The sequence below is a fragment of the Gopherus evgoodei genome, chromosome 1 (assembly GCF_007399415.2).
Source record: "Gopherus evgoodei ecotype Sinaloan lineage chromosome 1, rGopEvg1_v1.p, whole genome shotgun sequence".
NCBI lineage: Eukaryota > Metazoa > Chordata > Testudines > Testudinidae > Gopherus > Gopherus evgoodei.
In genome coordinates this window covers 259833929-259941246 of record NC_044322.1, presented here as the reverse complement: position 1 = coordinate 259941246, position 107318 = coordinate 259833929, and the positions used below count along the sequence as shown (strand labels likewise).

Sequence of the window (107318 nt, the reverse complement as noted above, 5' to 3'; positions counted from 1 at the left end):
TAGACTTGCTGGGGCTTGGGGCTGAAGCCTGAACCCCACTGCTTGAGGCTGAAGCCAAAGCCTGAGGTATTCAGCCCTGGGCGGCTGGGCTCTTACAGGTCCCCTGGCTGGGGCTGAACCCCTTGGGCTTCAGCTTTGACCCTTTCCCAACCCAGGGAAGTGGGGCTCGGGCTTTGACTGACTCCAGCTCCCCCACCCAGGGCAGTGAGAATCAGGCAGACTCAGGCTTCGGTCCCCCATCCTGGGGTTATGTCGTAATTTTTGTTGTCAGAAGGGGGTTGCGGTGTAATGAAGTTTGAGAAACCCTGATCTGAGCCACCCAAGCTCCTCCTAACACCACTTCTTAAAACATTCAGTTTAAGCAGTGAAAATGTTCTTCTGATTGCTTCCCACTCTGAGGATTCACAACCTTCTAATGCAGAAGCACTTTCTCCACATAGAAAAGGCACTATATTCTCATAAATAAAATAACTGTCACATGATGGAACTGAAGCATGTCATTCCCCATAGAATTAATTGCAAAACAGGAATTGCTATACTGGATCAGTCCCATGGGCCATCCAGTCCAGTATCCTGACAGTGCCCAACACCAGATGTTTCAGAAGGTGGAAGAAACTTCTCAACACCTACTAATTACAGATTGGCTTAAGAGTGAAGCAGGAAGATTAATCTCTCCTCCAAAGTGTATATTAGCATTAACTAATTAGAAGTTTGTTCACACTCCTCCTCTCCCCATCACAGGAGACTGTATTAGCAGGTCTCTGTTTTGCTGACTTCTTCATAAAAATGTGACTTGCAATTTCACAAGTTACCACCAGGGTATACACTTGGATCACAAATAGTTACCTTGTATGTTCAGATGGTTATTTTCCAAAACCACACACATACAGCAGGAGCACTGAGTAGTACAGATAATTAGAGCTATTAATCCAAATGCAATTCTTTACAAGTTTGCTGCACTTGTTCTAAAGTCTCGGTATAAGATGGCTTCAGGAAGTAAAGACAATGCACAATGGCTCGTGAGCCTGCCTTCAGATTGAACACAGACATGTGGGTGAGCTTACAGAGAGCTCTTCTGCAAGTAAGAAAGCTGGTCTCTCTTGCCAACAGAAATAAGTCTAATAAATATGACCCCACCCGGCTTGTCTCCCTAATAACCTGTGACTGACATGGCTACACACCGAATGCTTCAGATGGAACAGTAAGAATTCTGACTTTTGAGACTTCGGTCCTTAATCTTCTTAAGTAACTACCAGTAGAGGAGAATAAATTATCAGAGATTTCTCCCACATATAAACCATGTATCTGTTTATATTTTAATTTCTAATTAGTTTGGTGTGTTAAATGCATTAATTTCCACAGCAATCTTAAAAGGAATAAAAATGGTATACTAGCATTTCCATTCCAGTCCTAATTAACTTTTGTTCTGGGAATGTTCATGCATTATTTACCAGTGTAAAAGCCTAAATTCCTAGGTCTCCCAGAGGGAAGAGTATTTCTACAGGAATGAATATTCAGCATAGCATAATCCAACATACCCATCCTTGTGCTTTTGTTTCCAGTAGCACCGACAAACACTAGCAAAAAAGATGTGTTTAACATCCTATTAACTAACATGTTCAATTCCCAGGGTAGACAAGCAATTGTAACTTTAAAATGCTACCAGAACAAGGTAAACCCTATGGAGGAGCTTAGGTTTACCTCCAGTAGTGAAGACAAGGCCAGTGTGCTAAGTGAAGTACAACGGATGGCTCAAGGCTTCAAATGCAGTACGGTATTAACCATGAGAACTACCCTAACCTCTCTTAACAGAAGAGGTTATCTTGTGAGTTTTTAAACTGGGAAAACTCAGATGTTTGCCTCACTTGGTACAATCTGAGAACCTACCTAGTAAAATTTCACCTGTCTAGTAAAAAGAGCATTTTCCCCACAAAACCCTTCAGTATTAAAGGGAACAAGGAAATGCTGTAGTAAAGGTGCAAAAGTCCATCCAGTGATGTTTCCATTCAGTTATTTATTAAATATGTAAGTGTGGATATTTTATTGTAATCTCTCTGCTTAGGGCACTTTTACATGCAGTTCTTGTTCACTCTGCAATGGAGTGAGACTGGTAAAAGGCAAAAAATGAATTATGGTAAAAGGCACAAGGGGGGAAGAAAGCATATGATCTCTCCTTAACAGCCCCCGCCACCTCTGAAAGCAATAGATTAGTACTCCAAGCAAGCTTCTATATGGCTACACAGTTTCCTACTTATAACCCGGTGAGAATGCCGCTACCATTGCCCACATCTCAGAACATCAGTATTAAAAGCCATTTGGTGCATGAGAATGCAACCAGCCTGTTTGGTGGGAACAGAGTCTTGCTACAGCACTCTTGGACAGCGTAAGTGCTCTTAACACCTTTTAAAATGTGTGCTTACTTGATAGAGTAACATCTTGAGATTTCGTGTAATTATGTGGCTGAATAATTTTAGAAGAGTTTTACTAGGTGAAGTTAAAAAAACCTATGAAAGGCACATGAAGCACACACTTGGCAAAGTTAATTATTGACATTTTTAGTATTTGAGGACTCTGCCCCATTTACTTAAATTAAGACCTCTCTCATCTCAGAGCCTTCCCTTACTTCAAATATGAAGGTTTTCTTAAGTGCAGAAGAAATTTCTGCTCAGTAAAAGTGATGATGGCTGCATGTTTTAAACATGTGGACCAAAGGGCCTGATAATTTACCTCTGGACCATTTCTTTCTTATACTGAAGCTCCTTGGGGGTAGAGACTGTCTTCTTTGTTTTTGCGCACTATCTAGTACATTGGGGTCTAGGTCCATGACTAGGGCTCCTAGGTGCTACAGTAATATAAACACTAAATAAATAATGTTCTCCCAGTAAGCTGAGAGCCAGCCTGAGGAGTAAGTGACTTGGTGAGGTACATAGGATACAAAAAAAAACAAAAACCAATTTTTGCCATCCTTTTCCCATGAACCCACTGACACACCATCAAAGATTTTTATACTGTGGCGTAGCCATCACTGTGATATTGGAGCACACCACTTGTTCCCCCATGCAAGTCTTTGCAGCAGTTCAGCAGCACACAGCACTATCTCTGTAGAGAAAGAGAAAGCATTACACTAATTCTAAATGCAGTGTGGCAGTGCTTCTTCCTCCCAGTGGTGTGGCAACACATGAATACAAACTGGGGACCAATGATGATTATGAAAGGAAACGTGATGCAGTTGCAGGTGGAATGGACAGAAAAGCAGGCAAGGATAAAAGGAAATGAGACAATGTTGGTAAAGAAAAAAATAAAAAGAGGGTGTGTGTGAGTGAGAGAAACCCATTCTACCAGAAACAGTACCTCGTCAGTCACAGATGGGAAGAGCTGCTCCCAGAAAAGCTAGAGGCATCACGAGCATAAGACAAACTTGATCAAAAAGAAAGAATATGAAAAAAAGAGGCAAGAAGAAAAGGAAAAAAATTTTCAGCATTAAAATATTTCCAAATTGGATCAATTTCTAACGTTTACTAAGTGATGGACCGCTGGAAGTCTCAACCATTTCTTTTTACATTTAGGTGTCAAAAAAGACTGTATACGTCTTCACAAAATGCATTCAGCTCCCGGAGAATGTTTTGATAGAAAGCAAACTTACACTTTAAATAGTCAGAAAATGTACTGCACTCCCCACATCTCTCAAGTACATCTTCATTAAAATCAAGAGTCAAATAATGGGCACAAAAATCAGACCAAGAAACAGAATTAAGCATTTTTTCCTCATAAGACATTTTTTACAACTTTCTGTATTTACACTTTAAAGCAAGTGAACAAAAACCTGTAGAAATTAAACACTATAGATTGTTAAAATCAAAACATAAGTAATACAACTTTTTAATTTCAATATTTTGAAGTACAGAAACTGGAAACTATGAATATCAAATACAAATTGAAACAAGCCACTTGTCCTCCCCTAGAATAACCAATGTGAGCTACTTATAGAAACTTACAAATTTAAAGTAAAATTGAAACAAAAATAAATACTGTACATACATTTTCCCTGCCTGCAGGCAAAAGAGGATGGGAAATACTGTTATGAATTGAAAAAATGCTCTTAAAGCTGCAGCATTCCCTTTCCCAGCCAAATACTCGACACTGTAGTGCGTTTCTGTAAAAAGACACACCCACACACACCCAAACACATGCACACGGAGACCCCTATTCAGGCAGACAAGCCAGTATTTTCCACAGATGTTCAAAAAAGGATAGAAATTAGACAGAGTAGAAAAGGGACAGGGAAAGACAAATGGGCCAGCAAAACACTACTACAAAACTAGTAAATATAGCCAAGAACTATCCCCTTTTTCAAATTTCATGGATTTTAAAAAAAGAAATAAACTGCCAAAGCACTGACAAAATTAGACATATCCCAGCAGAAGTGATAATTCATATTAATATAATCTCTTAAAGTGATCCCTTTCACTCCCGTCCCACAGCATGAAACTGTTATGGCTTAATTTTTATTAAAAGTAGAAAAAAGTCCTTTTCCAAAAGGAAATGCAGCTTATGAATGTCCTAATCAGTGCTATTCATATTTCTCACCCCCTGCTTTTTTGAAAAATGGATGTCGCAGCTTTTTAATGCAGTTTAACCACAAACAGTAAGGCCTTGGTTTCATTTATATTTCTTCTGCAAAATAAAGCAGCTCTAGGTTTTCTTAGTCCCAGGGCCATGGACAGCCTTTAATGGTCTGGAAGTACTATATAAAAGAGCTTTAAAAAGACATTAAGATTTTGGGTGGCATGGATGCTGGGGGGGGCCACTAAGTATGGTTTGGTTCTAGCCTCAGCCCTGCACAGTCCCCACAATTACCAACCAAGAGACAGCCAGATAATGACTCAGCCCTGGGTTAAACTCCTGCAAAGGTTTCAAAATGTAGGACTTCATGCCCTGGTGAAAGAAAGCAGCCTATGCCATATAACAAGGCTTGGGAAAGCTGAAGCTTTTAAAGGATGGCCATGACCCCATGCTCTCTTCTCTCTATTCAAATTAATACATGTATTTCAGCTTAAAAACGTGGTCAGAAAGTAACAATTGTTCATTTTTAACATAAAACCCTTTTGAAATGATTTCTTCAAGAATTATTTCACGTAGAATATTATAGGTTGCATAGGTAATCTACCTCGGAGGTCATTAAGGGCTACCTTGTAGCCAGGCTTTATTAGCAAGTGTAGTACAGGAAGAAAGGGGAAAGTTGCTGGAAGAGTCCTTGATATAATTTCTAGGTGGTCTTTCCATTTTCACATTTTTCTTTTTAAAAATTGTAAGAACTTGAGTACTTGGAGAAGAGCAAACCCAAGTGTTTCATTTCATAGCATTTTTCCTTCTAGAACAGAAAGTTTAAAAAATAAGTACAGTAATTTTATCTTAAAGTCCAAATTCCTCATGTCTTTTTTTCTTTAAATATCCTCCTTGAAAATAAGTTTCCATAGAGGACTCAGTCCCCCGGCAGCCCCATATCAGTGCTCCTATCCATCTACCCCCACCCCCATAGTGAAATGTGAGAAAAGACAGGTTATTTTCTCTCCACCTCTATAGCACCAGGTTCAGTCCACCTACAAAAAGCTTGGTGCAACAGTGTTTTTTTCCCAAGAATATAATAAAAACATCTTAACATACAAATACATGAATAAGTGAGGTCAACACATCCTCTTCATCAAGCTACCAAAAGGAGACTCATTTGTTATCAATTATCAAGACAATTTCTTTTAAACTGATTGACTGAGGTTCCCTCTCACCCCAAATAAAGTTTTAGTCTCTTAAAGACTTCTGCTGGAAGCATGGAAATCGGGAGAAAATGGAAATGAACCTCTGCCTGTTGACAGCCTATGAACAGACATTAGTACACTCACTACAATGGAGAGCCACCTTGAAAAAGTGGGAGAGAAGGGAAAAAAAGAAAGAAAACTAGAAATAACCATTAAACATATATGGGTCCAGCCAAGTACTTTTTCTAATAGTAAGATGATAGCTATATACTTTGCTAATGAAGAGGCTTAGAGGAGAGACCTGCTGCGGACAAGTCACAGGGAAAGCAGTATTGTGTGTGTTCCATATTCCAAACCTCCTTATTCCAGATTCCATTATGGCATAGTTCTGTTTCAGTAAGTAGTGTTCTCAGAATCTACATTAAAAAAAAATCAGTCTTTACTCCTCTCCAATTCTGCTTAATGTCCCTTGCAAAATACTTCGGTTGTCTTAATTAATAAATAATAAATAATAATAATAATAATAAAAAGATAGCCAGTAAGAGAAAAGCAGTTTGGTTTGGTTTGCCAGAACTGAACTAGTTACTCAAAGCCTGGCAGGTCTGACCTGGTTTTCCTTGAGCTGACACAAACAGATCAGAGGTAAGCTTTTTTTTCTTATCATTTAAACCAGTACTGATAACATGATACACATTTATCAAATATTTCCATGAGAATACATCAAAAGATAGAATTAAAATTTCATACTGAACGTTGAAACTATTTTTTCCTCTCATCATTACTGACAGGAAAATTTCTTGCCTGAGAACATTATTATTTCTGGTCACTTTTAAAACCTGTGGAGTAACTGCTCCCCATCTTTTGTTAGTTGGTAATTTGTGACTATCACTTTTATTGTCTCCTTTCCCCAGCACCCGAAACAAGGCTGACAGCATGCATTAAATAAAAATGGTCTGCCAACAGAGCTTGAACTCATCCACCGTGTTTTTGGCTATGGGTTAGTAAAATCCATTAACTTTGATGTCTACGCTACTTTCAAATCAAAAGATGGGCTGGGATGAAGAGAAACAAGCAATAATTTGCAAGTTCTGGAAAAAGAAAAATCATGAATGCTATTTGCACTATGCATACCCATGTTATATTTTGATATTTTCTCATCCAGAAATGGGCTGGCCCTCACCTAGCTAGTTCTGATCTAATCTAACTGTATACGTGGATATAGCTACGTGTAAATCAGGAAGGTAAAAGTGAATTTGTTTTTAAGCACAGCAGGAAGCAGCTATCCAGGACAGAATATGGAGGACAGGCAAACTGAGTAGAGTTAAGACAAATCAATAAATTGGATAGCTAAGCCAAGCCTTTTCACTCTCACTATACAAGAAAAATTCAAGATGGTATTCCTAGCACATCAATGTTTACTTTTGGCTGGACCCTGAAAAATGCCCTTTTTACAGAATCAAGTAAAGTTGTTCCCCTCTCCACCCATCCTGAAAAGTTAAATATTTAATTTTATATTACAGAAAAATACAAATTTAAAATCAACATTATTTACAGGTAATTCAGAATTGGCATTTACTATCAGCTCTATGTAAAGCATGGCACAAATGATCGTTCTGAGATCAGCTAGCTACTAAACTCAACACTTACATATGCACCTGTTAAGACTGAAATTGGCTCTCATGCAGCCTTGCAAGCAGCACATGTTCAACTGCCTCCTTAGTTCCTCGGTAAAATACATTTTTGAAGTATACTAATGATTATCATTGGTTTTAGTGTTCCCTCCACAGGAAGTAATCTGCCAAATCTTAATTCTGCTATTTATAATTTTAAGAATTGTTTCTTCCACCAACACAATTATTCTGAAATATGAAACTTAATCCATCATATTGCACTCTCTCTCATCCCCCAGGAAAAGATAAAAGCTGCTCTCCTCTGTGCTAACAAGTTGTATAAATAAAACTTCTCAAAGCGATTTTATTTGCTCCTTAAGAGAGAAAATCACATGGCCTGGACCGAACACCAGTCATGTCAGGAGGAAGAGCATAAACCCCAATTTGAGGGAGAGGTGTCTAACACATGTTAACTACTGAACTTGAATAATCATACTCTCCTTGTATACAGAAGAGTCTTTGCTTCTCCACTTTGGTGAGTCAGCAATGTGTACAGAATGGGGAGAGGCTAAGGGATACTAAACTGGCAGAGCACATGCACCTTACAGGGCAACAAAAGCCCAACCAATAGCTTAGAAAGAGCAAAAAAAAAATATAAAATATGATTCCATATGACTTAATTTAAAAATAATTAATAATGCATCACATCCCTGTTTAAGACTATAACCTGAATATCAAATTTAGGAGTCCAGACTAATCACCATTAATGTGGCTCTCCACTGCACCAAACATACATTATCAAGAACAATTAAAAACCTTCACATTCTTAAATCTAAATTAATAACCCCCACAAAAAAAATCTTCCAAATAAATAGTTAAAAATGAATTTAAAAGTTGTAAAAATCTGTCAGAAATAAATTATGGATAACCACCTTTATCATCTTCCCCTCATGAATTAGCTCAGACACTACCAGCAACAAAGTGATATTCAAGCCCTGATGAGAGACTGTTTCCCAGTCCATTGTCTCTCTGAAGATATCCCCATTCCCAAATGGTTATTGCTGAGCGGGTGTGGCACAGTGAAAATGCAGCATTGTTTTTTTGTTCATTAGGCAGTGTTCTACATGGTACATGCAAGTCTGCTTCGGGTAGAGGAACAGCAGAAGCTCCAGGCTCTGTTGCCCTCAATACTGGCTGTGAAGGAAAGACAGCAGCAGCAGCAGTAGTAGGAGTAGCAACAGCAGCTACATCAAACAAAGAAGCGTGCATGGCCATTTCGGTTCAGCTTAAGGATCTTCCCAAGGCGCTGTTTGGCAGTTGCCATTCCTTTCTTTGGACGCTTGCCTGGAAAATTGAAACCAGTCTATTTTTAGAATCGATTTTGTAAAACAGATGAACCTAAATGGAAAGCAGATTCTCTCCTGGAGTCTGACTTTTCTACATTGCAGTTCATTTCTGTCCAATTGTTTTGGACCAAAACAGTGGGCATAATGGACATGCGTGAAATTCAGAGCTACTTTTCTGAAGCTACAGTCAGCATTATAATAGAGAATCTGATTATATACTTCCAGATTTTCCTAGTTTAAACAGGAAAACCCACTAATCTCTGCTCCCCGAATTATGCCCTTCCCTCAGATTTGTACTCAACTAAATTACACAGCTAAGGAGATAACTAGTAAGATCATCAAGGTACCTTTAAAGCCTCATACTTTGAGTATCTCATCTCAGAAAAAAGAAAAAAGCCCAGATGCTTAATCTAAACTAGATATCATAACTTCACAGCTGATAAAATTTACAGAAGTAGTCAACACTAACTAGGGAAAGCTCAAATTGGGCATAACCCCATTAAATCCCTCTTTTTCCACTATACAACTACCCCATGCCAAAATTTGACTACAAGGTGAAACTTATGTTGGATTTTTTCTCAAACTCTATGTCTGCATTTTTTGCTAATTCTGTTTCAGACAAGTTTTTCTTAGGCTTCTAGATAATCAAAAATAGGAAACCAGGTGTTTTGGGGGGAAAGAGGACAGAAGAAAATGTTACCTTTTGTGGCCTGGTTGCTGATAGGAGGTGGATTTGATGCTGGCCTTTTGGTTGGGTGAAGGGGTATAGAGAAGGACGTCTCACCATATGGCCTATCAGGGCTGAGGCTGCCATCACTCAACCGACACTCCCCTTGGATCAGGGTCGAGTCCCGCGTGCACTTGCCATGTTGGAAGCTCAAGCCATTGCTGTGTGTAAAATTACTATTCTCCTGAACCTTATGACTAGCTTCTGATGCACCCTCCTTCTTAATATATTTCTGAGCTTTACTTGTATCCTGGAGCAGAAGGAGCGGGGGCAGGGGGAGGAGAAGAGAGGAAATCAATCACACATGAGGACTTATAATTTCTGAATACAAACACCTTTTAATTCTTCTCACTGTACTACTGGACAAATTAAATATTTCTGAATGAAGATACAGTTCTAACAAGAATAAAGCTGGTCTGTTTGAGCATCCTGTTCTTTTCTGAACAGTATATGATCGTTCAAAAACTCAAGTTATAACAACATATTTCTGTGTAACTTTTTTCACATGCAGTTATTAAAGTCACTAAAATAGTGGTAAACTGTTTAACTATTGCTAATACAGATACAGGGAATAAGGAACACACAAAAATATATAACCCATTTTTTCCACTTTCATTATTTTGCGGGAACCAAAGTGTGAACACAACGTCCTTGATTTCAGACAGTTCCTAACTATAATGAACAATATCACAATCAGCGAATATTTAAATTGGGACTTTGTCTTGAATATTCAGTAGTTGAGACACAGCCAGTTCTAGGAAATATAAAACCATAAACCTTACCATGTAATTACATATTCCTGTAGAATACTAAGTTCCCATGCAATTAAAACATAGTTACTAAATAGTATCAGGATCCTGCAACTTGAGGTATTATTAACATTTCTAGCGAACATAAGCCATAGAGGTAAGATGGACAGCATTTAAGGTGCCAGGAAAAACTGGAAGGCTCAGAGAATTGGTAACAGGATTAAGAGTCTTTCATCTTCTGGACTCTGACTTAAATACAGCCCAGATTAAGCACTCAAAGATGACACCAACTACTGATTGTCTGGTGGCCTATGTGAAACGAGTTGAGCTGCTTCAGTCCAGTTTCCAATGGGCAAGTGTCTGCATCCCAAAAACCACCGCACAATTGAAAGCCTTGCATGGCAGTATGACTAGAGGGTGAAGAAAGAGGTGAAGTGTCCAAATAAAGTTTGACTGGGGAATATGGGAAAGAGAGAACTTACTCTGTCTGAAGTAAGACTCCATGTCTGTGGATCATCACTTTGGAACCTTTCATGAACAGTAAATTCACCCTTTTTCTTAAGATACCGAGTGTCTTTATAGCAATTTTATAATATACTTAGATTTCCTAAAACATCCAAAGAGGCAGAACAGCTCAGATAAAACACGATACAGATAGTCACCAATTACCAGCTCCAAAATTATTTAGTTACCAGATGGGCAGTAGGAAGATACCTTCATCAAGTTTGCTGGTTTTGTTGACAGATGCATACTCCTTGTTTTATAACAAGGGTTAAAATGTTGTCTTACCTGAGGGGTAACCCTAGAAGCTCCATTTAGCTGTCTTGCCCATATTGAAGTCCCCACGCCTCTTTCCTCTTCCCTTGTGTGCTTATCTAAAAAGAAATTTAGCAAGTTGAAACTCTGAAATTCTTAATTGTGACTGAAAAACTTGAAACCTAAAATTGAGATGAAATAGAAAGAAAGTATTGTGAAAGAGATTTCTTAGACAAACTATTATCTCAGAATTAAAGGGTCTGTTACCACAGATCTCACATCAGAAACAGATTTCTCACTTCCCCTCCATATCTATTTGGCACATCAGATTGCCCAAATTTCTGCTGACCCTCCATATGGAAGTTTGATAAACACAGCCATGTAGATCTGAAAGTACTGATGTTGAAAACAGCTACCCTCATTGCCATAGTACTGTCTAAGTACCATCAAAATATGCCTGGTGGATGCTTCCTTAATATCGGTTACTTGACTTTTCTGCATCCTTGTAAGATAGTCCACAAAAGGTGCAAGCCTTTTGCAACTCACATTCACCAGTTTGTTTGTTTTTTAATTAAAGTGCTGATATGCTTTGGCTGGATAGTCTCAGCTGGAGTACTGTGCCCAATTCTGAGTGCCACACTTCAGGGAAAATGGAGACGAACTGGAGAGTGAGTCCACAGGAGAGCAACAAAAATGACGAAAAGTTTAGAAAAAAACTTGACCTATGAAGAAACGAATAAAAACGCCCTGTTTTTAACCTTAAGAAAAGATGACTATGGGGGACCTAGTAACCTTCGAACAAGTTAAGGGCTGTTATAAAAGGGATAGTGATGAATTGTTCTTCATGTCCACTAAAGGTAGGATAAGTAGTAATAGGCTTAATCTGCAGCAAGGGAGATTTAGGTTAAAAGTTAGGAAAAACTTTAACTATAAAAGAGCAGTTAAGCTCTGAAATTGGCTACCAAGGGAGGTTGTGGAATCCCCATCACTGGAGGTTTTTAAAAACAGGTTGGACAAACCCCTCTCAGGGATGGCGGCCTACTTTAATTTTCCCTGTCACAGCACAGGGGGCTGGACTTGACTTCTCAAGGTCCCTTCCAGCCCTATATTTCTATGATTCTATGACTATTCAAGACACAATGTTACAATCTAAATGCCCATATGAAGGAAAATGAAAGCTGACAACAATGCTGGTTTGTAAACCTCATGCCCAAGAGCGTCCCAAGACAGCAATTCAGTCAGGTATCAATGGGGGATAGGACTTAGCTGAGAAAAGCAAGATGGGCTGGGAGCAGAATAGAAGAATTTAACCTACATCAGGCTGGAGGATCACAGCCTTCTTGGTCAGTACACTTTTTTTAAGGTAATTGAAGCCTTTTTCACTTAGCTATTGTATGCAACGTTGGTTAAATGGAAAATGGGTAGAAAAGGAGGAGACTGCTGGGTCAATTTCTGAGAGGACTAAAAACCTTAACTTTAATAAAAATAGGCTACCTAAGAAACTAACTAACAAGTAAAGCACTGTTTAAAAGGTCTGGGATTATCTTCTCCAGAGCTGTTCGTCTGTCATCTCTGGAAGGTGGAAGGAGCAGAGGTAATTGGAGTACTATGCCTCCTTTTACAGACACGTTCTAGAATGCTCATGAACAGGTAAGAGCCAAGCAAAGATGGGTGCATGAGAGCTCAAATGAGCAATGCTAGTTACGTTCCACCTTCTGAGCTGCACGTGGCTGCTGTATCCCAAATGTGGGACTATGCAGAGGCCACACAAAGAAGAATCAGTGATTTGACTCTGAATTAGTGAATCATCATGGTAACAAGTCTTTGGCTGAGACTTCATTCCACTTGGTTTAATTTGTGTGTCACAGCCAGGCAGTGCTGATCTCTTTTCCCTTTCACGTGAAGAGTTTTCAAGAACAAATTTCTCTTTTCCCACGACAGATGGTGGACTGCTTTTTAGAAATTCAACTGCCCTTTGTCTTTCTTCCTTGGGAAATGATGCATGTTATTACAGTGGTGGTGTCTGTCATTCCCAGAATATGTTTAAGACATCTCTTCCTAAAACTCTTACAGACCTAGTCAAAATGGCCTGAACGCTAGTCAGTTTTTTGACATCTCTTGAAAGTATAGCCCCTGAACCATTTTATTAAGGTAGGCTCCCAGAATTCTGTCTATGGCAAGTAGTGTTTGGTTCTTCTTGAGTGATAAGCTAGTTCCAAAATACCATCTACTTTTCCCCCCAGACTAGCTGAACTCCAAGGAAGAATGGACAGTGTAAAGGTCTGTAGCAGCTCTATGTTATCTTGTCCAGATAAGAATCAATGCAAGATCCAGGCAGCCCACGGAATCTCACAAGGTGACAATTGTGACTTCTGGTTTCTGCTGAAACAGTCTAAAGATAGCTGTAATCTTTGGTTGCTTCACCTACACAATAAATGATCTCTCTTTGTAACTATCTGGACACCTAAGTGAGTCACGATCTTGCTGGCTGCAGGTGTTTTTTGTGGTTTATCAGGAAATCATACTTGAAAGAATTGAATTGTAGTGTTATTCTATTGTCTGACTTTGTCTTTTAAGCTCTACAACAATTTAAGAAAGAATGGTAAGGATTCTCTTCTCTCAATGAACTGCTATTTGACCACTAAGACATTTGTGAAGATTATGGGACAGGTCAATAATTTTAAGCTTAAGAATTTGTGATGCAAATACAAATTGTTATGAAAAAATGCAGGAATTTCACATGGAGGTTTGGAATAGGCATGTGTTTCTTTTAAGTCTATTGATGTTGAGAGAATTTGATGATACTAGAGACACGACAAAAAGTCTCCCTGTGAAATTTAAATTTTCTTGGTACCTTGGTCCAGTATCGGCACCAATCCCTCCCCACCTACCCATTTGTATTGATGGGTCAGAAAAAGTACTGAGCGACAAAGAGTCCTGTGGCAGCTTATAGACTAACAGATGTATTGGAGCATGAGCTTTCGTGGGTGAATACTCACTTTGTCAGATGCCGTATTGAGAAATCTCCAGTTCCTAGCTCTGCTGAATTGCATGCTTCTATTATTGCTTATATCCTACATTTATTCTTTGGGGTTTTTGTTTTTAAACTTCTGATGCTATTCTGTATCTTTGGGACCTCTTCAATTCTATTATATATCCCTTTCTATATTATGTCTAGGACTAATTTCTCCAGCATAGTTCATTTCTATAGATAAAACTTTTGGTGTCACCCAATGAGTTATACCATTGCAGAGGCCACATTTAGTCACACTGTGCTTGTGTGTAGCGAGATAAGCTTGGATAAAGTATTTTTCTCTGAATATATCTTCTATTCCAACTCTGCAGGACTTTCTCCTTTTCCAAACTATTTTTGTAGGTATCTGAATATTGTGGACTATGAAATGATTTCCCTATTCATGTAATAGACTATGATTTTTCCTTTTTCATTTCACCATAGGAAAAAGTTTCCTTTATCAGTTGTGTCAGCAATAGCATTTTTTAAGGTTTACCAAACTTATCTCCCTATGAGAATGAGGACGCAGCCATTAACTGTCTAGCCTTTACATCTGCATTCCAGGAACAAATCCATATGTGCTTTTTACAGAGACAGTATTAGAAGCCATCAAGTAGACTGAGAATCAAAGGTTTATCTAGTGAGGCACATACCATGAAAGCAACAGCTAAGGAGATCTTATGAACTATTGCTTTCAGCTCTTTCCCCTGGAGGAAATTACAGCTTTCAGTTCGTCCATCCATACCGTTGCAACTCCTGTAAAGCCAAAAGGTGCTGAAGAAACTTTTGGGTTGACAGCTAAGGCCCTCATAAAAAAGTTAGGCTCCTAAATAGATTTGGTCTGGTTTACAGAAGCGTTGAGCACACTTATCTCACTGAGTTCTGGAAAGTATGCCAGACTTATTTAGGAACTTCACTATGGATCTAGGAACCTAATTTTAGGCATTTATTTTTGAAAATCTTAGTCCTAGGGTAACACAGTGCTGCAATGATAGTTAAGTAAGTACCTACCACATTCTGTTTTATGACTCTGGGGTGGCTGCCTGTCCTTATGCTTACTTCTGGAGTAACTTCTGTGTTCCTGATGAGAGGTTCTTTTATCTGTGCAGTCTGTGCTTTGTATATGACCTGGTAAACATGTGGTATAGTGCAATCCTGCCATAGAAAGCATGCCCTGAATAGCTTCTTCTTCTGTACTTGTCGAGGTAGGACATTCCCTAGAAAAACAGATCAGACTGTACATAAGGGAATTTTAATTTCACTGAAGGAATTAATTTGTATATTTATATTAAACAAAGGCTTACAAATATGTTTGTCTGGAAGTTCTTATCAATTTATAAACCAGACCTCCCACATCATTTATCTCACCTTTTACTTGGAGTTTCATTTTTAGATGGCTTCTGGGTAATTTGACAGAGGTCCCTTATCTTAGATTCCTTCTTGAAATTTGATGTTACCTCCTGTTTCTCTTCATCACCTGAGCTTTCCGACTCCTCTGGAGAGGAATTATTTAGCTAGAACAAGAGCAAATGGTACATAAGATGAAGATCATCAATTCTAAAGCTATAATTGCTATTCTAATTGAGACTTAAAGGTTCTCAATCTTCCAGTTAATTCGTTTTTCAGAAATAGCTAATAGTGCAAAGAATGCCATAACACTGAACACCCATACAGGTCTAATATATCCAATTTTAACAAATTTGGTCAAAAAGGTTGCAAGTGTGTGTCACGGAGTGTGGGGAAGTCAGGGCCCTGCACCCCTCTCCCTGAGATTCACCGTGACTCTCAGCCAGACAGTAAAACAGAAGGTTTATTAGATGACAGGAACACAGTCCCAAGCGGAGCATATAGGTACAACCATAACTCATCAATCAAGTCCTTCTGGGGGGTTCAGGGAGCTTAGACCCCAGCTTGGGGTTCCCTGTGTTGCAACACCCAGTCCAAGACTCAAAACAAAAACTCCTCCAGCAGCTCTCTTCCCCCTCCCCCCAGCTCCTCCTCTCCTTTGTTCAGTCTCCCAAGCAGGTGGTGTCACTTCTCCCAACCCCGTTCCTGGCTCAAGTTACAGCTCAGGTAGCTTTCTTCAAGGGAAGTTCCCCATCCCCAATGTAACTCTCCTGCAACATTCTCAGATCAAATCCACTCTGCTTCCTGCTCCATCACAGTGTGTTTCAGAGATTTACAGTTAACACCTCCAAAACCCCAACTTGTCTTACAAAAACTCTACACTTTGACTTCAAAAATTAAAATTTGAAAATAGGCAATTAAAGAATCCATCCAGTTTGCAAGTCAGATGATCCATCATTCACTATTCATCTCAGCTGGTTTACAGTGCCCACCGAATCTTAAATGTGCCCCTTTGTTTGGTTCTGTAATGGAAATATACTCTGGACGTATGCTGTTGAATTTGTATATTGCTTATTAGAGTATAGAACAAAAGATTACTAAAGCAATATAAAGCTCAGATTTCTATATGTTAAGTACCCTAACAAACTGATATGTTGATGAAGTGGAAGAATATCTTTATCAACAGAACAGAAATCAAGGCTGTGAAAAATCTGGGATTGGGTTGTCTTTTTAAAACAAAAACTCAGTGGAGGTTACTGCAGGGAGAGAATTTTTAAATTTTTTTGAAATTCTTAAGTCTTTACCTGAACACTTTTTGGTACTATAAAACTTTAGGCTCTAATTTCAAATCTGTGAAAAGGCAAATGAGATTTTTGATGCCACCATCATTATCAAAACAAACTGGGATAGTAATTTAGATCTCTGTCCCATGCCTTTCAGCAGCCTTTTATTATTATTTAATATATGGATTACTGTAGTGCCTCAGAACCCCAGTCATGGGCTAAGATCCCATTGTTCTAGGCACTGTACAAACAAACAAAGAACAAATATACAGTCCTATCAACATCAGCTTCATTTACAGGAGAAGTTAGTTAATCTTTGCCTCCCCAAAAGTGACAGATCAGTGATTATGCTACAACAACTGAAAGGCCAACAACTAACTTCAACAAGAGGAAGTTACTTGCCTTATGCAGTAACGATGCTTCTTCAAGATGTGTCTCTCTCTGAGTGCTCCACTGTAGGTGTACTTGTGTCCCTGTGCTGCTGATCAGTGAACTTAGATAGAGCATGTGTAGGCTAAATGGACACTGCTGTTGTCTCTTCGTGCCCCGTCGCCCCCACCCGCACGAGTCTAATCAGTGTGTGCTGGCAAACCCCATTCAGTTCCTTGCCTACCGCAGAGTCCTTAACAAAGAACTCCAAAGTAGAGGGGAGGAGGATGGGTTGTGAAACACACAGGGATACAGATCCTGAAGAACTATTGTTACTGCACAAAGCGAGTAACTTCCTCTTCTTCTTCAAATAGTATCCCTGAGGGTGACCCACTGTAAGTGACTTCCGAGCAGTATCCCCAACTGAGGGCTGGGAGTCAAGTCTGTTACAGATGACAATATCGTGAGCTGAAAATGGCGGATGGAAGTACTATGTTATGAACCTGATCGCATTGTTTGATACAGTTTGAGACCCATTTGAAGAGTCTCTGAGCCAATATCGCTGAGCCCTTAGATCTCTCTGCAATAGAAAAAGGAAAAGCTTAGGATAATTCCTAAAAGCCTTCATCCTATCCAGGTAATAGGCCAGGGTACTCCTAACATCTAGTGTATGTAGTATAGACTCCGTTATGCTGAGGTGGAGTACAATGTCAGGAGGTGAATCAATTGGTTTGTGAAAAGAGGAGGTCACCTTGGAGATGAACTTCATGTGTGATTGGAGAGTGACCTTGTTCCGAAATAATATTATATGCAGGGGGGTTGCCATCAATGCTGCTATTTCCCTTATTTTTGCTGAGGTGATCTGCCACCAGGAAGGCGGTCTTCATCAACAGGTATGTGAGTGAAGAAGCAGCCAGGGGTTCAAAGGGAGGTCTAATCAGGCTTTTTAGTACCACATTTAGGTCCCATGTTGGGATGGGATGTCTGGGTTGGGGGACAAGGTTTACCGTACCACTGAGGAATCATTTTGCAGTTGGGTGTGAGAGCACTGACTACCCTTTGTGACAGACCCAGGCCAGAGGGGTACAAGAGTCTGGTAGAGGGCAAATATACTAGTCACTGGCTGAGTAGTTTTCTGTTCCCTGAGTGACTAGAGCAGGGGCTGCACTGGAGTAATCAGGAACCTTCTAGAACCAATTCAGGCAGACAAGCTGATTAGATCACCTGCAGCCAATCAAGGCAGGCTAATCAGGGCACCTGGGTTTAAAAAGGAGCTCACTCCAGTTAGAGAGAGAGAAGCCAGAGAAGAGGAAGTGCGTGTGAGGAGCTGGGAGCAAGAGGCACAAGGAGCTGAGAGCAAGAGGGTGTGCTGCTGGACAACTAAGGAGTACAAGCATTAATCAGACACCAGGAGGAAGGTCCTGTGGTGAGGATAAAGAAGGTGTTTGGAGGAGGCCATAAGGAAGTAGCCCAGGGAGTTAGAGCTGTCATGCAGCTGTTACAAGAGGCACTATAGACAGCTGCAATCCACAGGGCCCTGGGCTGGAGCCCGGAGTAGAGGGTGGGTCTGGGCTCCCCCCAATCCTTCCAACTCCAGATCAGACACAGGAGGAGTTGATCCAGACTATGGGGAAGATCACTGAGGTGAGAAAATCTGCCAATAAGCGCAGGACCCACCAAGGTAGAGAAGGAACTTTGTCACACTCTCTACTTGTCAATGGACGGCTGCTATAGCCAGTACGTGAATTCTGAATGAATTGAGGCATAGCCCTGATTTTTTGAGAGTCAGTATATAGTCTAGACCATTGGGAGAGTAGCAGACGTTGGGGAAATTTGTCTGGACTAAACCTGAAACATGGACCACTTTTGCAGGCAAGTATGACGTGTAGTGGATTTTCTACTGTGTAGTAACACTTCTTGTACCTCCTCAGAACAATATCTTTCTATGCACTGGAACCATGAAGGAACCAACCAAAAGTATCCAAAAGTTGGGATAGAGAGTGCATCCTTCATTCTGTGATAGCAGATATGGTTTGGGGTGGAGAGAGATCGGTGGGCACATCAACACTCGAGAAAGGTAAAAGGTAGCTACTCTGTCTCAGCCAGATGAGAACAGTCAATGTGATGTTTGATCTCTCTCTTTTTATCTTTAATAGGACTTTCAATAGTAGGGGGGACGGGGAAAGGCATAGAGAAGGTCTCTGTCCCTGGAAGAAGAGCATCCCTCCAAAGAGTGTCACCTTATCCCTACCCTGGAGCAGTAGCATGGCCATTTCTTGGTCATGTAAATGGTAAACATGTCTGTGGTTGTTGTCCCCCACCACCTGAATAGGTCATGAAGTACTGCTGGTTTTAATTCCTGTTCGGGGTTACATGGGAACCTGCGACAGACTGGCCACTATCGAGTTTTGTATTCCTGGAATGCAGGCTGCTGAGAAAGTGACATTGTAGGAAATGCACCAGAGTTCTATCAATCACTTCCATAACAAACGGAGGACAATCTGGTGCCTCCCTGTCGATTTATGTACCACATACATGCTATGTTGTTTATTAGGATTCTTGTGTGTATTCCCTTGATTTGTGGAGGAAATGGGCGCAGGCACTGTTGACTACCCTGAGTTCTAGGAGGCAGATGTGAAGACATCTCCTGGATTTTTTCCCCAGTCCAGAGAGTATTTGACCTTGATGGGTAATGACAGAGGTTTGTGTAATCTTTCTCTGTTTGTTCTGTAGACCGAGCTGAACCACATTTGGAGTCACTGCATGTGAAGTCTGGCATGAGATACCACAGATGTACCTGCTGCCATATGCCCCAGAAGCTGGAGGTAGTGTCTAGCTGATATCTGAGGGCTGTTTTATATTGTCCCTATGAGTGTAGTCAAGGTGTGGAACCTGTGCTGAGGCAGGAGCACCTTCACCTGTAATGAGCTGAGGTCAGCCCCTATGAATTCCAGGTGCTCTCCAGGGGCGAAGGTTGACTTTTGGACTTTGATCTGTAGACCCAGTTCCATGAACAAGTCTATTGCCGTTTGGGTAATCTGACAGGCCTCACTGAAGGAGCAGGCTCTGAGGAGACAATCATTTAAGCAGGGGTAGATCATGATCTCCTGGGAGCATAGGAGAGCCACCGCTACAGAAAGTACCTAGGGGAATACTCTCAGAGCCAATGAGAGGCCAAAGGGGAGTATTCTGTATGGGTAATGGTCCTGGTCCAGGGAAAATCTGAGTAACTGTCTGTCGGAAGGTAGGACCAATACGTGGAACTAGCCCATCCTGTAGGTCAAGGGATGAAAACAAATCTCCATATTCTATCTCTGGAACAATTGCTGCTAGTATGACCATCCTGAATTTTTGAGCTGACAAATTTGTTCAGAGCTCTGAAGTCCAGTATGGGTCTCCAACCTCCCTTCTTCTTGGGTATCAGGAAATAATGAGAGCAAAAACCTTTGCCTCACAGATGTTGGGGTACTAGTTCTATGGCTCCTAGGAGGATGAGGAAGATCTATTTCTTGTCGTAATACACTCTCGTGAGAAAAGAGTCCCTGAAGAAGGATGGGGAAAGGTGTTGGCAAGGGGAGGGGTTTGAAATGGATGGAGTACCCATTGTGGATGGATTTTCAGGACCCAAATCCATCCGATATTATACATTCCCAGTTGTTGTGGAAGGAGGCAAGGTAGTAACCAAATGGGGGCAATGGGTTGGTCAGCTGCAGTTGGTGTTGGGGGGCGGGGGAGGAACAATTTGTCGATGCCTCAACCAACATGTCAAAATTGATGTTTTGAGGAAAATGGTTGTGATACAGAAAGCTGCGGGCCTGATGGTTTATGTTCAGAAAACCTGGATTTTTTTTCTCTGAGGCTCATAGAAACAATGGGCTGGATAATGCGAAGTGTGGGATTTATGTTGAGGTTGTGAACTAAAATCTTTCTTTTTTGTCCAGGAGCATAAATCCCTAATAAGCAGAGAGTGGCCCTGGGGCCTTTCAGCGTATGGAGGGAAACATCAGTCTTCTTGAACAGTTTGTGCCTTCGAAGGAAAGGTCTTCTACTCTAGTCTGCACATCCTTAGGGAAGCCAAATAGGTGCAACCACGACGCTAGCCGCATAACCGCTGCAGAGGAGACAGGCCACGCTGCTGTGTTGGCAGCACCAAACACTGACTGGAGCACTGTTTTGGCCACTAGTTGCTACTTATTGACAATGGCCTGGAACTGATCATGGTGTGACTCTGGGAGCTGATCAATGTTTGCTGTTAAAGCTTGATAGTTTGCAATTCTAAACTGCAATGTGGCAGAGAACTAGGCCTTTCCCCCGAAGAGGTCAAGGTGTTTCCAATCTCTATCATAAGAGATGGATCTCACTTTGTTTTGGTGACTCTGGAAGTTTACAGCATCCACACCAATTGAACTCAGGGAGGATGAGAAAAAACAACTCTGTATCCCTAGCCAGGATGTAGTATTTTTTTTTTATTGGCCTATTTACATGACTGATGCCAGGCATTTGCCAAATAGTCTTGGCTGGATCCAGAAGGGCCTTGCTTATTGGGTGGACTATTCTGGAGGAGGAGCAGGAGTGCAAGATATCCAGGAGCTTATGATGGGTATCTTACCTCCTCTAGAGGTATCTGCAGCGTGTCTGCTACCCTTTTAGCCAAATTCTGAAATAGCCTGAAATCATCAGCTAAGGATGGTGGAGGGGCCATCCCTGCCTCATCTAGGGAGGAATAGATGTTGGTCCTCAACATGACCTCCTCCTTGAATCTGCCCTCCAGTTCTTCTATGATCTCCTCTGGATGTTCAGCGGTTCTGAATGTCATGGACGACGGGGAGAGTCTCAAGGGCTCATGGTGAATTACACGCTGGATGCCTGGGAGATGTGAAGTCTATATGCTGCCCATGGATGCTAGTAGGGCCGCTAGGGCAGTGTGATAGTGCCTGGTGGTGTCCATGGCTGGCAGTATCATGGTGGCCAAGGAGCAGGAGGAGGATAATACTGGGGAGCCCCAGGTTGATATCGGGCACCATAAGGAGAGTGTAAGTAATGGTCAGAGACGACCTCCTCCAGCTCAGTATCTGAGTCACCACTAGAGAGCAGAGATATGTGACATGCTGTTGGTGAAGATTCCCATGTCTGGAGAAGACTCTGTATCGGAGCCCCAAGGGAGACTCTGTATCGGAGCTCCCTGATCAAGGGAGACTCTAGTATATCAGATACCATGAGTACTCGAGTGCCAGAATTCTTGTGGTGCTGACCGAACTGGTGCCAATGGCAGTTGTTGATGAGTTAGTCTGGAGAGAATAGGGGATTTTGGCCATGTCGAGTGCTCTGAGGCTGGGTGGCTCACTGTTAATAGTGCCAATAGTGCTGCTGATACTGGCAGCATCTTCTTAGTGGTGGGTAGTCTCTGTCTGTGTCCTTATCTACCGGTACCATTGGCTCAGTGCCTATGCCCATCAGGCATGTAGACACATCAACAGTATCTGTCGCTTCTGACCCTCGTGAGCTATGGGTACTGTGTTTGGACTGTCTTGGTGCCAACGATATTGAGCATAACAGCAATCTTTTTGGCTGGCTCGGGGCTCTCTTTTTAAAAGTCTTACGTGAGGGGTCTGAGGCTGTTTTTTTTGACCCATAGTCCCTAAATATCCAGGGCTACGAGGAAGATTTGTGCCATCTGGGTGACTCCTGGCACGGGTCCAGTGGAGGCTGAAGAGCTGCCTCTATCAGGATAAGTTTGTGTCTCAGCTCTCTGTCCTTCCGAGACCTGGGCTTGACTTGTTGGCAGAGAAAACATACTTCTGAGAAATGTGATCTTCCCTGAAGCAGTGGATACAGTGAGAGTGTTTAGCTGCTAGAAGGATGGCTTCTTTACACAAGAGGCACTTATTGAAGCCAAGTGAGCCGGTCATACCCCACACTGGAGGAAAAAGGGCCCTAGACAAAGGGGAACTAAAAGTATTTTCTTTGATGGCAACTGAAATACTTCACCCTGGATATAGGCCCCTATAAACACAGATTTAAACTAGGGCTGTCAAGCGATTAAAAAAAATTAATCGCAATTAACCACATTTAAACAATAGAATACTATTTATTTAAATATTTTTGGATGTTTTCTAAATTTTCAAATATATTGATTTCTATTACAAACACACAACACGAAGTGTACAGCATTCATTGTATATTTATTTTTTAATACAAGTATTTGCAATATAAATAGTATTTTTCAATTCACCTAATACAAGTACTGTAGTGCAATCTCTTTATCATGAAAGTTGAACTTACAAATGTAGAATTATGTACCAAAAAACTGCATTCAAAAATAAAACAATGTAAAATTTTAGAGCCTGCAAGTCCATTCAGACTTAATTCATGTTCAGCCAATCACTAAGACAAACAAGTTTGTTTACATTTGCAGGAGGAGATAAAGCTGCCCACTTCTTCTTTACAATGTCACCTGAAAGTGAGAACAGGCATTCTCCTGGAACTGATGTAGCCAGCGTTGCAAGATATTTATGTGCCAAATGTGCTAAAGATTCAGATGTCCCTTCATGCTTCAACCACCATTCCAGGGGACATGCATCCATGCTGCTCACGGGTTCTGCTTGATAACAATCCAAAGCAGTGCGGATTGATGCATGTTCATTTTCATTATCTGAGTCAGATGCCACCAGCAGAAGGCTGATTTTCTTTTTTGGTGGTTTGGGTTCTGTTGTTTCTGCATCAGAGTGTTGCTCTTTAAGACTTCTGAAAGCATGCTCTCTCTCAGATTTTGGAAGGCACTTCACATTCTTAAACCTTGGGTCGAGCGTTGCTTTAGAAATCTCACATTGGTACCTTTTGTGTTTGTCAAATCTTCAGTGAAAGTGTTCTTAAAATGAACATGTGTTAGGTCATTATCTGAGACTGCTATAACATGAAATATATGGCAGAATGCAGATAAAACAGAGCAGGGGACATACAATTCTCCCCCAAGGAGTCCAGTCACAAATTTAATTAATGCATTATTTTTTTAAATGAATGTAATCAGCATGGAAGTACATCCTCAGCATGGAAGTACGCCAAAGCATGAAGGAACATATGAATGTTTAGCATATCTGGCAATGCCAGCTACAGAAGTGCCATGCAAATGTCTGTCGGGGTGGCTCTATGTATTTTGCTGCCCCAAGCACAGCAGTCAGGCAGCCTTCAGTTGCACACCTGTGGGAGGTCTGCTGGTGATGCGGATTCGGTGGTATGCCTGCGGGAGGTCCGCCAGTCCCATGTGTTCGGCGTACTCACCAATGAAACCGCGCGACCGGCGGGCCTCCCACAGGCATGCCACCGAAGGCAGCCTGACTGCCGCCCTCATGGCAACCGGCAAGCCACCCCCCCGGCGGCTTGTTGCCCCAGGCACATGCTTGGTGTGCTGGTGTCTGGAGCCGCCCCTGATGTCTGTTGTCACTTTCTCGTGACACCATAAATAAGAAGAGGGCAGCATTATCTCCCGTAAATGTAAACAAATTTGTTTGTCTTAGCGATTGGCTGAACAAGAAGTAGGACTGAGTGGACTGGTAGGCTCTAAAGTTTTATACTGTTTTGTTTTTGAGTGCAGTTATGTAACAAAAAAAAAAGCTACATTTGTAAATTGCACTTTCAAGACAAAGAAATTGCACTACAGTACTTGCATGAAGCAAATTGAAAAATACTATTTCTTATCATTTTTACAGTGCAAATATTTGTAATAAAATTAATATACACTTTTATTTCAATTACCACACATAATACAATATATATGAAAATGAAGAAAAACATCCAAAATATTTAATAAATTTCAATTAGTATTCTATTGTTTAACAGTGCGATTAAAACTGCAATTACTCCTGATTAATTTTTTTTAGTTAATCGTGTGAGTTAACTGCAATTAATCGACAGCTCTAATTTAAACATGCCAAAACACACTATTATATGTTGTAAATGAAGAGAAAAGAAAATACAGGAGTTAAAAGAATCATCAACATCAGTGCAAAAATAATTCAATAATGGCTACATATATCCAAGGGAAAACTGAATTGCTATGTAATGCTACTGATTCTACAGCTCAAAAATATATATATATATTGAGCTGAATTGCTGCAGATGCCATCCATGAACGCAGACAGAAGCATGACAAGAAGGTTTATACCCCCTACTCAGACAATGAAAGTAAGATAAAGATGACAGAACTTCTGAAGGTCATAAGTATTCAGTACACAACTTAACCCTCACTGAAAAACACTCAACAGTCCAAAAGCACATTACTGAAATTCAAAAATTCTTCTGTAATTCTAAATCAGTTTCATGCTTGGCTGACTGCAAAAGGAGGACTGAGGCTGCAGCTTCCCAGTAACTCCTGGCAGAACTTTCACAATGACTGCCTTGCTATATTTGCATCTACCATTTATATATGTTTCAACTTATGCTGAGCACAAGCAAGACTTATTAAAACAGCATGTGTACTACAGAAGAGTCTCTACAGAGGAGCACTATGCTTACAAAAGCAATTGAGGGCGTGAGAGTAGGTATTTTCCCAATCTGTTTTTAAAGAAGTGTATAGTCAAAACTCATATCCCTATTCTTGAGCTTTGGCTTTATCAAAGAAATCAAAGCAGCTAAACTCAAGCCTTTTCTGCAGGTTTAGCTTGTTCTGCACTTCCTTCCTCAGGACTGCTCAGAACATATTCCAGATCCTCCCTACAGTCTCCTCTGTCTCCTTTTTACCAGGATGGGATAACAAGCCACCTGCCCCAAATCACACAACACTTTCCCTGCAAGATCAATATCTGGAATGGGATGTGAATGAGCTCACGGCACTAGAGCTCATGGCATATGCACTTTGGTTTCCCTGTTATCCTACACAAACGCCTTTGTGGTCTAACTCTCAAGATCCTCACTCAAGAAATCGTGACAGTGCCAACGACACTCCAGTATTGAAGTGTGTGAGAGATTTAGGTACATGAGCAAATTTGGGATAGTTTTTAGTTTTAGATATTGGCCCAATTTGCACATGAATGGATTTTTTAAAAACTGTTTTGTATATATACACCCAGAGATTTAAATACATGAATAGAAATAAATAAATACTATTTTGATTTTCATTTGACCAACTCCTGTTTCCTTCTCTAGCATTTACCTGGGTAGTGCAATCAGGCTCAGATTCTTCTGAATCGGAAATATCAGAGTACTCTGAGGATCCATTCCTGAGTTCTGATTTCACACTTTCAAAGAACACTGGAAATAAAGGACAAAATTAGTTCTTAAATCTATCATTTCACATTCGCCTTCAAAAACAATAATCACATGTATTTAGTTTGCAACATCTGGTTTCAAAAGCCCCCACAAATGTCCAAAATACAAACAAACAAAACAAAACAAAACAAAACAAAACAAACCAACCAACCTATAAGATCTTATGTTATGCTATTTAGTGAAGCCACTTTCCTTTTAAGAGAGATCTCTCTCTAGATGCCTTTACCCCAAATTACTGATGTGTAGTCTCAATTTTAACTACATCTTAACAGTTTTTGTCTTGGAATTTCCTTGTTGTTTCTAATTAAAAGTTTCATACACGAAAACTAAACAAGAATCTCAAGGAGACTATTGCCATGTGATTTTTTAGTGATCTGCAAATATGAACACACAGTTTAGGTTAGTCAAGACCAAACAGGATTTCAGTGCTTACCAAGCTAGGTGAATGGGCAACAAATATGGCAAATTAATTTAAATGTTGATAATAGTGAAGTAATGGACGTGGCGTGGGAGGGGACACATACCTTATAAGGTTCTAACTATCAGCTCAGGAAAGGGACCTGGGTATCACTATAGACTGCTCAAAAAATTAAGACTTCTGCTTAATGTGCAACTACCATGAAAAACAGCAAACAAAGTGTTAGGATAAGGAATGTGATGGAGAACAACATGGAAATTATAATACCATTATATAAAATCTATGGTACAGCCTCATCCAGAATACTGAAAATAATACTGGTCAGCCCATTTCTAAAAGGATATTGAAGAATTAAACGTGATTCAGAGAAGGATGGCAAGAACATCTGGGGCATGGAAAAATTCATATGAAGAGACTCAGACTGTTCACCTTAGAAAGGGTATCACAAGGGGCCATGATAAATATACATAAAATAATGAATGGTCTAGAGAAGGTAGATCAGGAGCTTCTGTTCTCCCTGTCTCATAACACGAGAACAAGGGGACATTTGATAAAATTGGCAAATAAAAGGAAATACTTTATCATACAACATGTACTTGGACTATAGAACTCATTGCCACAGGAAACCATTGAGGTCAAGAAGGGATCAGACATTTGGGTAACAAAAATATCCAGAATTATCATAGTTAATGCTAGAACAAATTTTAGAGGGGATATTAAACCTCATGCTTAAGAATTTAAGCCAAACTTTAATTATGAGATCTAACGTGGCGGACATATCCTACATCTGCCTACTTGGGGATCCTTATATCTTCCTTGGAAGCTTTTGGTGCTAGCCACTGTTGGAGACAGGATACTTGACTACATAGATTTCAGGTCTGATCCAGTATGGCAGCTCCTATGAGCAGCCAGAGCACACCAGCCAGTTTTACTGCTACTTTGTTTTGCCAGAGAAGTGCAAAGCAGATTGAAGGTACATTCCAATTTCCTTCTCACTCCTGTCTTTCAAATTCTCCATGCCTGTTGCAACTTTCTATAGTCCCCTGCACACATTGAAAATTACTCCCCTCCCTACCTGTCTTCCACATTCCCGGGCACCAACCTGCCCCAGTTTTCGCCTCCCTGTTGCACCATCTACAACTTTCATGTGCATGCATACCTCCACATATATCCTACTTTACCCTTCCCTCCTGCTCTATCCATTGAGTAAAACTGGTGCAATGGATAGCTTTTGAAAACAAATTGAAGGTTTTTTTTTTACTTTTTATAACTGAAAATTTGTCTATCAGCGGAAACTGGTGCATAAATCTTCTTCAGAGAAACTCAAAGAACTGCCCGCTTTCAAAATTGCCACCATCGCCCCCTGTGAAAATGAAGCCAATCTGCCCCCATGGAAGATGATGGCTCCTTATGGTGTCAAGAGGAAGAAGGGAACATTCTGAGGAATAAGTGAATCGAGTTAGTGGCCAATCCTTCCTAGGGACAAAGTGTGGCCTTAGCCCCATTGAGAACAATGGAAGATGGCACATCTTTTTTGAAGAGGGTAGTTTCTTCATGGAATTCTTTGCATGAGATTATTCTTTAGCTTCTGCATAAAACTTCAGTTATGAAGAATAATGTCAAAAAATTACTATAAGCCTTAAATTCTTCAACTGCAGCCTATGCACAAAATCTCAGTGAGTTTTAACTATAAGGGAAGTTCAAAAAGTCTATAATTCAATTAAGTCTGACACTGGGTGCTAAATTTCTTAAAGGACCCATTTTCAAATTAATTTTTGCTCAAATTATTTACCAGATTTACTTGAAAATTCTCAGAAAATTTATTCTTTACTCAGAATAAGTGCTGTAATTTTAGGAAGGATAACCCTGTATTTTTCCATAAGTAACAAAGAGGTTGAATTCTTGCTTTAAGTGAAAAGCTCAACTCAAATCTTAAATGCTGGAGGCACCAGTTTCTGGTTCATAATTATCTACATACTGTGACAGACCCAGGCCAGTGTGGTACAGGAGTCTGGTAGAGGGCAAATATACTAGTCACTGGGTGAGTAGTTTTCTGTTCCCTGAGTGACTAGAGCAGGGGCTGCACTGGAGTAATCAGGAACCTGCTAGAACCAATTCAGGCAGACAGGCTGATTAGAACACCTGCAGCCAATCAAGGCAGGCTAATCAGGGCACCTGGGTTTAAAAAGGAGCTCACTCCAGACAGGGAGGAAGGAGCTAGAGGAGAGGAAGTGTGAGGAGCTGGGAGCAAGAGGCACAAGGAGCTGAGAATGAGAGGTTGTGCTGCTGGAGTACTACGGAGTACAAGTGTTATTAGACACCAGGAGGAAGGTCCTGTGGTGAGGATAAAGAAGGTGTTTGGAGGAGGCCATGGGGAAGAAGCCCAGGGAGTTGGAGCTGTCATGCAGCTGTTACAAGAGAGGCACTATAGATAGCTGCAATCCACAAGGCCCTGGGCTGGAACCCGGAGTAGAGGGCGGACCCAGGTTCCCCCCTAAACCTCCCAACTCCTGATCATACACAGGAGGAGCTGATCCAGACTGTGGGGAAGATCACTGAGGTGAGCAAATCTGCCAATAAGCGCAGGACCCACCAAGGTAGAGGAGGAACTGTGTCACAATACCTACATATCACACACTTAGCCAAATGTACCTAAAGCAAGAACCATTTGGTGAAAAGCCATATTCCAGTTGGTTGGTACAAAGTTCCACAGACAAGGTTCACAGTACAAGTGGACTTTGTTCTGGTCATAAAAGATGCAGAATTGTTCAGTTTCAGCAAAAACAAGCTTACTGTTTAGTGGTTTCTGGGCATCAGCAGTCCCTTGTCCTTCCAACCCTGAGTTCTGGTCTTCCATCTTAATAGTCTTTGTCTTTTTTGACCTCGTCCTGTCATCCTCATCCTCACTATCTGCCGTGTAAAGACTTCGATCTGTAAATGGTCGTCGCTCATCTCTATCTCACAAGAAATTAAAATATTACAAGCGTTAGTTACTGAATTGTATATTGTTTAGAGTCCTACATAAAATAGTCACATTCTTTGTTATTTGCAATATTCTCTTAGAGGGAAAATTCTCGTTCTCACACTGCCCTTTTCTTCTCCTTTTACCAAACTTTTCCCCACTGCATTCCCTCTGCAGCAAAAGCCATATGGTTCTACTGGTTTACTTCCTTTTTTGTGTATCATAATTGTGTCAGCATGTTTTGGGAAGATTTATTAGTACATTCACGTTCCTCCTGGAACCTGGACGCTGAACATATTAAATTTGACCCTATGGTATTTCTGATGAGAATTTTTTTTGTTTGGAGAGTACTTACTTTACCCTTCTAACAAATCTGTGGATTTAAAAATATTTACAATTTGAAGTTTAATCAAATAACCGAATTTAATACAACATAAATGCACATGCAAGACACCTCCTTTTTCTTTCCCTCCCACCATTCTAGTACCTCTTTGCTTCCCTAGCAGCACAGAAATCACAGAGGTGCTAGTGGACCCTTCTCCATTCTGTTTTCATCATGAAGCCTTACGGTAAGTGTGAGGGAAGGCACAAGCTACCAGAAGTAGAAGGGAAGAACTCTGTCAAAAAATGTGTGCGCCAATCCAAAATGACTGGGAACAAGTGATCCATAAGCAACTTTTCATACCTAATAATTCTTCCATTTGAAAGCAGAAGGCGTAGATCATTGTCCTTTGTTCTCCATTCAGGTACTGTAGAAGATGGCTGAAAAGGCTTGTTAAATCTTCCATTCAGTTTAGAGTTTGCTATGTCCTAAAGAAACAAAAAGCAGGACTGTTTATTATTTCCTCAAATGACAAGAGTTTACACAAATTTCTTTTCTCTGCAATCCACAGCAGCATTTCTCCCCAAGAGATCATAGTGAATATTTCTGATAGCCAGCTTCAGCTTTCCTCTGCTGGCTATCAATGGCTTGGATAGAACAGGTTTGGATATACGCAATACAAAATTGCTGGATTTCATTCCCTCACCTGTGGATTTTTTCTGCTTGTGACCACCCTCCATTGCTATATGCCAACAAACACCCTTCCAGACAAGTATGTTGAAAACTGCTCCCTCCAGAAGTTCTCCTTGTTCTCAAATCATAGGCTAAGCGGGCAACTGGTATGGCAACTACTACCTAACCCACTGTGACAATCAGGTCCAGACACTCCAAGGGGAGGACAAAAAGGTTTAAAACCCAATAAACTAAACAGTTAAACCAAATGATTACATACTATGCTATTTTACTACAAGAGTTTATCAAGTAGGATCTTTTATGAAAGCTTGTAATGCACTGAACTGAATAGTCATTATGAGCTAAGTATACAGGTTATGAAGGTAGGTAGGTAGATAGGTGTGTGAGAGTGTGAGTGTGTGTGAGAGAGAGAAATAGAGAACAAAAAACAAAACAAAACAAACCCCTCAAACTAACTGTGGTGCAATTTCAGCAATATCTCTTATCAGGCAGAGGGGGGCTACCTCCACAAACAGATGCACCTGACTTCAAGTACCTAGCCATCATCCAGTTAAGGAAAAAATAATGAGGAACCATCACAGGAGATGAGAACAGCTTAAAACCAAAAAGAAAACCCCAGTCTTCGGAAACTAAGAAAGAAGAAAATTTTCCACTTTTTGAATAGCAATAGTGACTAAAGGAAAAAATCCTGCAAACTCTTTTAAAATTGAAAAGGTGTGAACTAAAGAGCATCCAGAACTTGGAGGAATGTCTTTTTGTGGGAGACTGTTCATGAACACTGGATCCCTCCTGTAGCTAGGATCTATGCAGGGAAACTTTTAAGACAATCAGTAACTATTATTAGAAAAAAAGATTTTATTGAACATATGAAGCCTGAGCTTGCATCTGTTTATTTTATATCTAACTTGCATATGTTTGCTTTCCTTACTATTTCATCTTTAAATCTGTGTTTTTTCTACTAAATAAACTTTTTGTTTATTTCTACCCCAAGCAGCTCTCTAGTGTGCAAATGGTGTGGTGCATGTATATGCCAAAGTAAGCTAATAACTGGGGGGCTGGCTTCATGCCTTGGGTGTGACACACCAAAAGGGGAATGGTCTCAGTATCTGGTAACTAAGAACTTGGGGAAGATGTATTTGAGGAGACCTAGAATTGGAAGGTTGGTGTCACTCAAAGAGTAACTAGGCTGGTGAGAGCCAGGATGAGACCTTATGCTTGGGGCCATACTGGTGTCAGGGAACTGAACCAGCCCAAAGTTACATAACAGGGAATGACAGAACACTTTACTGGTCTGGGTGGACCCCAAAACATCACACCCACTAGCTAGCCTCTGCCAGTGGAAAAATCCCACAATGCCCAGTAACCTGCCCATAAATTGAACTTTCTTCCTAACTCCAAGAATGGCTTACCCGCTGAAACAGGAGTGTTTACATCCCTTTTAGAAAATACACAATTACATTAGATGAAAAACTATGTCCTCAATATCCATATGAATGGAGAAATATTTTTGAATCCTTCTAGACTCCTTTTCAATTACATCTTGTGGCAATGAGTTTCACAGGTTAAATTCTTTTTCTATATAAAAATTAAATTTAACTTGTTGACTTTCAGTTTAATGGAATGTCTTTTGATCTTGTATTATGAGAAAACAGGAAATAAGAGAACCCAATTCACTTCTCTATGACATTCACTGTTTTGCATACTTCTAACATACTCTCTCAACCTCTCCTGTCTGAACTAATTATTTCTAATATTTTCACTGTTCTAGTGAAATCACTGATTAGTGATCATGGCACTTCCATGCCATAATCGTTTTATCCTCTCAATCTCCTATATCCTTTTTGAGATAGGATGGCCAGATCTCACAATAATTTCGGTGAGAGTTACCTAATTTATACAGTGGTATTATCATACATTTTTTAATCCAATTTCTTATGCTGTTTTTCACATCTTAATATATGGCTTAAACTTTTTTATATATTCTAGGTTTTTGCCTTTTATGTCCATGAAATGTAATACTTGCCTCCTCCCATGGGGACATCTCCAGCCTTTTGAGTACCTCCCTTGTGTGGAGCTCCAGGATATCCAGATTAGAAGGAACTTTGGTAGTATGATCTCGCAGTTTCCTCACTTTTCTTCTGGAATGGTGAGAAGAGGTTGCTTCATGTGAGGATCGTGAAACTGGGCACATACCAAGAATTCCCTGAGTTTTAACTGGTTTGCTGTTCTCCTCCTTTAATTGAAAACAAATATTTCAGAGGGGTCTGTCAGGGACAAGTCCACACATTTAATTAGGGTTTCCCATTCACATAAATGAAAGAAAAATCATAAAAAGAAACAAAAAGTGTAGGTCTTTTGGGGAGGTACTGTGTTTTCTGATGGATCTGTACAGCATCCAGCAGGAGACCCCTCTCCTAATTGGGGCCTTTAGGTGCTACCACAATAATAACCACCACCACACACGATTCTTAGGGCAGTATGTTTGTAACTGTGGCAAAAATTTCAGATACCATGATTTTTCTGCGTGCCTCCAATTTTTCTGTATGTTCATGATCCAACCCAACCATCCCTGCAGCGCTCCCCCTTTAAACAGCATTCCTGTGATTTTATACATCATTTCTTCCTAAATCCGGTGACTTCTACTAAATTTACTTTTCCTGTGATTTTTGATAATAATTGCCACGACAACTCTGCCGCCTTAACCACTGTTTACACTAAGGAAGTACAGGGCATATACCCACTACAGTCAGCAGACCACTACTCTCTTCAGTTTCCAGCACTGCTCTCATCACAGGACTATGCTCATTGCAAAGAGACTAGGAATCCTAATTATTGAAGACCTCTTAGTAGTAAAGTGCACAATATGCCCATTAGAAAGTACAGAGAAGGAAAAATAAAGGAAAAAACAAAAGATGGTGATACACCAGACAAAAAAGAGCAGAAAATGTTCAGAAGAAAAAAAGGACAGACAAAGGGAGAAGGAAGGAGACAAAATATTAAGATCTAAGAAAGGGCTCTCAAAATGTATAACCCTAAAACAGCATAATCTTAAAAAAAACTAAATATTTAAAAACTAGAACTCTTAGAAGTTTTCACTTGCTTTTGAAAAGATTTAAGTTTTCTAATTTTAGAATAAAGATTATGCAATTTAAAAATTGCTATGTTTTTGGTTAATCAGAATTTTCCACATGGCCTTCTACTTTCAAAAATAAATGGCAAGGACAATAAATAAGTGACACTGCAGAAAACAATTATCCTAAAGTTGCAACTACCGTAAAGTTACAAGCTCAAAGTGATCAAGTACCCTTTTTCTAACTAGGACAGCTTTTACAATAATTCAAAGGTAAGAGAAACACAGTAACCTGTGTGCAGTTCAGTAAATGTCTTCTAGTCTTACCTCTACAGAGCGAATCACTTTAGAGAGTTCTTTAATGAGATGCCCAGGCCTAACATTGTCGGGAATTTCAAAGGCATGTTCTGTTACAAGCTGTACGTGAACAGTGGAAAAAGATAAAATAAGTTATACTAAGATAAAAATCAAGTCTATATGGTAGACAACTATAAAGTAGATGAAACTATGAAAAGCCTAGATCCAAAGAAAATCTATTCAAATTAAGCCAGAGCACTTACTAGTAATAGTTAGAGTAGATTGACAGTATGAATGAATATACATGCAGGGGAATCCAGTCAGAACTCTAGAAAGCATCACTGCCTATTTGGTCTCAAGGATATTTAAGGGAGTGCAACATCAACTATCACTCAGCTCTTTCCATTTTCTCAGAATCCTTAGCAAAGAAACTAAAGAAGTGGGGACAGGAAACCATACTGACAATCTATTTAACTGACTACTTCTACTGGAAACAACTTCTCTTTCTCCTTGGAGTATAGTCAGGATGGAACTCTACTTGGGGAGATTACTAATAATAACAATGTTAAAAGCAGGTGAGGTCTGAAGAGAATTCAGTTACATTAAGGTCACAAGACTAATCTCAATCAGGCATCAGATCTAAAAGCCAAATCAAAAGCAATGCTGAGTAAATGCATGAATTGATCTCCAGGCAGCATCCTTGTATATTTCAGTTATGGAGCCTATTTTAAACCTGGTAGAGCATGATCCAAGGTCTTATGGTATTGAAAAGCCTGAAAAGCCATAATAGCGTGTGTTCACTTTAGTCCATTTAGATAATATCTGCACATAGATGAGTTTTACCCATAGATTTATCTTCGGTCAGTGTAAGTGGTCTAAAATGACCTACATGAAGGCTTAGTTCTAGCTAGTTAACTGAGAATTTGCTTTACATCTAAACCAGGGGTTCTCAAACTGGGGGTTGGGACCCCTCAGGGGGTCATGAGGTTATTACATGGGGGTCACAAGCTGTCAGCATCCACCCTAAACCCCCTTTGCCTCCAGCATTTATAATGGTGTTCAATTTTTTTAAAAGTGTTTTTAATTTATAAAGGGGGTTGAACTCAGAGGTTTGCTATGTGAATGGGGTCACTAGAACAAAAGATTGAGAACCACTGATCTAAACTATATAACCTAACTTCTCCAAAGAGCCACATATAGGAAAAAAGCACAAGTATATAGAATGACTGGGATGAAATCAGAGACAACCTTAGTTGAGAACTAGTGCCTTTTTTCCTTATGAAACACACTGTATGGAACAATCAGCCATCAGCCTGTACTGATTTTATATTTCTGGCACCTTTTTGAGAATCTAGTTTTCTTTTGATAGTTGGAAAGAGCAGGCTCTCCTTTAACAGATGATGTAATATATAGCTATAATGTTAAAGCTGTATTCATATAATTATAATTGATTTTATGGAAAATATTAAATTGACAGCTGTGAGGTTACTTATCAATAACTGTTGTTCTTTGAGCAAGCAGTGCACACTGGGGCTACTCACGCCTTCCGTCCCTATCCCCTCAGATGATTCAAAGGAGAAGTGGCCCCAACTGCCCTTCAGTTCCTTCCCTAATTTCACATTTATTTACCTGAGGCCTTGTCTACACTAGAAAGTGTTGCCGGTATAGTTAAATCAGCAAACCCTAGTAGTGGAGACAGTTTATACCAGCAAGAATTCATTTGCTAGTATAGCTTATACCAATTCCCTGAACAAAATAAACTATGCCAGCAAAAGGACTTCTGTGCCAATGTAACTGCATTTACACTAGAGCTTTTGCTGGCATAGCTTTGTCAGGCAAGGGTGTGATTTTTTCCCCACACTCCTAAACAACAAATCTATGTCACCAAAACTTAGGTGCAGAACCAGATCTGAGACTCCAAAGAAAAGGGAAAGACGGGTGGTAAGTATTAATATGCAGCGGCATCATTCAAAAAACAGTTACTGGAAGTAACCTCTTTCTTCGAGTGGCCTCTGCATATTCCCACTTCGAGTTTAGCAAGCAAAACAACCTCCCCTAGAAAAGTGGGCTGAGGCATTCTAGGTAAACAAGGATTGCAAATCTACAAAAAAAAACAAAAACAAAAAAACCAAACAAAAACAAAGCCTGCATCAGCTGTAGACGACAGGTCAAGTGAATATTGAAAATGACCATAATTTCACCCTCTAATCCTTTTCAACATTTCTATGCAGCCACTAAGTGAACTGGTCAGACGCATGAACTCAAGGGCCAGCAATATGCAGATGATACACAGCTCTACTTATCCTTCACTACATATAACCACCTTACCACCATCAAGTTGACCCAGTGCATAGATGAGATGAGCTCACAGATGAAGAGCTGCTGGCTGAAGCTGAACCCGAGCAAGAAATGGACGATGCTGGTGGGCAGATGAAAACAGAGTACATACTCACAGTGAAGTCTCCTTTGACTGAAGGCACACATCCACAATTGGATTACTTTTGGAATCCTTGGAGACACTAGACTCTCACACAGCAGTATTGCGAGTAGCTCTTTTTATCATCTCCAGTTGGCTAGCAGACCCCTTCCCATCCTGGCGGATGAGGACCTGGCCTCAGGTATTCACACCTCTGTCAACTCCCAGATGGAACAAACATACCAATATATCTGATCATGAAGTCTTCAGCACTTCGGAAGCTCCACTTAGTACAGAACGCTGCAGCACATCTTTTTAGCAACACACGCTAAAGCACGTCAAACCTGACCTCTGCTCCCTACACTGACTTCCCATAGAACAGTGAATTGAATTTAAGATCTTGATCGTCATCTTCAAGATACTCCATGGTCTGAGCCCAGGATATCTAAAAGACCACCTAAAGCTCCAATATGAAGACTGAGGCCGACAACTTTGCTCCTCTGATGCAAGAGAACTCTACACAATAAAGGTAAATCTCATCTGTCCAGGAGACAGAACTTTCCCAGCGATCACTCCAAAAAAGCAGAATGAATTCCCCCAGGAACAAAAGACCATCACACATCTTCCCACCTTCCACTCCAAGTGCAAGGCACATTTCTTTGACCTTTCCTTCTCTAACATACATACCAACATGTATATTTTAAAAAACCTTACCAAAACAAGACAGGTCCCTGCATATACTTCTCCCTCTGGAGAGGATCAGAGAACACACAATATGTGACATTGGTCATCTTGATTAATACACTATTGGAACATACTCAGATACAACAGTGATGAGTTCATTAAGAACCTATATGGAATCACCTTTGTCCGGCTTGTCCTCGTCTGTCCCTCCACGAGCACTAGTCGACATCACATCATTCTGTTTCGTTGCGAGCACGTTCTTTTCATTTCTAGCCAAAGACTTTTGTCATGGGATCGGCCCCAGGGCATTTTCGGAATGCCCAACGGTTGCTTGTGGTCTCTGGGGATCCAGTCACTGATGCAGGTTGTTCACCTATTGTCTTGCCCGTGGACTACCTGACCCGCCCATCTCCGCTTTGTATTTATACATTGCCTGCACTATATCAGTCACCTCTGTACACCTTCTGATCGCCTCATTCAATATGTGATCACAGAGCAATATCTTACACATTCACCTTTCCATTGATCTCTGGGTGACAGTGAATTTTTCTTCCTCCGCTTTTGTTGAAACTTGGCCACCCTGCCTGTCTTCTCCTACTGCATTCCCCTTCAAACAAGTTGTTTCTGTTCATGTGCTGACCCAGGTAAATATATTTGTCAACCTCCTCAGTCACTTTCTTGTTTACAGTGATGATTCCTGCTGCACAATGCTCATTTTGCAACCACTTAGTCTTCCATTTGTTCATTTCCAACCCGATATCATGCAAAGTTTTGCAGTTGCTGCAATTTGTTCTCCAGTTCTGCTGTGTCCTTTGTCAATATTACAGTCATCAGCGAAGAGAAGATGCGTTAACTGTTCTCCATCAATTCCAATTCCTTCTTCCCAGTACAATTTCTTGAACAGCAACTCCAGTACTGCTGCAAACAGCTTAGGTGACACTGTGTCATCTTGTCTGACTCGTCTATGTATAATAATAAATAATAATAATAATAATAATAATAATAATAATAATAATAATAATAATTAATAATGCACAGCACATTGAATAATGTTCTCTGTCGAACAATTACAGTTCATTTTTTCCAGCAGGTCAATGTACCTTGGATTGAATCCGATTTTGTTAAGCACATTTTGTACAGCATGAATCTCCACCGTATCAAATGCCTTTTTGTAGCCGACAAATGGAAGACACAATGGTAATTTGTAGTCCTCACATTTTTTGATGAGCTGCCAAACTGAGTGGATGTGATCAATTGTCGAATACCCTGAGAGAAAACCAGCTTGTTCTCTGCTTTCATGCATTTCAAGATTCTTCTTAATCCAATGGAGTATGACAATAGTGAAGACATTATACACTTGTGAGACGAATTTGATTGGACAGTAGTTGCTCAATTCTTCTGGATCGCCTTTCTTCATCAATAGTATTGTTTTTGATTTCTTCCATGCATCTGCAACATGCTTACTATTGATGTAGATGGTGAACCACTGCGTCAACGCTTTGAAGAGAGTATCTTTCCCTGCTTTGAGATATTCCATCCATTCATGGGCTCCTTCCCTCTCCTGATGTTACGAACTGCATATTTGATTTCTTCCCACATAACGTCGCAAATTTCTTCTGTAGCCTGCTGCCTTGACGGTGTATGCTGGACACTGACACATGAGGACTAGAGATCATTGTCAAATTTTGTAAATATTTTGTTCATTTTGCAACTTTCTGATGTCCTTTCACCATTTTCGTTTTTCAGGGCTGCCAAGATAACCTGTTTCAGCATAACATCTTTTTCTACCTTCTTCAGACGCTTATTCTTTTTGGCTGCCTCTCAATTTCTTTCTAAATCCTCTATGTTCTAAATGTGTATGCTCTGGTAGGTCTATATGGAATGGAACAGAGGAATTCCCAATTCCAATTTAAGAAAAAGGGAGTTTGTCAGGAATATAGTGTTGTTTGACCCTGAAGTGACCTCTCTAGCAGAACAGGAGACAATGGATATTCTCCTTGGTAACAAGGAGGTCTAGTCGGGTCATACTCTTTACACAATACATAACGGCAGACTGAGACTTAATGAAGACATTTGTGTTTTTGGTCGATGAGTCTATGGTCTTGATCAAAGGGAGGAATACTTTCATGCTAGACAAATAGCATTCAATTCCAGAACCATAATGTGGAGCTTCCACCTCCACCAGAGTCCATACTCCTTAAAAAGGCTGGATAACAAGGTGAAGGTCCCAAGTCTACCATATGGAAATATTACTGTAAATGGCAAGGGATGTGAGAAAGGAATTCTCTGATAAGAATGTGTTTCTTCACTTTCTGTATCTTCAGTGATCTGAGACATAAGTGACTCAGGAGTAAGCAGTATCAATGAATCGTGGCTCCAGTCTTCTGGAGGCCATATGCGTGGCCTAGGTAAAGGTATCACCCAGTTACACTGGTAAAGAACCTGTCTGTGGACCAAAGTTTGGAGACACACAAATACTCTGACATCTAAGATAGATGAAGTCAGCACAGCAAAGTTCTCTAGTATTTTTTAAAGCACAGTTTTAAAAGGAAGCATCTCATGGACATTTGCAGCTAGCTGGACTGATAAAGAGCTAGAATCTGTCCCATGGAAAAAAGTGATACAATCTAAATGTCACATTATAGGCAGCAATCTTTGTTTGCTGTGGCTGAAGAACATATTATTCACGAACAATTCTGAAGAATTGGTACTATGTATCTAGGGTTCCCAACTGAGATTAAGAAGTTGAATGCCTTCCCATTGGACATTGCTGCTATCTGAGTCCTCAGGTACAGGTAAATTTAAAATAGGAGAAGACTGCTGAAGCATCTGTGCCCAAAGCAGATTATCCTTAGTTTATGCATAGGAGACAGAGTCCAAGGTCTTCCTGGCACCATAACAGAATAGGTTCTAGGACTAAAGCACCAGCTGTGCCAGCACAAGAGAACCTAATCTGATTGGAACACAGACCTCCAGTGCTAAGGCAATGAGATTCCAGGAGTGGCTGCCAAAATTTATTAATTAACTGATTTATTGCTGTTTTCTAGTAGCTCAGGAGATGTCACACCAACGGTGTCAGCATGAAATTCAATCAACTCGATGGGACCTGTGGACCTCAGCCTCAATATTGACAATGCTAGAACCTTGACAATGAATTAGGTTGACCTGGAGACCTTAATGCTGGGCTCATTCAGATAAGACTGGGGAGATGGATGTTGCTTAAGCTGGAAACAAAGCCTCTTAAGGCTAGCGGATGTTCAAAGTCAATGTTGAACTTGATCAAAACCAGACTTAGTCTCAAAAGCCTCCCTTGTTAGAAAGGGAGTGTGAGGCAGCACCCTGGCTCCTGCAGGTCATCCAGATGATACGCAGGCCCGATGGGTTGCATTTCTTCTTTATTCTTCAAACTGAAGAAACCTGTACTGTTAATTTAACAAAGAAGAAAATAGCCCAAAAAAGGCAGAACCAAAAGCACAAAACAGATAAACACATCAATGATACTGCATATGATTCAATCTCACTACACCTTTGGTGGTTAAAAGGGAACTGAAAGGTGGGTATGGCCATTCCCCTTCCCTTTTCTACCCATTGAATCCTCTGTGGGGGGGTGAGGGAATGGAAGGGGAAAATGGCCCCAACTGACATTGCTTGCTAGAAAAATTCCAAAACCATTATATCCCACAAGTGGGAAAACACAGAGGGCACTCAAAAAAAAAACAAACAAAAAAACCCAAACACACTTTCTCTGCAAAATTACAATTCAAACTTCTTCCAGTTTTTAGCTTACTGTGAATGTTCAAAGAAAAGCCTGAGAGGAGATGGATATGCAGTGATTAGTTTCATAGAAGCATGGATGAATGGGCCTGAAGCCAAAGAGGTCCCCTCTTGAACTTTCAGATAAGTCTGTAGATCAGACCAACTACCATAGTGAAGGGAGGGAGGAATGGAGAATAAAGTGTTGAACCCCAAATCTCCCCACAAAAGCAGTACTGTTTTCTGGGGGGGGGGGGGAGTGGGGTGGTTTCAGAATCTCTTTGCTTTATGGTCCTGTGTTTTTCCTTCTCCCTTCACTGCTCTCAATAATTTTGTCTTCAGAGCTCCTTGTTTCAACTAAATTTTCATTCAGAAAAAGGGAGGGAAAACAAGAGCTCATTAATCTTACCTCCCCTACACAGAGTAACTTTGCCAGAGGCAGAGCTAACAAATATAATACTTTTTTTTCCAGAGGGGTTCCCAGTGTACTAATGTATTTAGGGTCTCCCCATATTCATTTATGGATGGTTTAATCTCTTTTAGAGCACCTACAAGGAGCCACTTCTGTAGATAAGCTTTTAAAGGCTATTAGGTCTAAATTACTATGCACCATATGTGCAAAATGTAGAGGCAAACAAAAGCAAACTCTAAATCTGAACACATTTCTGCCAAATCCTGATCATCTCTGCAGTACAGAAGTGATATCAGTGGACACACAAAGTATATTTTGCCAACACGCAATAATTTCACATGGGGAAACTTCATGTGATTGCCATCTAACTCTTTTATCATACACTGGAAAGAGAAAGCAGGATTAAATGCAATCCCAAGAGTTAAATATAGTAACTGGTCTATAATAACTGATGGTTTTATATTGTATGACACTATCTCAGACAGCTTTCCCCCAAACCATCCATCCGTAACTTCTAGCACGTTTTCCAATACTTACAAATGGAGGAAAGATCTACAAAATGGCAACACACTCTAAAAGGACTCAGACTTTCGTGTAATTTTAAAATTAGAAACAAACAACAAATGAACAAATCCACTTGCACTTACTTCTTTTTTCATCCATAACTTTAAAGCACTAAGTAAAGCCTTCACTCCTTTGACTAAGAAGTTCTGGGGCTGGAAACCATCTTCCCTCAGTTCTAAAAAGGACCAAAATTTCAGTTTATAAGCATATTGCAATGTAAAACCACAAATCAGATACATACCTCTCAACCTTTAATAAACCTGCCAATATATTACACTACCAACAAAACATGCGACAAACTGAACTGTAGTACTCTATATGTTTATGTACATCAAACCATAAGAAATAATGTTTTCAAGTACAAAATCTGTTTTCAACTATGGCTTCTTACTGCGTGAAACAATTACATGAGTTTTGCAATGTGTTACAGGTTACTTAGGGCCAGAAGGAGCAGCATTAGAGAAAACATCCTTAATGACAATTTATGCTGAAACAATCTTTAGTTTCTAGTTCAACACCACACAGGTGTTCCACATTTTTGCCATTTGGGATCACAAGAAGAGTGGTGTGGATGAACAGTCTCAGTACAAAATGCCTCAATTAAATGCCTCAATTAAATTCATGCAGCTCCTCCTCACCCATATAAAATTCATGCAATTCAAGCCAGCTGCCTTATGCCACCCCGGATCTCTGCCATAATCCCAATCAATGCCACACACATGCATACACACAATATTAATGCGGTCTCCCCTGCAGTGAGTGGCCACCCTCTTCTTCCCTTAAGGATGGTGGCTGCTGCTGCTGCTGAGTTGCAAAGACTCCCAAAGGCTGCTACAGCTCCTGGGGGCTGCCGCTCAACCTTTCCTTTCACTCTCTTCCCTGTAGCAGAACTGCCTACAATGAAAGGAGAGCTGGCCAGACTCAGCAGGTTCTATTCCTCCTGCACCTGCCCCCTTACAAAAAGAGTGGGTGAGGAGGGAGGTGGCTGCTGGGTCAAATACCTTCATGGGGAAGAAAAGAGCAGATTTGGCCTAGAGCTGCTGTGCTTTTCCTGCTCCCTCCTCATATGAGTAAGGTTTGGGCCCAGTCATTGGCTTTTTCCTCTTCCCTATCTGAAAACTCCTTTCAGCTTCAAGGCATCTCTGTTTCTTCTTTGCCAGGATGCTCTCTGCTCTACGAAGTTTGGAAGTGTGGAGGAAAAGAGCAGGGGGCCCCAAAAGGTGCAGCAGAAGCATCTCCACCCGCCAGCTATCCCCTGTGAAGGGAACCTGCCATAATCAGCTGCAGTGCAAATGTATTGCATGATTGTGGCACTCTGTACCTCAATGCAGCACCCTGAAACCCCCATATTCACCACTATCATATAATTATGTTTCGTACAAAGTATGCCGTGTGAGATATCATTTTAAAAGTCTTGATCTGTTGAACATTAATATCTGTTGGACTGTATGTGCTATCATTGTATATGAAGTTTTGCTATGTGTATGTTACTGAGATATGTTGTGAGGTTGGGAACACCCACAACCAACCTTTCAGGTGCAACAATGGAGTAGCCTGACATGCTGATGGCTCATTAAAGAAAATCCACTGTCCCAGGAACTGTATACAATGGAGATTTCTCAGAGAGAGAGCATGTAGACAATGGAGAATGTTTAACCAATGGGAGAGAACCCCTACCTCATGAGGACAGATCTTTCCAGCAAACTGGAAGAAATTATAAAGAGGGGAAGTCATATCATGACTTGGCTTCACTGCCCCCACAACTCAACACCTGGAAACATGCTTGGAGGACAAAGCCTTTGAACAGGTGAGGGGGTTCCAGGCTGGAGGAGAATTCCAAGCCTGCGTATTGAAGATCTGTGACCTGTTTGTACTATCTATCAGGGCGAGACACTGCTTGATTCAAGTCCTGTCTAGTTTATAGTACTTGGACTGCAAATTTATTTTATTTCTTAGGTAACCAACTCTGATCTCTGCGCTTACTATGTATAATCTATCTTTCTGTAGTTAATAAATGTGTTTTATATTTTACCTAAATCAGTGTGTTTTGGTTGGGAAATCTCAGCTTACATTACCAAGACTGGTGCATGTCCTGTCCACATTGAGGGAGGTGCAGACTGGGTAATGCATTTACACTGGTCAGGTTTCTGACCAGGGCAAGACAGTACAGTTTGGGGGTGCAAGGCTGGGGAGACTTGGCTGGAGCCTCTCTATTGTTGGTTCATGAGTGGCTGGGAGAAGCATTCATGTAACTCTGTTGGGTGTGTCCCTGCCTGTGGATGTCTGTGTAAGTGCAGTACCTGCCAGAGGTTTGTAGCTTGTCAACAGCATCACAGTGTGAGAGGGATACCCCAGGTTGGTGGGACAGAGGGCTCAGCGGTCCCACAGTTCAGGTTGCACCCCGGGAACCCCGTCACAATGATACAGTACAGTTGAGAGCTCTGTTTAGGAGAGCAATCAATGATTTTAAAGTTCTGATTGTGAAACAGATCAGTTTAATGCATGCTACAACACTCATAGTACCACAAAAGTACCTCCGTCCAGCAAGTTGTACAAATTAGTTTAGCACTGAAACTTGGCATGAAAGGTTTCTGTTCAGATACTGTTCTCGTTTTTCTAAAAAGTACATTTTTATTGTCATAACAATGACAGAATGAGCTTTATACATGAAGAAGTCTTAAAAATTCAGATCCATAAATGGGAAAAAGATCAAAAAGAACCTCATACCAAATGGCACACTGTCCACGCATAAAAGAAATTATTGGGATGAGAAGATTACTCACCCTATGCAGTAACTGAGGTTCTTCAAAATGCATCCCCCTAGGTGTCCCTCCAATGTAGGAGTAGGTGTGGCAGCTAGGGTGATCAGACAGCAAATGTGGAAAATCGGGACGGGGTGGGGGGTAATAGGAGCCTATATAAGAAAAAGACCCAAAAACCAGGACTGTCCCTATAAAATTGGGACATCTGGTCACCCTAGTGGCAGCGCCCCCTGCACCTAGGACAGGAGATCAGCAGCAGTGCCCAGACTGCACATGCGCACCTCCCTCTTCTTGTGCTCTGAGCAGGATGTATATATAACACTGAGATCCAACTGCCCTCCAGATCCTTCTCTGCCGCAGAGCTTATGCGTTGACTCTGAAGAAGAGGGGAGGAGAGTGGGTAATGGAGCACCAATAGGGCCACACATCTCAAAGGACTTCAGTTACTGCACAGAGTGAGTAACCTTTTCTTCTTCAAGTGATGTCCCTATGGATGCTCCACTGTAGGTGCCTAAGAAGCAGTGCCCCTAATTGGAAGGCAGAGGCTTTGAAGCAGCATTTACTGCAGATGTTAGGACAGTATATCCTAGGAAAGTGTCTGCTGTGGTGTCATGAGTAAAGGCGTAGTGATGGGTAAAAGTGTCTGTGGATGCCCACATAGCCACTTTGCAAATGTCGGCAATATGAACATTACTGAGAAAGGTAACAGAGGTGGAAAGTGAGCCGGTGGAATGTGCTCTAATTGCAGCAGGAGGTTGTTGATTGTGCAGTTGGTAGGACAGATGTATACACTGCAAGGTCCACTTGGAAAGATATTGTTAAGAGATGGCTGTGTCCTTGGATCTTTCGGTCCATGAAAGGAATAAACGTGGTGATTTTCAGAAAGGTTTCATCTTGTCCAGGCAGAAAGCTAAATGGCATAGAAGGCACAGAGTAGTGGTGCATCCCATGTGATGAGGAATGCATCTCCTAGAGATGCACGTCCCAGTCCCGCTCTCGAGCGGAATTGAGGACACTGGGCAATCTGTGGTGTGTCAAAGATCTATGGTGGGGAATCCCCAGCAGTTGAAAATAAGCTGAAAGATTCATGTATCCAGTTCCCACTCTTGGTCATGAGAGAATCTCATGCGCCATGAGTCCACAGTGGTGACAGTGCTGGCAACGGTAGCAGAAGCTGGAAGCTCCGGGCCCTTTAAATTGCTGCCGGAGCCCCATGGTAGTGGTACCGGCAGCTGGGAGTTGAGAGGCTCTGGCAGCAATTTAAAGGGACAGGGACTCCAGCTGCTGCCAGGAGCTCCGAGCTCTTTTAAATTGCCAGGCCCCAGGGAAGCTGCCTCTTTCAGCCCCCCTCATCAGCGGCCCTGCTAGCATGGTTGGCTGTATACTGGCTCTTACCAATATGCCATACTGGACCAGCTTACTTTCACCTCTGGCTCTAGCAAGCTGATGTGTAGAGTGGATTCAATTAAGGACCATCTGTCCTGTGCTGTATGATTGTGAAGGTATGCTCTCCAACTGATTAGAGATGCATCGGTTGTTAGCATCATGGTCAGCACTGGTTGGAGGAAAGGAACTCTGACACAGATGTTCCTGGGATGTGTCCACTGGAGTAGAGAGTCCTTGACGCTCACCAGCATGGATAGAAGTTTGTGGAGGCTGTGTCTGTGAGGGACATATACTATACGGAGCCATGCCTGAAGACATTGCATACATAACCATGCATGCTTTACCACAAAAGTGGCTGCTGCCATGTAACCAAGTAGTTAGAGACACGTCCTAGTGAAGATCTAGGGGCAGGCTCATACTTTGGATACAAGATCCACTGTAGTCAAGAATCTGTGAGTTAGAAGGAAGGCTCTGGCTTCTATGGCATATAATTGTGTGCCAATGAACTTCAGATGTTGGACCAGCATTAATGTAGACTTCTCTAGGTTCACACAGAGGCCTAGATTCATAAAAAGGTCCATTGTCACCCAGATGGTGCAAAAAGCCTGTTGCGGATGGGGCCTTGAGAAGACAGTCATCTAAGTAGGATGACGCCTTATCTCCTTAGGTAGGCAGCAACTACTGCAAGAACTCTGGTGACTACACAAAGGGCCATCAACAGTCCAAAAGATATTACCTTGTACTGATGGGGGGGGCGGTCATGGTGAATCAGAGAAACTGTCTGGAGGCAAAATGTACTGTGATATGGAAAAATAAGTAAGTCTTGGAGGTCAAGGGCAGAGAACTAGTCCTCATGTTCCAGTGCCGGGATAACGGTGGAGGGGGGTAACCATCTTGAAGCGCTGCAGTTTGACAAACTTGTTTAGGTTTCAAAGATCCAGGATCCACCAGATTTCTTCTGGACCAGGTAATAATGGGAGCAGAAACCCTGTCCCCCTGTTGGAAAGAGACCAGCTCTTGGATCCCAGTTGCAGAAGATGATTTATTTCTTCTCATAGAAGGGGTCCGTAAAAGGGGTCCCTGAAGAGAGATGGGGAAGGAGGGTGGCAGGGCGGGATAGATAGGAAAGGGATGAGTATCCTTCCCCGACAATCTCTAGAACTCACTTGTCTGAGGTGATTAGGCTCTATGATGGAAAGAGTAGAGCTAAGCATTCGCCAAACTAATGGGATGTTGAAGATGGTTGGTATGACTGGCACAGGGGGAGGCTTCTTGGGGGCCTCAACCACATCTTCAAATTTGTTGCTTGGCTGGAGGTTTGTATGAGGTAGCCCCTTCAGGAGTGGCTTGTGTGCATTTGGTAGGGGGCTTTTGTTGTTGACGCTGAGTGTCATACTTCTGCAGGGGAGTGTACTGCAGTGGTTGGGATTGCAGGGGAAGATGATACTTTCCCTGACATCTCTTCAATGCAAGCGTGTAAACGTTAAGAGAGCAGAGAGTAGCTAGGGAGTCTTTAAGGAAGTGTAGGGAGTAATCCATACGCGCCGCAAATAATTTGGGGCCCTCAAAGGGAAAGTCTTCTACTGTGGTTTGTACCTCCTTAGGAAAGCCTGAGAGGTATAGCCATGATGCCTGCCTCAGGACTACACCGGTTGCAATGGAGCAGGTGGTGGTATCCACAGAGTCTGAAGAAGCTTTAGGGCTATATGGGCCAGGAGGTGTCCCTCAGATATAAGTGCCTGGCATTGTTCTTTCCTGGTTTCAGGCAGGTCTTGGCAGAGTTCCTCTATCTTGGAGTAGCTGAGGTAGTTGTACTTGGCCATAAGAGCTTCATAATTCAATATATGAAATTGGAGCATGGCAGATGAATAAGCCTTGCGTCCGAATATATCTAATCACTTCGGGTCTCTGTCCTGATGGATCGATCAAGGGTGACATTGCTGTCTTTTTTCTTACACCACATTAACTACTAGGGAATTAGGAGTGGGATGTGATAAATGAAATTCCATCTCTTTTGTGGGAACATAATATTTTTTGTCTGCCATCTGTAGTTCAGAAGGATGGACACTAGAGTCTGCTAGAGCACTTTCAAGAGTGTGTCTCTGATAGATAGGGCAATTTTTGCAGCAGATGATACGTGCAGGATATTGAGTAGTGTGGTTTATGTTGCTGATCTTTCACTTCTTCCAAAGGAATCTAGAGGGAGACTGCAACGCTGCGAAATAATTCTTGAAAGTGCCTGAAGTCATCAGCAACAGAAGAAGATGGGGACATGACAGCTTCATCAGGGGAAGAAGAGAAATGTTGTCCTGGTGGAGCTTCATCCTCCTCTTCTTCCTCCTTGTCTGGTATCAGGAGAGGTTCAGTCTCTGGTGGTGAGAGACTAATGGAAAAGGCAAAGGTGCAGGTCTCTGGCTCTGCACCATGGAAGGCTTCCCAAATTGTGCCCCATACATGGCCCAAGGGTCCCAACATGGCCAATGTGTTGGGGAGCAGAATGTGGGATTGCATCCACAGTGGTCCATACCAGGATTGTGCATAGTGAAGGTATCTAGATGAAGTTGTTTGCTCCTGTCTGGAATAAGAAGGAGTGATGGAGCCCTCTTCCTCCTTGTCACTGGGGAAGGGAGATACTGTCCTCAGGGGAGAAAGGGAGCAGTGTCGTGAGTCTGGAGAGGAGTGTAGAAGGCAAGGGAGGTTGTGTCTCCTGAAGTTGGTGTTTTTACTGAAGCAATGTCATATGAGCTGCAGCCAAGTAAAAATGACAACTGCTGTGGGGATGAAATGAGGACACATTTTTAATACCTTGGCTTCAATGTAGGTAGCACAGGCATCCTGCATGTAGTAGTCAAAGCTGAGCTGGCAGAATTCAGCAGGAATCTTGGACTGTGTTGAAACAAGCAGCGCCAAAACAGATTCCTAGTCCTCAAAACACAGGGCCTTGACTCTCACTTCTGCTTCCAGGATAAGTTACAGCAGTTGATTACATCAAAGCTTCAACAGAAAAAATGCCAAGAACTATAGGGGGGTTTTTGAGCAGGGACCTAGTCCTTTATTTACAATGTAAAGCACATACCAGGCTTTGGGGTGCTATAATAATTAGCAAAAGATGAACTAAATAGGTACTTCAGTAAAAGATCAGCTAGAAAATGGGAAGGCAAAGGAGTGGAGGTCTGATTATAAACCAAAGTAGAGTTGAGCAGCAATCACTCACAGGAACCCAGTCATAAAACTCCTTCAGGGAGCTTCCTGTCTGACCGTCACAAAAGACCTGGAAGGTGGAGGCAGTTAGTAACGTGCAACTGATCAGGAAAGTGCAAGTGCAGTCCTTGTGATCTGATCTCCACTACACAGAGGACCATGGAGGTCTAGGAAAAGAGAAATCCTGGGGTCTGTCTCTTGGATCAGAAGGGCAAGAGTTTCCACCCTGAATGGATTCTTGAGCACTCCTCTCAGTCCAGATAATCAGACTCAGCCCTCTCACTTCCCTAGGCTTCAGAGCCTGAGCTCCAACCTGAGCCCCAGCTTCAAAAGTGTTATCTACAGCTATTTTTAGAGTGTCAGCGTGAACTCCACTAGCTTGAGTCTGTTGACCAGGGCTAGAAGGCTTGCTGCCACAAGTTGTATACCCATACCTTCAGAGGATAAATAGGCCCAGGGTCAGGTAAAAACTCTCCCATCACCTCCCCCTCCCCTTTTTTTTTTTTTAAATTACCACAAAGAATCAGGAGCAGAAACTAAAGCCCCTATACTGACTGAATGGATGATTCCCTTGGGACAAAGAGCTTTTGTGATACTGTTCAGGATAATGTTTCTTTTCATTAGGTCTTGAGAGGGGAAACCAGGAAAGGCAGTGAATTGGGATTTTTTAAATCTTTGAAGAAGCCCTTGTTTGAAATAGTAGTGGCTCAGGTTTTAAAGATGTTCTTGAGACTCTTAGGGAAGATGATCCTGGGTCAGAAAGATTTGTCTATGGAGAAGATCTATCTGAGACAGTCCCTTGAGGTGGGGTAGGAAAATGTCCTAACCCCAATGGCATGAAAGTAAGACTGATTTCCAGGATGAGTGGAAATTCCAACTGTGGCAAAGTAAATGAAGCTGCCCAAGCATTTCTAGATAGATTTAGTTAGATTTAAGCACTGACCTATCTTTCAAAAAATGTTTACAGTCTCAAAATAATTCACCTTCAAAAGGGAGCCTGAAGATGGTTTTGCTTGGAAGAGGTGAACCAAAACCTGCAGTCACACATTTACTTGTGCTAGGGTGTTAAAGAAGACAGACCTGCCAGAGAACTGATGTCGTAAGAACTGCAGATACAGCCTAATATCCTTCTGACAGAAGGAAGCTTTTTCTTAACATCACTCTTGCCAGTTGCAATCCGATTTTTTTTGAGAGTATACAAAGGAGTGATTGATTGATAGGGCGATATGAGTTGACAACAAATGCTACTTCAGAATATAAAGTAATGGAGGAGTATTCAAGGCTTCTCTTAAAAACTCTTTCAATCTTGCAGTCCACAAAGTATTGTGAGCATACTGCTTTATCTAACGGGGATGAGATCTTGGGTAAAATTTTCAAAGGAGTCGACATAATTTAGAATTCTAAATCCCACTGCCTCTCAATGGGCTTAGGCTCCTAAATCATTTAGGTGCTTTTGAAAAAAATTTACAGTTTAGCATAAGAGCCAGTCAAAGCTGAAGTTCAAGAAGGGTAATCAATTCTGAGGACATGAGCAACAGATTCCCATGAAAGGGGAAAATGTCAATGGAAGGAAATAAATGGAAAAAAATAGACTTTGTAAAAGTGACACCTTATAAAGAAAGCAAAAAACTTTTAAAATGAATTTGTGCTGGCTATGTCACTAAAAGCGGAGTTCACTGCTTCTACAAGGCAAAGAGACAGTCACCAGAAAAACAGAAAAAACATCTCATGTAAGTTACTTGAGTGCTTTAAAAAGAGTTACATTGGATCAAGAATTTCTTCTCAAACACTGTTACCACAATAAGCACCTCAAGATGATACTGTGAAACCCTGACTTCTTGAAGGAGTCTCTTTGATCAAACTGAATTGAGAATCTCACCAAAACAGACAATAGGAAGAGTTTTACAGAAATAGATAATGCATGATGTTATGTGTCTTAAATGCTTGATCTCTTTGGAAGGTATCTCATGAAGAGGTGATCTAGAGGAGTTGGAACACATTTTACAACCATCAGGCTTAACATGGTCCTTTCGGTCAGCAGGGAACTAATTCTACTATGTTAGGTTTAGCCTTCCCAGTAAGATTGTATTTTCCCAGGATCTTAGATGACCAGTGTGTCCAAACTTAAAACTTAATACTGTTCAGAGAAATGTATTTTCACTGGCCAATTATGCTGCTGGCATCTGGGCGGCGGGGGAGGAGAAGGGCAGGACACACGACAACTGACATTAAGTTTCACTTCAAATACTAAAAAAAATGCCAGAGTAATCAATTTATACACATAGACTTCCGCAAATGGAGTTTTACTGTTAGTCAATCCTCACATGAATATTCAGAATTACCATTTACTGAAAGCAAAAATGATTAGATGAAGAACTGTAACAGTGCAGCATTAGCAAAATCAAAAGAACAGATTTTGGTAAACAAATTATACAAGCTTTTCCCAGTTAGGAACTCAAAGCACGCAAAGACTATGTTCCTCAGCTCACCCAACTTCCCCAGATTACATATTTGTCATGAGATGGAGACCATGACCTTCCCAAGATGAAAGAAAGCCAAGATGCTCAAAATCTTATTAAAACATGAAATTAGTTACCTTTCAAAGTTTCCAGTAAGTTTTTGGCCACAAACCAACAGATGGCTTCAAAGAAAGGGAATTTGAAAAGATCTGGGGTTTTTAGCCTTTTCTCCATTTCATAACACCTAAACAAATAATTTAGAAAGGTTACTATACGGGTACATCTTAGAATTAATCAATGCAATATCCAACTCGTACAATGTTCAGAAAAATAAAACCAACAGGCCATTATAAACAAAACAAAATCAAGTTCCACATAGCCAAACCCCAACAAGACCACAGTCGGACAAGACTGAACTCTGATCTTATCCGATCTCTGACTATCAAGTTTAACAGCTGCACTTGCAAAATTAAAGTTGGACTTCATAAAACTAGGATACAAACCCAATGTGTAATCTTTTAAAGATGAATGTAATTGGGATTCCACTGTAATAAATAAAACAGTATGTTTAGAAGATAGCTCCACATCTTGGACAACAATTAATATAGCTGTCCTGACAGCAATCCTGACTGAAGATTGCTCCTTCCATCTCAGAATTTCACACCTGAGTGTGACCAGTTTTAGCATCTCTCTTTTTTGTACTAATCTCCAAAGTAGAGCTTGTTTGATTTTAGGATGGAATTAAATGTGTGCAGAGCATTCATTGGAAACTATGTTGTTCTTATTGAAGTGAAATAGATCAAAGTCTGCTTCTGGCACAAACTAAGAAAGTCAGCAATGTCCATTACCAGACCTTGTCTCCATTTAATCCCATTTAACAAGTATGATGAAAACTATCTATTAAATAGAAGGATGTCCTGCTTGTGGAGGAAAAGGTATAGTCTGAACAGACAGATGACACTAACCTGAGCTGCATGCCAATATTGAGGTTGTGCAAAAAGTTTCCTCCAAAAGCCATACAGTCCTGAGATGTGAGCACAGCATGAATCCAGCCTGAATTGAAAAAAATAAACATTAAACTTAATATGCATCTACACTACAAAATGTTGTGCCTGGGTTTGGGCACAAAAATATCAGTTGTGTGTGTATACAAGGCCAGAGAGTGACAATTTGCATTTCAGCAAAATACAAGTTAACAGGACATTATCAATCTGAAATCTAGGTTTGTTTGTGGTTTTGGTTTTTTTAAGTTAATAGTAGTTACAGAAGTTACCCAATCCAAGGCCTTTGTGGTTTTAAAACCACATTCCTATTTAAAAAAACCATTTTCTCTCTCTCTCTCCATTTGCTATGTGAAAAACCCACAAACCCCAGGAAATTGACTGTCATGAAACAGACTATACACAAAGTAATCAAAATAAAAAGAAAGAATAATTTCTTGCTAATCTTTCAGTTCATTGTAATCTTAGGTGTCACTTGTAACAAAACAAAATACTTTCGTCTGAATGTTTTATCTAAAAAGTAATTATAGCCCTCTTTAAGTATTCAGAAAAGAATTAGAAGGTACTTCCACTAATTATCCTAAACCATAGCCATTATATAATAGCCCAATGGAACTATGATCAAATTAAAACCAAGACTAATAATCACTCTTACACTACTAATTTGTCATGTAATTGAAAGATTATTCTCATAACATCATAATTTAATATGATGAGCACAGGCCAATAATATTGTATGTCTCTACCTAGCTACTACTGAAGCTCAAATAACTTCAAATATGTACACAAAAGTATATATCTATTGGCTTCTTATCTGAAAGTGGATGTAGTTTAAGTTTGCCTTCAATAGCTTTAATTCAGATAAATAGTATACACTCATTTTCCTCTTCCCACATCATTCAACTCTACAGATGTATATTACTAGTAGAATCAATTCAGCAAAGTTCAGTCAACTATTCCCAGACTGCTGCTAAATATTAGGCAAACCATTTAATCTCTCCAAGTACTTATCTGTGAGCAACTTCTAATTTCAGACTTTGAAGTTCATATTTGTTATTTGCTCCTTGTGCAAGAATGGCTTTTTGAACTATGTTTAAGTGATGACCTAGAGCATAGCCATTAAATGCTACTTGTCCGAATGCAAGATTCAATTTGAATTGCAAGTCCATTTGTGAACATATTTTGGAGGCCACCTACCAATCAGAGGAAATGTCCATTTGCACCTGGACAGAGAGATAGAAATGGCCAAAATGTTGCATGTCATTACAAATATTAGAAGTGACTGGACGTCACATAAGAGAAAACACATTTTAAATGTTTTGCTGTAGAAATAGCTGGCAAATCTCTATCCATGCTGGAAAGTTATCAAACTCTAATCTTGTCTTTTTCTCCTTAAATATTACTACTATGAATCAGGTTAACAAAAACCCAAGTCAATTTCTTAAGAAACTTTCCAACTAATTAAACATTTTAAAGGATTGATATTTTGCTCTGTTTGGGTATCAATTCCAAGTATTTTTAAGACAGACAGTCTCTTCCTCAAACTTAACGATATTTCTAAAAATGATACTTTAATGCATATCTTTTGATATCCTGAATTTGCTGGTGATACAATGTAAGTACACAAACTGCTGGGAGGTGGGGAGGTGAAGGAGGTAAAAAATCTTACCTGTAGGAACAAATAAGGTATGTCCTTGTTTCACCACACATTTATAACATTTGTCTACCTTATCCCCAAAATACACTTCACTCTGGGTGACAGAGGAACTCCAAGATTCATAGAGAGCCAGATTTTCATCAGTAGGTTTGATCAAGTAGAAAATCTTCTCACCCTGTACACAAAAAATATCCCATATGAGGTATGGTACAATTTTGGAATCGTTTACATAAACGATATTATTGTTAGGCAAGCCCTGTAAACTAATAGTAATATCCTGTACTTCCATGCAAGTGCCCTACATGTTTTCCAACCCTCTATGTCACTCTGGTCTACCAGAAGCTAACTGTGTAGTACATTCCACCCTTTTGAGCTTTGGGGACAAGGAAAGTGCCACATTAAGGAACAATTTATTAGTTCTGGTGGAAGTTGTGTCCAGTCATTCTCGGCTACATGGCTGCTGCAATTCAGAAAGCAGTGTGAACCAATGTTTGAGAAAGTTCAGTTTGTCATTTCATTCATTTTCTCCTATAAAATGCTCAGGATAGCATCCACCGATCTGCTAGAAAGTGCAGAGATTGGTATTTTCATCTAGGGAATCAACTTGTACAGAGGACTGAATAACAGTGCAGTCAGTATTCTTCTTCTGCCCCCTTCTCAAACTAACAATTTCATTCAAAATACATGAGGAAATCCCTGAACACAGGTTTCTTTTGTGGCAAGAAGATGTACACAGGACAAAATCATTTTCAAGCACTTAGGAAGAAAGGACCTTCTTACCCACAGAACATGGTACCAGACTGATGTGCCCCCAAAATCAATATGAAAATCAGTGTAGCTGTCCTGAACTCCCATCAAGCAATATTTCTGAACAAAAGGCTTGGGGAAGACGGAGTCATCTGGCCAGTAGTTTTCCACCCAGGAAAGCTTTGTGGCAATGTCAGGGACTTCCACCAATTCAGACATCCTTAAAAAGTAAGTAAATGATGGGTAAGGACAAGTAATGATGAGAGATCTTTAAATGTTTACCTTTCCTAAATCTCTATCAAATTGTAAAAATGTTTACTTCTACATGATTCCATACTGTCCCCAAATCCCAACACAAAATAGTCTACCAGAGACCTTTATTTTAGAGTACTATTTACTTATACATTTACTTTTTGTTTTAGTAAAATCTACTTTCTGCTTCAAAGGAGTCCAAGTCAAGTTGTCTCAAAGTCATTTACTCACTTTGTGTCTGAAAATTCCAGACTGATCACATTTAATACTTTTGGTCGATCAGGATTCATGAAATACTTAATATAATTATGAAGCTTCATTTTACTGTCTGCCTGCCTTGCCACATCAATTACATCTATCACTTTGTCGCCATCTGTAAAAAATAAGAAAATTAACATTTTAACAAGACATATGTTTAATATTTTCTGCAAGATACGACAATCCATTTGTACACAGCCAGAGGCTGTCACTGGGACTGGCAAAGACTGGTGTCCTGGGTGCAAAGAGGTCTGGGGGTCAGAAGCCAGGTGAACTCCACAAATGAACTCCACTACCCCACCCACCCCAAAACAAAGAGGGTCAAGAGTAAACCAAGATCTTATCTAGATATAATTTGTTACTTTATTTTTAGGTTCAGTTATATTCTTAAATAAACAGTAAGTCACCACTTCTGTGGTTAACCAAAAGGAAATGGAGGAACCTAACATGGACTAGCTGGTTCATATGCTTGGTTTTGCAGCTTCTGTCACCGAAAGGGGGAGAGGGTAGGTGGAAATAATCAAGAATATATTTATTTGTATATATTTCTATAGCAGTCATCACCACAGTATCCGAGCACTTAACTCAATGTCTACTACAAATTTTCTACAAGCAATAAGGAAGTTTATAACCCTGATCCAGAAAAGGTTTAAGCATATGAATAACTAAGCATGGAGTAATCCCACCGGACTTCTTGCATGCTTAAAATACACACACGCTTAATTCTTTGCAGGATTTGGTCTTATGTCTATGCATTTTCTTCTGAGTATTTGTAGTGATATCTTGTGGACCATTAGAGGGGACGTTGTACTTCTTATCTCTGACAAGTGGGTGGTATCGTTGCAAGGAGCCTGTCAGATTATCTTGGCTGGATCTATGAATGCCTCATTTATGGGGAGCGCAATCTTCAATGAGGTTGATGTTTGTAAAATGTCCAACGGCTTGTGTTGAGACTCTGCAACCTCTTCCAAGGGTATCTTGAGTGAGTAAGCAATCCATTTAAATCACTCCTGGAATTGTCTAAAGTCATCGGCTACTGTGGGTGGAGGAGGCATGACGGCTTCATCCAGAGAGGATGAAGAGATATTGGTTGGTAGAGTGACTTCCTTATAAAAAAAGTCTCCTTAGAGGGGTCCACCCGCCAAGGATGGAGAGCATCTCAGTCTCTCCCTGTGAGAGCTAGAAGTCCTAGAATAGTGTTGCCTGTATGCAGCCCATGGATCCTAATAAGGCCACTGCAGTGGGAATGGTATTAGTGGTGGCATCCACGGATGTCCATACCACCAATGGGTGTTAACCCTGGAGTGATATGTGGATTGCTCCTGTGGACCAGGTCTGGTGGTTGCCTGAATGGATGAGAAGTAAGTGTCCCCTTCTTCCTTATCCTCCTCCTCACTGGAGAAAGGATGGGACTATCTGGATGGGGCTGTAGATTGGCACTGTATCAAGAATGCTGGAGTAATATCAGTACCAAGAAAGGGAGATTCCAGTGTTGCAGAAATTGGAAGGTCCTTGTGGAAAAGAAATTGTTGAGGTACCACAAGCATTGGTACCAAGGAGGACGTTTTTGTTGGTGCTGCTGAAGTTGTAGTGGTTGTCGGTACTGATCTGGCTGTGCTACGCACTAGGTGACTGGTATGTCACGCAGCAGACTACAGCAATGCTAAGCTACCCAATGCCATACATTTAAGTGCTCCATCAGTACCACGGAGGAGGAGGTAAACTTATCTTTGATCACCCTTTTAGGGTCTTTGGCTTTCATGGTACCAGAAGTATTGGAGGATCCTGCCCACTCCGAGGGGCTCAGCAGCACTGTGGTCGGTACTAAGAGTGTTGAATGAGCCGGTTTTTTTTTCCTTTTTAGCTGGTTCCCTGGTAGGGGAGGTAGTTGCCTGCTTTTTGTCCATCTTTTTAGAGGACTTCCTTTCTGAAGGTGGTGGGGAATGTCTGCTGGAGGCTGTCACTGGGACTGGCAAAGACTGGTGTCCTGGGTGCAAAGAGGTCTGGGGGTCAGAAGCCAGGTGCAGTGACTTTTCCATCAGGATAAGTTTCAACTTAAATCCCCTGATTTTCTGGTGCAAGCCTTGAGCTTGTGGCAATGGGGGTACTTCTGAGGTACTTGTATCTCGACCAGACAGACACCAGACACACTGAGAATGCCCATCACTGACCCGGATTGCCTCCCAGTAAGAAAGGCATTGTTTAAATCCCAGGGATCCGGGCATGCCCCTGTCAGTAGCCTTCCCCCAGGTGAAGAAGGTTAAAGGTACACTAAGGATGAAAGAAAATAAACCATGAGAGAGGAGGGTAGCTATAGTTAACTAACTCTACTCTAAAACTGCATAAACACTAACTCTCAGAGGTAAACGTGAAGCAAGCAAAGAGGCACTATCATGGACAACTCAAGGACAGATGAAAAGAAACTGAGGGTGGTTTGTTCGCATAGCGCTATGTAGCCACCAGGAGTGGCACAAGACAGGGAGAGCATATGCGTGACCCAAACGTGCACTGCCACTGAAATTCTCCGATCACAGGTGCAGACACACACATTCACCTAAAGCGGAGCGCACACAGGGACACTCCTTGAAAAAGAACCGGGGAAACTGATGTGCCAAACTGAGTGTGTGGAAGTGTGTGTGTGGGGTGGAGGGTTAGCCCTGGAGTAGCCAGACTTCCAAAATAAAGTCACAGAATTGTTGAAATCCCAGCTATTCTTCCAAGCAACCATGAGCAATCAATAAGGGGTCTGAATAATCAGTACATGGTCAGGTCGTTCAGTATACTGCACACAGTGTATTCTAGTGGAGTCTTAAAATACTGATAGGCACAAAAGTCCTGTTTGTAGTGCATTTCAATATGCTACCAAAAGAACACAAGAGATGATACAAGGCACATGGAAAACTCTTAGCTGTAATATATTTTGCAGCATGTTCCACACTACAGCTGGCTCAGTCTCACTGTCCCATTGAAATACACATTCAGGTGGTCCTGAGGTGGTTAGAGACTGCCCAGCAAGCCTGACGGAAAACTAAATGCTCCGGCTGAAGCTATGGTGCTCCCTGAACTTCTCCCCCACTCCTCCAATGAGCAGAAAAAAAGCTTATAAGGGAAGGATCAGATAAACTGTTGGCTCCTCAGTCTACAGATATAAGAGGTGAAGAGGGAGGAAACTGATCTGACCCTGAGCTTTAAGTCTACTCCGGTTCCCTCATCCACCAACTGTGAATATTTCTGCCCTGCAGCTACCTCCCTCCCTCCTCACCTATCTGAAATCTACTGTCTGCTCCTCTCTTTCCCTCTCAGGGTACATCTACACTACGGGATTATTCCGATTTTACATAAACCGGTTTTATAAAACAGATTGTATAAAGTCGAGTGCACGCGGCCGCACTAAGCACATTAATTCGGCAGTGTGCGTCCATGGTCCGAGGCTAGTGTCGATTTCCGGAGCGTTGCACTGTGGGTAGCTTTCCCATAGTTCCCGCAGTCTCCCCCGCCCATTGGAATTCTGGGTTGAGAGCCCAGTGGCTGATGGGGCAAAAATCATTGTCGTGGGTGGTTCTGGGTAAATGTCGTCAGTTATTCCTTTCTTCGGGAAAGCAACGGCAGACAATCATTTCGCGCCCTTTTTCCCTGGATTGCCCTGGCAGACGCCATAGCACAGCAACCATGGAGCCCTTTTTTTTTTTTTTTTTTAATATAGTCACCGTATGTGTACTGGATGCCGCGGACAGAGGCGATACTCCAGCGCTACACAGCAGCATTCATTTGCTTTTGCATGATAGCAGAGATGGTTACCAGTCGTTCTGTACCGTCTGCTGCCAGTGTAATTTGGCAATGAGATGATGGTTATCTGTCCTTCTGTGCTGTCTGCTGCTATCATGGGTGCCCCTGGCTGAGATCGGCCGGGGGCGCAAAAGCAAAACTGGGAATGACTCTCCAAGTCAATCCCTCCTTTATGGTTCTAAAAATAGAGTCAGTCCTGTCTAAAATATGGGGCAAATGCACTAGAGAAGCAGTGTATCAGAGAGCACAGCTGCTCCATGTCAGATCCCACAGAAATGATGAGCTACATGCCATTCACGGGGGGGTGCCCTTGCAACAAGCCCACCCCTTGCTTCCCTTCTCCCCCAACCTTCCTGGGCTAGCGTGGCAGTGTCCCCTCCATTTGTGTCATGAAGTAATAAAGAATGCAGGAATAAGAAACACTGAGTTTTTAGTGAGATAAAATGAGGGGGAGGCAGCCTCCCGGTGCTATGATAGTCCAGGCAGGACATTAAGCAGTGTGAGGGAGAGGAGCCCAGCATCCCACTGCTATGATAATCCAGGCAGTACAGAATCTTTTCTTTCCACATGAAAGGGAGGGGGCTGATTGAAGCTTAGCCCCCAGTTGCTATGATGAAGACGGTTACCAGCCGTTCTGTACCATCTACTGGGAATGACTGGGAGTCATTCCTATTTTCACCCAGGCGCCCCTGGCCAGCCTCACCTGAAGCCAGCCAGGAGCACTCACAGGTTCATAAGAAGGACGGTTACCAGTCCTACTGCACTGTCTGCCATCACGGAGGGGAGAGGAGCGGATACTGCTCTTCACTGCTGCAGCATCGCGTCTACCAGCAGCATTCAGTAGACATAGGGTGACACTGAAAGAAGTCAAGAAACGATTTCTTTCATGTGTGTGTGGGGGGAGCGAGTAAATTGACTTCCCTGAACCACGCTGGACAATGTGTTTGAATATACAGGCATTGAGAGCTCAGCCAAGAATGCAAATACTTTTCGGAGACTGCTGCGGACTATGGGATAGCTGGAGTCCTCAGTATCCCCTCCCTCCCTCCATGAGCGTCTGTTTGAGTCTCTGGCTTCCCGTTACACTTGTCATGCAGCACTGTGTAGCCTGTAGATTTTTTTTTTCAAAGGTTTTGGCATTTCGTTTTCTGTAACAGAGCTCTGATAGAACAGATTTGTCTCCCCATACAGCGGTCAGATCCAGTATCTCCCGTACGGTCCATGCTGGAGCTCTTTTTGGATTTGGGACTGCATTGCCACCCATGCTGATCAGAGCTCCAGGTTGGGCAAACAGGAAATGAAAATCAAAATTTCGCTGGGCTTTTCCTGTTTACCTGGCCACTGCATCCGAGCTGAGATTGCTGTCCAGAGTGGTCACAGTGGTGCACTGCGGGATACCGCCCGGAGGCCAATACCGTCCATTTGCGGCCACACTAACCCTAATCTGATATGGTAATACCGATTTTAGCGCTACTCCTCTCGTCGGGGAGGAGTACAGAAACCAATTTAAAGAGCCCTTTATATCGATATAAAGGGCCTCGTAGTGTGGACAGGTACAGCGTTAAATCAGTTTAACGCTGCTAAAATCAGGTTAAACGCGTAGTGTAGACCAGGCCTCAGGCTGCTCTGCTTCTTGGAAGGGAATGGGCAGAGAGCAGCAGAGGGTTCCAGAGATGCAGCAGCTGGAAGTCACTGGACTCAAGCTGCAGCTATAACATCCATGTATTAACAGTGTAGGTGGGGAGACTGTATTTTGAGGCAGCTTGGAAGGTAGCATCCCTCTCTCCCTAAGTTCAACCCCAACCCCACAGCCACATAAGAAGCCCAGGCAAGGACCTTCTCCCCAATACCCCAGACATCCTAGGGACATCCTCACATATGCAAAAGCTTTGTTGTGCAATGCACTATCAGCAACAGATGATTGGTAAATGTAAAACCCTTTAAAAGACCTTCTCACTGTGCAACAAACCATTTTTAAAATTTGTAACAAAGTCTCCCATCCCCACTATTAGAGTACAGATTGCAAAACTAGCTTATCTGATTCACAGTGTAAGAAAACATCCTCAAAAACCATTACAATCTGTTGCTTATGGTGTGTTGCAGAACAAAATACAGCTGTTCAACATTTCAGTCATCACACATTTTGATAACTTGTGCCACAAGTTGCTAGGTGTGAATGTCGACAGCTATGGGCATACAGTTGTCACATGCATACCATAAACAAAATTCAAATTGGTAGGTCTAATTTACTCTTGCCAACCTTCTGGTAAGAATTGTTCAATTTAGATTAGGCATATAGTATCCTTTAACTGTTGTAACAGTGCAAATATTTATTGCATATAATTCACTCTACACTGAAGCATTCACACATATTCCAGGAAGTCCCTTACCTACATAGCGTTCCACATCCAAAACGGAGAAAGTAGGGGGAGGGAGTCTGAGCCCAAGACCATCTAATTTAGGAACCATAATAGGGACATCAAACCCATGTTTCTCCAGGTATCTTTGTGTCAGCTGGCTGCCATGCATTTTCAAAATGATTTCATCAGCACTGGGGGGAGGGGGAAGAAATCAAAATATTAGCACTGAAAAAACAGTAAACTTGTTTGAAAGAGAAATTAACAAAAGTTTTGTTAGATTTCAAGTAAACATCTTATTGGAGTTACATAGCTAATATAAATCAAATTAAAATAAGTGGATACAATTGTATTAAATTAAGCACTCAAGGTAGAGGCAAGCCTGCTGATAACATTTAATGAAACTAAAAGATAACAAATTTAAAACCAAATCAAGGAAGTACATGTATAATTAATCTGGGGAACTCTGCCATAAAATGTCATTGAAGCCAAGAGTTTAGGAGGATTAAAAAAAAAAAAAGTCACTTATACGGATAAGGACAACATATTGATATATTAGAATAAAAAGCACCTTTCTTTTAAAAGAGATGTAAGTCATCATGCTTTAGAGAGTAGGCCAACCCTTAACTGCTGGAATAAAGAAGAAATTTCTTTTATGACCAAGTTATTACATAACTGTGCACCAGGGGATCTCCTTCACCTTCTTCTTAAGCATCTGGGACTAGATAAACCACTGTTCCAATGTTTGTGGTCTACATTAGAGAGAGAAAATGGGAAGTGATTTCTGAGTCTCTTGTTTCCTGGACCAGACGGGCTGAAAATGCTAAGAGGCAACCCACCTAACAATGTTGGTTGGTAGTGATAGATTCCAGAGGAAATTACATCCATGTGTAGTAATTTGATTGATGGATGCTACAAGGTGCCTTGAAGGCAATGGATATGAAACGCTGGATGAAAAAAATTAGATCTCAGACATGTAAGAAGGATTTTTTGTGATAGTGGTGTTTTTGTGCAGGCACGTTAGGAAGACGTTTTAGACATGATCAATACCCAAGGTTTTCCCTCTTTTTATGATTTGACTTCTAAGCAAGTTTCCATACCTTGGGAATGAGCGAGCTCGCAGTTGTTTAACAAAAGTCCGTGTTCCAGCTTGGACTGGTTTGGAACCATCATCAAACTCTGTGTAGTCATGTCTGTGCCAGTTCCTCCTCTTCTTCACTAGATTTTTTTTTAAAGGATTAAACTTAAAATTAGTCAGTGTTGATGGCATGGGTCAGACTGGCTGATGTTCCATCAGTGAGCCAACCATGTTAATTAGACAGACAGTCTATTTTTAATTCAGTTGACTTCATCTCTTGCATAAAACAAAGTCGTCTTTAAAATATTATGATGGTAATAACAAAATATTAATCCTTCGCATTTCTATAGCTCCTTCCATCTGGGAATCTCAAAGCAGTGTCTGAATAATGATTTAAGATTCAACACTCCTGTAATAAGGGAATAGAAACACTGACAGCCTGAAACTTGCCCAGAAAACTAAAGAGGAAGCCTACAGAAGAGCCAGAAATAGAATTTGAGGTTTCCTAATGCTCAGTCCTACATTTTAACCACAAGATCATCCTACATCTTTAAGATGAGCTAAATTATTACTTAATATTTATATTACTATAGAGCAATACATCCCAATAATCCTGAGTGGGGTTTCCTATATGTTAGCAGTTGTATAAACATATGAAAATCTAGTCTTTGGCTACTATTAAAATGACTTCTTTTTGGTTACTCCACCGTCACCCACTAATTGTATCCCTCACCCTATTGGTTTGCCCCACCCACTGTTTACATCTTGTCTTTTAGTTTGTAAGCTCTTTTGGGTAGGGACTGTTATTTATTATGTTTGTACAGTGCCTAGCACAAGGGGTCCCGACCTGATTGAAATGTTTAAGTGCAACTGCAACATACAATCATCAAGCTCCAGGTGGATGATTTTATATTAATAAAAACAAAAGGATAAATAGGTGTCCTTTATGGTTTGGGGCAATTGACTTTGGTTCTCTTCTATTAGCTACATGGTACATTCATACAAAGGCTTTAGACATCTAGAGCTAAACACAAATGTAAAACTAGAAGTCCTCATACAAATTGCTTTGCCAGTTGCACCATTACAAATCAGATACGTTACTGAAAAAAATACACAAAGTCACAAAGGAATTATATGCAGTCTCCTACGTCTCTTTTTTTTTTTTGTTTTAAGAGAATTGAAAAACTGACAAAATTTACTTAATCTTAAAAGCTTCCCCATTTAACATAAAATGATTGACTATCACCTGTCCTCAAACCCATTTAATCCTTTCACGCATTACTCTTAATTGCTATCAACCACTTGGCACAGTAATTCAGACAGAATGGGTAGGGTTCTTTTAGAAGCGACAAACATTCAACCATGAATTTGTGGCAAAGAATGCCAACACCTTATTAGCACTTTCTACCAACACAATGAATACTGTGGTTCTGTTGCACTCAGCTTCTATCATTTCAGTGGCTGCAAACCCGAAATAAATTCCCCAACCAGGTGCCTCAGCAAAAAGGATCACATCACATCAGCTTGAAATGAACTTCAGCTGAGTTTAGTCCTAGTTTCTCACTACCTTTTTATTGATCTGCAATGTACCAGTTACTGAGGGAAGTTGAACAAAAAAACTTAAAACTCAGGCTATGCTTATTTTATTCTGATTAATTCTAAAATAAAAACTATGCCAAATTGTGATCAGTAGTATTTGATAGTTGCTAATAAAGACAGCTGCCCCCAAGATATATACTGAGATCAAGTGTGTAATGTAATAATTACTACTCTAGTATTGATCAGGAACTTGGTTACATCTGCTGAAAAGGAAAGAGCTCGGGTTACTAGCCTGCTCACTCAAATGGTGTCTCAAAAATTGAGACAAAAGCCTGGCTAACAAAATCTGACATCTGAACAGTTTTATTAATATGATATTATTGGATCCTTAATTCAAACCAAAATGAATTAACCAAATATTTCATAATTCCAAATATTCAATAAATTTAGGATGAGCTCTTGTAAAAAGTTCATATTGCATCAAAGACTGCAATGAAACCTAGCAAGTCTGAACACTCAATAAGCTCTAGAATTTTTTGCTGATGGTTTTTCAGAAACACCAGCTGCAGTCCAGCACTGATTGACAGCCAATTAATCTATTTGCATCTCCCAGTCGTTATACATGACAGATAATTATTCCTAATGATGTATTGTTTTCTGTAGAGGCAACAAACTGTGCCCTTTAAAAGACACTTAGGAAAATAAATTGGCTCAATTAAACATGTGACGTTTATAGTGACTTGCTAACCTGAAAAATCAGTGTTGTAGAGCTAGTTTAATGAGTAGACTATTCAAATACTCAGTAGTACTCCATGAATAATGAAGCAAGTTTTAATTAACTTTCCAAATCTACTTCCTCAATCATAAATAATAATTTGAATAATGCAGAGTACTAGCCACTAATTTGACGATTTGCAACATACAGCACTTCCACCAAAATTCATCTGTGCTGTAATAATATACTGCAACGAAAGAACACAGTAGTTGCATAAATACATTTATTTTTACAGGGCAGTACTGATGTTTACAATCAGTTTTTAACATCTGAGAGCTGGGAATTAATAATATTTATTCTTTTTCACCACTTGGTACTTAGGGAGGAGGTGCATCATGCTTCCTTGAGTAGGAGAGAATATTCAATACAGAAAAGCACCTATTTAGCTGTCAAACTATTTTCTATATTTGGCAAAATCCAGTAAGAGACACTAGAACAATACACAAACAGATAAGAAAATAAAGTACAATAAAGTTATTGTTTAAAAAACAAATTACTTGATTTTTGTGATTTAGAATGGACATGTCATGTAAAAAACTTGAACTTTAAAAAGTGGGAAGGAAAAAATTTGTCCCCTCACCAATGCAAACAAGAAAGGCCCTGCCATAATTACAACACTAAAAATGGACTAAGGAAATCCATTGGAGAAGCAGGGATGTTTTAGGGAAAGGAGTGACAGAGAATGGGCCAGAAGTTCATTTTAAGATAGTACAGGATAAAGCATTATTTTAATTATTGTTCTAATTAAGATTTTTACATTCTGCACACCAGGCCAGTAACCACTTATGTAAATACACCTTCACTATTCTTACCTGCCCTCCCCTTGCCTCTTTGTTTGACCCTTGCCTATTGTCTCAGAAAAATCACAATCTAGATTTTAGGCAGGGACTATAAGTGTTATTTGTTTGTACAATGGGGATTTAATCTTGTTTGGGGTCTTTAGGTGCTACTACAACAGAAACAGGCTGGACCTATGAGATCTGAAAGAGGCTGAAACAAGATGAAAAGCAATGTTGCCAACATGTATGAGTAACGTTTTTCTTGGGAGCTCCTGATCCTACAGTCAACTGACTACATGAGAGCCTCAGCTTTAAAAAACGTGCTAGCCCTCATGATTAGGGAGAGAAGCTTGAAAACATAACCCAAGTGTAACCTAAAGGCTTCAAAACCAGTAGGCAAAGAATAAGAACGCAAAATTTATTAGTAATTTTTAAAATACCACTATTTTAAGCTACTCATGATTACTCATTTTTTAAATGCTTCAAGTTGGCAATAGCGCAACCCTCAACCAAAACACATTTGCAGTGATCACCATGTCTACACAGTAGTAGGAGGAATATGATATGGTGGCCCACATTTTCAAAAACATGTATGAAATATCTGATAAGTGCACAAGTCAAGCTGACGTGGATATTCAAACTGCATACCCATAGGATGCCGTGCATTGTCAAGTCAGGAGCGCACACTTCAGCTGAAGTGTGAAAAATAAATTGAGTAAATTTTATCTTTACATATTTAAACTACACAGCAGAGTTCCTTTAGGTACTGAAGTCTGCCTTTATTAGCATAGCGGATTCTTTGGTGAGCTGGAAGTTAGCCTTAATTGACATTTGGTAATATGGAATTTATCCTGAAGAAAAAAGTGTAGATCAGAGAAGAGTGCGGTGCACGCACAAGAAACAGCTGCTGCTGAGTTTAGTTCCTTAAGTCTAGATGAACGAGGACTGTGGACTCACTTGAGCAGTAGAATGAGGGACTTCCTTGTATTGCATGGGCCACAGCAAATGAAAAACTTCATGTTCCCCAAAGACAATGAAAACGGAAGTTTCCATCCAACACGTTACTGGCGGGAAATCCCCAACGGTGACAAAGTGGAGAGGCCATAGCTTATGTACTCAAAAACCCAGAATGCTGCATACCGACTTTGTTGCAAAATCTTCCAGTCTAATGTTGCAGCCACATTGGGTTCTACAGGAACATAGGACTGGAAAAAATCTGGCATGCCATAAGCAAGCAGCAAATCACCAGAGAGCATTCCATAAGTGGAAAGAGCTTGAGATGAGACTACAGTTAAAGGCCACCATAGATGATTAGCATCAAGGGAAGATTGCATCAGAGACTCTTTACTTGCAAAATGTTCTGAAAAAGCTCATTGCCATTGTGAGAATGCTTGCTACCCAAAACCTAGCACTGCGTGGCACTTCAGATCAGCTGTATGTCCAAACAATGGAAACTTCCTTAAAACTGTGGAGCGGATGGACGAGTTAGATGCTCCTGGAATACAGCATCAAAGAGTCACCACCCAAGAAATGTACACACACCACTACCTTGGAAAAACAATTCAAATTTTGAAGCAACATCTGTGAACATCCTCTCTGACACTGAAACCACTGAGTGCCACATGATGGGAAAGTCGAGTGGAGGCCATAAAGCCTATCAAACACGAAATTGGGAAGAAAGATGATGCCACAGTTGCCATTATGGAGGATAACACTATGACAGGAACGGTTCATGAGAGAACAGTGGCAAAGGGAAATGGAATCACCAGAAACACACAACTTCAAATTTCTGTGTGGCTTAGTGTTGTGGCATGACAGTGTTTGAAATAAATGTTGTAAGCAAGAAACTCCAAGGTGTTGACCTTGATATATCTGAAGCGATAAACAACTGAACAAAACAAAGACATACGTACAGTCTTACCAGTCAGATGAGGGATTTCAAAACGTTCTGAAGAGCGCACAGAAGTTGGCAGAGAAACTTCACACTGAAGCTATTTTCCCACCCATTCAAGAATACAAGAGTCACCGAAGAAGACAACATTTTGATTACAAGGCACAGGATAATCCCATAAGAGACCCCAAACAACAATTCAAAGTTGAATTCTTTCACCAGGTGCTAGATTGTGCAATACAGTCAGTTGAAGAACGTTTCACGCAGCTCAAGGAACACAGCAGTATATTTGAGATGTTGTATGATATTCCAAAACTCCTCACTATACCTGAAGACCTACACCAGCAATGCAGAGCATTACAGACAGTATTGACACACGATGACATGTGCGATATAGATGTGGAGTGATTTAGGTGATGAACTGAAAGCCCTTTCAAGATACATTTCAGCAGGATCAACTCCAAAGGCTGTTCTGGAATATATGTGCACAAATAAGATGACCACCCTCTTTCCAAATGCTTTTGTTGCTCTGCGCATACTTCTAACACTTCCTGAAACAGCTGCCAATGGAGAACACAGCTTCTCCAAGCTGAAGTTAATAAAAACACAAGTACGCTTCACAATGACACAGGAGAGGCTGGTCAGCCTTGCAACCATCTCAATAGAGCATCAGCTGGCCCAGACTGTGAAGCTTCAGGAAGCAATTCAAATCTTTGCAACCAAGAAGGCACAGAAAGCACCACTTTTATTATTCAAACAGATAAAAATGACACTGATTACTATGCAGACAAGAAAAATTACATTTGCTGTTCAGGCGACTGAAAGTTAAGTGTTACTTAAAATTTTTGAACAAGGCATTTTAAGTTGTTAGTTTTCTTTACTGGGATAGGTAGCAGAGCAGTACCATGAGAGGAGTAGAAGAGGAAGAAGGCAGAATTGAGACCTTTCAAAGTTTTGGCCTAAGCGATGGGACACGGGGGCATCATTTGAGCTCCTCACTTCAGGTGCCAAAATGTTGTGGGCCGGCCCTGCCGCCTCCTGCCCATAAAGTCAATACAGCAATGGATGAACAGCCTGCTTCTGCTGTCTGCCACTCTCTGCTGTGTTGTGTATGGTGAGAAGTGCTGCAAAGCCTGACTCTTGTAGTTGGGTCCCACTGGGTTGAGGTTGGGTTGCAGGGCTCTAGGAAGGAGGCTGTCAACTGAACATTCATGAGACGTACTTAAGTTTGGAACTTCTCTCTCCTTGATTCGGCAGAGCCAGGATTTATTCGCAGTCAAGCTAAATTACAAAGCCTATTTCCCTCCCCCCCCCAACCCCAAAAAGCATCCATCTATATAAAATCACATCACACTTTCAGAAAGGGGGTGGGCAAAAAGTTGGAGGAGGTTAGAGGATATATACATACACTATATTGTATTATGATCCATAGGACAGGTGCACAGTGATGAAAGGTTAGAGAATTGATAAATGGCTTTTTGCACTGGGGTGGTTATTAACAAGGCTTTTAGACCATAAACTAAAGGTTGCTAATCCTGAAGCTATTAATTACATTTTATATCCTATACAAGAGATTAATTTTCCAAAACAATCAGGGCTGTAACAACTTTAACAACTCATCTCTAATGTTGTTAATTGAGAAGCAGATGTCACACCCATACAGATCAGAAACATTCTAGAAAAGGCAGGCAAAGCTGGAGTCTTAGGTGTAATATCCATATGCCATTCAGAGAAAGGTCAGTTACACAACCTCTCAGGCCTTGGCTACACTGGCACTTCACAGTGCTGCAATTTTCGAGCTCAGGGGTGTGAAAAAACACCCCCCTGAACACTGCAAGATACAGCGCTGTAAAGCCTCAGTGTAATCAGTGCCGCAGCGCTGGAAGCGCAGCTCCCAGCGCTGCAAGCTACACCCGTAGAGGATGTGGTTTACATGCAGCGCTGGGAGAGCTCTCTCCCAGCGCTGGCGCTGCGACCACACTCACACTTCAAAGCGCTGCCGCGGCAGCGCTTTGAAATTTCAAGTGTAGCCATACCTTCAGCAAGCTCTCAAATATCCTCAGGGAATTGGGGTTGGGGGGCGGGTAATCAATGCAGATAAGCCTTTAGAATAAAATTCAAAACTCCATCCAAAACATTTTCCTAGGTAAAAGCTTAACAAGAAGAGATTACCTTTAAAAAACCAAGCCCAGGCCGTCATCTACATAAGCATTTCACAAGAATTACTCTTTTCCATTCAATATTCTTCTCTCCATTATTAAAACATTTTAATCATTACACTCCAAGATGCATACCTCTTTGCTCTTAGGGCCGAATGAAAAGGGAAGAACCTGCTCCATCCACTCTCAGCACAATTTAAATATGCTCACAAGAGGAAAACATATGCACAGTTTGCCTCCACAAAGACTACTATTTTCTTTTGATAGTAATTTAATCCCAAACTAGCCATTAAATTACAGGAACAGGTACTGATTTAATGATCCAGAGTATTTCATTCTGAACATTTTCTAGAGACCAAATAAAAGTCTAATAGGAGCCAGTTTCCCAGAAACCTAGAGTAAGAAATTGTGCCAACTTTACAGTATATAGGAGTCATCTCGTTGGGAGGAAAAACCCAAAATATTTTAAAACGTAGTAAGAATCAAACAGCATAACAAAGTATGTTGTATATCAAAATTCCTGTGTGACGTGCTTACAAAGTTCAAAAGTTATCAAACACAGAAATCAAGCTCTGAGTCTAGGGAGCATTGGGTGAACCTTGCAGTAGGATGAATTTATGAGCCTTTACTTCAAAACAGACTATTTGATCACCTTTGAAACTCCTCCCTGCCTCAGCAAAGTTATAATACAAACGAAAAAAAAAATAAAAAGTCTGATATGTACCTCTCCTATTACATTATAAAAAACATAAGTTTGCGTGATTAAACTTGAACCCCACACATCCATCTTCAGAGAGCTGCAGAAACTAGGGTTCTATCTTAATTCTGTTATTGCAAAGAAATATGGGAATGATACTATAGTCAGCGTAATCTCATAATAATATGGCCACATAATAGCGTAATTTTAGATGAAATACTGCCAAAATTACCCCTTATCAAAAAGATACTGTGTCACTTCATTTATAATCCATGAAGACCCAGTCAGGAGATAAAGAAAAACAAAACCACAGAGAAAAAATGTTTGAAATATATCCAGCTGCTCAGAACAGATTCAATTTTGCCAATCCATGACCAGAGATCCCTGTTTATCTTCAGGCAAAACACATATAGGAGACTCATTGTACACAAACTTGAACTTGGGAGGGTACAGCATATAGAACTTATCCTTTATTTTTCAGGGCTGAATCATAGTTCACTATTGGCTGGGAATCCAGAAGACAAGGAAAAGGCAAGTCTACGTGACTGGAGACTCTTTACTGAGAAGAATAGACAGGCCTGTAACTAGACTTGATCGGGACAACAGAAGGGTGTGCTGTCTGCCAGGGGCTAAGATACAGGATGTGGACCTGAGGCTGAATAGGATCCTAGTGGGAGCGGGAAAGAATCCATTGATCGTCCTTCATGTGGGAACGAATGATATGGCTAGTTACTCGCTGGACTGTATCAAGGAGGATTATGCCAGACTGGGGAAGACGCTCAAAGAAATCGAGGCTCAGGTGATCTTCAGTGGGATTCTGCCAGTTCCTAGGGCAGGGCGACGAAGGAGTGACAAGATTATGGCGATCAACAGATGGCTCAGGCATTGGTATTACAAGGAGGGCTTTGGGATGTACGGTCATTGGGAAGCGTTTACGGACAGACAACTGTTCGCTCAGGATGGACTTCATCTAAGTAAGGAAGGAAATAGAATTCTAGGATGGAGGCTCGCCGACCTCATCAAGAGAGCTTTAAACTAGGAAGTTGGGGGAGATGGTTGGGAGATGTTCAGGAGATCTCCACGCCGGAATATATCCTGGAGAGGGAAGTAAACACAGTGAGAGGGGATACCCTTGCGGACCAAAGAATTTATCCAAGGAGGAATAGTGGAGTAGAAACCAGATTAACGCGTGATGCTGGTGGTAGAAGGTCTGTGCACGATGGGGGAAAGAATGTCATTGACACTAAACGCCAAAAATTAAAATGTCTCTACACTAATGCGAGGAGCCTAGGTAACAAGATGGAGGAACTGGAGCTACTGGTGCAGGAAGTGAAACCAGATATTATAGGGATAACAGAAACCTGGTGGAATAGTACTCATGACTGGAGTACAGGTATTGAAGGCTATGTGCTGTTTAGAAAAGACAGGAAGAAAGGCAAAGGTGGTGGAGTAGCCTTGTACATCAATGATGAGATTAACTGTAATGAAATAAGAAGCGATGGAATGGATAAGACAGAGTCTGTCTGGGCAAAAATCACACTGGGTAAAAAAGCAACTAGAGCTTCTCCTGAGATAGTGCTTCGGGTGTGCTATAGACCACCGGGATCTGATTTGGATATGGATAGAGACCTCTTTAATGTCTTTAATGAAGTAAACACAAAGGGGAAATGTGTGATTATGGGAGACTTCAACTTCCCGGATATAGACTGGAGGACAAGTGCTTGCAAGAATAATAGGGGTCAGATTTTTCTGGATGTGATAGCGGATGGATTTCTTCATCAAGTAGTTGAAGTACCTATGAGAGGGGATGCCATTTTAGATTTGGTTTTCGTGAGCAGTGAGGACCTCGCAGAAGAAATGGTGGTAGGGGATAACCTTGGTTCGAGTGATCATGAGCTGATTCAGTTCAAACTAGATGGAAGGATAAATGAATGTAGATCTCAGATTAGGGTTTTCGATTTCTCGGGGGCTAATTTTAAAGAGTTAAGGAAATTAGTTAGGGAAGTGGATTGGACGGAGGAACTTGCGGATTTAAATGCGGAGGAGGCCTGGAATTACTTTAAGTCGCAGCTGCGGAAATTGTCGGAAGCCTGCATCCCAAGAAAGGGGGAAAAAACCATGGGCAGGAGTTGAAGGCCAAGCTGGATGAGCAAGCAACTCAGAGAGGGGATTAGGAGAAAGCAGAAAGCTTACAGGGAGTGGAAGAAAGGCAGGATTACCAAGGGAAGCTACCTAGGTGAGGTCAGAACATGTAGGGATAAAGTGAGGAAGGCTAAAAGCCGCATTGAACTGGACCTTGCAAAGGGAATCAAAACCAATAGTAAAAGGTTCTACAGCCACATAAATAAGAAGAAAACAAAGAAAGAAGAAGTGGGGCCGCTATACACTGAGGATGGAATGGAGGTTAAGGACAACCTAGGCATGGCCCAATATCTAAATAAGTACTTTGCCTCAGTTTTTAATAAGACTAGTGAGGAGTTTAGTGATGATGGAGGGATGATAAGCGGGAATGTGGATATGGAGGTGGATATTACCACAACTGAGGTAGAGGCCAAACTGGAACAGCTTGATGGGACAAAATCAGAGGGCCTGGACAATCTCCATCCGAGGATATTAAAGGAACTGGCACGTGAAATTGCGAGCCCGTTAGCGAGAATTTTTAAGCAATCAATAAACTCGGGGGTTGTGCCGTACGACTGGAGGATTGCTAACGTAGTCCCTATTTTAAAGAAAGGGAATAAAAGTGATCCAGGTAATTATAGGCCTGTTAGCTTGACGTCTGTAGTATGTAAGGTCTTGGAAAAAATTTTAAGGGAGAAAGTAGTCAAGGACATAGAGGTCAATGGTAATTGGGACGAATTGCAACATGGATTTACTAAAGGTAGATCGTGCCAAACCAATCTGATCTCCTTCTTTGAGAAGGTGACGGATTACTTAGATAAAGGAAATGCGGTAGATCTAATTTACCTCGATTTCAGTAAGGCATTTGACACGGTTCCACATGGGGAACTGTTAGTTAAATTGGAAAAGATGGGGATGAATATGAAATTTGTAAGGTGGATAAGGAACTGGTTAAAGGGGAGACTCCAGCGGGTCGTATTGAAAGGTGAACTGTCAGGCTGGAAGGAGGTTACTAGTGGAGTCCCTCAAGGATCGGTTTTGGGACCGATCTTATTTAACCTTTTTATTACTGACCTTGGCACAAAGAGCGGGAATGTGCTAATAAAGTTTGCGGATGACACAAAGTTGGGGGGTATTGCTAACACGGAGAAGGACAGGGATACTATTCAGGAAGATCTGGACCACCTTGTAAACTGGAGTAAGAGTAATAGGATGAAATACAACAGTGAAAAGTGCAAGATCATGCACTTAGGGATTAATAATAAGAATTTTAGATATACGTTGGGGACGCATCAGTTGGAAGCGACGGAGGAGGAGAAGGACCTTGGGGTATTGGTCGATAGCAGAATGACTATGAGCCACCAATGTGATACGGCTGTTAAAAAAGCAAATGCGATTTTAGGATGCGTTAGGCGATGTATTTCCAGCAGGGATAAGGAGGTGTTAGTACCGTTATATAAGGCGCTGGTGAGACCCCATCTGGAATATTGTGTGCAGTTCTGGTGTCCCATGTTCAAGAAGGATGAATTCAAACTGGAACAGGTCCAGAGACGGGCTACTAGGATGATCCGAGGAATGGAAAACCTGCCTTATGAAAGGAGACTCAAAGAGCTTGGCTTGTTTAGCCTGGCCAAAAGAAGGCTGCGGGGGGATATGCTTGCTCTATATAAATATATCAGGGGCGTTAACGTTAGGGAGGGAGAGGAATTATTTAAGTTTAGTTCTAATGTAGGCACGAGGACGAATGGGTACAAACTGGATATTAGGAAGTTTAGACTTGAAATTAGACGAAGGTTTCTAACCATTAGGGGAGTGAAGTTTTGGAACAGCCTTCCGAGGGAAGTAGTAGGGGCAAAAGACTTATCTGGCTTCAAGACTAAGCTTGATAAGTATATGGAGGGGATGTTATGATAGGATAGTTTAATTTGGGCAATTGATCTTGGATTATCACCAGATAAGTCTGCTCAATGGTCTGCGGGGAGATGTTGGATGGGATGGGAACTGAGTTACTGCAGAGAATTCCTTCTTGGGTGCTGGCTGGTGAGTCTTGCCCACATGCTCAGGGTTTAGCTGATCGCCATATTTGGGGTCGGGAAGGAATTTTCCTCCAGGGCGGATTGGCAGGGGCCCTGGAGGTTTTTCGCCTTCCTCTGCAGCGTGGGGCATAGGTCGCTTGCTGGTGGATTCTCTGCAGTTTGAGGTCTTCAAACCAGTTTTGAGGATTTCAATAACTCAGTCCTGGATTAGGGGTTGTATAAAAATGGATGGGTAGGGTTCTGTGGCCTGCCGTGTGCAGGAGGTCAGACTAGATGATCATATTGGTCCCTTCTGACCTACGAGTCTATGAGACAACAACAGGTCATGCTAATTTTTACCTTGCCTTCTTTTGGAGAAGAGATTGAATATTCAGGGGAAATCAAGGAACTGAAGATGCCTTCAGCACCTACTAGCAGACAATCTTCAGATTTTTGCTTTCTGTGTCTCTTCTCTAACTCTTCAAGGTACTTGGTTGTTCTAGTAACCTGTGCTTTTAACTGGCTCAGCTCTTGGCAAAGATATCCGATGCTATCTACAACTGCTATCATTAACATTAAGTTGCAACCAAATGATTCCCTGCTTTTTTTTACTTGCTCAGGAAATCTGTCCACTGAGGGTTGCAAGTAATCCATCAAGGAATGAAGTGAAGTTTTTCATCTTTTCACTTATGATCTACACCCCGGAGCTAATGAAGAGGAAATGGATGGAGAAGTCTCTGCTGGCACTGTGTTTGAATGATGGCTTATTTTGCAATTCCTAGGAGATTTAGGCTAATTCCTAGGAGATTTAGGTTCAAATAGGGATGTGTGGGGATTTGTTTATAAATCAGGAAACTGGAATGGAGACTGGCAATGAGAAAAATTACAAAGACATAAGAGGAGAGAGTGTGGCACTGCACCCTATATTCTTCACAGTAATATTATATGATTATTACATACTCATAATGTATTTTATGCAAGATAGGTCAAGTGAGATATCATTGGAAAGGTTATGATTTACTGAATATGATTATCCTATTTGTAGGCATGTATCACTTTTGTATCTAAAGTTAGGAATATTGACTATGTATCTGCATCACAAATGTATTTACACCTGGGGAACGCTCACTAGGCAAAAGACTGTCAGTCTAGCTGGCGAGCTGGGAAGGGCCCATTCAGGTTACAGGGCCATTAGAAAACAATAGATTTTAGAAGAAGATAATCTCCCATCAGGGAGCCTTCCTAAAGACACTGTAAACAGCCTCCGACTCATGGCTGCTAGGACGCTACAGGGACAGGTGACCAGGTGTCCACTGACTGGTGTTGGAACGAAGCTTGGAGACAGGGTTCCCACCATATGCAAAAGCAATTTAAGGCCACTCGAGGCCAATGGGGGCTGCAGAAAGCAGCGTGGGCCGAAGAATGTGCTGGCCGCCCTTCCTGCAGCCCCCACTGGCCTGGAGCAGTGAAGAGCTAGTGTGAGCTGCGACCGGCCGAACCTGCAGACACGGCAGGTAAACCAACCTGCCTGCCCTGCAAGGTGCTTTCCTTGAACAAGCGATGAACTGGCTTTGAGAACCACTGATCTAGAGTGTGCAGGCGGCATTTCTCCTCGTTGGTTATGTGAGGCTTTTGACAGAACACCGGGAGGAAGATATTCTGGTTGACATGGAATTAAGACACCAACTTTGGCAGGAAGGCCAGATGGGGCCGCAGCTGAACCTTGTCCTTGTAGAACACCATGTACAGGGGCTTCGAAGTGAGGGCTTTATTCTCAGAGACTCATCTCACTGAAGTAATAGCTACAAGGAATACGATGGACCTGTGAGCCTGGAGAGGACCAAGTTAACATCCCACTGGAGAACCAGGCCCCGGATCAGCAGAAAACGTCTTTCAAGGTTTTTCAGGAACCTGATCATCTCCTCATGTGAGAATACAGATCTACCCTGGACCTGGGGATGGAAAGCTGATATGGCTGCCAGGTGCACCATGACTGAGGAAAAGGCAAGGCCCTGGTGCTTCACGTGAAGCAAGTAATCCAGGATGGACTGCAAGGACAAGTGGGTCGGGGAGATATTCTGCTCTGACGCCAGCAGGTGAAATGCTTCCACTTTGCTAGGTAAGTCATTCTGGTGGAAGGCTTTCTGCTCTCCAAAAGAACCTGCTGTACCCGAGTAGAGCAGGCTCATTCCTCTAGGTTCAACCACACAGCATCCAAGCCATGAGTTGGAGAGAGGTGAGGTTCAGGTGCAAGAGCCAACCTTGATCCTGCTAGAGTAGGTCCAGGCCATTAAGAAGTGGCCACAGGGCCAATACGGCATAGGTGCAGCATTTCTAATCTGCTGGGGGGTGCTTCTCCTGACTCCGTGCAGGACCCACCCCCTCCTACCCCCAAGGCCCCACCCCTGCTCTGCCCCTGCCCCGCAACTACTTGACACTGCACTGGACCTGGAACAGCCCTTGATGAGCCATTTGTCGAGGTACGGGTAGATCTTGATACCTTGACATCTGAGGTAGACCACGACCACCAACATGCACTTCATGAATACCCTTGGTGCCGTTGCTAGGCCAAAGGGGAGCACCGTGAATTGGCAGTGGGTGGTACTATCTACAAAACATAGGAATCATCGGTGTCCCTGAAATATCGATATGTGAAAGCAGACATCCTTCAGGTCGAGCATACGGTACCAGTCTCCCAGATCCAGGGAAGGAATGATGGAGGCCAGGGACACCATGCAGAACTTCGATTTCTTGAGGTATTTGTTGACGTCCTGCAGATCAAGGATGTGGCGTAGACCCACTTTGGCCTTTGGGATCAAGAAATAGGAGTAAAATCATTTTTCCCCTCAGTGAAGAGGAACTTCATCTACTGCTCCCACCTGCAGAAGGCCCTGCACCTCCTGAGTGAGTAGATGCTCGTGAGGAGGACACATGAAGAGATGGAGAGGATATACCTCCCTGCTACTCCGCTGAGGACCCACTAGTCTGATGTTGTAGAGGCCCAGGCAGGGAGAAAGGGAGACAGGCGGTTCGAAAAAAAACAGGGATGTTGGATCCAAGACACAGGATGAAAGATCACACTTCAGTGCACCCTCAAAATGCTTGCTTATTACCCAGTTGGGTGCGGGTACATCTCAAGTGAGTTCAGGAGGCCAGCTGATGGCCTTGCCAGTGCTTACAGCCCCTGTCCTTTTTACTGAAGGACTCTGAACAAGAAGGGACCTCAAACCTGTGGGACTGTTGCAGCTTGAACAGCTTCCTCACTGGCAACCAGCATGTACAGCACCAGTGAGTGTGAAGGGGCCTCAGAGTCTTAACTTGCTGTCTATCTACTCTGCGAACAGCACCAAGCTGTCAAAGGGGAGGTCCTGGGTGGACTGCTGAACCTCTGCCACTAAGCCCAACGACTGCAACCAGTCTCATTGAAATGGCCAAAACCATAAACCAGGATGTGGAGTCTGCCACATCCGAGGCCACTGGGAAGACTGTCCCAGCTACCGCTCTGTCCTCCTCCAGTATAGCCAGGAATTCCTTCCTGGGCTCCTCAGGCAGTGACTCTGAGAACTTGGCCATGGACTGCCAGATGTTATAATCATAGTGGCCAAGTAGGGTCTGATGTTTGGACACTCTTAGCTGGAGGCTGGCCATAGAATAAATCTTTCTACCAAAAAGATCGAGCTTCTTCGCCTCCTTATTCTTAGGGGTTGGTCCCAGTTGGCCTTGTTTATCATGCTCATTGGCTATGGACACTGAGAGTGGGCTTGAGGTGGCGGGTAGGTACTGGTATTCAAACTCCTTAGCAGAGACACAGTACTCTCGCTCTGCCTGCTTAGAGATGGGGGCAGGGAGGAGGGGTTTTCCCAAAGGGCTTTGATCAGTTTCACAACTCCCTTGTGTACTGGTAATGCCACCTTCAAAGGGGGCTGCTGCACTCAGCACGTTGAACAGGGAGTCTGAAGGCTCCACCACCAACTCTGCTTCCAGCCCGAGATTCAGCGCCACCCTCTTCAAAAGCTCCTGGTGGGCTTATGTGTCATCCTGAGGGACCATGTGAGAGGGGCCCGCTAACGCCTCGTCAGGCAAAGATTAGGAGGAGGCAGGTACAGATGGGTTTCTCTGCAGCTTGAGGTCTTCAAACCAATTTTGAGGATTTCAATAACTCTGTCCTGGGTTAGGGGTTGTTATAAAATTGGATGGGTGGGGTTCTGTGGCCTGCCTTGTGCAGGAGGTCAGACTAGATGATCAGATTGGTCCCTTCTGACCTATGAGTCTATGAGATGGGCCTGGTAACTCTACTGCCTCTGCCAGGGGAGCCTCGACTGGAGCTGGCTGTCCCTGGGGAGCTTTCTCTAACTCCGCTTCCAAGTCAGGGGGTGGGCAGGAGACTGTGGCCAACAGTCTTTCTGATGCCCCTGAGACCAACCAATGCCCCTGAAATGGTTGGGAAAATGCCCTCAGATTCCACAGGTCTCAGGAGTTGGCCAGGATCAGGGGTTCCACAGGTGTCAGGGATTGGCCACTGGCCCTGGAGCCATGCAGCCCCTGGGGGCCCAGAAGGAAATGCCAATGCCCCGGCGGGTGGCCTTGATCTGCAGGTAGGTCTTGCTCCTCGTTTTCAGAACCCTAGGAAGGGGAGGCTTGTCTGGGAGACCAGAACGGGACTGATGTTGCCTGTCTACCCTGTTCCTGTCGGTTCTCTATGCGGACCTCTGCTGGGAAGCTGTACCAGGACCATGTCTCTCAGTGCCGCGATTGACACTTCATGCTATGAGAATGGTGCCACTCCATGGACTGGGAGCAAGAGAATCCATGTCTTGGAGACCATCAATGCACCCGTGGGGATCCGTACCAGCAAACCAGAGATTTGGGACACTCCGAGTGCCAGCGCTCTGGCAACACACCTCTAAGAGTCTGCTCCAGACAGCTGACGATCAACGCTGGGATCCCGGTGAACATTGCCTACAGACCGGGGAACCAGGCCGGGAACTCTGGCAGGTAAGCCGACCTGCATCCAGGGGCTGGTGGTGCTGTTCAGGTGAGCGCTGGTGGGGTACCCACTGCATTGACAGAGACTTCTGGAAGGATCCCAGGGCAGGTTTTCCCTTTGAACATGGCACCTCAGTAGTTGGTGTGGACAGCACCAGAAGGAACAATATTTCTGTAGTGACCTGAAAGACCTCCAGCAAGGACAGCACCACCAAGCGCCAAGTGCCTTTGCCGCTTTCCGGGGATCAAAGGGGACTCGACAGCTCAATAGGTGCTGGAGCCTGGTGACAGTCCACAGCAAAAGAGCTGCCCCTTGTGGGTCTTTTCTCTTCTCCAGCTCTCTCCTTCCCTTTATAGGACACAGGAAAATGCCCTTTCCCAGCCTTTTTTTTGCTTTTTAGCTGGTACCAGGGATGGGATCAGCGCCAGTCTGAGGTTGGTGCCAGCGGCACACTCCACGCCGAGGCGGCAGTGCTCAGAGCAGAGTCCAATCTAGTCGGCTCCGATGCCAGTGCAAGGGCAGACTCCATAAGGAGCGCTCAAAGACGAATGTCCTGCTCCTTTTTCGTTTGTGGTCTGAAGTTCTTACAGATATAATGCTCGTTGCTCACGTGGGTCCCCCCCAGGCACTTTAGGCAGCTTTCATGGGGATCACTGACTGGCATAGGTTTCTTGAACCAGTCACAAGGCTTGAAGCCCAAGGACCAGGACATGACCCATCCCTAGACTAAGTTCTGTCGAGGACTAACCAACTGTTATTAACTCTAACACTACTGGAACTACAATACTATTCAAGTTTTTAACAATTGTATACAAAAGATTCACAACTAGACACAGCTGAGAGAGACGTAAACTTGCCGAGGCAAGGAGACATTCCAGCATCATCACAGGCGGTAAAAAGGAACCGAGGGAGGAGGGAGCTGATGGCATCCCTTATACCACTGCATACGCACGCCACTCCAGCGGGTGCCAGAGCCAGTCCCCTACAAATATCTCTGAGGGGAAAACTTCCGTCACTGGTGTGTGTGGCAAGCACACACACCTACAATGGAATGGACATGAGCAATCACTTGAATAAGAATTCCTTGTTTTTATAGTGTGGTCCTTTAGGATTCTGGTCAGTTTTCACTTCCTGGCTATTTTCACCAGTGTCCAATGAAGCATGAGAAGAATGATGCACCATCATTGCCTACACTCAAGTCACTTAAAAAGTGACTACCGTCCTCTCTCCCCTATAACTCAGTTTTGTTTTCTTCAAACTCCAGTCACAATCCAAATATTTGGTTAAATTACTCTGTGTTTGATCTTTAGTTGTAGTTTACATTTTTATGGGATAATGACAGTTAAGAAAAAAGTCTGCAGGTGCTCTAACCCAATTTATCTGCTGCCATGCATCATGTGAACCTTCCCAGACCATATTTTAAAACTTCAAATTAGCCATAAATAGCCTGTTAAATTTTGAATGCCCTTCCCAACAATTTTTTCCAGTTCCAGGTTGGGGAAAGAATATCCATAGTCATTTACACCCTTGATCTTTGTCTGAGCATTCAGTACTTACTTAAGGATAGTCCATGCAGAACTGCACAGTTGGGACAGTGGTACAGATCAATGTCAACAGCATGGTGCTCCTCTACTTTGACACAGCTGAAAAGAAAAAAATTGTTTTCAATGCTCATGAGAATAAAAAAAGAATCTCAAGAGTCTAAATCCTTTTATTTTCCTCTCTATCCTGCCTCACCCCCCTCCCCAAAAAAATCAACATTAAGTCTAGCAACATTTACCAGACCATATTGTAGCTCTACACAGTCAGAACTACATACATTAAGACTCCACTCTAGAGCCAAACTATATTTGTCACTTTCAGCATCTATACAGCGACTTTAACAATATGCAAATCAAAGTTTAATTGGGAATACCATTAAAGTATCTGATAAAAAGTAACCAGATGGAAGTAAATTCCACAGTGTAACTACACAAATGCTTTGATCTTAATTACAAGAAGCAGGGTGTGCAAGGTAATTAAAGCAAAGCCAGAAAAAAATGTATTACTGAAGTCTAAGCACTCGTAGTTTACAGAAGACACCATGGAAGCTTTGTTGCTTCTCATGTGGCAATGCATGTCTTTGGTAGCATACTGTACAAAAAAAAAATTTCTTAAAGCACACAGACTGCTATTCTCTCAAACTTCACAGGGAAATAAGGTATACTATTCATTTTTCCTTATACTTTCCCTTGCAACAGCAGCTAAAAGTGACCACACTAAGTATATTCTTCTGATCTGCAAAAACATATGCATCGTTTTTAATAAATGAACTTCTTTATAATGCTTGTTATAAAATACCTACAATTAGGCCATTTATAAATACATTATTTAGACCAAACATTACAGCAGGTTATTTCCTCTCTTGGTAAGATTACACCAACACATATGGATGGCTATAAAAACCCAGCAGTGTTGGAAAAGATCAGTTTTTCTATTCAAGATGGCTGGATATGAAATGGAGTATTGATAGCGATATTTTGCAGGTTTTGCATCACTAGAGATTAATGATTTAGAAAAGCAGTGTTTATACAGAATTTTCTCAAAACAAAATTTATTGTTTAAATACTCTTTTTGCTGAGAGGCATCCAAAGTTTGACAGAATTCCTCTCTCTTCAAAGTATGTGACCTGTTCATCAATAATGATGAAAGATGAAGAACGGTTTTTATATCATAAATAGGGCCCTACCAAATTCACAGTCTATTTTGGTCAATTTCTCAGTCATAGGATTTTAAAAATCTTACATTTCATGATTTCAGATATTTAAATCTGAAATCTCAGTGTTGTAATTGAAGGGGTCCTGACCCAAAAAGGAGTTGTGGGAGGGAAGAGGTCGCAAGATTATTGTAGGAGGGGTTGCAGTACTGCTTCTGTTACTTCTGCGCTGGTGCTGGTGGCAGCACTACCTTCAGAGCTGGATGCCCGGAGAGTGGTGGCTGTTGGCCGAGCACCCAGCTCTGAAGGCAGATCCACCACCAGTAGTAGCACAGAAGGATGGCATGGCATGGCATGGTATTGCCACTCTTACTTCTGCGTTGCTGCCTTCAGAGCCGGGCGCTCAGCCAACAGCCACCACTCTCCGGCCATCCAGCTCTGAAGGCAGCACAGAAATAAGGGTGGCAATACTGCGACTGCCCTAAAATAATCCTGAGATACGTTTCTGACTTACATAAAATTCGAGCTATGCAATGCATTTCAGAAAGAAATGCTTGCATAAGTCAGGGAACATCTGTATAGGGTAAACACACACAAAAACACAGATTTCACAAGGGGAGACCAGATTTCATGGTCCATGACACGTTTTTCATGGCCACGAATTTGGTAGGGCACTAATCATAAAAGTTTACAAAAACAGACAAAACTGAACATTCATATTTATAAATCCAATGCAAACAGATAATTACCAATACTATTGCCACGTAAATTAGGTCCCAAGCCATAACAGACCCAATGTCTACAGCAAATTGGTTAAAAATGCAAAGCTCATGTGCCATATCTGACTTGTCAAGAAGAGAGTGCTCTTCAGTGACATCCACTGGGATCTAGGTATCTTGTATCACGTTTAGTCACAAGTGTATATTATATATGGTAGCATGAGAAGTCAGTTAAAATGCTTGTATTCATGGAGCACAACTAATGAACTCTGCATCAAAGTTGAACTGCTCTGCATTCAAAATAAATAGTTGTATTTACACAAATATTTTATTGTCTATAACAATACATTAAAAGTGGTCTAAAGATAAAACAGAAATGCTCTTGAGTTTAACAAGAAAATATTAAATGCTCCCACTGATTAGATAAAGAAGATTTATCATATGTAACCTTTTATAAAAATATGTAGGTTTCATTGGGTAATTTCACAGCTATCAAAAAACTCAGAGTATTAAAAGCTGATCTCTTCCCCCCACACTCCGCCTCTAATTGTGATAGAGTTTTAAGATGGTTTCAGACAGATGTTTTTATTAGGCACATTTTTCATTTTTATTTTTATTATAAAGGACAAACTTAAAAAAACCATTAAACACACCATATATATATTAAAAAATGCCATGAAACTCTTTAATTCACTAGAATTGAGAGCCACAAGTCAAACTCCTGACTATGCCATAGAAAAGTGTTCTAAGTGCACCACAAAATATCCAAAATCTTTGTACAACAAGATGTACACTCAAACTTTAAGGCCAGAAGGGACCATCATGATTGTCTAGTCCAGGGGTTCTCAACCTGCAGCCCAATTAGCACACAGCTGGGGCCCACCTGTGCTGCAGAGGAAGGTTTAAACAAAACAAAAACAAAAAGAACAAAAAAAGGTCTCTGCCAATCTGACCCTAGGGAAATTCCTTCCCAAACCCAAATACAGCAATCAGTTAGACCCTGAACATGTGGAAAATACCCACCAGCCAGTCACCTACAAAAGTATTCCCTGTAGTAACTCAGAGCCCTCTTCATATAGTGTCCCATCGCCAGCCGTTGGGGATATTTGATGCTAGTTATCGCAGATCATCTACCTACCATTGTAGGTCATCTCATCACACCATCTCCCTCCATAAATTTCTCAAGCTACGCTTAGGGTTTATTATCCCCCACTACTTCCCTTGGAAGGCCATCCCAGAAAGAAAATGGATAAGAAAACATGTACACAAAATATTTGAGGATACCAAACATTCAGCTTCCCCCTCCTCCCCCTCCCCCCCGAACCCCTCTCCTATTCAGTTTCTCCGCTCCTTTCCCATCCAAAAAAGAGCTTTAAAGCTGTTTAGGACTAATATTTTAAAGAAATTAAGTACAAAACTGAAGTTGCAAGGCAGTTAAATTGAGTCTCCATGAGGTGTTTGCAAAGTGAAATACTAGAACAATACTTGTAACTTATTACAAATATACCTTCTCACCACCACCAGTAGCAGAATCCTTTCAAAATTAGTTATATTGTTATATTAGCTACAGGGTTTATATGGAGGTTGTTTTGAGTTTGTTTTTTGTACAATGAAGAGAACTTTAAAACAAAATGATTTAGCCTCACATATGTGTATAGAATGCATATTAAACTAAACTGATATTTTGAAGCGGCTTTTAAAAATGACATCTCCACAGGATTTTCTCTCTCCAAAAGATGCTTTTATAAAATAGAAAGAAAATCCCCATTTTAGCTACTCTGTGCTTGCAATAGTTATGTACATGTTAAAGATTAATACCATACCTTTTTAAAATATATTATTGCTAATTTTCAAACTATCACAAATCAAAACAAAATTCTACAAATTTACTACACAAAAGGTTTTTCTATTAAATAGGTTTTGCAAATTTTTGCATTATATTTTGACTAAAACATGGCCTACAGTTCCTATGCATAGTTTTGTATCTAGGTTGCACATGACAACTAAACTCTTTTATGTTAGTTGTACCTTTATTAGTAGAACCAGCTTTCAACTACTGCAAGATAAGCAAAGAATAACCCCTCCCACTCCTTGTCCCTAGAAAAGAATGCCAACTGAGCATTTTTATCCAGGGGAATGGGGGTGGAGATACCATATCAGTTTGGCAGATCCCATGGAAGTCTGGTTAGTCATTAATTCAAGTCAATTGTCTCCAAGTGTCAAAAGGACGCCAAGTAAGCAAAATCTGAAGATTCAGACAACAGAAAGTGCTAAAGATGTCACTGTCCCAATCCACCAAATGGCTCTGGAGCTATTCTGTAAGCAGAAAGTGTTTTGTTTAAGTCACAATTTGTGACTCCTTCACGGAGCAAATTTACACAATCAAAATATTTTAGAGCTTGGGTTGCAGAGGAAGACTGAGAAACAGATTGAAAATTTTGTCATCAGATACAAACATTTCCTTCTGTAGAGAAAAAGCAAGTTGAAAAAATGAACTGTATTTGAAGGCTAGTCTAAATAACCAAGCCAGATCATTAATATTCTGAGGGTAAAACTAAGTCATTTAAACCTTAAATCTAAGATAAAACTGACTGATGAGGAAGTAGCCTTAGACACAAAAGATTCCAAAGCTGTTCATTTTTATATCACGCTGCTAAGAATTGAGCAAACTGAATTTATTTTTTTTGCTAAAAAAAAGGAACCAATAGCTATCCATTAGTCCTATTATATTCCAGTGTCATTCCAATACTGCATTATTACTAAACAAAAATAAGAACAGCCATACTAGATCCATCTAGCCCAGTGGCCAGTGCCAGGTGTTTCAGAGAGACTGAAGAGAACAGGTAATCATCAAGTGATCCATCCCTTGTCACCCATTCCTAGCTTCTGGCAAACAGAGGCTAGACACCATCTCTGCTCAACCTGGCTAATAGCCATTGATGGACCTATCCTCCATGAACTTATCTAGTTCTTTTTTGAACACTGTTATAGTCTTTTCCAGAGGATGTTGTAATGGCTAAGAGTTCCACAGGTTGACTGTGCATTGTGTGAAGAAATGCTTCCTTTTGTTTGTTTTAAACTTGCTGCCTATTAATTTCATTTATCGACCCCTGGTTCTTGCATTATGGGAAGTAGTAAATAACACTTCCTTATTTACTTTCTCCAGACCAATTGTGTTTTAAATAGACTCCTATCATATCCCCCCTTCAACATCTCTTTTTCAAGCTGAAAAGTCAGTCATTAATTGCTCCTCATATGGAAGCTGTTCCATACCCCTTATCATTTTTGTTGCTCTTTTCCTATTACAATATACCTTTTTTGAGATGGGGAAACCACATCTACATGCAGTACTCAAGATGTGGGCATACCAAGGATTTCTATAGAGGCATTATGATATTTTTGGTCTTATCATCTGTCCCTTTCTTAATGATTCCCAACATTCTGTTTGCTTTTTTGGACTGCTGCTGCACATAGAGTGGATGTTTTCAGAGAACCATCCAGTGACACCAAGATCTCTTTTTTGAGCTAATTTTGACCCACCCACCACTTTATATGTATAGTTGGGATTATGGTTTTCCAAAGTGCATTGTTTTGCATTTATCAACAATGAATTTCATCTACCATTTTGTCAAGTATCAGAGGGTAGCCGTGTTAGTCTGGATCTGTAAAAGCAGCAAAGAATCCTGTGGCACCTTATAGACTCTTTACAGTCTGCTTTGAACTTAACTATCTTGAGTAGTTTTGTATCATCTGCAAATGTTCCCACCTCATCATTTACTCCTTTTCCACATCATTTATGAATATGTTCAACAGTACTGGTCCCAGTAGAAAGCCCTGGGGGACACCTCTATTTAGTTCTCTCAATTCTGAAAACAGACCATTTATTGCTACCCTTTGTTTCTTATCTTTTAACCAGTTACTGATCCATGAAAGGACCTTCCTTCTTATCCCATGACAGCTTACTTTGCTTAAGAGACTTTGGTAAGGGACCTTGTCAAAGGCTTTCTGAAAGATAATATTCAGCTCTTATGTTGATTAAATTATGCTGACTCATTTGTTTCTTGTATCCAGGACCGGCGCTAGTGTTTTTAGCGCCATAGGCACATGGCCATTTCGCCGCCCCGCTCGCTGGTCCGTGGCTCCGGTGGAGCTGTTACAGCCATGCCTGCGGGAGGTCCACCGGAGCCGCAGGAGCAGCGGACCGTCCGCAGGAACGCCTGCGGCAGCTTCACTGGAACCACAGGACCAGGGGACCATCCGCAGGAACGCCTGCGGCAGCTTCACTGGAACCACAGGACCAGGGGACCCTCCGCAGGCACGACTGCGGCAGGTTCACTTGGGCCGCCTGTCGCCCCCTGCTGGCAAAATGCCGCCCCACGCAATTGCCTAGGCCGCCTAAATGGAAGAGCTGGCCCTGCTTGTATCTATGCCCAACTGCTGTGAACTAGGTAAATAAATAGTTCCTCATACATCATAAGCATAATTATAGAACAAACTACTCAATATGGGGCCAGTGATTATTATTTATATTTCTATTTATATATATTTTTATTTATATTTTTGCACTGTGGTTACTGGAAAGTAGTCATGGGAGCTTTGCAAAAATACAGGTAGATTTATAAATTGTTCAGATGGATCAGCAGGCCCTTCTGGTACTCAGACATCTTGGTTGCCATCAGATTCAAGCTCTTCCATCCTCAACTTACATGCAGATTGCAGGGTTGTCAGGTGTCCATTTTTCAACCAGAACACCTGGTCGAAAAGAGACCTTGGCAGCTCCAGTCAGCACCACTGACCAGGCCATTAAAAGTCCAGTCAGCGGCGCAGTGGACCTAAGGCAGGCTCCCTGCCTGCCCTAACTCCATGTCACTCCTGGAAGCAGCAGCACATCCATGTGGCCCATAGGAACAGGGGCAGCCAGGCCATGGAGACTCCACATGCTGCCCTCGCCCAGAGTGCCAGTTCCACAGCTCCCACTGGCTGGGAACCACGGACAATAGGAACTGCGGGGGCGATGCCTGTGGGAGGCAAGTACGGAGGGAAGGAGGTAAAATGGATAGAGTACCCATTGCAAACCATTGGTCTCATGTTATGTGCTCCTAAGTGCTGCAGAATGCTGCCCAAAGGGGTGGATAGTGGTGGTCAGCTGTAGAGGTTGGGGGGGAGGGGGAGTGGTCTATTGATGCCTCAACCAACATGTTAAAATTGATGCTTGGACATGGACAGCTGGGAATGAGGAAGATTGCATGCCAGATGGTTTATGTCTCAAAAATTTCTCTGTCTTTGTGGCTCGTAGTAATGCTGAGTCAGGTATTAGGAGCTGTGTGGTTTGTGCTGGGGCTGCTGACTACATTTTCTCTTTTGTCCTGGCATGCAGATGCCCAGTGAACAGCGAATCGCACTAGAATCCTTCAGTGTGTGACGAGAGCCATCACTCTTCTCTGTGAAGAGCTTTGAAGGCACTAAGGGAAGTTCTTCAACAGTTGACCGCACCTCTTACAGAAAGCCTGACAGATGAAGCCATGATGCATGTCATATCACCCAGCCATGCAGATGGACCTGGCCGCTGTGTCGGCTGCATCGAGGGAAGACTGTAGCATTGTCTTGGCCACTAACTGTCCCTCTGGGATGATAGCCTTAAATTGGTTGTAATGCGACTCAGGCAGCTGCTCAATAAAATCATTCAGTTTCTAATAGTTTACATACACCTCTACCTCAATATAATGTGACCCAATATAACATGAATTTGGATTGAACGCGATAAAGCAGCACTCGGGGGGGTGGGGCTGCACACTCCGGCAGACCGAAGCAAGTTCGATATAACATGGTTTCACTTATAACACAGTAAGATTTTTTGGCTTCTGTGGACAGCGTTATATCAGGATAGAGGTATAGCCGTATTTTGCCATCAGGGCTTGGGAACTGGCAATTTGAAACTGAAGCATGGCCAAGGAGTATGCCTTCCTCCCCAAAAGGTCCAAGCACTTCCAGTCCCTATCATAGGCAGTGGACCTCATCTGTTATTGACAGCTGTGGGAATTAATAGTGCCCACCACAAAGGAGTTGGGTGAAGGGTGGTAGAAGTCTCTCTCTCATTGGGACATATTTTTTGTCTGCCTGCTCTCAGGTAGGTGACACTGATGCTGAGGTCTGTCAAATGGTTTTTGCAGGGTCCAGAATTATCTCGTTAATGGGTAGGGCAATTTTTGAGGCAGGGAATGGAGTATTTCAAGGAGACGAGGATGGTGGATGTCCTCGACTTCTTCTAGCGGTATTTGGAGAGTGTCTGCCACTCTCTGCCAGGTCCTGGAAGAGGCAAAAGTCATCCACCAGAGATGCTGGGGAAGGCATGACTGCCTCATCCAGGGAGGCATGACAGGGTCACCTCTTCCTCAACACTGCCCTCCTGTTCCTCCACGATTTCTTATCGAGGTTCTGAAACTCTGGATACTGAGACGGAAGTGGTGCACCTCAAGGGTTCTTGGGTGGGGCTAGAAGCTCGAGAGGCATGGTGGCTATATGCAGCCCAAGAGTACCAGATGGCCACTGGGGTGGTGGTGGCACAGAGCTCAGTGGTGGTTCCCATGGGTGGCTGTACCAAGATGACAGTGGTGGGGCCATCCGAGAGTATGCCTGGGGACTCTGTTGATATTGGGCACCATAAGGGCTTGGGAGGAGTACTGTGATGCCACCTCCTTCAGTTCACTATCTAAACCCTCACTAGAAAGCAGGGGAGCATGGCAGGGTAGAGGGGAAGATTCCCATTACGGGCACAGCCGGTACAGAGAAGAGGAGACTTCAGTACATCTGATACACGAAGGTCCCTTGAGTGTCGGAATACTGGCAGTACTGACTGACTCGGTGCCGTTAACAGTACTGGAGAGGTTGGGGAGGGATGAGGATCTTGCCCATACCAGTTGCTCTGGTGCGATAAGGCATCAATGACTATACTCTTGGAGAATCGCGTACCAGCAATGCCTTCTTAGCGGAGTGCTTATTCCTGTCCTTGCCTCACAGCACCATGGACTCTGTACCCATGCCCTTCAGGTTCGTAGACTTATCAATGGTACCTGCCACTATAGATTTTCGCAAGCCGTGGATACCAGGCTGGGATTGTTGCAGTGCTGTTGGTACCAAGGAAACCGAGTGTGCTGGAGACAGTTTGTGGCTATCTCAAAGCTCGCTAGACGTCCCACTCTCTTTTTCAACTACTTACGAGAGGGGTCAGTGGCTTGTTTCTTCAACCAACAGCGTTTAGATTTTGAGGGCTGTCGAAAAGACTCATGTCTGCCAGGTTACTTGTGGCAAAGGTCCAGAGAGGATCAGAGAGCCCTCTCCATTAACATGATCTTCTGTCTGAACTCTCTATCCTTACAAGGCCTGGGCCTGAGTTGCTGGCAGACACCACACTTTTGCTGAATGTGGCCTTCCCCAAGTGTATGCACCGAAAGTGCTTGTCTGTAACAAGATCACCTCTTTGCAAGAAAGGCCCTTCTTGAAGCCCCATGAACCAGGCATACCTCGTTGGGGGAAGGGTAAAACTATCACTACACTAAATACTACGAGGCTAACTACAGAAATGCAAAATCAAAAGCAATGGTCGTAATAGACTGTGAATAGCTCCGTCTCTAGCCAAGGGTGGTTGAGAAGGAACTGAGGGGGGTTAGCCCGTGCATGCTGACTAGCCTCATGACAAGACAGGAGGAGACACAGTACATGTGCAGGCTTAACGGACACTGCTACCAATGTTCTCTGATTAGCACTGCAAGATACAAACACACCTATGGTGTAGCACCCATAGGGACACTACTTGAAGAAGAACCTTCTCTTCTGTATGCAGACCATGCCACAGTATAGTAAAACCTGCCTTAGGGTATGTCTACACTACGGGATTAATCCGATTTTACAGAAACCGTTTTTTTAAAACGGATTGTATAAAGTTGAATGCACGCGGCCACACTAAGCACATTAATTCGGTGGTGTGCATCCACGTACCGAGGCTAGCGTCAATTTCTGGAGCGTTGCACTCTGGGTAGCTATCCCATAGTTCCCGCAGTCTCCCTCGTTCATTGGAATTCTGGGTTGAGATCCCAATGCATGAATGGGCAAAAACAGTGTCGCGGGTGATTCTGGGTAGATGTCGTCACTCAATCCTTCCTTCGTGAAAGCAATGGCAGACAATCATTTCGCACCCTTTTTTCCTGGATTGCCCTGGCAGATGCCATAGCATGGCAACCATGGAGCCTGTTTTGCTTTTTGTCACTGTCATCGTATGTGTACTGGATGCTGCTGGCAGACAGTACTGCAGTGCTACACAGCAGCACTCATTTGCCTTTGCAAGGTAGCAGAGATGGTTACCATCCCTACTGCACCATCTGCCATTGTAAATTGGCAATGAGATGATGGTTATCAGTCATTTTGCACCATTTGAAATCAGAAATTGGCAATGATGGTTATCAATCCTTTTGTACCATCTGCTGCTGTCATGGGTGCTCCTGGCTGGCCTCGCTGAGGTCGGCCGGGGGCGCATGGACAAAAATGGGAATGATTCCCCAGGTCATTCCCTTCTTTATGTTTTGTCTAAAAATAGAGTCAGTCCTGCCTAGAATATGGGGCAAGTGTACTAGAGGACCAAAGAGCACAGCTGCTCCGGGTCAGAGCCCCAGAGATCCCGCAGAAATGATGAGCTGCATGCCATTCACGGGGGGTGCCCTTGCAACAACCCCACCCGTTGCTTCCCTCCTCCCCCAACCCTCCTGGGCTACCATGGCAGTGTCCCCCCATTTGTGTGATGAAGTAATAAAGAATGCAGGAATAAGAAACACTGAGTTTTTAGTGAGATAAAATGAGAGGGAGGCAGCCTCCAGCTGCTGTGATAGTCCAGGGAGTACAGAATCTTCTTTAGACATGAAAGGGAGGAGGGGCTGATGGAGCTCAGCCTGCAGCTGCTATGATGAGGATGGTTACCAAGCCTTTTGTACCACCTGCCGGGAATGACCGGGAGTCATTCCCATTTTTACCCAGGTGCCCGGGGCCAACCTCACCGATGCCAGCCAGGAGCACTCACGGGCTGATGATGACGATGGCTACCAGCCATTTTGCACCATCTGCCATCGGGAAGGGGATGCTAGTGTTCAGCACTGCAGCACCCTGTCTATCAGCATCATGCAGTAGACATAGGGTAACACTGAAAAAAAGGCGAGAAAATTTTTTTCCCTTTTCTTTTGTGGTGGGGAGAAGGGTATAAATTGACGACATACACCCTGAAAAGCCCGGGAAAATGTTTTTGACCCTTCAGGCATTGGGAGCTCAGCCAAGAATGCAAATGCTTTTCGGGGACTGTGGGATAGCTGGAGTCCTCAGTACCCCCTCCCTCTATGAGCGTCCATTTGATTCTTTGGCTTTCCGTTACGCTTATCACGCAGCACTGCGCCGAGTCCCTGCTGTGGCCTCTGTCTATCATAGCCTGGAGATTTTTTCAAATGCTTTTTGTCATTTCATCTTCTGCAACGGAGCTGTGATAGAACAGATTTGTCTCCCCATACAGCGATCAGATCCAGTATCTCCCGTACAGTCCATACTGGAGCTCTTTTTGGATTTGGGACTGCACAGCCAACCGTGCTGATCAGAGCACCACGCTAGGCAAACAGGAAACTAAATTCAAAAGTTTGTGGGGCTTTTCCTATCTACCTGGCCAGTGCATCCGAGTTCGGATTGCTTTCCAGAGCAGTCAAAATGGTGCACCATGGGATACCGCACGGAGGCCAATACCGTCGAGTTGCGACCATACTAACCCTAATCCAATATGGCAATACCGATTTCAGCGCTACTCCCCTCATCGGGGAGGAGTACAGAAATCGGTTTAAAGAGCCCTTTATATCGATATAAAGGGCTTCGTTGTGTGGACGGGTGCAGGGTTAATTCGGTTTAACGCTGCTAAATTTGGTTTAAACATGTAGTGTAGACCAGGCCTTAGTGACCATTTCTGAAGAGAGACCATCTGTCACCAGCAACTATTTGCAGAGGCCATGGAACTTTTTCCCCTATAATTTAACTGTGAAGAAACGGTGAAGAGTGACTACCTGTCATCTGCGACCAGTGACCACATTTCTCCCTTCAGAGCTGGATGCCTGGCCAGCAGCCGCTGCTCTCTTCTCTGCCTTCAGTACTGAGTGGCTAGAGAGCAGTGTCTATTAGTTTTTTTCTGGACGTCATTTAACATGTCTAAGGCCACGTCCAGACTAGGAATTAAAATCGATTTTAGATACGCAACTTCAGCTACGAGAATAACGTAGCTGAAGTCGAATTTCTAAAATCGAGGTACTCACCAGTCTGGACGGCGCTCCATCGATGTCCGCGGCTCTCCGTGTCGATTCCGGAACTCCGTTCGGATTGATGGAGTTCCGGAATCGATGTAAGCGCGCTCGGGGATCGATACACCGCGTCCAGACTAGACGCGATATATCGATCCCCGAGCAATCGATTTTAACCCGCCGATGCCGCGGGTTAGTCTGGACGAGGGATAACTTATAAATGTCTAAATAGTTTGTGTTCAGAGTACCATAGAGATCAACTCTCTTGTTTTATACTTCAACTGGGGCAACACTGAGGGTAGGGGACTTGCAAAGGGCTATAGCCACTCCAAAATTTTCCTTTGCCATCCCTGCCCCATTGCCACCTCTCCCCACACAAAGGTCAAACTTTATGCAGAAGTAAGGGTGGCACAGTATGATATCAGCACCCTTACTGCCAGGAGCAGCAGAAAAGTTATAGGGGCTGATACGTACAACTTACTTGAACCACACACAAAGTGGCTGGGGACTGCCTGAGGATATGGCAAGGGATCCAGGACTGTTGCCCATATGGTGCAATCTTGCAAAGCTGGTTGAGCTCCTGGTCTGGCATCCATTCACAGACCCTATTGCTCTTTGCACAGGCTTATTAGCAACCAGGGGATACACTTTTCAACACCCTCCCTGGGAGGAAGTCACGCTGACTTGGACAGCTCAAGTGCAATAGGAGGTGGGCCATTCAGGCAGTGGAGAGAAGCTGAGTGTACCTCTTTGGAGCAGTTGGCTACATCAAGTCTCTGTGAAGGCTGTCAGAGGGGTTTTAAGCAAACAAACAAAAGAACAGGTCAAAAGAGGACCTGTAAGTTGTCCAGTCAGAAGTACTGACAGGACACAAAAGTCCAGTTATCATCTGTTGGGGCATCAAAACAGTGGGGTGGCTGCATGCAAACATCACCGCCAGCCTGCCGCCCACCAGCCTGGGGTAGGGGAAGGGAAGGCTGGGTCATCAACCCACACCAGTCCCTTCTCAGCCAGGGCCACCCCTACCTGCATATCGTGGGCAGGCAGGCTCCACATTAAATAACTCACTAGTCCTACAAACAGCCTCCTTCACTAAATAAGTCTGATGCAATCCCTAAGCACCATTTGTACTGTGCACTGAATGAGGCAGGGGCTATATAGAAAATAATATGTAATCCTGACCTAAAGGATGCCTCATAATGCTTATGGACAACGGGGTCAGATTAAGAATACACAGGCAGCCTAAATTCTGGCATTTCATAACTTCTGAGTGTTTGACTTTGCAAACTTAGTTTATTTTTATGTACAACACATTTTTTTAAAAAAGAAAACTAAAAATACTTTTACAGTATGGAACAATACTGATCCTATAGGTGTTATCAGCAGGGTTGGAATCTTTAATTCCTCAGCACAGAACTCTAACATTTGAGCTAACAGAGCCTAATACTACTAGCAGGTGCTATCTTCTATGTGGACCAGCCACAAGAAGCATTTCATTGTCAAAAGAATATTTTTAGCAAAGCAAGTAAGTAAGTAAACTGGACATGTGATTCATAAAATAGAATTTTCATCTCTTCACTGTTTGAAAAATATTGCAATATTTTTACCCTAGGATAGCTCAATTTGACCTAGAAATTCAAAACTGAACATACTCTATTACTCTGATAAGGACTAATGCATAGGTCCCCAATCTGTGGGGCACCCCCTCCCCCAGGGATGCACGGAGGTATGTTCGAGGGGTGCAGCTGAGGCCCAGGAGCCCAGCCCTCAAGGGGCACTGGCTGCCAGCCCCACACCCAGCTATGGCACCAGCCTCAGTCCCCCACCTCCCAGAGCCCACAGCCCTGCTCCTGGCCCTGGCTCCGGTGGACAGGCATGGACAGGGGTAAGGGCAAGGACAAGGTAAAAATTTGGGGACCACTGAACTAATGCCTTTGAGTGTTTTTGAAATTTTACAATTACATTTTTGAATTATTTAATATTTATGCACATCTTAGGCAAGTCTATATGGTCCAACACAGACAGTCCAATCTCTAACAACTTTGAAAGGTGATGTAGGTATTAATCACAGATTTCTAGTCTTTATTATGTCAGTGAAGAGTCTAAAGTTTACAGCCAAACTGAGCCTGTGGGGATTACGAGTGCCTAGGCTGCTACCTACACAGCTTTTTGAAACAGCAACAGTGTAAAACTGACAAACTAATAAGGGCTTGCCTACATGAACAGTTAGTTTGCAGCAAGCTAGGGATTAAATCTACCCCACACTAGCCTGCCCACAAACTAAGTGTCCGTGTGGACCATGCTGCCACACACTAAAAGTTCTGTAATGCTCTCTGATCTATTCCTGTTTCAAAGCGGAACAGATTAAAGTGTATAGGAGAACTTCTAGTGCACTGCAGCAGGGTCCACACAGACACTTAGTTAGGGTGACCAGGTGTCCGGTTTTTCACCACAACACCTGGTTGAAAAGGGATCTTGACAGCTCCAGTCAGCACTGCTGACCAGGCCATCAACTGTCTGGTTGGCAGGGCCACACAGCGGGGCTGGTAGACTCCCTGCTAGTCTCCATGCTGTGTGGCTCCCAGGAAGCAGCCAGCATGTTCCCCCTCCGGCTCCTACAGGTAGAGGTAGCCAGGGGGCTCTGCATGCTGCACCTGCCCTAAGCATCGCCACCTCAGCTCCCACTGGCTGAGAACCACGGCCAATGGGAGCTATGGGGGTGGCACCTGTGGACAGGGCAGCAGGCAGAACTGCCTGGCTGTCGCTCCGCCTAGGCGCCTGAGTGGGGGACATGCCGCTGCTTCTGGGAGCTGCTTGAGGTAAGCGCCGCCCAGAGCCTGTACTCCTGACCCCCTCTCGGGCCCCAGCCCCCTGCCCCAGGCCCAGCCCTGATCCCCCTCCCACACTCTGAACCCGTAGGAGCTCCAAGCGACCATACCTGCAGATGTTCAGGTAAACAAAGCGTCTCACGGCCTGCCAGGGGCTTACTCTGAACAAGCCATGAACCAAGTTTGGGAACCCTTGTTCTAGAATGATCCAGATCAAATCAAGTCTATGTCTTCTTAAAAAAAAAAAAAAGGGAGCATGAAAAACTTCAATTCTCAGAATGTTTTCTTTCCCTACCTCCACTATCATGCATAGTGTTTTTAAGACAGCCTTAAAGTGAATAAAATAAAACATTAATGTAAATAGAAACAACATAATTAAATGTAGGAATAAGTTTAGCAGGATAGCTGCAGTCTGTCAACTGAATTTCTATTGAAAATAGATTTAATACTTCAACATATTAAAAATTTAGAATATTTTGACTCCCTGCATTTGGCTTTTACATTAATGTAGAATGATCTTCTATAGAAGCTTTTTGCTTTTGTGGCATACCTAAGCACTTATGCCCTGCAGAGAAAGAATGAAGTCAACATTTTCAGCAAGAAAATCTACTTTACTTAATGCCAAAATAATGGAGAGAAATGTATGAAGTATTAATTCAATTTGAAGCAGAACTGACCTGTAAAGACAGAATTATCTATTTAAACCCATGTTATTGGCATGAAGCAGAAACATATTTGAAGAGACTTGAAACTTCTAAAATGTAAGTTAGTTCTGTGTATTCATATGCCAATGTCACAATAAGGAAAAAAGACTGAACCATTTCATATATATACACACCAACAATTTTAAATTCCCTAAATACTTCACCAAAACAACTTAAAAGTTCTTCCGCATCATTAAACATGTCAGTGAGAATCTGCTATTGTCTCATAGCTGACTGGAATTCTGTTATTAAATGAATAAATTCTTCTTAGACTGTGAACTGAATATATGAAAGTCTTTACAAGTTAGTCAAAATTGTTCAGACATGGTTCTGAAAAGAATGAACAATGTACACATCTACCCAGATATAACGCTGTCCGCAGGAGCCAAAAAAATCTTACCACGTTATAGGTGAAACCACATTATATCGAACTTGCTTTGATCCGACGGAGTGCTGCTTTACCACGTTATATCCGAATTCGTGTTATATTGGGTCACGTTATATCAGGGTAGAGGTGTACTAGAAAGTACAAGTATTTGTACAACAGGGAGTCTGCCTTATCCCTGCTGCACCACCAACTGGAAGCTGCCCACGATAAGCACTACCTGGCCAGAGCCCACATCCCTCATGCCCGCTGCCCCAGCCCAGAGCCTCTTCCTGCATACAAACTCCCTCCCAGATCCTGCACCCTCTCCTGCACCCAACCTCCTGCCCCAGCCCTGAGCATCCAGCAGGTCCTGGCAGCCTGCCGCTTCCTGCAGCTCCCACTGGCCAGGAACAGTGAACCACGGCCACTGGCAGCTGCAGGGGGCCAGGCCTGTGGACGGTCAACGTAAACAAAATGTCTCATGGCCTGCCAGCGGATTATCCTGCTGGAGCGCATGATAGAGCAGTGGTGGGCAACCTAAGAATTAAGGACCATCCAACAAGGGATCCCATTACATACACAATTAAGGACATAAAAGTATCAGAACCTACATCCATGAAAATAAGAGCACCTTTATAAACCATTGCTTCAATTCTGCAGTCAAACTAACTGTACGTCAAAGAAGCCAAACAGGAAGTTAATGTACCTGAACATTTTCTACGTAACTTATCTAAATGGTGGTGCAATACAAATTCATACTTAGCGCCTTACAGAAACTATCTTCATTAACTCCCTTAACATTTTCTGTAAGAAGTGATTACCAAGTTCAAGCATGCTTCTTTATTTTTTTCAAATGGGTACACTAAACAGACAAAGGTTAACAATATGATTGATACAGAGCAATTAAATACCATATATATTACAACTAAATTGTTGCAACCAATAAATTCTAAATCAAACTCTTTTAAGCAGCACAGTATAGATAACTATGTAAAAACCCATGCTGTTGTATGAGTACAATTCAGAGTGTCAAAAAAGCAGAAAATAGCTGAGAACTTAACAACTGGACAGTAACAGACCGTGAATCCCTGTAACAATTGAACCTGGCGATATTGTAAACAAAAGAACTCTCAACTATGCTTGTAGCTGTTTCCATCACTTCACACTGATTCGAACATTCTAGGCCTCATTGTGATGATCCTGGAATCTTTTTATTTACATAATTCATTTGTACTGTATTACATACTACCAACAGTCTAACAAACAACGTATACAGTATGCTCAATATGTCCTGGCCTGATTCTAGTCTGGAAAACTGAGTTCTGCCTACCTAGATTCTCTTACAGATTTTAATTGGATATAGTATGCTTCACTTCCTGTTCTAAATTTTGCACTGTTATACATTGTTAAACAGCAGCTGTATTTCACCCCAGAACACTCCGTAATGGATACAGTGATTCCTATGTACACTAGATACTTGGATTCTTCTCATATGAAAGGCACTATTAAAAACTCGAGTTCCCTAACTAATCACCACCTATTTTAGCATTATGAAATCACCTTATTGTCCTCCCACTGTAATTTTATCAATGATATTATCAAAACATTACTGAAACAAAATATTATTGCCAAATTTCAGGATTCAAAAATTATGAGTCAGGTTTCAGTCATGAGTAGCTTTAAAAAATCATAATTTAAAAAAAAAGTAAACTTCAGAGTCTTTATTTACCTTTGAGTTGAGCCTTTATTGTTCATATTTTCAGACTTCCCCTTCCCCTCCCCCAAAATGAAGGCTAGAATTTTTTTTTTTTTTTAATAAACAGGGAAAGTCAGATTCTCATTGTCACATGACTCAAGGAGCAGGGGCATTAAAAAAATCAAGTATCAGAATTGTGAACATACTATTGATGTAAAGGAAAAGATAATGCATTGCTTTCAAACACAGCACATATACAAATCGGTCAAATGCCAGTTTATTAAGACACTTGCACTCAAAACAGATATCCACACAATTCCAAGAATTGGACTTTTCTATAGCACTCAACACTTTTGTATATGAGCACGTCACACAGATGAATGAGTTTATTCTGACAAGAGAAACCATGTCACAGAAGGGGAACTGAGACACAAAGAGAACAACTTGTTCTCAGGAAATTTGTGGCAGGGCTGGAATAAGACATCAAATGTTCCGAGTACTACTCCAAAGTGAGCTAAGACAGGGAGGCTTGTTTTTAAAAAGTTGTAAATGCCAACAGAAAACCAGTTTTTATTCAGGGTTGAGGATGGGACAGACATAGCCTTTTTGAACTACAACAGAGTTGGGAGTTTCTATCTTGCTTCTGTGGAAATAGTGCTAAATTAGAGAACATAAGTTTAAGAAATCTTCCCTCGCCTTGCTTTGGCCAGTCTAACATCAGTTTCCACAGAAACCAAGTCAGTCAAAACCTAAAAAACTCACTTGTTAACTACAGTAACAAATGTGGGAAATATGAATTATGAAAACTTAGCTGAGAGCCATAGATTTCTAAATTTGGAGTGATTCAATTTAAATTTTTTAATTACAAATGAAGGGAACGTTCCTACTGCAACAGGAGTAATTTCTGGAAGGAAAATTAGTTAATTTATCCTGCCCTCGTAATCACACCAGATACCCACACAGTTTTAATTGGCCAGGAAAGTTTCAACGCCTCCTTTCATAACTTTATTTGTAACGTTCTCTTCGTCAGCATCCATAAATTATAAATTGTCAGAATGGACACAGATGGAGTGTCCAACCTGTTTTGAAAGCATCTATGACAGGTTAGAGAAGGCACCTCCCGCCAGGGCCAGCTATAGGCCAATTCCACCAATTCCCCCAAATCAGGCCCCGTGCCTAAGAGGGCCCCGTGCCCAGTGGCAGGGCCACCCAGAGTGGGGGGCTAGTGGCCAAGAATCCCTTCCCTGGCTAGAGGCGCCTTTTTAATTTTTACTCACCCGACGGCGCTCCGTGTCTTCGATGGCATTTCGGCGGCAGGTCCTTCACCTGCTCTGGGTCTTCAGTGACACTTTGGCAGCTAGTTCTTCAGTGCCACCGAAGACCCGGAGCAAGTGAAGGACTAGCCGCCGAAGACTCAGAGCGCCGCCCGGTGAGTACAAGCCCTACTTGGTTTTTTTACTTTTTTTTTTTTTTTAAGTCATCCCTGCCGGGGCCCCATCGAAACTGTTCGAATCAGGCCCCACACTTCCTAAAGCCGGCCCTGCCTCCCGCCACCACCACCCTGAATTCTGAGGGTTGGCCCTTCATACCAGTCAGTGATTTCAGAAGAGAAAGTCACCATAACATTCTCTCTGCTTAACTAGCAATGAAAAAATCTCATCCTCGATCTGCCAGATATATGATAAAAGCAACAAAGAGTCCTGTGGCACCTTATAGACTAACAGACATTTTGGAGCATAAGCTTTTGTGGGTGAATACCCACTTCATCAGACGCGTGCATCCCCCACGAAAGTTTATGCTCCAAAACATCTGTTAGTTTATAAGGTGCCACAGGACTCTGTTGCTTTTTACAGATCCAGACTAACACAGCTACCCCTCTGATACTAGGATATATGATGCTATTAATGCTAACAGCCAAAGGAACACATAAAACTGGTTTTGAGGTTGATATTGTATTAAATGAAAGTTTCTGAGAACATCAATGTCTGGAATCAGATATTTAACATCCTCGGACTCTATAGACCAGGGGTTGGCAACCTTTCAGAAGTGGTGTGCCGAATCTTCATTTATTCACTCTAATTTAAGGTTTAGCATGCCAGTAATACATTTGAAAGTTTTTAGAAGGTCTCTTTCTATAAGTCTATAATATATAACTAAACTATTGTTGTATGTAAAGTAAATAAGGTTTTTTTAAAATGTTTAAGAAGCTTCATTTAAAATTAAATTAAAATGCAGAGCCCCCCAGACCGGTGGCCAGGACCTGGGCAGCGTGAGTGACACTGAAAATCAGTTTGCGTGCCGTGCCATTGGTTGCATACCCCTGCTATAGACTATACTTACTCTAATGAATAATTTTTTTATAAGTTAGAATAAAGTGCAATCTCTTGATTTAGTCTTAGACCCGAGAATTTAATATAAGGAAGTCTTCTAAAAGGCAGAAGAGACCTTGAGGCATCTGCACTTTTACTAATCAGTCCTCAAACTACAAAGTACATGAACATTCTACCTTTTCAAATGAACTATCACCACAGAGACACGTTTGGAAAAGACCTTAGGCACAACTGAAAACTAAATGGGAGAATTCTGTACTGGTAACAATTCTCACCAGAATGGGTATGAACATTACTTCTTTTCAACAGGTTAGATTAAAAATGAAATTAAGTTTCTGAGGGTGAGAACTGCATATCAACGCTGTGAATGCAGAGATGACCAAAACTGAAGTTTAATCATTTAAAGTTTCACGTTATACCAAAAGTAATGTTCATTATGCATACAAATGGTGCTGTAGTTTTCCTCTTCAGGACTCTCTATAACACACTCATTTTTAAATAGCATCACCAAGAATGCGTCTTCTTTTGTGAAATTGTGATTATTTTAAACAGATATGGATATAAACTTCTAAATCTAAAACAGACCCAGGAAGAAATACACATTCAGTTGTAAGAGGCACCAAGCTTGTAGAAATAGCCATCTCCTTTTGGATGATCAACTAGACATTATTCAGTACCATTAACATTGAAAAAAATAAGCAGAACACAAAAGGATTTTCAAACAAATTCAAAAATCAGTTATATTCTGAGTGTTTAGCAACAAAGAAGTCTTTCCCTCATAGTACAACCTATATTATGCTGCTTCAGAAATGGTAAATTTATTTCCTTAAGATGCGAGAATACAATCATTTAACCCTTAAATGCCAATAATTTATGTGCAGTGTTAATGACCACCTTGATCGATCGGCGCGCTCTCTGTGAGAGCTGATGGACCAATCACAACATGTCATTCCTGTTGTTCTAGTCTAGCCAGTCCTTCAGCTACCTGCTGGCTCGGCTGTCAGTGGCACTGGATACCCGATCGACATAGCGCATCATAGTCCAAAACCCCTGAGTGACATGTCAGCCTCAGCCTTTGAAGTAGCTGGGATTACAGGCACATGCCACCGTGCCTGGTATTAATGACCAAGGTAATATAATGGTTCAACACCCTTGTATGCATGCCCTTCTATATTAGGAAGGTAACCTATAATTTATCAATCTGAAATCTAAAAAAGAGTTACCAAAATAAATGTTTTTATTTTCAAACAAAACCTAAATGTGGGGCCTAAATCTACACCCAGCAACTGTTGTCAGAAGTGCTGTCAGACTGTCAATGCATACTCCCTGCTCACAACAGGACCACATGCTTGGGATATGAGAACACAAATACACCTGCAATGGGGAAACAAACCCAATAAAAAGTTTCAGAGCTGACTATGCAGCAGAATAACTGATTGTTTTTTTAACTTTACTGGATAGATAACTTTTGGGCCTGTCACTGCCTCCAGTGTACCTTGAATCTAGAAAATTGAACTGAGCAACTGAGCACTAGAAGCATGTGTTCGTTCTTCCCATCCACATCCAGCAGAGGGAGACTTGGCTGTCTAGCCTGCTTTACATCGTGAGTCTGTTTTTGTTAAATGGGGGTATTTAAATGTCCTGCTGTCAATCAAAACGTACTTCCTACAATCACAACCAGCTCCTCTGTAAATATCCCAGCGCTTGGTTTCTACAAATAACAGGACTCCAAACCTGAGCCAGGCAGCTGGGGTCAGAACCGAACAGCCAGTTGAGCCGCCGAGCCCCCAACTTGTTTCTTTGTTTAAATGTCCGTGAATATCCCACCACCACCACACACACACACACACCGTTGCTGCTTCGGGCCTCTCTCACGCACAGTTTACAAAACACACACGAGCCGGCCGCGGCTGGGGAAGCCGCTTGGGACCGGACAAGAAACGTCAAACCCAGGAAAGGCAGGAACGGACCCAAAACACGAAGCGAGCCACGAAGCCCAGGCACGGCCGCCGCCGGGAGTCCCGACCCGGGGCAGGCACTAGGGAAGAGGACGTTATCCCTCACCCCCTCTCCCCCACCCCTGCATGATAGAGGCAACCGGGGGGAATTCCCACACCCACACCCACATTTAGCGCCCACTCCCCCCTGCGAGCCAACTTCTGGGCAGCTGCTGCCCCCCGCTCTCCGGCGGCCTGAGAGCCCCTCATCTGTTGCTCCCTTGACTTTGCTGGGTGACACCCCCCCGGTGCCGGGCCAGAGTCCCCCACACGCGGCTCCCCGTGGGGGCGGGGAGCGGGGTTATGCCGCTCGGTGGCGAGGGGCAAGAGGGCATCTGGGGGCGGGGGAGCTCGCAGCTGCCCTGCCAGGAGATCCGGGCGCAGAGGCGCGAGGGGTCCCCGCCGGGGGTCCGCATCCCCCCATTGTTTCCCTCTGGTAGCGGCTGTTGTGACCGGGGTTGCTGCCACCCCCGGGCTGTTCCCCTCATCTCCCCCCTCCCACGGCGCCGGCGGGGGCTCCCCTCGCCCCGCGGGCTCCCGGCCCCTACCTGCCGTGGAACCAGTCCTTGCAGATGTCGCACTCGATCATGAAGCGGCTCACGTCGTAGGGCTCCCGGCACACACAGTACACAGGGGTCGCGGTCGCCGCCGCCGCTCCGGCCATCTTTAAAGAACTCACTGCCTGAGCCGCCCTCCCCCTCCAACAGCCGCCGCCAGCGGCACCAATAACAACAGCGCGCGCGCGCCAGCGGCGACACGAGCGAGAGCGCGCGCGCGTGCGGCCCACACAGTCATTTAGCCAGTGAACGCTCCACAGCTGAGCATGCGCGCCTGGGAACTTCGCCTCCCGAGAGCAGCAGCAGCAGCAGCAGCAGCAGCAGCTCGGAGACGTACGAGCGGATGCGACACTTGAGCGTGCCCGCCAGCCGTCTACGCTATATTGGATGCGCGACAGAAAAGCACGTGCCACAACTCCCTCTGGAGGCGGAGCAGGCAGGCGGCTAGGGCACGCGCTCGCTCCTCCCCCCTCCCTTCCCCCGCGTGACAGTTCCGGGCGGGGGAGGGGGCTAGAGATGGGGAGCGAAGGGTTCCGCGAGGACACAGAGAGAAAGAGCTCGAGCGCCGGGAGGGGGGAAGCGCCGGCTCCCTTATGTAACCGAGCGGGGCAGACGGGGCTGCCGCCTCCCCTCTACGGAAAGTGCCGACAGCTACCGGACTTGCCCGAAGTTCTAGACTTTGTTTTTTTCCACGCTTGTGAATGAGACCCGGGGGGGGGGTCCCCTATCGCGGGGGCGGCGCGGCAGTGCCCGCGGCACCTGGGCACGGGGGGTGGGGGAGTGGCTGGCGTTATAGGGACACTAGAGTCTGGCGGCTCGGGACATTGCTGGGATTTCCATGAGGCCTGCCTGGTGCAATACAGGACACATGGTTGCTGGCGCCAGGTGGCACAAGCCATTTGCTGGGAGTCCAGTGTTGCTATAGGGACACGGGGTTTGGCATGAGGCAGCACCGAGCATCTGCTCAGAAGCTGGCCGCAGGGCACCACGCTATGGGGCAGTGGAGTTCAGCCTGTGGTTTCCAGCCCCCTAGGGGTCCGTGTACTATGTCTAAGATTTCCAGAGGGGTGATCACTCTTGAAATGTTTTAGGGGTCCTCAGATTAAAAAAGGTTGAAAACCACTGTGACATGCAGGAGGGCTAAAAATTGATTTTATAACGCTACACGAAAACCCAATTTTTTAATTTAAATTGCACTTTTATTTTTTTTACATAATATTTTTCCATTTAAAAATAAACCCAATTAAAATGAAATCTGATTTTAATACAAAATATGTTAAGGCCTACAGTTATAATCTTTTAAGACATTACATTAAAAATATGCTTAATCCATGAGTCTGTATCAAACACTTTTCCATTAAAGGCATCTTTTCTGTATAAAGAAAGAATTGGGAGTAAAACATCTAGGGTTTATGATCAAGGTTTAAATAGGGCACAATAGGTCACATACTGTCTTAAGGGGTTGATCCTGTCACTGTGCTACTGGGTGAAAGAAAAAGGCATTTGGACCTGACCTCTGACTACAGGAAACATCTTTATGATCTCATCAAGCTCATCCATTCAGCTCACCTGGATGCTCTCCTGCTCCTGTTTGATAGCTTTTCCCAATGTGACACCTGATTGGCTCAATACTCATATTATGAATATTATGACTTCACCCACTTTCAGTCCAGCTCATGATAAAACACTGATCTGCCCAGTAACTACCAGCCCTTGCTTCTGGATGGGTCTGGCCACGTCAAGCAAATTACATTGCTCTGTTTCCATGCATGTGTACACAGAGAGCCAAACAGCAATCCATTCATTTCTCAACTCCCTTTCAGTCTCCAAACAAATAAAATACTATAGTGCAAAAGGTATGTAGGTTATGCTAGCAAAAGTCTTGGATTGTTGTTTGTTCTTTTGGTTTTTTGGATGGGAGGGGGAATATAACAAGGAAGAAGAAGCAGAGTATTCTTCAGAATGCAGCCTCTAGTGTTGATTTCAGTACCTGGGAACTGGAGAAAAAAAAACTGACATGGCTGAGGGTAATAAAAAAAAACACCCTATTTGGGGATGCTTTCAAGAAATCCTGTACCAGTGGGTAAAAAGAGAACACATGTCAAATGTAAACAGTGCAACAAAGAGATGCAAGGCCTGGTTGTCAGAATGAAAGAACTTTATGAAAAATGCTCCTCAGAAGGCACTGACTTTGAAGAATATGATGTGGACATAGCTGAACAATCTGGATCAGCTGGTTAGTAAACTTATTTTTGCACCCTTCTTATGGCTTGCCTACCATGTCTTACAATGCTAGTAAATGATTACATGATTGTTATACATTTGAGTTTTGGGTGAATTATGTATGAATTTCAAAATGTTTGTGTTCAACATATAACTGGTATGTTAGTTTGTAGGACAGGGATTTATCAATTACATTTCTACTGTCACTGCTGGTCTTGTGAAATGATTTTTATTGCTCAATATAATTAAACATCTTAGGTGAAGATTTCCTGTCTAAAAGTAAAGTTTTATTAGGCATTTATGAATTTTAACATTTAAAAAAAAATCAAGCTGTTTGGTATGTTAGATATAAGAACTTAAATAGATTCAGATAATCCTTATGGTTTATTAATTATTTTCCTCATAAAAATAGGTGTAGAATAACTTTTATAATTTAAATAGTAGTACAGACAACTGCAGTAGGAGGAATATTTCCTTTACAATTTTTTTTAAAAGCAATGTACTGGATAATACTCAATACATGAGTGACTTTTTTTACCATTTTTTTTCAGGTTCCAGCTCAGGCAAAAGGAATATGAACTGCCATAATCTGCAGTGTCTACAATTTCAGAATCATCTGTTGATACCACTAGGGCTGCAACTAAACAGACATCAGACAGTAAATTACCTGTATTAAAAAAAGACTCTTCGTCATCCAGTAAAACCATGAATGAGTTTATAATCAGGACCAGCAAATCTAGAAGAAGATAACGTAGGGAACCTGAAAGATATATGGGTGCAGTGCCCAACTGGTGCATCCTCTAGGCCAGTGGGTCTCAAACTTTTGTACTGGTGACCCCTTTCACATAGCAACCCTCTGAGCCCGACCCCCCCTATAAATTAAAAACACTTTTTAATATATTTAATACCATTATAAATGCTGGGGGGCAAAGCCGGGTTTAGGGTGGAGGCTGACAGCTCACAACTCCGCTTGTAATAACCCTGACCCCCAGTTTGAGAACCCCTGTTCTAGCCAAAATTTAAGTACAACTCCAGGAGTAAAAAGAAAGTAGTGTTGAAATTGCCGAGTACTTGTGTAACAGCCACTTTGCTTCAGCTTCCCCAAAGAGAGCAGGAGGAACCAAACTAATTCTCTCCCAAGATGTATGATGGAATTCAGTGGTTGACTGTTTTG

General features: G+C 42.3%; 1 protein-coding gene across 1 annotated transcript; it reads right to left on the bottom strand.

Annotated features, from left to right (window-relative positions):
* Window positions 1-3290: 3290 nt before the first annotated feature.
* On the bottom strand, window positions 3291-104109 carry KDM7A (lysine demethylase 7A). Its single transcript, XM_030544159.1, has 20 exons — window positions 103913-104109; window positions 81273-81358; window positions 62775-62892; window positions 61708-61868; window positions 55505-55646; window positions 55055-55241; window positions 54287-54449; window positions 52582-52669; window positions 51754-51860; window positions 41892-41983; window positions 34010-34099; window positions 32636-32845; window positions 30283-30407; window positions 29429-29589; window positions 26102-26199; window positions 15323-15468; window positions 14966-15171; window positions 10975-11060; window positions 9410-9686; window positions 3291-8707 (listed from the first exon to the last, which is right to left on the bottom strand). Exons 1-20 carry the CDS (start codon window positions 104026-104028, stop codon window positions 8613-8615), a joined length of 2754 nt encoding a protein of 917 aa, XP_030400019.1. The 5' UTR covers window positions 104029-104109; the 3' UTR covers window positions 3291-8612.
* Between the last annotated feature and the right edge of the window lie 3209 nt (window positions 104110-107318).

Coding starts and splice junctions, on each gene's coding strand:
- KDM7A (XM_030544159.1), bottom strand. CDS start 104,028: ATGGCCGGAGCGGCGGCGGCGACCGCGACCCCTGTGTACTGTGTGTGC. Junction 30,408..32,635: donor AGATGTCCCCATGGGAGGAG/GCAAGTATTACA, acceptor TTGTTTCTTTAG/GACATAGCAAACTCTAAACT. Junction 11,061..14,965: donor GAGTCATAAAACAGAATGTG/GTAGGTACTTAC, acceptor ATTTCTTTTTAG/ATAAGCACACAAGGGAAGAG.